The sequence below is a fragment of the Tursiops truncatus genome, chromosome 3 (assembly GCF_011762595.2).
Source record: "Tursiops truncatus isolate mTurTru1 chromosome 3, mTurTru1.mat.Y, whole genome shotgun sequence".
Lineage (NCBI taxonomy): Eukaryota > Metazoa > Chordata > Mammalia > Artiodactyla > Delphinidae > Tursiops > Tursiops truncatus.
In genome coordinates, this window is record NC_047036.1 from 108,956,085 (window position 1) to 109,099,777 (window position 143,693).

Below are 143,693 nucleotides of genomic sequence, written 5' to 3' on the forward strand. Positions count from 1 at the left end.
ATAGATGAAAAGTATCTTTAGGTATTGCAGTCTTAATGCTATGCAACATATGTAAAAGGGCCAAGGGGATTATAGACATTTCTTGAGCATCCACTATGGGCCAGACCTTCTGCAGCCCCAGGCAACTCACAGTCTTAGTGAGAGTGGGGCAAAGGGACAATCAACCATGCAACCATGTGGGAAGCTTCTTAGAGAAAAAGATAGTTGAACTGAGTTTTAAGATATGAATGATAGGAATTAGGGGGATTAAAGGAAAGGGTATTCTATGAAAAGGGGACCTAAAAGCATGATGCTTTTAGGGCACTGCAAAAAGTAGTTGGTATGATTGAAGCCAATACTCTATGGAGGAAGGGCTGGAGAAGAGATGCTGGGCCTTGTGTGCTGAAGCAGGGAGTCTGAACTTTATCCTGGATACTGTGGAATAATAAGCAGGAGAGTGGCACGACCAGATTTTCAATTTAGAAAGATTCCCCTGACTGAAATGTGGATGGTGAAATTTGAGGAAGCTGGGGTGGAAACAGGAAGACTAATTTTAAAAGCAGTGTAATATTCCAGACAAGAGAAGAGAGTGGCCCCAACTACACTAAAAGCTGTGAAAATAGAGAGGAGTAGATGGTAGCAAATATATGGCAGAATCTGCATAATTTAGACATGGCAGAATGTACAATTTTAAGAAAGTGTACCGCTGTGTATGGGTAAAAGATATTATGGAAATACTGTTTAAGGACCATCATGATGGAAAATTTGAATACAATTTTTTGTTCTTTTAAAAATATAAAAATGAAGTAAATACAGGACACATTTGGTAATAGCAAATGTGCAAGGAAAAGGATAGGTTCTCTGGGGGGGCCATAAGTGTTTAGAGTTTGGGGACCCTTATAGAGGACGTAGAGTATGCTGACTAGTGATATAGCTTGATACAGTGTTTACCATAAGCACTATGATCTATGATCACCAAGTATACTAACATCAGGGGATTATGCTAAATAAATATTATAAAATAGTAATTATAAGCAACTTTGAGAAACAAAAAATCTTTATTTTTTACAAATGTTTTCATAAATGCATTTTATATTTGATATGCATGCTACTATAACAAAGCAACTAAAAATATAATTACAGTTAAAATAACTTTATGCATATTTAAAAGGTAATTTTTTAATCTCCTCAATTTTTAAAAATTGAAAGTAGAATAAGCAGTTCTTGCAAAAATATCCATTGCCCTCCATGCAATTTTTGCAATGACTTAACAAGGAAAATAAAAATAATCAGTCAAATGAATGCTTAAAAGCCACTGTCACCTCATGAAAACCTTTTGTTTGGGACCAAGTTTAGAAATGCTCGTGTTCCAGGTAGTATATATCTATTGCCTCTGGGTTATAACCATTCATGTGTTCTAACTGAAGAGTTTCTCATTAGGGCTTTGTCCTCACGTGAATGCTAATTCCATTCTTACTGCAGTTAACTGTAGATTCACAGAAAGGACTGTGTAGCATACTTGAGAGAAAATTCAGACTACCAGGATCATTTTTTCTTTTCATGTATATGCTTCCTTAAAATAGAAATAGGCAAGAAAATACAGCAACTTAGCTCATATAGTTTATCAATTTTATATATGATTTTCCATTCTTTTTTTCCTGAGATATGAAGCAAGTTTGTAAGTGGTCTATTTTCATGCAAAAATACATTTTTCCATTCTTTACATTCATTTCACAGTATTTTGTATTCTAAGTAACTATATCACATTTGTGCTTTATACATTTGGAAAATAAAGAATAATTCATTCCCTTTACTGCAGAAAAATAAAAGATCAGAGGTTCTTTGATGGGTAATACAATCAAATTAAGTGCTGACTTCAAGTTGCTAAAACATTACCTGACTATAAAAATTGCAATGAAAAAATCCTATTTTTTCTCATGCTTGCAGTTTTACCTAAATTTAGAACGAAAGGTTGACTTACTCATGTGAGGGAGACTAGGTATGTTTATTCCTTAGACTCCTGAGTTCGTGAGTTCCTAATATGTGAAGCTAGGCCTGCACATACCTGGTCAGTTTCCTCTCTCACCTGGAGGAGAATCACAATACAAAGATGTCTTTTATGGCAAAAGGAAAAAAAAATTGGTGTATATTCTATTTTATATCTTTATAGACAACAAGATTAGTTTGTAAAATGTAAGAATTACTAACACATTTAAATGAGAAAGAGAGAAAAGGCCAAACATTTAAGAACATGTTTATGTTACGTAATTGATCTCCGTTATACCTCTAGACTTAAATCGGATCTGATGTCCACTATGAATGTAAATGTCTTAAGTACATAGCCTTTTTCTACATTGGTTAAAGAGAAATACAAACTTTTCCCCCCTCAAAATAAAGTTGGGAAATCTGAAGTAAGAAGGATTTTTTTTCCATTAACACATATTGTTTCATTTCTCCTTTATTAAAAAATTCAGTAAAGTTAAACAGTGGAAAAAATAAATGTACAAGCAATATATTTAGGGCCCACTGTTTACTGTTCTCAGCACATCTGCCAGAACCTATTTATATGCCCAAGTGTGACGATTTTCACAGGAATCAGGAAGGCGAATAGAAACATAAGATCTTTAAAGTGAGAAAGAGAAGAAATCTTAAGTTATCCATAATCAATTATCTCTAACTATTATTAGGTATAAATGTAATCAAAATAAATTTTAAATTATTTGCTTATAATTTCATTGTCTAAAATCCTTTGGAAACAAAGACAAATATGAAATTTAGTTGAGCAGAAGGACAATGGGAAAGAGGTTCATTTTCCTCAAGATGTGAAGCTACTTGCCTTTAAAATAATACAAATATCCAATTCAGGTAATGATTTTCTCTTTTAATTAGTCAAATATATATTAAATATAAAAAAATTAATGCTATGTATAATAGATGTGGCCTTGGACATTTTTAATATTTTTTTATTTAGAAATGCCTTTAAAAATTAATGTGCACAGAACTAGGTCATCTACTAAAAGTCAAATTTATAAGTGCAAGTAGTGGGACTGCAGAGAGAATCCAGCAAAGGAATATGTAAAAGATTGGATAAATACATCAAATGAAGCTGTGGTCGTCCACTTTTGTGAAGACTGAAATATAAGTGTATAATCACTGGTGCAGATTCATCTAGTGAGCCTGTGTGATTATGCAGTTTCTAACCGACAGCACTTATTGACAGTTTGGATTTGCTCCAGGGGTAAGGAGCTTCTGGACTGTGAATACTGCCCCCATCTCTGCTTTCAGAGTCCTGTCTCTACAGAAGAAAACACTTTCCTAGGGACAGTTTCTTCTGTAGATGCAGTCTGTAGCTTGGAACCTAACTGCTGTCCATGCTGGGCTTTAATTATACGACATTGTTGGCACCCAGGTGCAAGAAGTATTTAAACACATAACGCCAAGAAAGGAGGTTTTCATGGGTAAGCTTAGAAGGGTTTAGAGATTCTATGCATGAAATTATTTCCCAAGGAGATATTTATCTATGATGGACGTAAACAGTTTTCTAGGGGTATTTTGAAGAGGTTCTTCAAACTTACGTTGTTGAAAAATTATTTCATTTGGAAATAACATCCCCCCCTCCCTACATCCTGCCGTGATAATCTCTTACTGGAAGAAAGTGAAGCTGTTCAGAATTATTGCCATATGGGTTTCCCAGGCCTGGCATGGACACATTGAGAATGGAAAGACTGGAAGAACCCAGCAAGGAACATCAGTACATTAATTGCTGCCCACCCTGAGAAATAATTCTGGGTTTCTTCTCCCAAGTCTTCCCTAAAGGTCCATTCATTGCAGAGCAGAGTCAAACAGACATCTTTTATAATTCATGTGGTAAGACATCCATGAATATACACATACTATCCTTGAAGTAGTTGTACATTACATTTTTTTCTAGGTAGCTCCTTAATATTTGAATGAGCTTAATAAATAAGAAAATGTATTGAAAGATCTTTGTAAAATGTTATGTAAATACATTTGTTTTAAGAATACTTGAATTTGCATTCTTCATAAATAAAAGTAAAAATTGGAGAGAAAATTTTTTCACATCAATGAGGATTGTTATGTTTAAAGAATCTGAAGTTATGTAGAATGTGAGCTATCATGTTTTGTTTCAGAATTATTCTGTATTAGTTTTAATTTTTTAAGTCTGATTTAATTGTGATTTTGACCATCAGTTATTGAATGAGGTAGTCCACATTGCCTAGATATTTGCTGTACCTGGTTACTATTCCACAAATAATTAAGTACAATATATCAGTTATGTTTTTCCTTTATGTTTAATAGAAGTTCTGTGAACACTGAGAATATATTACTTTTAGTGGTACACAGTTCTTGAGAAAAGTCTTGATTTTTACAATGCCATTTCTGATATTTTTAGCAGCTTACTACAATATCATTGTAATAAAAATAAAGTATACTCGGTGATGAGAGAGAAAATATTGTTAAAGACCTCTTGGGACAGGAAGAGGCTCAGTCATAAGGTCACGTGCTTTTCATTTTCAGCTGCATCATTCTGACACATTACTTTCAAAAAATAACTATAATATTGCTACATTGTCCATTATACTGAGAAGAACTTCCCTTGAACTTCACATGGAGATTGAGTAAAGCTCTTCTATTTGTTTTTTGAAGTACTCTCTCAGCTCAGGTCTCTTAGCCTTTAGTGTTGGTGTCAGCAAGCCATTTTGAACTGAGAACATATCAGAGTGGATGTGAATGGCTTTAACCTAAAAACCAAATGCAGAATACATCTTTATCAGGAATATAACACAGCATTCATAGCATACATGATAAAAGTAGACAGGCATATGGGAATAGAAATATTGATATAAAAACACTATGCCTATTTAAAAGTCAGAGTTATCCTAATAACATTTCAGCCTATTTGATATGTCTGAAAGCCACCTTTTTTCCTTCTTACTCCTCCATTTAGCCAGTCAACAGAAATGAGTTAGTTACTCTGTGCCAGGCATGGAGGACACAAAGGGGGATCGTGAGCACCCCTGCCCTCGGGGAGTGCACACTGGAATCCAGTAGAGCAGACACACTGGGTAATTATTAGACAATGCGGTCTACACAGGATGAAGGGCATCTAACTCAGTTATGGCAGGGAAGAGAGAGGAGCAGTCAGGGAAGCCTTCTCAGATCAGGTGAGTGTTAAAGGACGAGTAAGAGTTAACCAGCAAAGGAGGAGAGGTGGGTGGAGAAGGGCATTTCCAGGCAGAGGCAACCCTATGAACAAAGCTACGGGAGTGAGAAATGGCAGAGTATGAAAAAGGAAATCCAAGTGATTTCTGTTGTAGTTACATAAAGTAGGAGGCGAAGTGGGTGAGAGATGAAGCTGAAGTGGTAGATGGGGCAGTTTATAGAGGAAAACAGTAGGAGATTTTTATACAGGGCAATGACATGGCTGAATATACAATTTATAAAGATCTCTCCAAGAGAAATGTGAAGATGGCTTTTAAGAATGTTAAGATTAGAAGCAGGGAAACCAATCAGAAGGACCTGACCAATCCACAGAAGAGAAGAAGATAAGGGCCTGCACCTACAGAAGTGGCAGAGACAGAGACAAGTAAGCAGTTCTAAGAGCGATTTAGAGATAAATGGGCAGGATGTAATAAAGAAGGAGGCAGCCTTGAGGACTTCCAGGTTTCCAGCTTGGAGGGCTGCATGGACAGTGGTGCCATTCACAGGAGAAATATAAAGTCTAGGCGGGGACATGACGAGTCTGTGTTAAAAAAAAAAGTTCTGCCAGAAAATGTGATCACATTATTGGAAGGAGGAATGGAGGGATCAGACTTAGTGTTCGTGTTGCCTATTTCCATGAGGCAGATTCCAGGCCTCCTCATGCAAAGTCTCTTTGCAAGCCTGAATGGGGGACCAGAGAGATAGATGAACTAACCTGGGAGGGCCTGGGCAGTCTCCTCCCACATGAGATTTCAGCTGAAAGGGTGACTGTCAGTTCAACCAGAATTTTATGATCTGGGCTTGAGCTGAATCCTGGAGTGACAACGTCTCTAAGAAATTGTATCCTGACTGACAACTGGGTCTATATTCAATTATTTTGTTGAGACAACAGATCCATATTATTAAATAGCAAATGAACTGCTATATATAGACTTTAAAAAATTAACTCAAAATATATGCGCTAAATACATATATATTTTCACTTGTTGTTTTGCTTAATTGGCATTTATTGAGCAACTACCATGTGTCAGGTATAGTGTAAGGCACCAGGGATACAAAGAAGAACAAGACACAATCTCTGCACACATGGAGCTTACAATCTAATGAGGGATGCTGCAGTATGATAATACTACTATAGGGACGAGCAGCTGTCAGTTGCTTTCCCAGTATCACTCCCTATCTTCCATGCTAATAAAACCCAGGTTTTGTTTGGGGCCAAAATGTTCTATGTAAACTATGACAATCCTATGTCCTGATTTCCCAGGCTCCCTTGCAGCTAAGGTGTAGTCATAAGATCCATCTGTGGCTAGTGAGAAGGGATAGCTTTTGCTTTCCTAATAAAAGGTCCAGACATACCTATTTCTACCCACTCTCTTTTTTTTCCTTCCTTGAATATGGACAATGTCCAAAGCTGTAGCAGCCACAGAAAGTGATAAGCCAACATACTAAGAAGGGAGAGTGGAAAGATAGGCAGAGCCTAGGTCTTTGAGAACCTGTACCTGCCTTGGACTGCCTATGTTCGGACTTCTTATGTGAGAACACCAAAAAAACACACCCTATGTGTTTAAGACCCTGAGGGTTTTCTTTTAGAGCTGAATGCCTTTCTGATATAGCACCTAACCCAGTCTCTGGAGCAGGATTCATTGAAAAGGGATGCTTGAGTTGAACTCTGGAGGATAAGTAGGCTTTGGCCAGATGAAGATAGCAAGGGGAAGGGAGAGGCTGTTATATGGCTCTAGGCAGAGGCAACATGTGCCAAAACACACTTGGGACATCACAAGTATAGGCTGCAGCAGGTGATACAAATAAAGAAGAAGAAAGAGATGGGGCTGGGGAGATAGGCTGGGGCCAAATTACAAAGGATCAATATGCCAAGGTAGGGATTTTGGACATAATTCTTTAAACAATTTTTAATCAGTGAGAGACAGTACTAGCATGCATCTTTGGAAAGATTACCCTGTTAAGAGAGGATTAAAATGAGGTAAAAGTGGAAGCTGGAAGACCAGCCAAAAGGCAAGATTGATGGTGATTTAGGCTATAAAGTTGGCTGTGGAGATGGAAATAGATTTGGGGAGTAGAAAGGACAGGACTTACAATTGGTTTGGGTAATTGATAGAGAAAGAGATTTTAAGACGGGCTCTAGATTTCTGCTTGAGCAGAAAAACTGGAGGAGGAGCAGAAAGATTCTTTGGAGGCAGGAAGATCAAGTATTCATGTCAAGTTTGAAATGCTTCTGAGACATCCAAGTGGTTTTTGGACATTGGATATATTAGTATTAGTATGTAGGACACAGCTTCAGCCTGGGCTTGAGAGACAGGAGTTTCTTGAGGAGTAGAAAGGAACGGGGGTGTGGGTTATAGAAGCCAGGAGAACAAGAGTGAAAGGTTACTGTGGCATGTGTTACTGTCATATGAGAATTGTTAATTAAAATCAATGGATACAATCAGGAAATGACTTATTTCAAAAATCAGTCTATGCACCACCTCACACCCATTAGGCTGGCTATTATCCAGAAAACAGAAATAACAAGTGTTGGTGAGGATATAGAGAAACTGGAATATATACCCAAAAGAATTGAAAGCAGGATCTCAAAGAGATATTTGTAAATCCATGTTCATAGCAGCATTATTCACAATAGCTAAAACAGGGAAGCAACGCAAATGTCCATCAGCAGATGAATGGATAGGCAAAATGTGGCATAGACATACAATGGAATATTATTTATATAAAGTAAGGAAATTCTGACACATGCTACAACATGGATGAACTTTGAGGGCGTTAGGCTAAGTGAAATAAGCCAGTCACAAAAACACAAGTACTTAGAGTAGTCAAAGTCATAGGGACAGAAAGTAAAATGGTGGTTTCTGGAGGCTGGGGGGAGGGCGGGAATTGGGAGTTATTGTTCGAGGGGTACAGAGCTTCATTCTACAAAATGAAGAGTTACAGAGATGGATGGTGGTGATGGTTGTACGACATTATGAATGTATTAATGCCACTGAACTGCACACGTAAAACATGGTTAAGATGGTAAATTTTATGTTATGTGTATTTAACCACCAAAAATTTAAAAATTGGAAAAAAATCAATGTATGCAAATAGTCGCAAAAAATTCAACATGTCAGTGATTGTTTTCCAAATCTCTGATGCTAACGGTCTAGTGTCCTGGCAGGTGGGTATTATAATATGACAAAGAAGTCTTTCCTCAGAAAATTCTCCATTGCATTCACTGATTTTTCAGATCAAAGACTCAATATACAAAGAAGACCCCTAAAACAGCTACACTTTCTACTTCTTAAAAAGTTTTTAAGAAAAATTCTGGCATTTTTTAAACCCATGCTTGTAATTTTAAAATGTGATAATTTTCAAATGAGCACAGCATTAATAAATGAGATTCATCTTTGTCTCTTTAGAAATTTGTTCAAATGAAGGATTCACTTTTGCTATAAAAAGAATAGCATTTTAAGGGATTCGTGTGTGGTGGGAAGGGGAGGACTGGACTTTAGGCTAAAATTAAAGCTAGCATTACAGGTAGCTGCCTCAACTTTACCTTACATACTGAAAGGATTTCTACTTGGATATGCAGTATAAATAACTGGAAATCTGAGGCTCTTGGCTAAAAAGAGGCATTATCGAATGTTTCAAAATTTGTTAAGGTTCTTGTAAAAAGTGTTTTGTTTGAAAATTCTCTCAACTCCAATATAAAATAAAAATTTTCTGCATTTTTTTCATGGCAAAATAAAAAAAATTAAAAAAAAATTCTCTCAGTGTTTTTGATGCTCAAAGAAGCAAGGATTTGGTAAGGAATAGGGCTGCCAGTTTTTGTACCCTCTGGAATATACTTTTTTCCTAATTTGTTTTGATCAAACATAAATCATCCTAGGGGATCCAAAATTCACTGAAAACAGGTCCCAAGGGAGACGTTTTCAGACCATAGTGCACTGAGAGCTAGGGGTTCTGCAGTGGCCTCTGCTGGGCAGGGGTATAGAGGTGGAGATGGGCATGAAGGTGGAGTGTAGACAGACACGGGTGGGATGAGGTGGGGGAGAGGCAAAAGTGCATTGGAGGCGGGGTGGGGGAGGGATGAGTGAGGGGGCTGGGTTGAGGGGTGGGAGGTGGAAGACAGGCTCTGGCTCAAGCCCCAAACCTACCAGAGCAGCACTGCTCTTATGTTTTGTACGTGCTCATAAGGTGCATATAAGATGTCATCTAAGTTCTGCTACTCAAGTTCAGAAATCACCATTTGATAACAAAACTAGCTAGCTTGAAGAAAATATGAACAAAATCCAAATCAAACTTAATCCTAGATACAGTGATTTAACTTAGTAATTCATGTTTACCTCCATGAAATGAAAAACTGGCAGTGCTAATATCCTTAATTTTTTTTTTAAAGTTCCTTTCTGATAGAAACAGTATCACATAAAGACTTCTGGCAAGTGTAAACGATCTATCCACCTTCTTCTGTAAATGAAATTAATAATATAATTTTATAGGAGATGCCAATGCCAAGATACAATTTCTACAAGTGTCCTGGCAGCCTGGGTTTCAGCTCATCTGCATTCCTAACAGCATGTGGAGAACATGTGTAATTGAGACAAGAGTCTATGTTCAGTACAGGGACTTGGGAGAACACCTCTGAAAATACAGCAGTGACAAGCAGAAGCTTCAAACAATACAGCACAGGGAAGATGACTCTCATAGGGAGAGCTACATACACTATTTAGATGGTAAGTAGAATGTAAAAGAAAACACTATGATCTTAGGAAGAAAGAACTGCATCTGCTGGTAGATTTTGAGTATCTGTCAAACCAGCAACCTGTAGCAGGCCTAAAGTGCTGACTGGGGCATCTGCAGTTCAATGTGGCTCTCTACAACATAGTCTCTGCCTGAGGAGAGGAAACACAATTAAATACAGTGTTGAGGGAAGCCGAGTAATATGGCACTCAGCTCACCTTTCAGCCACTTAGTGAGCAGATCAGAGTGGCACTACTGCCAGTCCCTGCTCCAGTCTGACCTACAGCCCTGGGTCTATTTAAATTCTTCCATGAATATACCTATACAAGTTGCGCCAGTGACTAAAAGTCTAATCAGTAAGTGGGAAAAAATGAGTCAAAACAGTTCTTTAACTGACCTTAACTGTGGGCCCCAAACCTATAGTTAGTTTATTTTCAGAAGTAAACCAATGGTAAAACGAATTTTCATTTTTTATAAATAATTACATATTTTCTAATAAAACCAAACTGTTGAATTATGGGGGGTGGGGGAAGGAACGAGGGTCTTTAGTCTCCCTTTATGCCTAACACAACATAAAACTTGTTTTCCAGTTTGCAATAAGCAAAGTTTTTGTTGAGGAAAGAAGGAAGGAGATGCTTAATGTTACCTCCCTTTCTGAAACTACACTCTTGTCACGGAAAAGTGATTCTATAGTTTTTTTTTAATTTAAAGATACTATAACATTTAAATATTATATTGGAATATAATGCCTCAAAAATGTCAATGTATGCCAACTCATTAAAGCATAGAAATTTTCATAATTCTGAAAAAAAAACTATTTAAAATCTTTCAATGGTATTACTCTGTGAAACACTTTAACACACAATATTGCTTGTAGCTAATAAACACAGAGTGAATAATTTAGGACAAGAGAAATTTTAAAATTTTAAATTAGGGAAATGTTCAATTCATTTCTGATTTAAAGGTAAATTGATTAGGTAAGTATTCATTTCAATGACAAGAAATACAGTAAAATATATTTAGCAAGGGCTTTGCAGTCCGAATTTGAAAACTGTCAAGTTTCAAAGTTCACTTTGTATTTTATACGCCTATGCAAACTAATAAGGCATAGAAATGTCAAAAAAAAAAAGGTTAAATCACAGTTAAGTATGCTCAGATACTTCCCAAGAACCTACATATTTTAATTATTGATAACAGTTATTTTAAATGCTTCTTATCTACTCATTAAATCTCCATAAATTGATAATGGTTGGCCTAGTTCTAGGAATTGTCTGTTTCTGGAAATCAAATTACGTTAATTTTTCATCTAATTCAAAGTTTCATTCAGATCAATGCTGCCCAGTAAGTCTGAACTCCTAAAGCTTCTGTTGAATGATTTAAGCCTTGGGCTTGGATATCTACTGGGGGAGGAGGGGGGGTAAAAAATTAGCATTAAGCCTTAATTGATCATTCCTTTTTGAGGAAAAGGGAAAAGGACTAGCTGACAACAGATTATGGATTAACTCAAGTAATTTATGTTGAGCTTTGGAACACAACTAGGAGCACACACCAACAAAGAGGAGAATGAGAACAGAGAAAATGAAGAGGTAACAGCCTTGGCAATAAAACTCAGGCCTTTGGGATGCCACATGACTTCTCTGTATTTAAGGTTACCATGGCGAGGGCCGAATATTAGAGCAGAAACTTTGCTTAAGGCGTATGGAAAGTCAAGAATACGTCTCCTCTCAGTAAAAGCTCTAACTTGAGCAATGGTTAACACTGGAACCTTAACCAAAGGTTTCTTTTAAACATAAGCTTAAGAGTGGTAGTCTTTTCCAAGGAGAGGACTCTGTTACAATTCTCCACCTGCTCTGAGGCAGATCACGCAGCCCACATCCAGCAGGGGGCATGCAAGCCTTGGGAATCACAAGGGTATCCGCAGGATCCCCAGTGCACCCCCAGCGCCCTTACAGCCATCCATTCAGGTAATAGGGAGCCCAGATCAACCAGGTCTCCAACCACTCATTTGTGGCGCCTGCTCTACAGGATCACATCTACAGTCACACAGCTCCCCGTAATGGAAGAGCAATGAAGTCAGTTTTAGCAAATTTAGGAATTTAATTATCATGCCAGAAATGACCTTGCATTCAGAAAGATAAATATGACTTGCCTGAATGCCTCAGATTTTATAATTTTTAAAAATAAGGATTTATTCATCCAGGCCTTATTTGCCCTAAAACACACTGATGGATGAGGGTAAAGCAGTTTCTCTCAAGCTAGATTAATGTAAAGATCCATTTCAAAAGAAAAACAATTCCCTCAAACCCTGAAACTATATTTAGATTTCCTCACTTTGAAACTTAAGAAATTAAAAGTCTTAATCTGTGGAAATGTTTTCTAATTGTCAAACAACTGCTGTAAGAGTTTATATTTAAAACTGGTTTAAAAATGTTTTTAGGTTAACATCAAAATGAACATATACAAAGGGGCTTCCCTGGTGGTGCAGTAGTTGAGAATCTGCCTGCCAATGCAGGAGACACGGGTTCAAGCCCTGGTCCGGAAAGATCCCACGTGCAGTGGAGCAACTAAGCCCGTGAGCCACAACTACTGAGCCCGTGTGCCACAACTACTGAAGCCCAAGTGCCCCAGAGCCCATGCTCTGCAACAAGAGAAGCCACCGCAGTGAGAAGCCCGCGCACCACAACAAAGAGTAGCTCCCGCTCACCGCAACTAGAGAAAGCCCGTGCGCAGCAACGAAGACCCAACACAGCCAAAAATAAATAAATAAAAAAATTTATATTAAAATAAAAGAACAGATAAAATTTAAACTTCTCATAAACCTTGCAGATCCTTAATACTATATTTGGGGACACTGTTGGAGAACCATTTTATGAAAAACAATTATATTAAATACATACTAGGAAATTTTTAAAAATCAGCCTATTAATATTTTTCTGTTTGAAGAATTTTTCTTTTTGAATTTGTGACTAAAGAGGATTATAAATGGCATGTGTAAGTAGGACCAAGTACGCTTATGAACTCAGTTACAAAAAAGAACCCCAACCTTGCAAAGACGGAAAGTCTTAGAGGTCTGCTGTGTCCACTCCCAACACACTCTTTGTTTCCTCCTCTTTGTTCAGGGCATGCTGGGCTGACAGATCAGTGGCCCCAGGAGTGCAATCTTTCTGATGTCCTAGCAAGTAAGCTTGCCTGCTGCAGCCAAGAAGACAGTCCCCATAAAAATAAAAATAAGACAGGAGTCTGGTCTTGAGTACTGCACGCAGCTTGGAGACACACCATGTAGACATGCTGTACCAGTTATGGCTAGGGTAATATTTCAGCTTTATGAACATCTGTGATTATGAGGACAATAGGCACAGTCTCACTCAGCCTACGACCGATTTTAGTTAGGATGCAGGCTGTTGCAAAGTCAGCTTAGAACAGGCCTTCAGGGGTCCGTTAGTACACTGCCTGTCTGCAGGCCACAGCATGGAGGATAGGGAATCTAGGTCAGGGTCACTGTTGGTTACTTTAATTCTCATCCCTGCATAAAGGGCAGTAACAAGTATGGAGAAGGTAACAGTTACCTGTTCAAAAGAATGGAGTCCACTTTCTTTTCCTAACCTCACCATATCTTCCAAAATGGCTTTCCTCAGCTCCTGAATTGAACCATATAGGTAAAATTACAAGGCAAAAACACATTTCAAAATGGAGATAGAAGAATCAATGAGTTGTGAGCAAAGTATAACTGGCAATCATACCAACACTCCCCCCACCTTTCAAACCCCCAACTAGGGCTGACGCTCCCTGGCAGAAAGCCAATTACCATCCCTCATCTGGCAAGTAAGTGCCTGCATGGCCTAAGGAGTGTCCAACAACAGGCTAAGGGACCACTCAATTTTGTTTTTTAAAGCAGACCTCTGGTCAGCCTAGTGAGTCTCAGGGGCCCTGTCACCCCCAGAAGAGCCCAGGGCCTGGTGGGAGCTCTAGGGTTCATGGCTGCTGCTAAGAAACAGATCATGTGACTGAGGGGCCGATGCTGAGTCAGGGCACAGAGATCCTCTGAGTCAGGGCACAGAGATCCTGGCACAGTACATGTGCCAGGAGAAGGCTTCTGGAAGGTGTGAGCGGCAAATGTTCTAAGCAGGGAGAACTGTGCTCCTTTTTCAATTCCATGACTGTCTCTCTAAGCCCAGTAGAGATAAAAGCTACCTCACATTAGGAGAGAGCAGGGCCAGTGAGTCAGAAGGCCTATTCTCACATCTGACACTGCTGTTAACCAGCTATGTGGCTTTGGGCAAGACGCCTCCCTCTCTGGACTCTCCTGCAAGCTGCAAAACAACAGGGCTGGACAAACTTTCTCTGATGTCTCCTGGCTGGAAAATTCAATAGTTTATCAAGTGTTCTAAGAAGAGAGATGAGCTCCTTCTACAACAATGACAAAAGACAAACCTCTGGTTTAGGATTCCTACCATTTATAAAATAAAGTTAGAAATTTCCCTATAGGTTCAAATTTCACTTGGGCTACTGTTTTTGTATGTCCTCTCATTATGCAGTATCACAGAAGGTCCAGCAGTCTTTTGGGGAACAGCCCCAAGGTACAGACCTTATTTGTGCAGAGCTCTGCATACGTCCCTTCAATTCCTCTCTTCTGGGCCCAAGAGGGCATGACTTCCGGGTCGGGCACGACTATGCCCACCAAAAAGGCCTGCGATCCCACCAAAGGAAAACACAGTTATGACAAAAGCTTTTAAAGTGGTTATTTGCGGTCCAGCATTAAAACTAATCTCTTGGTATTCTCAGACTCCACTCTTTTCTAAAAATATGTATATGTTTATGTTATGAAACATATCACACATTCTCGACAGAAATATTCTTGAATATTTCTGATATATTTCCCTAACTTCGTAAAAAGTTTATTAATAAAAAATAAGCTTAAGAAGATTAGGAATCAGTAAGGTTAGTCCTGTATGTACCTTTGATTCTCATGCCAATCTTAAATGAGTACATCTTTAGGATACTAATCAACCAGCTCTACAATCCAAAACACATACATTTCTAAGGATTTCCAGACCATTTTGAAACTGATTCATTAGTATGGTCCTCATTCTTTAAGAACACCATTTTAATTTTTAAATCATTTTCTTAAAAAATAATTTAATAGTCTTTAATTACATAAATCCAATGATAGCACAGAATATATTCACAGTGATCTTTCTGACTTCAGATCTAAATGATACCAGAAAGCAGAATAAATATAAATCCTCTTCAAATAATTTAATCCTGTACTATATTAGCACATTAGCTTAATATATTAAGATATATCATCAGTATCATTATTTGCAATACTGCATCTATTTATCTGTAAAGTTCTTATGTGTATTTCAAAATCAAAAGAGCAGAAACCCTGAATCTCGCTTCAGCATATTACCTCAAAATTCCTCTTGGAAGGAGACAGAGCATAAGTTAAAAGTAGTGGGAATGTTATTACTACTACTTTAAGCAACTTATTTACCTAACTGCAATTTACCAAACTATAAGCAATTAAGATTTCTCCCTTAGAAAGGCATTTTCTCTCATGATCCTATACGCCAGAGAATACCAGTATCTGATTGGAAATTAATGTTCATCACTTTAATCAAATACCAGTTACTTAGGAAACCATTCCCAGAGTACTCATCAGGCCCAAAGTACGTGTGGGAGGGCTGAGGCCTAGGGGACTCACCTTTAAGCTGTCCCCATGGACATACATTTGTGCAACAGGCTCACTCCGGATGTAGATGTTCTCAATCATCTCGGGCGCAATATATTCTCCCTGAGCAAGTTTAAATATGTGCTTCTTCCGATCAATAATTTTAAGAGTTCCAGCCTGTGGAATTGGACAAGCGGCTTCATAAAATGGTGGCATTCCCAAGCCTGAGCCCCTCACTCATTAGTGCCATAGCCCCTCACCTCTCCAACGCCCGGTCTCACCCTGCAAGCCCCACCAGATCTGCTCGTGCACCTGACATCTCTGCTCTCATGGAGCCACTGCACGGCTGGAGAGGGACGCCGTGCACAAGGGTGGATGGCTCCCAAGCTCTGCTGGGCCCTGAGTGCCCACTGTCCTGTACCCTCACCATGCGCCCTACTCCCCCTCCCACCCCTGCCACCCTGGTGCCCAGCAACAGGTGCCCTCCTCCTCAGGAGGCCACCCACCTTCCCATCAGGGCTCCTCTAACCCAGGCCCTCGCTCCAGCTGTCGCTTTTCTCAGCAGCATCTTCAGATTCTCCCCCTTGAACCATGCTTAGGCCACCACTCCCAAAGAGCAGCCTCTCCATCCTTCAGCACATAGCACAGCTCTGGCAGAGGACCCCAGGTGGCATTAGGAGCCCTCTCCCTCCAGGACCTCTGCAGCAGGCAGGCCACCCCTTGGGCAGTGAGTGCTTGCACCCCTGGCCTCCAGGAACCCCACTCACCTCCCTGACTCCCTTCAAAACTTTTTGAATTTCCAAGGTGAATAGGTGGGTCTCTCTCCTTTGGCTCTCTCCTTGAATGTTGCAACTTCCTCACCTTCACTGACGATGCTCCTTGAGGTGACCACCATTTATCTCCTAAGTGGCCACTCCTGCATATGTCTGAGCTTCCAGCCAGAGGTCTTCACTGAGTTCCAGACCCAGAACCTCACTATCCTCCAAACTCTACAAAAACCAGGCCCTTTTCCCTGCACGATGCAACATGCCCTAAAGGAAGCTCATCCTTCTCCTCCTCAAGCCTGTCCCATTCCCCAAGCCCCAGACCTGGAGATGGCCTTGCCATTGGCCTCTCCTGGGACTTCCAGCAGTCAGGCTCATCTGTCCTCACTCATAAATCCTTCTCACAGACACCTCCTCCTCCATCAAAACCACTTCCTTACTGAACGTGTGCACACACTCTGGCCCTGCTCTATCTGTTCAATCATCAGAAGCAGAGTAGTCTCGCCAGAAGAGAAAAACAAGCAGGCCTTGTTTTGCTCAAAATCCAGGCTGGACATCAGGGCCTTTCCCTACACTGGCTTCTTTGGTCCTCGTGGCACCCCATGAGCTGGGTGTCATCACCTCCATTTCATAAATGGTGAAGGTGAGGATTAGAGAGGTCAGTTAACGCCTCCAAGGCCACACAGCTAGGAGGTGGGAGAACCAGGTCTTTCTGGATCAGACACTTAGACCTTTTCCTTGATCTACCTAATACTATTTCAAAATAGTAATAATTTTAAAAACTGACTCCCACAGACTGCCTGCCTACTGCCTCGGGCTCTGAGTTCAGGCACAGCACTAGGTGCTTCACATGAATCAATTCACTTGCTTCTCACAACACCCTGCAAGGTGGGTGGTTTCATCCAAGTTACAGGGCATCAGTGGCAGATCCAGAGTTTTGTGGGACTTCAAGTTTTTTCCAGTTTTGAGACCCCCACCTTTACGAAAAATAATATAAAATGAAGTGCAGAGCCTTGAAAGGGGCCTACGCAAGTGAAGGCTGAAGCCTAGGCTTCGTTAGCTGATGGGACAATCTACCCTCTGCCAGTGTCCAGGGTCCTGCTGCTTCTCCAGCCTCCCTCCTCCACATCTGTGGGAACCTCAGTTAGAATTCCTTGCCTCACACCTCTAGTGTCTCTCTACTTAGCACATGCTATTACTCCTGCCCTGACTGTCCTTCCCACTCTCCCCTCTCCTCTTGGAACAGGACTTAAATCCTGAGACTCAGAGCCAGTAGGCGCTTGTCCTTCTCCCCTAGGTGAGCATGACCCTCATCTCATGCCCATCACACTGGGTTGGGAACTGTCTAAAGATGTGTCTCTCCCCTGAGCATAGTCCCTGGCCCAGGGATACATCCATGTCTGCTGCAAGAGTGAGGGTGTCTCAAAGTGAAATGCGCAGTTCCAAGCAGGGGCAAATCAGCTCACCAGCCCAGAGGGCCCCTGGAGGGCTTAACATCATTCACCTGTCCAATAAATTCAACATCTCAGAACTCCACCCAAAATCTTAGCAATCTCCCAGAGACACAGGAAAGGTTTCCTGGGGTGGGCTGCTGCAGGTGGAGGCTCTCGGTTTCAGTTACATAGTTCTTTTCTGGTCATCGTTTCCATCTAAGCATCTCCTGGGTGCCAGGTATTGTGCTAAGGGCTTTACAGGTATAATCTCATTTGTTCCTTACAACAACGACCATAGAGGTAAGCAATGTTATCACCTCCATTTTACAAATGACAGAATGAGGCACCACTACTGGTTTTGGCTAAAAGTTGGGGGCCACCGCTAAAGAATGCCATGTAGCCTTACTTTCTTATTCTATAACTGAGTCAATACAGAGCCCCAGAGAGGGATGAAGCTTTGCTCAAGGTCACGAGAGCAGCTGCTAGCAGAGACAAAGGAAAGCCAGCATCCTCCTGCCCAGCTCCAAGCTCTTCACACTGCTCAGTGCCACCTGTCAGCTGGCGGCCAGTGTCCATGGGCTCCCAGGCCCTGCCTTCGTCAGATCTCCCAGAGTTACGAGCCCCATGCTCCTTGTACTTCACTCATCGGATTCCAGAACGCTGTCAGATCTCTTCCTGGAAACCTCTTAAGGGTAGGGGGTAGGCCTCAAACTCCAGTTCTACGCTCCCAGAAGATCCCTGTCACCTTCATCAGGAGGATGCAGGAGGAGGCTCTGGGGGCGAGGTAAGGAAGAACCTCCCATTTCCCAGAGGTATTCTGGAATGATTACCTGTCAGGGTGGATATAAAGACTCCTGCCTTGGAGTGAATCAGATTATACACACCCCCACCACCACCATGTGTGGAGGCCCACGGTTCCAAACATACATACTGGCAGCCACTTCCCAATGTCTCCAGTGTGAAGCCAGCCGTCGTCGTCCAGGGCCTCCTTTGTCCTCTCCGGATCTTTCAAGTAACCTTTGAACACATTTGGTCCTCTCACACAGATCTGTAGGGACAAATGCCCGGTTTCTCTCAGCCCACAGCATAAGGAATCCTGATATGAGGCTGTCACGAGGCATGGGTAGAAAAATGGACACTTTCCCTCAGGAAATCCACTGTGGAAACTACAGTGATGGAAAGAGAGGACAGGAACAGCCGCCAGCGTTCTCACCTGTCTCCTGCCTTCTCTCAAGCAGTGTCCTCTCCAACTACCTCTCTGCCGCCCCTTCTTCCTCAGGAACACTGCGGCTTTCGGTATGCGCTGCTTTGTGACACTGGATGGGGTCTCATCAGATACTGAAAGCTGGCTGATTCTACCAGAGGTGCTTGAGCCCCCTGCTTCATGACCAGGCACTCAGCTTTCCTATCTACGTTGACTATCCATTAGGACAACCAGTAATGGGAAGGAAACCTGGTCAAGGAGTATTTCAGAACACAGGGTATTGTTTTCTGTGAAAAATCAGATATCATTAACTGGCTTTCACCTAGTTGACCCAGGAACACTGGCTTTATTAGTCCAAATATTGCTAGAAAGCATGGATTGGATGAAGTTCACTTCCATGTCAACATCACACATATTCTGGTACCGTCAGACACTAATCAAAAAGATAAGTAAACAGATACTGACATAAGCTACTCTTTGGATTGAATAATTACCCAGACATTGGAGTTTTCAGGGTAGAGCTTCCACTCAAGCTGTAGCTGACCTGTCCTACTTTACCCAGAACAGGGCTGGAACGCCCAATGAATTATGGAGACAAAGGGGCCCTGAGCAAGGGTTCTACATGTGCATAAAACTTGTGACTATAATAAATCTATTGAGAATCAGAACTCCATGCCTGTTGGTCCTAGACCTGCCTCTTCTGGTTTTCCTTCAGTAAAAATAGTATCCACCTTTTTATTTAACATTAGTAAATTAGTGTGTTTTGGTTTTGTTTGTTTTAGTTTGGCAAAGGCATTACTTGAATTTTTAAAATAGTATATATTGTTTCTCTAGGAAAAAAAGATGCTGCTGTGTCGATATAAAACGTACAGTTGACTAAGTTCGTTTGACTCAGTGGCTGAAACTGTTCTGTAGGAATCAACTGGATATTTATAGCCGTGCGTATAGAGGTCACTCTAAATTTATACATTGGTTAGGAAGAAAGTGCTGTGACTCCAAGTTCTGTTTTTGCCACTCAGTGACAACACAGAATTACATCAGAAAAGTAGGAAAGTTGTAATGAAGAAAAGTCATTATACTGTCTCATGGAATGTTTAAACTTTGTAATTCCACTCATCTTAGGGACACTTTCTTCTTGGAAACTATATTAACAAGACAGCCTGCACATCAGCACAATTTTATGAAAATACACAAGAAAGGCTCCTTATACATTTTTCAACACATTTCCTCTAGAGCTCTAGGGTCCTTTCATAGATATTAGTGGAGCCAACGGCTGGGTCTATGTGCACAACCAGTGTGACAACTGGGTTCTCGAGCATTCATTCATCTTAACCATTGGAGTGTGCCACTAAATCCATGGTACTGACTGTTGTTTCACTAAATTGACTGTACTTGTTAGGAATGTCAGATAGTTTGTGCATAAGGAAAATTTAAAAATCACTGGCAAGATGGTTCTTAGCAGCTGTACCAATATTTATAGCATTTTTATAATAAAAAATGGCACAATCAAAATGTCTATTAACATAAAATGGTGAAATAGGTGTGTAAAACATGGTATAATATGCATCAAAAAGCATACAGCCATGAAAATTGATTAGCTATTCATATCTACATGGCTGGACCTCAAAAACTAATGTAGAACAAAAAAAATGCAAGTCACACAAGAATGTATGCAGGAATATCCTATTTATAAAGTTAAAAGCAAGGCAACACAAGACAATTTATTGTTTAAAGTTACCTACATACATGATAGATTACAAAGAAAAACAATACAAAGATTGGTTTAATAAAAGCAGGGTAATACTTAACTAGGGGAATGAAAGTCTGGAGGAGCAAGGGAAGATTCAAATGTGTTGTAGTGGTTAATTTTGTAGATGAGGGGGATGCACCTACATATACTCTTTTAGGAAACAATAGTAGTCTTCTTAAAATGTGTGCATATGATTTATTTCATAGTAATGACTCAGTATGTAATGGCTGAGTCATAGTAATGACTCAGTATGTAATGACTCAGAGTAATGACTCACATCAGTATGTAAATATTTATGGAACGTACATAATCTCATGTAGCTGTGCATTCCACATTCTGAGTATGTAGAATGTTCAACATGAAAGATGATTCGAAAAGTACTTTTTTTTTTTACTTTTTAATACAAAATGTTAAAGGTATTTTATTTTGTGTCATTAAACACCAGAGCACAGATTGTTCTTTCTGTATCTTTTAGTGCTTCAAAATCTTTTAACTTTTAAATTAGAGCTCTTGGATAAATTCTTTATTTAGTTTTGAAGGAATCTGTTTCTCTCCAGAGCTATAAAATCCATCAGAAGTGTAAAGTTTGAAAAGAGTATCTGGGTCAGAAACGCGTCACATTTAACAAGCAAGGAAAGAAAGCATTTCTGATCTTTTAAAGCTGCTGGCATGTTTCCACCTTTCACAGGAAAGGTTGCTTTAGGGGACTTGAAAGATTAAACACCCTGATCCATGGTTGATGTGCTTGTTGTCAGTTCTCAAGGGAGAATTTTATACTTTCTTGTGGGTCTATCAAGCTATCTCCACCATGATTCCAAACTTATTTTAGGAAAAAACAAGTATAAAGTGCAAAACAGCAATAACGTCAGAGAGGACTTCAAGCCAAGATTAAAAAATAAATCTTACAGGTGACAGTTCTAAGCTTCCAGCGGCTCAGGAGTTTTCACTCGAAGGCCCCAGGGATGGAGATTTATTACCTTCAGAAGTTCCCCCTCCCTGGTGGCAAAGATCCTGGATGGACTCAGGCAAAATCCACTAAGCAAGCAAACACCCATACACTACAGTCCCGGGGAGACGGCCTGGTGCTGTCTTGGTAAAATCCATCACTAAGCAATGAGTGACATATTAATAGCCATTAAATTAATTCCTTCCTCTGTTGTATATAATGATGCCCTTTGTACAGGCAGTGGGAATAGAATGTTTCTTAAATTTAAAGTGCAACCACCTGGGGATCTTGGTGAAATGCAGATTCTGGTCAGGAAGTCAGGGACAGTGCATCTGCATTTCTAAGAGGCTTCCAGGTAATACAGATGCTGCTGGTTCATGGACCACACATCGAGTAGCCAGGCTCCAGGCAGAAGAGAAGCCAACAGACAGAAGAAGAACACCCACATGAAGCAATAAACTTGACACATAAAATCTGAAGGAAAGGTTACAAGGGTCACTTGGCATTAAGAAAATTCCCTATGGCAAGGTATTAAGGGGTTCGTGTTTTTTACGTTTCATTCCCTGTAACTGATTTCTAATCTCATAGCATTGTGGTCAGAAAAGATGCTTGATATGATTTCAATTTTCTTAAATTTACCAAGGCTTGATTTGTGACCCAAGATGTGATCTATCCTGGAGAATGTTTCATGTGCACTTGAGAAGAAAGTGTAATCTGTTGTTTTTGGATGGAATGTCCTATAAATGTCAATTAAATCTATCTAGTCTATTGTGTCATTTAAAGCTTGTGTTTCCTTATTAGTTTTCTTTCTGGATGATCTGTCCATTGGTGTAAGTGAGGTGTTAAAGTCCCCCACTATTATTGTGTTACTGTCAGTTTCCTCTTTTATAGGTGTTAGCAATTGCCTTATGTATTGAGGTGCTCCTAGTGTTGGGTGCATATATATTTATAATTGTTATATATTCTTCTTGGATTGATCCCTTGGTCATTATGTAGTGTCCTTCTTTGTCTCTTGTAACATTCTTTATTTTAAAGTCTATTTTATCTGATATGAGTATTGCTACTCCAGCTTTCTTTTGATTTCCATTTGCATGGAATATCTTTTTCCATCCCCTCACTTTCAGTCTGTATGTGTCCCTAGGTCTGAAGTGAGTCTCTTGTAGACATCATATATATGGGTCTTGCTTTTGTATCCATTCAACAAGCCTGTGTCTTTTGGTTGGAGCATTTAATCCATTCACGTTTAAGGTAATTATCGATACGTATGCTCCTATGACCATTTTAATTGTTTTGGGTTTGTTTTTGTAGGTCCTTTTCTTCTCTTGTGTTTCCCACTTAGAGAAGTTCCTTCAGCATTTGTTGTAGACCTGGTTTGGTGGTGCTGAATTCTCTTAGCTTTTGCTTGTCTGTAAAGCTTTTGATTTCTCCATCGAATCTGAATGACATACTTGCCAGGTAGAGTAATCTTGGTTGTAGGTTCTTTCCTTTCATCACTTTAAATATGTCATGCCACTCCCTTCTGGCTTGTAGGGTTTCTGCTGAGAAACCAGCTGTTAACCTTATGGGAGTTCCCTTGAATGTTATTTGTCATTTTTCCCTTGTTGCTTTCAATAATTTTTCTTTGTCTTTAATTTTTGTCAGTTTGATTACTGACAAAACATGCCGACAGTCTCGGCATGTTTCTCCTTGGGTTTATCCTGCCTGGGACTCTCTGTGCTTCCTGGACTTAGGTGGCTATTTCCTTTCCCATGCTAGGGATGTTTTCGACTATAATCTCTTCAAATATTTTCTCAGGTCCTTTCTCTCTCTCTTCTCCTTCTGGGACCCCTATAATTCAAATGTTGTTGCGTTTAAGGTCCCACAGCTCTATCTACCCCATCTGGCCTATTTGCAAATGGTCATGTTTCTGCCTGCACAGATACACAGCAACAAGCCGTGCCAGTTAAGAAAAAAATGGATTTTTAAAACAGTCTGCGAATCCCAAATCTTGTTTTGGACCAGCCCAGTCCCAGCCTTGAGGGTTGGTTACTTCATAAACAGGAGAGAAAATGCTCAATTCAGTTGAGTCAAATTAATCAATAATATAAAATGACTTTACACATAGGGTGAAAGGAAAACAATTCCATTTCCATTTTTTTTTCTTTTCCTCGCTACATGTAGAGCATCCACAAACATGAATGGCTAAACGCTCAAGTTTACCTCTCCTTCTCCTTTGCTGGTCCAATAGTTCAGTTCCTTGACATCCACGAGCTTGATATGATTGCAGGGCAGAGGTGCTCCTACGTGTCCTAGAACACCAGAACAATGTGCATTTGTCAGTGTTCAGATCAATTTCAGCACTGAAGATGCTCCACGCCATGTGAAACCCCTCAAGTGGTCAAAGTGGGGAATCGTGGATGGAAAGCAATACACCTCTAGATGGGCGTTTGTCACAAGCAAGCATTGATGATAAAACAAAGTTCTGGAGAAAGGAGAGGCCAACCTCTGCTGGGCCTTTGTTTTACATCTGATTCTTAAACAGCCGGCCAGGCTTACATGGCCCAGAGTCAACCTGTACAGGTCTCTGGGGAGGCTCATACCCACACCAACCAAACAGTCAGGATTTTTTATATTAAAACACTTTCCCCATCATCAGATCATATGTTTTGGTTTGGGGATCATAAAATATAGTCATTATTGCTTTTTCTTCCAGTCACCAGACTGTTGAAATGGAAAACAAGGATGAGGCAACTCGCCACCCCACGCCCTCAAATAAGACGGCAAATTTTCTTGGTCTTATATACCCCCACCACAAAACTACATCTAAGTCATTTTCTAGTAATTGTGGTGGTTACACAATTCACTGGCAAGGCGCAGGATTTTTAAGCAGATGCTGGCCAAGGTCCTGAAATAAAGTGAGCCACATAAACAAAAAGCAGGCTGTGACACTTTCGTTTCTCTTTTAAATGAGAGACCGCCAAATCTTTTATAATATTGTACAAAGATACCGATCCTCTCATACTCAATAACCTTTGCAAGTTTTTATGGTAAGGATGCATAAAAAAGGTAAAACCTCAAAAGCCTCACATAGGAAAATGCAGGACATCATAAGAGGGAAGAAAGTGTCCAAAGGAAGGGTATACATGTAAATGATCAGTAAATATGATCGCAGTAACAAGAACAAAGTTAATGAGCCAGGACCTCAGAAAATGGTCCGTGTAGTAAAGGTGCCAGTGGTAGGGAGATCAAAAACTTCACATACAAGATAGGCTTTATTCAGCTAGAGTTTAAGGAGATAAAACTTCTGTACCTGACTTTGCCAAATGTGATTTCAATTTAGAATCCACCTATCATGTTTCTGCTGACTACCTCAAGGTGCTCTGAAAATAGTATTACGCTACTAAGCATATTTCTTTTCTGTGCACATCATCCCAAATTTTCTAGTTTGTAGTTGAGCAAACTTAAGCGTGAAGCGTGGCTCCAGGCTCACAGAGGAAGTTGGTATCCTGAAGAATTCTTTTGCTGAATGTTTTTCAGATGATTGTATTTGGTCTAAGTTTAGTGACAGCCAATACATGGGCTACCTACTGCTTCCTCCTTGCCCTGAAAGATCGGTCCCTTCAGAATGAGGGTGTGGATAGTAGCTGCTCCTTTCTGAGGTTGCCATTGCCTTTTAGATGTTGCTATCACAGGAGACCATAGTTCCAAAGAGCCTCTGAAATGGCTCTTCAAGAAACAGCGCACTGGCTGCTATAAACTTGCCTCTCCTTCCTAAATCATATCCAATTCACAGCCTGCTTCCTTCATTCTGAAACGAGACTGTGTGATACTTAGAAACTATAAAATCCAATATATTGATATCATAGGATTTTTCTACCTGGAGCTGTATTTTGTGATCTACTACTTTTTTTTAACATAACTTCTATTTATTTATAAAAGAAATAGGAAAATACAAAATATAGTAGGAAATACAAAAATATGTAACAAAAAGAAACAGATCCATAATGCCACAACACAGACAAAACTACCATCATTGTTTTTCTTCTGTTTCTTCTGCTGTTTCCTATGTAAACATACTTTCCATGAGGAAGTTTTACAGCCTGCTGTTCTAACTCATTCTCACATCTCCAGCCAATCCTACCTGATGTCCAGTCCCCGGGTGTAGTGAAGGTACATCCAGCTGTGCACTCAGTTTGGCCATAACCTTCATAAACCTTCAAGCAAAACACAGAAACCATACTGTAGGTGCCCACCTGCCTGCAGATAGCTGGCTGCCCTTTTCAGCCAGCTAACCTCTCACGGAGCATCTGGTTGCTCCATGCTGGGGACGGTGGGAGGGGAGGTGCTCTGGAAGTAGGTACCTTCAGGAGAAACTGAACACGACAACAGGTATAGCTACTCTGCTTGGAAGAAATGCTATTTTTAACCACAGACACTTAGTAGATAAGGTTATATGGTTTGGGATAAAGACTTCTAACCTATTTTCAACCACTGACTCTATTTCTAATTTGAATAATATGTATTAAAGACAAACATTTTAAAATCCAATAAAGATTTTGTCTCTGTAAGATATTCCCCTTCAGAGCCCCATGTGCTCGCATGAATAGACCATGTGGGAGAGCTGCCTTTAGGAGCAGTCAGCTCATGTTGGTGTAGAACAGGAAGTCAGCGTAAGAAGCCCCTGGCTTCTTTTTTCCTTCCTTTTTTTTTTTGGCGGCTTGCAGGATCTTAGTTCCCCAGCCAGGGATTGAGCCCACGGCAGTGAAAACACTGAGTCCTAACCACTGGACCGCCAGGGAATTCCCAAGAAGCCCACGGCTTCTAAAGGATAAAATTTTAAGCATGCACATTTATGAAGTAGATGTGCCTACTTTACTTAAAACCCACCAGTCACAACTATGTTACTATAGTCTGCATAAGTAGGAACCTGACAAACATTAATTGAATGGATAAATAAAGGAATGAATTTTTTTAGCAATGACAAAACCTACTGAATCAAATAAAAACACACAAATGAACTTTTATCCCCCTCCCTCGTGCTCCTTCTCTGGGCTGGGAAAGAGTCTGCAGGCTGGAGAATGCAGAGATGCTGGTACAGGTGTGGGACAGGTTCTCCAGCACACTGATGATCCATATACAGTTTTCTCCCAGAGTGGATACACACACCTGGGCTTTCCACAATGTGACAAGGTTATCTTGGCTTTCAGTGACCCTGGGCTTTTTACATCTTCAGAGAAGGGAGCTTTTATTCCACAAAGATCTTGCCCCCAGAATATTTCTCTGTACAGTAGAGGGTATAATGGGTTTCCTGCCCCATCCTAACACTCACCCCACTGCCCCCAGGGAAGGCCACATAAAGGAAATACCTGGCACCCCAGAGCCGCCCGGAGGAATCCCAGGACCGTTGGTGACGCGGGGGCCGCTCCAGTAACAATCATCCGCACGCACCCACCAAGACTGGCCTGTGGGAAGAGAGAAGAACCTGCCAGAGTCTGTGCTGTGGCAAGTGGAGTGTAGCTCACCTGGGCCTCACCTAACATCAACGTTCAGCAGCTGTACCCTACCTGGACCCTAGGGTTGGGATCAGAGAGGCCGCCTGAGGCTGTACAACACATGAGCTGAGGAAGCCCCCTTCTTCCAAATGAATCAGCCCAATCAGCTTTGCAATCCAACCCACAATATGGCCAATTCTTTTATGTATTTTGAGATAAGGGCCATTAATCTGTGTGGCATTCTATAATTTTGGTTCTCCCTTTCTTAAAATACACAGCTGTTCCCTCACTCTCCCATCATTTGCAAGCAACCAAAACAATTACTGAGGACAATGTCTTCCCACTTCCACCTTAATGGCATGGCCTTTTTTCATTTCTAAATCAATGCCATGAGCTATTTACTATGCACTGCAGAGGTCAAAGAATTTTTTAAACACTTTGTTTCTGTAAGTTGAGCCAAGAGATTTTAAATATTAGTTTTCATAGCTAAAAATAGAGTAGTAAGGAAAAATGAGTACTGGTACAAATTAACCACAAGTTCTTTGAGTAATGCACAGCTTTAAAACTTTAGTGAGGAGACAGGAATGAGTAATTCATAAACAGCTTGGTTTAAGAGAGGCTGAAGAGATGGGAAACACGGAGGGAAAGGAAGATTCTTGGTCATCTGGCTAGAACCTTGTGCTACTGGAAAGCCACCGTGGCCAAGGCTACAGGGAGGGGCAAGAGAATCTTCGAGCCCCAAGAGCTGCTTGCTTGGTGAATCTGACTACCCAAGGGCAAAGCTGCCCTACTGCCTATAGAGGTCAAGGAACTTACTTTCCAGGAGTCCTTCTTGCTGGTTGCCTTTGGCAAATGTAACACATCTCCAATGAACAAAAATGGGTCCTTTAAAATTTCAGTGGTTAAGCATTGATTTCATTAGCAAAAAGTTACTGTTTTATAAGATTACACACTATTGGGATGAACTTCTCTAATTCTTCTGTAAGGTCACCCATTGGACACTTGGGTGCCACTCTATCATCACTTGTTCGTTTTCTTACCTGAATCTTATGAAAGAAGAGTTCATCCCAGATACTATCATTCCTGATGATTCCACTCTGGACCTCAGCCTGTTTACGCTTTGCTGCAAATTCCAGGAGCCAGCGCTTTAATGATGTGTCTGCCTGGCTGAAGATCTGAGGAACAGAAGTTGGAAACAGCTGTAAAGACTGCAGGTCCCACCTCTAGATACACCCCCAGGAAGAAGGCCTAGATTGGCCAGCAGAGGAGCCACACTCTATTTCTGTCCCTGCAGGAGGTCACTGAATGTGTGACATCCAGCTAAAGGTTAACGCTACCAAGGCCCAGGCACGTTGTTGGGAAAGAAGCCCTCCCCCCGAAATCTCCCAACCAGGGTTTTGGAGAATAGGAAGAAAACAGGAGAAGGAGGGGTGAGAGTCAGGGAATACAAGAGAAGAGGCAACTTCCAGGACCTGGGGCTGGTGGTGTAGAAAGCCAGCCTGGGGCTCCAGCCTCTGTCCAAACAAGCAGATATGCAGCTGCTCAGCCTGGCCAGAGACTCCCCGCGGAGCTCACCTTGTCGTACATGCGGTTCAGTAGTCGTGGGACCACAGGGAAGATGGTAGGACACAGAGCCTTCATGTCATCTGAGAGGAGGCGGATGTCTCCCTGGAAGAAGCCGACGCGCCCTCCGTGGCAGTAGACGACAGACTGGAAGAAGTGGACAGGAAGGGAGGAGTCCCTCAGGGCAGTCACTCCTGGCTGTAATCCAGAGCTGTCCAAAGCTCTGCCCCACACGGAGGGTGCCGGTGACACCCCTCACCCAGCTCTGGCTGCTGCCTTGGGACACTGAAGGAAGCCATTAGAGGTGACACCCCCCCACACACACACCCCTCCCCACCAAGTCCCACTCAGACATGGAGAGAAGCAGCAGGAGACAGGGTGGAATCCTGAGTCTTTGGGAGATGCCAGAGCAGCCAGTCTCACTGGTGCCTGCCCCTTCAAGCTTACTCCCAAAGCCTGGACAGGGGCCTCCCTGAGGACTCAGTCTCTGAGCTGTATAACACCCTATCGGTGTGTCCGCTCCAGGTCTCAGAGCGCCTGTGGTCTTCCCCAGGGATACCTCGGCAACTCTGGAAGGGTATGCAGTGCCCACAAGTACTGGAGGTGCTGCTAATGTTGGCGGTGGGAGGCCAAGGCAGAGCCTGGCTGGTTGCTAATGGGACTAAGAGTATGCCAGGGGCTCCTTTCTGTCATGCTCAGAGCTATTCTATACGGGAAACAGAATTTCTAATCTCTGTTTTACAGATGAGGAATGCAAAGGTCACAGAGGTAAAGAAAGGGATTTGCCTAGAGTCCCAAAACTAGTTCACGGTAATTGCTGGCATGCGAATCCAGGTCTGGAAAGCTTGAAAGCACGCCCTAGTGTACCAGACCTCCCCCAAGGCAAAACGGGAGAGGCTTAGGAGATAGTTTATGCACAGGCTGGTCCCTTAAGTGACACACACGGATAATTCTTTGTCCCCACAACCTCAGGAGGACTCCTCCATTCTCTCTGTGTCCCCACAAGGCCTGTCCCAGGTCCAACCATAACACCAGTCCCATCCACAGCCTGAGGGGCCATGATAGTTTGACTCCCCTTTCAACTTCACTGTCTTGTTTCCTTTTTTAGGAGTTTAGTGAGTGATGAAAGTTACAGAATATAGGTGTTTGGGCCATAAATGGAGCCATACTGTACAGAGCTTGAATGGTAAAGCACTTCTGCAGAGCTGCAATGCTCTCTGAGCAGCTGGGGCCTTTCTCAGCCAAGGTGTGTCCACAGCAAGACAAGCAGGCCTGGGTCCTCCCTGGAGCAGTGCTCACAGGAGGGACAGATCAGGGGGTCCAAGGTCCTCTGACCCCTCTGACCCCTGTGGCACCTTCCGAGGACAGGCCAGTTTAGTTCTACTTCAAGCTGCCAGTGACAAGTGTGACACCCTGCTAGGGTTCTGGGTTCTGGGCTCAGACTGTGCCTCCCTGAAGCCAGGGCCTTACCTGCACCATTCGCTCAAACATGTGTGCTAAAGGCAAATAGGAAATGTGCACATCCGCACAAGTGGGAGCCCACTGACTCTGTAAGAAAACAGAAGGAGCCCAGGCAAGGCCCGGTCAGTCAGGCGGGCGTCTTACCTGGATGACTCTCTCAAACATGTGAGCCAGAGGCAGGAAGGAGATGAGCACATCGTCCTGTCTCGGAAAGATCACTTTCTGCAGGTGCCGGGCATGGGAGACAGAAAGGAAAGAAACACTGACAGGAAGACGACAAGAGAGTCATAAAACAATAAAGAGAAAATGACCTGGAGGGGCAAACATGAAGAGGGGAAGGGCAGTGGGGAAGGGGGGACAGAGAGAGAGGTGAGATGACAGCGAGAGAAAAGTGAGAGAGAGAGGAGAGAGAGGAAGATGGGAGGCGCAGAAAGAAAAGAGAGAGAGACAGAGAGACAGGGCAGTGTAGGAAGTGGAGTGTTAGGTAGAAGCGCCAGTGGGTCTAGGTTATCTGCAGAAGCAAAGAGCCAACTGAAGCACACATAAACCAGCAGAGTCGAGCTCCGCAGGGAAGTCTCCTCTGGGAGGGCCTGCACCTCGTTCAGTCTTCGCGCCAGACCGGCACGCCTCTCCCTCCCCACAGCTGCAGGATCTGCCTCAGGCCCCACTTCACCAGCTTTCCTGGGCCACCCGGACAGCGATTCAGAGGGTCTCAGCCTGTTGGCACTTTCTGGTCCTCCTTCGAGAGAAAGGGGCCAAGAGAACCCTAGGTCTATGCCTACTGGGGCCGGGGTACGTGCCCCGGACAGAGGTGTGGTGGGTGGAACCAGGCCTCATAAGCTACAGCCTGGGAACATGGCCTTAAAGCGGATGGCCAAGAGGGACCCCACTCTCCAGGATGGGTCTGACCTCAGGGACAGGGGCTGACCTGGCCAGGGGGCCCCATTCAGGGATGAGCTCTCCTTGGCTGAGTTCCCTGCCCTCCGCCCTTTTACAGAGGTCTTCAGTCTCCTGGGCTGGCTTTTGGACGAGTTTGGACAAGCCCAGGGGACCTTGCTCATGGCTCCTGGTCTGGGCTCAGCTACCAACAGTGTCTCACAGTTTTCCACCAAAATATATAACAAATGGGCATATGCTCCATAATGCCATCTGGCATAAATGTGGATAGCGATTTTCTCCACAGTAGAGAAAAAGCTTAATTTATACAGGAAAAGGTACATTCCTTTCTCCTTTAGGAAAGTGTAGGACATTCAGATACTCACCACTTGTGGAAAAAGGTCCTTCTTTCTTAGCCGGTTAAAAAGTGCTAACATGTTTTTGTCAGGCCAAGTTATCAAGCTTTTGTGATTTTAGATTTACCTTTTTTAAGTACAGTTTTATAAATTAGCAGTTGCCATTGTTTCTCAGACTCTAGTAGTCCTTAAACACAAAATGACTGAATTAAACCCTGACCTACTTGGAAAAACAAGTTATTAAGGATTACTTTTAAATAAAGGTATACGTAAAACCACAGGTATCTTAATATTTGAAGTTAAAAATGAAAAACAGGTTTCCACGTTTTTCTTTCTGGGATCTGAGCACTCTCAGAAATCAACTGAATATTTACCAGGTATGGATCATTTCAGTGTTTGGGGTTAAAAGTATCTGTGAATGTGAGGTTGCTCTAATGAGAACAGAAACTCCTGCCTGTGAAAGGCAGCCCAGATTGTATCAGGGAAAAAAAAAGAAAACCCAAAAAACCTCTGAGGCTTGAGGGTGTCCTTGAGAGACACCTGCATTGGTGAGTCTACTTTATTCACCTCTGTCACTTTCAGAAAGCCTGAGAAATCAGCCACCACGTTCCCATGGGTGAGCATCGCACCTTTTGGGTTCCCTGAAAGGAGAGAGCAAGAAGGAGAATTAGTGGGAAGCTCAAGGGCCACTCCTTGAGAACAGCACCGGAGTCACCAGTCCCAGACACCCAGAGCTGTCCACGCAAACCTCTGGCCTTCGTCCACAGCCGCCTTCAGAGTCCCAGGCAGATGAATGCTGTGTCAGGGACCTTCATTCTGTAGACAATTGAAGCCCATCTTGAGGCTCCCAGGTGCTTGAGACCAGAAGGCAGGTGACACAGCCTGGAGTCACCTCAAGCGCCTCAAGGAGTGCCTCAGGACTGATGGGTTGGCCTGCACCTTCCCTTCTGCCTTCCTCAAGGAGCACAGGCTCTTGGCCTCCAGTCTCCTTATACATACACCCAGTAAACTATGCCACTCTCTGGGCCTAAGCAGTTCTAGTGTCCAGAATCCAGCAGTCAACTGTGCTGGCAGAGGACTTCCTCGCTGCATCCAGCACCTGGAAAGGCCCCAGCTCAGGCCAGGCCGGAGGTCCAGACTGCTGGGGCAGCCCTCCTGCCTGCTCACTGGCAGAGATGGGACATGGATATTCTTGCTTTGTCTTGACACGACCTTTCACTGCTGCTCATGAGGAAGCCCAGGGCTGCTAGGATGGCTCAGAGGACAGAGACCAGGTGGGGACAGAAGGCACAGCAGGCTGTTGGCCACCATTTCATGTCAACGTGGATACAGCACTGCCACTGCTGCTGGACAGATCTGAGCAGGCTCAAATCCTGGCCTTGCCCCTCCTTGGCAGTGTAACACTGGCAAGTCATTTTTCGTCTCTCAGTTTCCTAACCTATAAAATAGGGACAATGACACCCACCTCATAGGGCTCTATAAGGTCTAAGGACACAGCCATGTACAAAAGACATTAAATTAGAAGTTTCCACTGAGGCAGAAGATACAACAGCTGTGAAACTCCAAAAGTGAGGGGCTAGACCATGTGCAGAATTTACCCAAGAAATATCAAATAAACCAAAATGTTAACTTTGCAACCCTCACCCAAAAAGAGGTTAAAAAAAGGGCTGAGTTGAGGTTAAGAGAGTATTATAGTAAATGCCACTGAATTTTTCACTTTAAAATGGTTAATTTTATGCTATATGAATTTCACCTCCATAAGAAAGGGGTGGGGGTGGGGGAGAGAGAATATGAATGAATGAGGAAGAATTTGTGAGAGGGATTTCTTTGGCGAGAGAGCTATGCTGAGTGCTATAGCCCATCAAAAGGGGAGAAATGAGGGGTCCTCTCTCCCATCTCCAATCTGAAACCCAAGTTAACTCAGCCACTAATGAGATTGCTTCAAAAGCCCAATCATGTTCCCTACAGCTTGGGCTGGGGGGTTGGGAGGGGGGGGGTCCCAAAAAGAAAGGTGAAGAAGGCCGTGGCTGCTAAAAAAACAATAAATCCCAGAAACTGGATATGGAGTCTGCAGAAGGAACAATAGGTGGTGGTGGGAATGGTGTGTTAAAAAGGAATCTTGAAGGAAACAATAGCAAAGATCAATAAAACTAAATGCTGGTTCTTTGAGAAGATAAACTAAATTGATAAACCATTAGCCAGACTCACCAAGAAGAAAAGGGAGAAGACTCAAATCATAGAATTAGAAATGAAAAAGGAGAAGTAACAACTGACACTACAAAACTACAAAGGATCAGGAGAGATTACTACAAGCAACTCTATGCCAATAAAATGGACAACCTGGAAGAAATGGGCAAATTCTTAGAAAAGCACAACCTTCCAAGACTGAACCAGGAAAACTAGAAAATATAAACAGACCAATCACAAGCACGGAAATTGAAACTGTGATTAAAAGTCTTCCAACAAACAAAGCCAAGGACCAGATGGCCTCATAAGCAAATTCTATCAAACATTTAGAGAAGAGCTAACACCTATCCTTCTTAAACTCTTCCAAAATATAGCAGAGGGAGGAACACTCCCAAACTCATTCTACGAGGCCACCATCACCCTGATACCAAAACCAGACAAAGATGTCACAAAGGGGGGCTTCCCTGGTGGCACAGTGGTTAAGAATCCGCCTGCTAATGCAGGGGACACGGGTTCAAGTTCTGGTCCGGGAAGATCCCACATGCCGTGGAGAACCTAAGCCCGTGTGCCACAACTACTGAAGCCTGGGCACCTAGATCCCATGCCTCACAGCAAGAGAAGCCACCACAATGAGAAGCCCGTGCACTGCAGCGAAGAGTAGCCCCCACTTGCCGCAACTAGAAAAAGCCTGCACACAGCAACAAAGACCCAAAGCAGCCAAAAATAAAAAATATATAAATTAATTTTTTAAAAAATGTCACAAAGAAAGAAAACTACAGGCCAGTATCACTGATGAACATAGATGCAAAAATCCTCAACAAAATACTAGGAAACAGAATCCAACAGCACATTAAAAGGATCATACACCATGATCAAGTGGGGTTTATCCCAGAAATTCAAAGATTCTTCAATATATGCAAATCAATCAATGTGATACCCCATATTAACAAATTGAAGAATAAAAACCATATGATCCTCTCAATAGATGCAGAAAAATCTTTCGACAAAATTCAACATCCACTTACGATAAAAACCCTCCAGAAAGTAGGCATAGAGGGAACCTACCTCAACATAATAAAGGCCATATATGACAAACCCATGGTCAACATCATCCTCAATGGTGAAAAACTGAAACCATTTCCACTAAGATCAGGAACAAGACAAGGCTGCCCACTATCACCACTATTATTCAACATAGTTTTGGAAGGTTTAGCCACAGTAATCAGAGAAGAAAAAGAAATAAAAGGAACACAAATCAGAAAAGAAGTAAAGCTGTCACTGTTTGCAGATAACATGATACTATACATAGAGAATCCTAAAGATGCTACCAGAAAACTACTAGAGCTAATCAATGAATGTGGTAAAGGAGCAGGATACAAAATTAATGCACAGAGATGTCTTGCATTCGTCTACACTAACAACAAAAAATCTGAAAGTGAAACTAAGGAACACTCCCATTTACCATTGCAACAAAAAGAATAAAATACCCAGGAATAAACCTACCTAAGGAGAAAAAGGACCTGTATGCAGAAAACTATAAGACACTGAGGAAAGAAATTAGATGATACAAATAGATGGAGAGATATACCATGTTCTTGGATTGGAAGAATCAACATTGTGAAAATGACTACACTACCCAAAGCAATCTACAGATTCAATGCAATCCCTATCAAACTACCACTGGCATTTTCACAGAACTAGAACAAAGAATTTCACAGTTTGTATGGAAACACAAAAGATCCCAAATAGCCAACGCAATCTTGAAGAAAGAAAAACAGAGCTGGAGGAGTCAGGCTCCCTGACTTCAGACTACACTACAAAGCTACAGTAATCAAGACAGTATGGTACTGGCACAAAAACGGAAATACAGATCAATGGAACAGGATAGAAAGCCCAGAGATAAACCCACGCACATATGGTCACCTTATCTTTGATAAAAGAGGCAAGAATACACAGTGGAGAAAAGACAGCCTCTTCAATAAGTGGTGCTGGGAAAACTGGACAGCTACATGTAAAAGAATGAAACTAGAACTCTCCCTAACACCATACACAAAAATAAACTCCAAATGGAATAAAGACCTAAATGTAAGGCCAGACACTATCAAACTCTTAAAGGAAAACATAGGCAGAACACTCTATGACATACATCACAGCAAGATCCTTTTTGACCCACCTCCCAGAGAAATGGAAATCAAAACAAAAATACACAAATGGGACCTAATGAAACTTCATAGCTTTTGCACAGCAAAGGACACCATAAACAAGACAAAAAGACAACCCTCAGAATGGGAGAAAATATTTGCAAATGAAGCAACAGACAACGGATTAATCTCCAAAATTCACAAGCAGTGCACGCAGCTCAATATCAAAAAAACAAACAACCCAATCCAAAAATGGGCAGAAGACCTAAATAGACATTTCTCCAAAGAAGATATACAGATTGCCAACAAACATATGAAAGAGTGCTCAACATCATTAATCATTAGAGAAATGCAAATCAAAACTACAGTGAGCTATGACCTTACACCAGTCAGAATGGCCATCATCAAGAAACCTACAAACAATAAATGCTAGAGAGAGTGTGGAGAAAAGGGAACCCTCTTGCACTGTTGGTGGGAACGTAAATTGATACAGCCACTATGGAGAACAGTATGGAGGTTCCTTAAAAAACTAAAAACAGCACTACCATACCACCCAGCAATCCCACTACTGGGCATATACCCTGAGCAAACCATAATTCAAAAAGAGTCATGTACCACAATGTTCACTGAACCACTATTTACAGTAACCAGGACATGGAAGCAACCTAAGTGTCCATCGACAGATGAATGGATAAAGAAGATGTGGCACATATATACAATGGAATATTACCCAGCCATAAAAAGAAACGAAATTGAGTTATTTGGAGTGAGGTGGATGGACCTAGAGTCTGTCAAACAGAGTGAAGTAAGTCCGAAAGAGAAAGACAAATACCGTATGCTAACACATATATATGGAATCTAAAAAAAAAAAAAAAAAAATAGGTCATGAAGAACCTAGTGGCAGCACAGGAAAAAAGACACAGACCTACTAGAGAATGGACTTGAGGACACGAGGAAGGGGAAGGGGAAGCTGGGACAAAGTGAGAGAGTGACATGGTCATATATACACTTCCAAATGTAAAACCGATAGCTAGTGGGAAGCAGCTGTATAGCACAGGGAGATCAGCTTGGTGCTTTGTGACCACCTAGGGGGGTGGGATAGGGAGGGTGGTAGGGAGGGAGACGCAAGAGGGAGGAGATATGGGAACATATGTATATGTATAACTGATTCACTTTGTTATAAAAAAAAAAGAAATCATACAATATTTTGTGCCTTTTTTCTTTCGCTCAACATTAAGGTATATAATTTTCTATTTGTATATATACCATTCTATTGCTGAAGGGTCATTTGAGTTGTTTCCAGACTTTGACTTTTCAAATCGTGTTGCTGGGAACATTATGGTGCATGCCTTTTGGTGACACAGCCAAGCTTCTTAAAAGAATTGTCAGGCTTCCCTGGTGGCGCAGTGGTTGAGAGTCCACCTGCCGATGCAGGGGACGCGGGTTCGTGCCCCGGTCTGGGAAGATCCCACGTGCCGCGGAGCGGCTGGGCCTGTGAGCCATGGCCGCTGAACCTGCACGTCCAGAGCCCGTGCTCCGCAACGGGAGAGGCCACAACAGTGAGAGGACCGCGTACCGCCAAAAAAAAAAAAAAAAAAAGAATTGTCCACACTTGCTGATTTGACATCCTTACCTCCCATCCACTCCTCAGTCCACCATAATCAGTTTCTGCTTCCAACCTCCCCTGTCTCAGGAGCACCAGCAGGTGTTTTTGTGGCAGCATCCTATGGGTACAGCTTAGCCATCGACAATGCTGACAGGTTCTATTCTCCTCTAGCCTCTCTGGCTGCTCCTGCTCAGCCTTTATTTGGAACTCCTACCCCCATCATTCCTCTCCTGTCAGGATTCCCAGGCCCTGCAACCAGACCTCTCTTTTCCTCAGTCGACTCTCCCTCAAAGAAACATTTTCTTTCTTGCCGCTGGTCCTCTGCACATGCTGTTTCCTTTGCTGAGAATGCCCTTCCTCCTCTTCTCCTCCAGCTGCCAATCCTTCAAGACTCTGCTTAGATTTGAAATCCTTTCTGTCCCGCTGTCCTGACCTCTGGGTGGCCTAGCACTCCATGTACCCTGGGATGCAGACCCTCGAGGCAGTGAACTGCCTCATGACATGAGCTGTGTGCTCATGAGGGCAGGGTCGTGTCTTGTCCATCCCTGTGTCCTCAGCCTCCAACACTAGGTCTGATGCATAGTGGATGCTCAATAAATGAGCTGAATGAATGAATCTACATAAATTAGAAAAAGAATGCTAAAAACCCGTAGACTAAGAAGGATATGTTTTAAAAGACCACTGTAGGGACTTCCCTGGTGGTCCAGTGGTAAAGAATCTGCCTTACAATGCAGGGGACGTGGGTTCAATCCCACATGCCGCAGGGCAACTAAGCCCACGTGCCCTGGAGCCTGTGCCCCACAACTAGAGAAGAGAAAACCCACATGCCACAACTAAAGAGGAGACTGCGCACCACAACGAAAGATCCCGCATGCCTCAACTAAGACCCAATGCAGCCAAAAATATATAAAATAAATAAATAAATAATAAATAAATAATAAAATAAAAGACCACTGTATTTTCTTCTCTAGGAAGGGAGGGTAGCACATGAACGTGTAAAGATACATCTGAACTATCATTCATGGGGCCCAAGTCCCCAGACTGGGCTACATTATACCCACAAATTATCTTTTATTTGGAGAGGGCAGCTTGATTTCAGTCCAGCCGATGGTTATTCTGAAACGAACAACCAACCACACACCCACCCATTAGCCATCCCTGAGTACAGACAAACCCCAAGCTCTCACCTCCTCCAGGGCCTCCTTGGCCTAACTAGTGGCTCCAAAGCACTGGCCTATTCTGGGAATTTCCACAGATGTTTCCATCACACATCAAGAGAAAAATCTTCCCAGAATGATCCCACCAGAATCATGATTCAAATGTCAGATTCAGATCATATTTTCCATCTTTCCTCATTGAAAGAATGATGTGGCTCTTGATGAAGCTGACGCCAGGACACTTGTCATGGAAGGGAAGCTGTATCCACAGCTGTGATGTGCTGGACAAGAGGATGGCTACCAGAGGCACAGCACAGGCTTAGGCTAATGCCAAGGAAATCCACACGTGCAGCCAAGCAGGGTAACGTCAGGTAAGAGGCCTGCTCACTCCCCCAGCTCTGCCCTGGCACCAGCCACACCGCTGGAGTGAGAGGTTTGGGCACCAAATCACAACCTGTTTTCTAGCCTCCATACATTCTGCTTCCACCACATAGAGCCTGGGCAGGATGGCTCAGCTTCCGATTGAGACTCCATGGTCTGAAAAAGCACTGGACATGAGGCCTGCCCTCTGCAGCTAGGCAACAACACATTTCTGCATCATCAAGTTCTTTTCCAGATCCAGGGGCAGCAGCTGTGACTAACTGGCTCAGAAGATGTGGCATCTATATACCATGGAATATTACTCAGCCATAAAAAGAAACGAAATTGAGTTATTTGGAGTGAGGTGGATGGACCTAGAGTCTGTCATACAGAGTGAAGTAAGTCAGAAAGAGATAGACAAATACCGTATGCTAACACATATATATGGAATCTAAAAAAAAAAAAAAGGTCATGAAGAACCTAGGGGTAAGACGGGAATAAAGACACAGACCTACTAGAGAATGGACTTGAGGATATGGGGATGGGGAAGGGTAAGCTGTGCCAAAGTGAGAGAGTGGCATGGACATATATACACTACCAAACGTAAGGTAGATAGCTAGTGGGAAGCAGCCGCATAGCACAGGGAGATCAGCTTGGTGCTTTGTGACCACCTAGAGGGGTGGGATAGGGAGGGTGGGAGGGAGGGAGTCACAGGAGGGAAGAGATGTGGGAACAGATGTATAACTAATTCACTTTGTTATAAAGCAGAAACTAACACACCATTGTAAAGCAATTATACTCCAATAAAGATGTTTAAAAAAAAAAAAAGCCAGGGGGCACTCTTGAACAGCAAGGGTCCAAAGCTAAAGGCCACAGTAGTGACCTGCCCCCAAACCCAGGGTGGAGGGACATGTCACCAAAATTTCACATTGTGAAACTCTTGACAAAAAGCAACAAAAACCTGAAGGGCATTTTTGAATTCTGGGCTGGCTCTGGATGTCAGCTCCTGGAAAGCAAAGGCTATGTTATTTATCTCCTGACAGGGTTTAGCAGTCAGGTGGAAATTCTCAGACCCACTTGAGTTAATGGCAAAAACCCACTCTGATTGAATAACATCATGTTTATCGTGATCTACCCACAAGGATTATCCTGCCTGCGGGGCTGGTCAAGGATCTGCCAACTGCCTTGGAGGCGCCATCTGTGGAAGGCGTGGGGGAACTCCAGGTCACTGCCCATCAAGAGCTATCATCAAGGTAGGCCAGCCCTAGGTCTGGAAAACAGGCTGGAACCTTCTTGCCCCTTCAGGCCGAGGGCAAGTGACTTCCCGAGTCATCAGATGAGATGAAGAGGCAGCAGTGGGGAGAGCACTGGGCTGTGAAATGGGAGAACAGGGCACAAGCCTCTGCCTCCAATTGCTGTTGGTGCCCCCTTGGATAGTCTCCACCCCACCTGCCTCACAGGTCGTGCTGAGGCCCCAGTGACACAGTGATAGGGTGAACGGGCCACTGCAGGCTGCAAAGTACTGTGCCTGTAGCCATGGTCCTCAGGTGCGTTCTGCCTCCCCTAGGAAGCCTTCCTTGGCTGTTCGCACTGACACTGATGCACGTGTTCCTCTGTCAGCACTGGGCATGGACTGCATCATTTTCTCTCCCTGACAGCCTTGCCCACGGCATAGATCATCTGTGCAGATGATCTTGCCCCAGATCATCTGCACTGCCCTTTCACACACTTTCCCACCTCCAGCTTGGCACCTTTAACCACCCAGGTAAGAAACTGGGGACAGGGACTTCCCTGGTGGTCCAGCAGTTAAGACTCCGTGCTCCAATGCATGGGGGCCCGGGTTCTATCCCTGGTCAGGGAACTAGATCCCCCATGCTGCAACTGAAGATCCCGTGTGCCGCAACTAAGATCCAGCACAGACAAATAAATAAATATTAAAAAAAGAAAGAAAGAAAGAAACTGGGGACAGTGGTGGCAGGGGTTTAAGGGACCGGCTCATGGCCCCCCAGCAAGTGGTGGAGGTGGGACTTAAAACCAGGCTCTCAGACACCAAATCCCACACTCCTTCCCCAGTCCCTGACACAAAGTCCAGGCAGGGGCAGGAAAGCTGAGGAGTGAGAGCCCCTCCTCAGAGTAATGACATGACCCAGCTGCCCAGCCCACCTCTGGCCCCAGCTCCAGGAAGTCTGTAGCACCCACCCCACCCCAGACACCCCCAGTCCACACCGTCCATTCACTTCCAGCTGCCCCACGTTGCCTCGCATTGGCCACTGGGAGCAGCAGGAAGGACCCAGTGTCTGGAGCCAGGCACAGGACAAGGCTCAGCCCATCCCACAGAGGGTGCCGGAGACATCTCAGTCACTCTGCCAAAGCTGCCAGGGAAGGGTGCAGGTGGCCCTGGCTGGTGGGCTAGGAGCCTCTGCTTACCTGTCGTGCCGCTTGTGAAACACACAATGGAGAGGTCACTGGGTTTCGGGGGCTGCAGAGGCGAGAAGAGGAGTGTGTTAAAGAGACCCAGTGTGCCCAGCCTGGGCTCCTCCACCAGCCAGCCCCTCGGAGCACACCCCCGTGTGTGCACTGTGTGAGGGTGCAGGCATGTGTCGGCACATGTGCACGGCCCTGCATGCTGTCATTGGAAAGGTGAGCAGGCAAGTCCCCAGGAAAGAGGAAGAAAAACCAAGGAAACCTAACCGGACATGGACGTCGATCGGTCCCACCAACCTCACACCTGCTCCTGCTGCCTCGCCTACTTGAGGCTGAGCTGAATTCTAATGGGATTGGGTTGCAGTGGCCATACCTAGGCCTCTATCAAAGATCTCACCGTTCTAGGGAATGTGACCCACTTCCTCCTTCCTTCCCACTTTCTCCCAAGTGTCTGGGTTTAGGCTTGGGAACGGAAAATGCAACCCAAGAACTGAGCTGCCCACTCTGTCACTAAGATTGCTCTGCATCAGGCCCTTGCCCTGGCACTGTGCACATAGTCCTGGGGTCACCAGGAGGAGCCCACCATGACCACTTGCATGTAGAGGATGGCTTCCCGGAGGAGGTGACATGAGTTGAGACTGAAGGACAAGCAAGATCTCTCCAGATGAAGTGACGGTGGGCATTCTGGGAGAGGAACCAGCCTGGGCACTGTCAGAGGCACAAGAGACAGCATGCTGCAGGGCCAGAGAGCAGGTCTCTAAGGCTGGGGCACAGTGTGTAGAGGTGGGGACACACCAGGGGCTACTCATGGTGAAGGGCCCTGGGAAGCAGGGATTGACCTGCTGAGGCCTGTGTGTGAGAAAGCTCACAGGCTGGTGAGAGCGGGAAGAGCTGAGCTGCAGAGGGAGCTGGAGGCAAGAGGCCTGGTTAGAAAGCTCACAGCCCCTACAAGACCCTCCCAGGGGCTGTGACCCTCCCTGGTGACTCGAGCCCAGGGAGGATCACTCGGGGCCGACACACAGAAAAGTTCAGAGAGCAAAGATGAACAAAGACAGCAGATGTTACAAGGGGTCCACTTCCGAGTCTGTTGCTGCTCCTGTCCATCCCATCCTCGGGAGAGACTGCTACATCGAAAGGGAAAACATAAGACCTCCCAAAGAAAAAGTTACTGCAGACCCAAGGGTGTCCAGGATTGGTGGCCCTTTTATCTCCCTCCCAATGTCTGACTCCCGTTCCAGGTCGTCCTGGGTGCCCCAAGGGGACATTTCCTGAGTTGCTTATTAACACAGAGCTGCTACTCTGGCTCCTCTACTGAGCCTTGTGCACAGCGAGGGAGTCTGTGAGGACGTGCCCTGGACACCATAGTGCTCAGTCAAAACCTGCTGGCAGATGAGCTTACCACAGGAACGTGGTGATTCCGCTGGCCACAGTCCTGGAAGAGGAAAACACTGTTTTTAAATGCTCGAGAGTTCTAATCAATCAAAATAAACTCAGCACAGTATGCCCTGTTCCCGCGGCAAGCCCAGAGTCCCAGACTCCCTGTCCAGATGTGGCCCGTGCAGAGACACCACCTCAGCGGTCTCTCCTCAGATACACATCCAGGCCTTGGCCACCCATGCATCCCAGACAGCGGCCTGGGGCCCAGGAAGAGGCTAAGCACTGTGCACATGCACAAGGGGGAGACAGCCTGAGGGGCCCACGGTACGTCTAGACGCATGCTCAAGACACACTGGCTAGGTGACCCGGGCTTGCAACTAAGTGGTCAGGGCTGGAGGGGCAGATGGGAGCTGCCAGCTTAGGTGTGGCCCCTAAAGCCATGGAGGGGCACAGGCCCTCCATGGCTTTGTGGGTACATTTAAGAGCAGACAGGGAGACAGGAGGAAAAATGGAGGGCCCACAGGCCTAGATCCAGGAGGGCACAGTGGGGGTCAGCTGCTACTGAGCAAAAGGCCTCAGGCCCCGGAGGATGTCCTGGGTCACTCCAGCAGGCCATAAGCTGCCACCAGCCTAATGTCTCTGCGGAGGCCATGCAAAGGAAAATTGGTTCTGCTGGCTGCTGGGGGTCTGGGACACAACTGCAAGAACCTCTCCAAGACTTCTGGACCTCAGGTTTACTACAGTCCTCAGGCTCAGACAGGCTGGCTGTTAGCTGGAAATGAGGAGGCTCCGGAGGCTGTGGGGATAGCTCTGGGGCAGGCTGGCACCACCATCTACCTGTTGGTGCCTGTGTCACTAACTGTGCCAAATAACTGAGCCCATCTCAAAGAGGATGCCTGTGGGTACCAACCCCACTACCCACCACCAGCCCTTGTGAAGCCTGCCCTGTTTGAACCCTGACACACCCTAATGGCCCAAGACACCCATCCTAGGGCATAAGATGGGCAGATAACCGGCAGCTCTGGCTCAGTGGCCAACCAGCTGTGGCCAGGAAACAGCCCAGAAGCAGACCCTCACCTCCACAGCCTGCATGGACTTAACGACCACCCCGCAGTCTTGCCCTCTGTCTTTCAAAGCTTCCTCAAATGGTTCCATGAGGATGATCAGCTTGAGCCCTGGTGTCTCCTTCCTCTCCACGTGCTCCAGCAGAACCACGGCTTTCTGAGGTTTATCCACGATCACAGTGCTGATGTCGGCTGCAGGGACCACCAAGGAGAGTCAGGCTGTGCGGGCACAGGCTGTGACCGTGGGCAGCACATGCCAGGCAGTGGAACCATGGGCTGTGTGTGCCACATGATAAGCTTGTGTGTAAATAAATACATACGACAGGCCATGTGGGACATGTATTGTGTCCAGAGGAAAGTGCACAGAGCCTGGATGGAGCCAAGGGCAGAAGACCAGGGAGTCTCCCGGGGTAGATTCCAAGCATTCTTTTTCTTCAGGCTCAGCCCCCATTGTCCCTGGTCTGTTTGAGATATTTACCACCCCACAGCATCTTCCTCAAGCTGAAGTGAACTCAGAGGGTTGGCAGCCCTACGTGGAGGCTGGTACAGAGTCTCCTTCTTGGCAGCCCTACCCTGTGGAAGGAGCCTTTGGGTGAAGTCCAACTGGGGACAGCTGGACTCAGGAAGCCAACTCAAGGGCCAAAGTGGAAGCCCCCAGCGTTCTCTGAGAGCAGAAGCAAAGTACTTACTAGTGTCAAACAATCAGCAGAAGCTGAAAAGGGCTGGGAGGAGGAGGTGGGGCTGGCTGCCGGGGCAGGAGTGGGCGGCTGGGCTCACCTGTGTCGATGATGTAGCGGATTGCCCCTGGCCCCAGGGTGTCATAGAGCGGGACCACCACCATAGAGTATGTGTAGCAGGCAAGCTCCGCGATGATCCACTGTGGAGACACACAGGTTGGGGGGAAGGGGGGGAGCACAGAGCAGACAGCAGGGCTGCACTGCCCTCAGGCCTTAGGCACGGGGCTCCCTGATCGGGGTCCTGTGCCGAGAGCGCTCCGCACAAGGCAAGGGATCCATAAAGCTGACCCGTTGGGCCTGCTCCCCCACGTTCTTCTAGACTTGCTTGCCCCAGGGAATTACGGGACTCAAAATAACCCCAGGCCCACCTCCGGGGTTTGCATGGCCTTCTTCCCCAGATCCTTCTTCCCCCATGGCTCAGGGAGCCACTGTTTGGACAGCTAGGTAGGGTGTGGATAGAACTTGGCTGGAATGTCCAGCCCTGATGAGGGACAGAGCCAAGGGAGTGGGGGATGGCATGGACCAACAGTCTCCAGTTTTCCTCTTGTCCCAGGCCCTACAGACAGCGGGAGCAGGGCTGTTCTACGGTACCCAAGCTTGTGTTCCACTGATGCCTCTAAAACCAGTTAAGGCAGGTGCTCACCTCTGGTCGATTTTGTGCAAAAATGCCGATAAACTGATCTGTACACGGTTTACAATTGTGCTGGAGAAGTCCAGACCCTAGAAATTCAGCCCTGTCGGCCACCTGCACACAAACATGGGGCAGTGATGGGAAAGCAAGGACTCTTCAGCAGGGAAGGGAGATCCCCAGGTGGGATTTCTAAGGTCTGATGGAGCTCCCCAACTCCCTACTCAGCGATGCTGGAAGTCCTGAGAGGCTGCTGCCTGGAGTTTGGCAGACAGTCCAGGCAAGGAAAAAAGTGACTCTCTGAGAGCCTCCAGGGTGCCCACAAGCCCCCCCACCCAAGTGCCAGGTCTGTGTGGGTGGACAGGGTGGGGCCTGTCTTCTATTACTCACCTCCTGGTAGGACAGCCACTGATAAGGCTTCTTGGGATTCCTGAAGCCAAGACAGGGTCCATTCCCTACATAGAGATAAGCAGGCCTTGTGCCAGGGAGGAGGGCAGGGTGTGGGAGCCACTGAACCTGCCCATCAGACACCTGGATCAATATCCCATCCTGGGAGGCGGTCCATGGGCCAAATGAACTGCTCCCCAGCTGTCTGTCTAACCTGCTGAAGTCCAAGAAGGCCTAAAGTGCACAAGCATGGCATCTCCCCAGGGAGATCAGGAAGGCCCAGGAATGGGAACTGACACAGCGCTAGTTCCCACAATGACCTGTGTGATGCAGCCCCAAGAAGACATGGAGACCTGGGGGCCACTGGCCAGAGGTGGCAGTTTGCCTCTCTGTGACAACTCCCTTCACCCCACGCCATGGGTCACCCAGACATCTCGGAGGCTCAGGTTCAGAACCATGCCAGCCAGTAGCCTGCGAGTTCAAGGCTCACGAGGGGCTGCAAATAGGAGATATAGAGTATGAGCAAAGAGACCGCTTAAGGTCAGCAGTTCTCAGGGCTGTAATAAAGCTGAGGTCAGCCCTTGGGCCTCATAATGCAGCTACTTGTCTGACTGGGTGGCAGGAGGGCCAAGAATGGCTTCTCTCATCTGAACCTGGGCGCGACTCACCTGCCATACCCCTGGAACCATGCTTGCTCACCCACACCCTTGCACCTGCTCAACCCCTGCCACAGCCCTTCCACACCCCCATGGCCCCTCTCACCTGAGATGCTAAGTCCACGGCGGAACACCTCGTACATGGTCCTGGCATCGTCATAGTAGTGGGTGAGCAGTTGAGGGCCATCCCCTATCACGGATCGCCGGGCCCCACCACTGTCCTATGAGCCAAGCACAGGCCAGAGAAGCTGGCTGATGCAGGCAGGCAGGGGTATCAGGAGAGGGCACCAGCATGCACCAGGCTGTACATGGCTTGGATACACACCTGGGCCACGTAGTTGGAGCTGGGACACACTCTGTGTGCACTCACACACATGGCCTACACGCACCTGGGCTGTACACACACAAACTCCACACACATTCATGTACACGTGGCTTGTACACACTGGACCTGTATGCATCCACACTCAAACAGGGGTGGCTCATGCCCAGGGGCCCAGTACACTGGTCTCCCACACACATACACACATACAGCACCCACACACCAGGCAGCATACACTAAATGCCCAGAATCTTCAGTTACTGTTCATACGCACCCGTGGTTCACTCATACAGCAGAGTGGGGAGTGTTGGCTAGTCAGGCTGCCCCTGTATCAGGACCAATCTGCAAAGGTGTTGCTGCTATGCACGTAGGTTAAGAATCATTTGGGAGCTGTCTTTAGCTAAGAAGGCTCCCATCCATCATTCACATAACAGTGTGATGAGTTTGAGGACTGGCTGGGAAAAGAGGCCTAGAAGGCGGTGGAGGGAATGGCGTAGCAGATGCCCGGGCCCTCAGTGGTATGGATCCAGAGTGGGACTGTAGCAAACACCATCTGTGCTGGGGGGCGGGGGAAAGGAGCTGGGCTTCTCCTGCCTCTTTCCCTTCCACATGCCAGCCCTCCTCAGGCTCCCCAAACCCAGAACTCTGTAGTATCACGGCTCCACCTCTTCTCTGAGCACTATTTGGGCTGCACTGGGCTGGCCCATGGTCCGCTACCCCTCTTGGAACATCAGGTCTGAGGAAAAATGTGACAGCCACAGAGCCAACAGCCAAACTCAAAACCACAGGCAGCACTCAGCTGTTGTGCAGTGGAAAGTTCTGTTTGGCCAGTGCTTCCTGAGCACCAGGCCCATGCAGGACCTCTGTGGGAATCTGGGGACAGATACAGTCAGACCTGGTTAGCATTCAGGGGGACAGAAATGAGACAGCAAGAGACTGTGTGCCAGCGACAGAAGGGGCTCAGTGGGCAGGTATGTCAGAGAGTGGCCGCTGAGCTGGGTTTTGAAGGATACAAAGAGGGGGCTTCCCTGATGGCGCACTGGTTACGAATCCGCCCGCCAATGCAGGGGACACGGGTCCGAGCCCTGGTCTGGGAAGATTCCACATGCCGCGGAGCAACTAAGCCCGTGCGCCACAACTACAGAGCCTGTGCTCTAGAGCCCGCAAGCCAAAACTACTGAGCCCATGCGCCACAACTACTGAAGCCCGTGCTCCGTAACAAGAGGAGCCACCGCAATGAGAAGCCCTCGCACTGCAACGAAGAGTAGCCCCCGCTCGCCACAACTAGAGAAAGCCCGCGCGCAGCAACAAAGACCCAACACAGCCAAAATAAATTAATTAATTAAATAAGGAAAGAAATAGAAAAAAATTTTTTTTAAAAATAAAAGGGTTTACTGGGAAGAATGAAGAACAAGGAATGGCGGTTTCACCAGAGGCAACAGGGAGTGCAAACACATGGGGCAGGAGGCACCTGGGAGACTGTAGGCAATTCGTGCCACTCCAAGTGGTAAATGGAGGAGGCCAGAGAGGCTGCAGATCAAGGTGAGGAGTCTGAGCTTTAGGTTTAGGGCAACAGGGAGCAGGGAAGGATTTTAAGCCAGGGTGAGTGACATGATATGAATTGTTTCCTACCGTGTAGCACACAGAGTAAATGCTACCAGGCCCTCTATGATCTGGGTCCCTCTTACCTCTCTCATCTCATTTCCTACCACTCTCTCCTTTCCTCCTTCACTATAGTCACTCCAGATTCCTACACTCCTGGGGGACGAAGCAAGGGAGGGCTCCATCCTCCCCAGGAAGGGAGACCTTAGCTGTGTCCATGCCCTGTCCTCCCAGCCAGACCCGTGAGGCGACTCACTCTGTGGCGCTCAACCTGACCCCATCCAGACCACTGTCACCTCCAGCCCAGAAGCCCCAGTTGCCTCCTCATGCCTGCCCCTGCCAAAGCCACAGCAAAAACAGGCCCTGTCTCTCCTACTACTGACAGCCTCAAATAAATCCAGGCTGTCCATCTCCAAGGGTCCCTGCCCAGTTAATGGGGCTTTGTCCTTGCTGGCCTCTCCAGATGAGTTGTAACTGTAAGCTTACCAAAAATAATTCATCTTAGTGCTTTCTCTGCATCACCTCACCAAATCCTTACCGTAACTTTAGGAAGCAGATACTCTTTTTATTGCCCACTTGACACATGAGGAAACTGAGGCTCAGAGAGTTAAGAAACAGCCGAGGACCATCAGGCTAGTAAGAGGCACGGCCAGCCTGCAAACCCACGGCTGCTGGTAACCACAGGCTACTGACGCATCCACAGCCCCTCTCCACCTCCCAGCCACACCACATGAATCGCCATTTCCCAAAGGCACCAGGTGTGTTATCACACACTCTCACCTCTGCACACATCATTCCCTCTGCTGGAAAAATGCCCTAAAGATCCCAGCCCTATCTTGACCTGAGTCCTCTCCCACCAGGCCAAACTCTGTCATGCTTTTGATCGGTACCTGCACGACATACCATCGAGAGCAAAAGCAAGGTGCTGCACAGTGTATGCGGTATGTTATCCTTTTAAAAGGTGGGCAGACATCTATACATCTGCTCGTGGACAACTGCTAACACAATTCTCAGGGGGAGAGAACTTAGAGGCAAGGGGAAGAAGGTGGAAGCTTTTCAGTCTATGTCATTTGGTTGCTTTTGAACTGTGTGACTATATTATCTATTCAAAATAAATGGAATTAAAGTTCTTTAAAAAGGCAAAATAAACTCCATAAACTTACTGGTCCTTCTAGACAGAGCCTGGAACACCCTTGTCCAGGCTGGGCCACCATCCCTTCTTCCCTCAGTGGCTCTACCTGTGAGTCCATGTGCTCTGGGAGGGCAGGGCCCTGGGTGGGCTCAGCTCTGGGTCCCAGTTCCAGACCAGGGTTGGGCACAGGGAGAATCTGGGAGGGAATTTACCTGGCAGCCCCTTGAGCACATGCTTAGACCGCCTACTGAGGCAGCGTAAGCCAAGGCCCCCTACCCAAGAAGCAGGCAAACCAGAGGCCCAGGGCAAAGCCAAGGTCAGTCTCTGCCCAGGCTTTAGTTACTGGGAGAGGCAGAAGGAGAATCTAGTAGGAGAGCCTGCCCAGGGCCACTTCTGGGCTTACTGGCTGGCTGCCGGGAGAAACGGAGATTCTCTGGGCCATTTGAGGTCAAATAAGCCATAGTTTGGCTTCTTCCTTCAAGATGCCTGTCCCCCGCCTACTACTTCCCACAGCCCAATTGCTCACACCCTGCTCACCTCCACCTCCTCTGACTGCATCAGGAGATTGCACGGTGGTTGCAAGGCCTTTGGCCGGTGAGTGAACCAGTAGGCGAGGATGGCAGCCAGTGCACCCATACTCACGAGGGTGGTGGCTGAGAGGCTGCGGAAAAACTGGCCCAAGTCGCCTAGCTCGGGCAGCCGCAGCATCCTCAGGATCTCCTGAGTCTGCATCTTCTCCAGAAGCGAGAGGATGAACTCTGCAGGAAACAAGAGGCAGGTGAAGGAGGAGCCCTGACAGGAGGCAAGGGAGCAGTCCTGGGCCTCTCCTCCCACCTGTCTTGTGTCACAGGCGACACACTGATCTTGGCCAGGCCTCGAGCGAGTTGGGGTACACAGGCTCCTGGTGCAACACAGTGTATCCTGAAAGCTGGGTGCCTGGAAGGGCCTTTCCCGGTGACAGGCCAGAGAGCCCTTAGCAGTCATACCTGACAGTCAGACATCCGGCCCAGTTTTCCTGAGAAACATACACTCAGACCCTGGGCCCTGCCTGACACGTACTTCCACATCTTTCAGGAATAGAGAGCGTGCTCTGACAGCTCTGGAGTTAACACCTCCTGAGCCCTAGGGCCCGGGTGTACTGCCTCTCCTGTGTGGTCACAGAATTTTGCTTATCCTTGCTCCTGCGATATGGACTGGACAGAGGGGCAGCAGGTGTGCCTAGCACAGTGCCCAGAACGACAGGGGGTGAAGGGATGCAAACTCCTTCCACTCCACCTCAAAGCTGCCAGCACCAGGCTCTCACCCTAAGGGACCCAGAGAAAGCAAGGTGGCAGAGCCCACAGAACAGCCCTGACAGACACTTCCTGCCCCCGAGATCTGAGGACAATGACCTACCTGACAAGGGTCCAGTGGATGACACACAGCAGAGTCCCCTTAGGCCCACATCCTGGCCCACCATGGGGTCTCCTTGAAGAAAAGTTGGAGCCAAAGGCCTGCCAGCGCCAGAGGTAATGCTGGGGCCATCTTTCTGAGGAATAGCAGAGATCCCAAGAGCAGCCAGGGTGAGGTCCGGGCATTGTTCTCTGACCCCAGACTGCACTGCAGCTCTGCACCACCACAGACCAAGACCCAAGAAGAAGAGCTAGCCCCACCATTAACTAGGCCTGTGTTGTCCTCCCTGGGATCCCATCTGCTAATGTCCAGAGGAAAAAGGAGGTGCCAGAGGGGAGCAAGAGGTAAGCTGGTGGGAAGGGAAAGGAATGAAGGCTCGGAGAGAAAGGGCTCAGCAAAGTGCTGTGTGCACTCCTAGGGGTAACGAGAATCCCTCGTGACATTGCATATGGTGGTCTGGGTGCCACGCTCACCCACTGCAGTCCAAGTGGACACAGTGGGCCTACAGGGGCATATGGAGGATGCCCTGAGGTGGGCAGTGGGAGCTTTTCTGTGAGAAGCACTGGTGACTGAATTTGGTTCAAAGAGGGAAGTCCCCAAGTGCTACCATGTCCTCCTGTTAGCTGCTAAGTGAAGTAGTGTTGGCAGAACAGACACATGACCGGCAGGGCTCAGGGGTCTGTCTGCACTTTGCCTAGGACTGAGGAAGGTAGCCAGGGAGGGCCAGCTGGATACTTTATCCCCACTGGGGCCTTCTTGGTGCTACTGTCCACCTGAAGGGCCTAAAGCTAGAAGTGCTGTATGACACCTATAGGTCTGCCAGCTCAATGAGGATTGTGTGGGCTTCAGGCTGACAGTCACTGGCCTTCCATCCCCAACCTTTGGGAGCATGGCTGTTGTTTTCCTTCTTGGGAAAGAATGAGAAACCCAACAACAGCTACTCTGCAGCCACGGGATATGAGCCAAACAGCAATTTTGAGAAGAGAGAAGAGAGGTCTGCTGAACTCCCAATAAGTGGCATTTGTGCTGAACTGTAACATCACCACACCAAAAATAAGGTCAAGGCTGTGCAAAACCATTGTAGAGAAAGCAGGCAAAGCTCCAGAGTTCAAGTCCCTTCTCCTGCAATTATGAGCTATGCTAGGTCGAGCACACCCCACTTCTTTAGACCTCTTCTTCCCCATCTTTAAAATGGGGACATTATCACTCAGGCATGTAAAGCTCCTCATACTGGATCTAGCATAGGTGGAGGCATGCTGGGACTAAAGAGATGGCTAGAGGTATGCCTGTCAGACCAAGGAGGCTGCTCAGTCCAGGTAGGAATAACCACTGGACAGAGGTGGCCGAATCCAGGTAGTACAGACCCACAGGAGTTTATGCTCTACAGATGGCACGACAGGCTGTCTGAGTCCGGGGAACATTCGTCAACCACCTGCAGGCTCTGGGTGAGAGAAGTGAGCCACCAGCCAGCCAGAGCATTCTCACTGAGTCCCTGAGGCGGAGATCCAGTTTTACCAGCAGCCTCCTTGAACGGGATCAGTTTTGAGGCCATCCCACAGGAACAAACCACTCCTGGCATACTGGTCAAATTAAGGTTCTGCATCAGCAGAGGGCAGGCTATGGACCGCAGTGAATTCACCAAGGAAAACTGCTCTGGGGAAGACGCTTGGCAGGAGGCCAGCTGGCTTTCCTAGGAGATTTACTTCCTTAAGCTGCAAATGGCAGACTAAGTCACAGCCAGGCCCATCAGATAAACGACTCACTACATAGTGGAAAATCTAGATATGCCCACCAGCTCCTGGGGTGAGCTCTGAGAGCTGAGTGAGGTTTCCTCTAATGGACTGAACTGACTCCATGGGCTAGGAAGCCAAGGCCCAAGAAGTCCTGGCTCAGCTCTAAGGCTCAAGTACGTGGTCCCAAAAGTTTTAGAGAAAACCCCGGAAGGATGCCTTACTCCTCCAGTCCCCAGCCCTTGGCAGTTGCTCACAGGCCCTAAGCTACAGGCGAAAGTGGGCACTGGCTGCAATGCTGGGGTTGTCACAGAGCACAGACAAGAATGGCCAAGGCATCTACCCACCCACCCATCCACCTACCCATTCACCTAGCAGACTCTCCTATGGCCTCTGCTCTGAGCTAGCTCAGTGCTGGGCACTGGGACAAGCCAGATGTGGGCCTGCCCACAATCTTACGGGGCAAATACATGAGGCAGTGGGCAGTGCCGTGAGTGCCGTTTGGGCTGTGCATGGGGAACCAGAGAAGATGCCCAACTCGGGTACGGAGAGTCAGGGCAGGCTTCTGGCAGGAAGTGGTACTGATGCTGAGACTGAAGGATAAAGAGGAAAGGGTGTCCCAAGCAGAGGGAAGCAAATATGCAAAGGTTGGAGTTGAGGGAGACCATGGAGCACTTAGCAAACTATATATTCTCTCAGGAAATAAAGTCTTGAGCCCATGAAATCTTGTACGAGGGTCAGTGCCACAAGTCTGAGGCTGGTTTCCCAGATGTGCAGAGCTTTCGGCCATCACCAAAGTATCACAGTTTCCAGGAGAGGGAAGAAGAGAACTTGCCTAAACTTCCTAAACTGCTAGTGTGTGGGAGCCCATGCCTACACACTGCACTGCTCGATCCTCATGACAGCTCCACGTACTCATTATAAGGTGAGGACATAGAGACTCCACTGAAGAAGTTACCTGCCATTCACAGGGACACAGTGAGCAAGCAGGGGAGCCAGGACTTGAGCCCCAGACGACTATGGCCTCTCAAACCACTGCCTTGTGTTGCATTGCAACACTAACCCTTGCCTACACTGTACCATCCATACCCAAACCCATGCTCTCCTCTGCAGTAGTGCTGAACCCACAGAAAACCATCTTCAGGCCTGCTCAGAAGAGCCCAGGCAGGTTGCAGGGGGTAGGGGCCACCAGAGCCCGTAAGCAGGGCTCAGCCAGTCAGGCCAGTCACTTGCTCTTCACCACGCACACACCACAGGTGGGCTCCCTCCTGGCCTCACCTTATGAACTTGCCATCCTCCTATGGCTGGGTTCTCTTCCAGGAAGCCCACTTGCCTAGGACACTGGAGGGTGGTGGGAAAAGGGCTTGGCTACCCACTCCTCCTCAGGCTTCTATTTAGGTGTCCACCCCTAAGGAGGCGTCTGAAGTGACTGCAGCTCCTCTAGTCCTAAGGCTGAGCCTGTGCCCCTTCCTGGCTGGGCAGCAACCAGAGGGTGTCATTCGTACAGGCTTGCCAACCTCAGACAGTCACGGGTGCTTGCACATACCGTGAGATGCCCTTCAGACCGCCGGGAGCCACTGGAGTGGAGAGCTGCAAATTCAGGTCCTCTGAGGACATGGACCTCAGAGCCAGCCTGTGCCACCAGGCCTTTGGCTTGGGGCAGAGCAGAGCCTGGGCCTGGGAGTCTGGTCTTATCTCATTATTTCACAGGGCCTTGGCCTCTTCTGACCTCCTCTCCTTCTCTGTCCCTGGGGTCCCAGCCATGGCTGCCTCCTTCCATGCCCCCAGGAGGCTCTCTTGGTTGCAGCAGCATGGGGCACAGGGGGCATGGGGGAGGGGGACAGCACCCATGGGAATCAGTGGTGCTGGTGTTGCCAAGAAAGCGGCTATGAGTGTCTGTAAATATTCACCTGGCAGGGGTACCCAGCCCTCAGCATCAACTAGCCTCTTCTCCTCTAGCACATCCTATGCCTTCACCTTGGGCACAGACCAGTTCAGAATACAAAGTGGTGGCACAGGCTGGTTCAGGGCACATGGAAGGTGGGTAGTGAGAGGCATAGCTGTCAAACCCCAGAAAGGGAGAGAATGGGAGGAAGGGGGGCCCTGGTCAGAAGTATTTTGACTTCAAGGGGGCAGAAGCAGAGCCACAGGGCACATTTCCAGTGGAGATGGCCCTGAGACCCATGGCCCCACTCCAAGAGCCCTCTGCTGGTCCAGCTTCCTGACTCTAGACCTTCACGATCTAGCAAGATGGTTCTATCAGGACTACTTCCTAAACACCTCCCAAACCTGACCACTCCTCTCCAGCCTCCTGGCCTGGCCTGGTTCAGCCACCACCAAGTGCTGTCCAGACTCCCACATCAATCTCCTCACAGGTCTCCTTGCTCTAATCAGTGTTTACACTGATACCAAAGTTATGTTCCTGATACACAGACATAACCATATCATGCCGCTGCTCAAAAACATTACCTGACTCCCTCCTACCTTAGGACAAAAATTCAAACTCATAATGCTGGCACTGAGACCCTCCATGATCCTCAGATTCTTCCCTCCCCTTAGAATCACACCAGCTTCGCTCTGTATCAGCCTGGAGGCAGGTGGGGGTCCTTGCAATGGGGTTCCAGGTCTGTGCAAACTTCTGAGGGCTTCAGAAACGGGGAAGCACAAGGCAAGCCAGCAGATCATTAAAGAACCTCCTTAACTCCCAATGAAGAGCTCTGAAATGAAATCATAACCTCCCAGGGGCCAGGGTCCCCAGCAAACAAGTCAGGGAAAGGGCCCAAAGGGAAGTTCTTGTGCTGGACTGACCCGGGTCCAAATCCTGACTCATACTCTTGACAGCTGTATGACCTTGGACAAGTCACTTTACCCCTCTAGCCTCATATCAAAAATCTCATGGACAGAGAATAAGGTACCAGGCATGCAGTAAGGGAGACATTCAGTAGATAGAAGTTAGCTAAGCAGTTACTCTGTCTCTGCCACCCAAAAGGGCTCAAAGACAACTTGCAAAATTACATGCATTCACATCCTACCTTTCCAGCAGGCTCTTGGCACTGGGGAGGCAGCTGAGCTGGTCCCACTAGTACCAGCCTCCCTTTATGAAGGATGCGTGGGGTTTAGGGAGAGAGCTTACCACATCTTGATCAAAGCTCAAAAGTGGCGAAGGCCCTGCCCCAGGTCTGCCCTCCTGGGGTCAGCCGATGGCAACGAATGCCTGCTCTGAGAAGCCGGCTGGTGGTAGAGGCTCTAGCAGTGGTGGCAGAGTCTCCCTGGCAGCTGTGGCAGCAGGTCTGGCAGGGACCCGGGCACAGAACAGCTCTATGGGGAGCCGCTGGCCCCTCCAGGCCCCCCGCTGCCCCTCCCCTGCAACTGCACACGGGGCAGTGCTGGCTCAGATCAGCTCAGAGGCAAGCAACCCAGCCTTAACCCCAACTCTGCCAGGTTGCAAGAGCCTCAGTTCACACCCCTCTGCTTCTCCCCACCCCTACCCTGTCTTCAGTCCTGGAGAGGAATTCGTCAGAAGGGTTGCCTAAGGACAAAGTCTTCTTACACAACTATCTGTGGCACTGATTAAGGGCCAGGCCCTCAGCTGTGGGCTGGGGACCTGCAGGCCGCACAGCGGTAGGGGTGTTGGGAATGGTGGAAGTGGGCGTGGAGAGGCCAGATCCCTGGTGCCGAGGGCGGCCTGCACCCGCCCTGCACCGTTGCCCAGGAATCTCCTCCAGCACCTTCCAGGGGCTGTCTCCACCCCCAACCCCACAAGGTCACAACCAGTCTACTCGGGGAGAGGAAGGAGATTAGGCACAGTCCCAGATAAAACATCTGCTCAGAGATGCCCTGGGCAGTGGGGACACTCCAGACCAAGCACCAAGGTCAGCAGGTAGAAGATAATGGCTTAGCTCCCCACAGACCCCAGGGCAGCACACCAGCCCCTCCTTAAAGCCTGCCCTGAGAGACGCTTTCCTGGCTTGCCAGGGGGATGGCCATCCTGGAGCCAGAATCCACACCCAGGCCTGTTGGAACCAAAGCTGAGCCCCAAACTCCCTCAACGCCTCTGGCAGACAGACTGGGACAGTGAGGTCCCAGGGCACCCAGGGCCTCACTCCTGCAAGATTTCTCCACTGGGTGAGGAGTTGGGGTGGTGATTGCGTATGGCCTTTTTTGACTCCTACTTCCAAGGCCAGGGTGTGGCTGGGCTCACAGCAGGCACATGGTAGCCGCTGTGGAGAGTAAAAGGCAGGTCCAGCCCACAGGACCCAGCTCACCACTCCCAGGCCCTACTCACAACCGGTGCTTCCGAGTCTTCCAGGACAGGGCCGCTGTCTGCCCAACACCATCCGCCTCCTCTGCAGCAAGACCGCCCCAGGTCGCCGCACAGCACTCTGAGCTCCCTCTCAAGAGCTGTGTTCATAACCTGCCTGGAAACTCTAGAGCCCGCAGGCCTTGCAACACTTTTCCCTGGGGCTGATAGGGCTTCCACTGCTCACCCCACCATCTGGGGCAGGTGGGCCGCGCAGAGAGCTTCCTGCCTCAGCAGCACTAACCTGGAACTTGGCAAAAGCTTGCCTGGGCCCCCAGGCCCCAGCCTCCGGCAACACACCTGGAGGAAGCTTTACAATGCACAAATGCCTGAGGACCAACCCTCAGCCCCCAAAGCCCCTTTTCCTTCCTTCTTGGCAGGACCTTTACTTTTCTCTGTACCTTTTCAGAGATGTTGTTAACTAAGACGAAAGCCTCCTTTAATGCTTCTCAGGGCAGCTTCTGGGGCAGAAAATCCAGTAGACACAGCCGAGGTCCTGGCTGACGGAAAACCACACAGGGTGCCAGAGGCAGAGAGTCACGGCCCAGCAGTGCTGCCCCGGGAAGTGTGTGGCCCAGGTACTAGGTTAAGAAAAGCACAAATCTCACCATCACACCTGTGTGACCCTGATCTGTAGAGACACAAACACAGCAGCCCACACTCAGCTGGCCCCCACCCCATCCACAAAGGGATTCACGCTTGTCTGTGCTGTGAGAGGGGCTTTCTCTCCACCTTCCTCCTGGGTTTTAATTAGAGTCACAGAACCACATATGACTGGGGCAGACATGGGGTCAAGGGCATCCCCGAGCTGGGAATTGCCAGGTGAGACCCACTGCACGTTCCCCCAAGAGAGACGGGCCCAGGATTCAGGGTTGCTGGGTTACAGGGTGGCTCGCCTGCCGAACCTCCCTGAGGAGCCTGATTATAGCTCTGAAGGTTTACTTAAGCCTCTTGAATGTAGAAAGGCCTAACTAAAGTTGTCTGTGCCTGACCACTGCACAGGGCCCCTGTCTCAAGAGCCCGACCCCACTGTGAACATGCCTCCCCTCCAGCAATTCACTGGGCGTGGGAAGCAGCCCCCAGCACCCTCCGCCCCCATCCTCAGGCCAGCACCTCTTAAGAATCTCACTCACCCTAAGCCCTGGTCAGGGAACGTGGGCCCACAGTCCTGACAACACCACCAGGAAGCCAGGCTCAAACAATACTTTCAGACACTTAAAAATACAAATAGCCTTGAGAGCAGAGGAGCAAAGAGAAACAGTGTCTTTCACGAGCTCTGAGATAAAAGTTGTCCTTACCACGAATCAGGCCTGACAAAATTCTCAGAACGAGGAGGGACAGCAGAGGTTATGACAGTGGCAACGCTCCCTTTAGAAATATTTCCAGGGGACGAAGACTAGGAAAGACGGTGTGGATGAGCCATGGCCTCATCGTCCTTCCTTCCACACCAAGCCCTGGGATGGCAGGCAGAACCCTAGGGACAGTGGCAAGGGCCAATGAGCGCTACACAAGCAGAGGACACCCCCTGGCCAGGCCCCACTGTGCAGGAAGCCAAATCCTGTGGCTGCAACATGATCCTTTCCCCTCCCAGCCCGTCTAGGTTAGGGCAACCAGTGTCCTGGCCTCAGGAGCAGTGATCCATTTCCATCACTGGCCCAAACTGAGGACACAAGGCAAACCCTACAGACTCAAGCTCAGAAAGAGAACATGGGCTGCTCCAGGCAGGGCCATGCTGTCAGAGCTCAACTGCAGGTGGCCAGGGGAAACAGGATGTAACCACCTCCAGCGAGGGGGAAGCACCTTGCAGGAGGGAGGAGGGTTCTGTTGAGATGTGGTTTGGGTCGTTGAGGTGGGGAGAGCAACAGAGGGATTTGCTTTTGCCCACTTGTTCCCTCAGGAGCAACTGGGGACAACCTGCTGGGGCAGGGGGAGGGGAGATTCACAAGACAGAACCTAAGACATATCCTCAGTCAGGGACAGGGAACAAGGAGATCAGGAACAGGGCGGGAAGGAGAGTTCTGAGAAGGGGACAGAGTCCTAGAAAGAGCCTACTGGATGCTGGGGCTCCTGGGAAGGAGGCAGCGAGGCTGGGAAGATAGCATTTAGCTGCAGAGGGAAAAAGATGGTGATTTGTACTATATATAGCCTCATGCTTTTGAAGTCCCAGCCACAAGCTAACAGGACCCATCCGCTCACCTGACCTAGCACTTTGGGGTTTTAGGATGCCAAAGTGTCCCAGGCAAGCTGTCCTTCCAGATCCCAGCCAAAGGGGCCCCTGCTGCAGCCAGGGGGTCACACCTATACCCACCATTCCAGGGGTCACTGTTATTTTGCAGGAATGACAATGAGCAAAGAAAAGGGAGTTTTGCTTTTGGTTAAAGGCAAATTTTCTGGGACTCTGATAAACACCTTAATTTTCTGGCTTCCTCATACTTTGACAAAGTTCCTCTTCCGAATGGCGCAAGGAGAAACAAATCTGAACCTCACTCCGCTCAGCAGAAGCCTGTGCTGTTCAGTGGGACCCTGCCACCTCCTCAATCATCCCTCTGGAGGCCAGGACCACACAGCAGCTGCTGCCGTTCACCACCCTCCAGCCACCAAGACCTGCTGTTGGCCGGTGAGAGCCGGTGGCATCCACAGAGTTAAAACCAGGCTCAAGCAGCCCAGCCCTCAGCTGGTCCAGAGGACTGAGAACCAGGCCTCCTTTTCAAGGCCAAGATGAATGGGGAATATGCAAATCACCGCCTCCCAAGGAGCAGCGGCAGGGGAGGGCCCACTGCTGGCAGGCCCACACCTCTCCACCAGGGTCTGTCACATGAAAGTGTTTGTATTCCTGCCGCTGCCTCTGGCACCCGGCCAGGCTGGGGCTGTTCTCACCGGAAAACAAAAATCTCTTTCAGACCAAAGCAAAACGAGGCCCTGGCTGGCCCAGGAAGGTTGCTGGACGTTGTTCACACCGACCCACTGAGAGCACCCATCACTTGGATTCTCACTGAATCCACCACCTTTCCAGAGGGAGCTGGAGGGAGGCCTCTGCGGCCGCTGTGGAAAGAAAGCACTGCGTCAGGTCAGGGTGGGCGGGACCAAGAAATGGGATGGCCCATTCTGAGGCTCCGTTGTTTTGTCCTTTTCAGAAATAGTAATGACTGGGCCTCAGGTAGCAACCTTTTTTAATGAGGGAACTTCCGGCAATTCTCATGGTGTTGGTGGTAAATGTGGACAAAGAAAGGGGAAGAAAAATGTGACAGCAAACAAAAGCCCTTGCAGGGCACTGACAGGGCTTTGAAGAATGGAGGTCACATGTACTCTCTGTCTGCTGCCCAGAGTGTTGCTGCCACAGGTGGCCCTCGAGCTGTGGGTGGGGTTTGTGACCCAGAGCCCAATGTGCACAATCACGCTCCAGAGCTTGGACTCCATCCACCACAGAGGCTCCACGACAAGGTCAGACTTCAATCTTGTTCAGATTTTCAGAGGCCAGAAATGCTGCTCTTCTGACACCCTAGGGTCACCAGGAGCTGTCCATTAACCATGGCACAAATATACAAATGTCTGTATCTATATCTATCTACTTATTTTTTAAACAAATGTATCAATTACAAAACAAAACCCAACCAAACTGCCAGCATATTTTATTGCAAGATAGATGGAAGAACATGATCTCAGAATAAAGGAGAGTCATTTGACTTGAACAACTCAACAGTGTTGCCTTCATTTTCCACATTTTTTTGGAATGTATTGTTGCAAATTTCCCCATTACACATAGCACTGTGGATGATACTGAGTGAAGAAACCAGGCACAAAATAGTGCACACTCTAGGCACTATACTCCCACAGAGACAGGACAAACACAGGTGAGGCTAATCTATGTGTACAGCACAAAGCTTATAACCTATGAAGCATGGCTGCTACTCAGACTCCCATTAACAGGAGACAATGACACAGCAAGATCTCAATCACACGTATGATCATTTAGCCTGAGAGGAAATCTAGGACAAAACCACCCGGGAGCTGATTCTGAACCAATAGGAGGGTTTGGAGATGCTCCACAGATCTCCTGCAATCCAAAGGAAACAGGCCCTGTCAGCCTCTCAGCCCAGAGAAAATGCCCATCTTTGATGACCGTGCACTGCTGCCTCCCTCCTCAGGTCCTCCTACTGTCAGCTGGGGCCACACAGTATGCCCATGAAGCCCAGAGGCCAGGCATGTCTCTGGGAGGGTTCATGGGGCTGCCCCAGGGAGGAAAAGCAGGAGGTAGAGGAGAAAGAGAAAAGAAACGTCAGTCCAGATGGAAAAGGGGTCTTCACAGGTCACAGCTTTCCCTGCTGCCTGATCTGTGGCAAGGAGATCAGGGACACATGTACCCAAATCTCCCAACAGCCCACTGGCCAGGGGAAGGCCACCCTCCCTTTCTCTCCACCACCCCAGGCAGAGCCAGGCTGAGGCGGAGGCAGCCTGCAGGCTGGGTGGGGGCTGAGTATGGGTGAGTCGAAGGCGTCCCCCAGAGAAGCACATCCAATCCATCTGCGTGAAGGTACATTCTCCACCATTAAGCAGGGTCCTGAGGTCCAGGTGGCTTCATGCAGCTAGGGGACACAGAAGAAGGGCCAGAAACACTGCTCCTTCCAAAGTCAAGAGGGGGACTTACCTGGTGGCGCAGTGGTTAAGAATCCATCTGCCAGTGCAGGGGTCACGGGTTCGATCCCTGGTCCGGGAAGATCCCACATGCCGCGAAACAACTAAGCCCACGCGCCACAACTAGTGAGCCTGCGCTCTAGAGCCCGTGAGCCACAACTACTGAAGCCCGCATGCCTAGAGCCCCTGCTCTGCAACAAGAGAAGCCACCACAATGAGAAGCCTGCGCACTGCAACGAAGAGTAGCCCGCCACTCTCCACAACTAGGAAAGCCTGCGCAGCAAGGAAGACCCTACGCAGCCAAAGATAAATAAATTAAATAAAGCAAACAAAGTCAAGGGGTCACTGCAGGCCTAGATGGGTCCTCCCTGAGGCCCCCTTCTCCATGCTGATACCTGCTTTCCTCTTATTGGTCTCTAGGGCCTCACCATCAGCCTCTGGCCAACCTCCCTGTCCCATCTCACTGGCGGGCCCACATCCCATCTTGTTGCCCTCTTTGTCCCAGCTCTGGCTACCTTCCCATCCCCGTTTCTGTCCTTGCTGTGTGGCCTCCAGTTGGCCTTGCTGTCTACTCTCTGGCTGACCTTACTGTCCCTCCCAGTAGCCCTCCTGTCTATGTGGCAGGACCTACAGTCAGTGCCCAGAATGGTTTATAGCCAAGGCTGGGGCAAGGGTGAGTGGTCAGGAGGAACCCCACTGGGGACTCTTCAGCCACCAGAACAATCTAGAGAAACAAACAAACAGGGAAAACACGCTAGTGGTAAAAACAGGGCTCTGCAGCAGGACAAGTCCTGCTCAGTCCCTGATTATCTACCTCCCGTGCTGGTAGGTCAAGCGGTGGTACCCTGGGAGTAGGGCAGTGTTGCCGGTGTTGATTAGTGGGCTCTGGCTCAGAGCTGCCCACTCAACCTGGGCCTGCCTGTCCTCTCTCTCCATTCCTCCAATAGCCATCAATCACTAGGTCTGCTCCTGGCCCTAACAGGTGCCAACCCAGATTTGCTTACTCCAGGGTCTGGGAACAGATGCTGACTGTTACCTCACTGGCACCATCCAGGCCTGGCTTCCTATTCTAAAGCTCCAGGAAGACAGTTACCTCAGAATGCAGGCCTGAATGAGCAGAAGACAAATCAGAAGCTCACCACCCCCAACTCTCCATGGACACCCCCAGGCACCCCCACTCCCCGGAGTAGCTGTCGGGAGAGCAAAGTTCTCCAGGAAGAGCTCGTAAGCAGGCACAGATGGGACTCCTTGGGATTTGAAATCTTTCAGGCTCTGAGATTACAGATTGGGCTTCTGAACAGATAGCTCAGCTTGGCTCAGAATCTGTCCAAGCCCATTTCCCATCCTCCTACTTCTGCCTGTCACAGATCCCAAGCCCCACACAAATCAGGAGCCGCACAAAGTAACTGGGTCTGAGAATGACCACACCAACTATGGGCTCCTGGAGCAGCTGAGCAATTATGTGGGACCACCCCTGGGCCTCACCTGAAGGCCAACCCCAAGGGCCCAAAGTAGCACCTCACTAACAGTGCTACCCTCCTGGGGCCCAATGGGTGGTGAGTGGGGACTCTGGCCAGGCCAACGCAGGAGTGGGGCCATCACACCAGATCATCCAGTGAGCTGAGGACCTTGACTAGGGCCTCCTTTCAGCTCTGCTTGGCCGGAGTTCCCAGCCTACCGGGAGACTGGAAACTTGGAGCTCTAAGGAAACAACAGAATCTCATCCTCAGAGAAGACTATCTTCTGTGAAACCAGTCACACCACAGCTGTGAGTGTGGTCATTCACTCACTCGTTAATTCAGCAAACACTTCTGGAGCACCACCTTCTGTTCCGGGTTCTCCACTGAAGGCTGATCTGGTTCTGCCTGCAAGGAGTTCACACCTGCTTTCCCCTACAGCTTCTACCATATTGGTGATATCCCCCAGCTTGGCATAGAGCCTGGCACCCAGTAGGAGAACACTCAAGGTCTGTTGTCAGCCAATGGACTTGTAGTGAGAAAACACCTCATTATTAAGATAAATTGTTCTCAGGGAATTCTTCATATCATTCATTTATGCAATCAACACTGATGCACACTGTGTACCGGCCCTGGCTTGGGCGCGGGGAGGAGACACCCTGGCTCTGCCCTCAAGGAGATCGTAGGGCTAGTAGAGGAGGCAAAAGACTGTAGTTCAGTGGCACGTGTGCCACCAGGAGATGCATGCGGCTTGAGTAGTGTAGGGACAGTGTCACCTTGGCCATCCACATGCCCAGTTTGGGCCATATGTCCTTGATGCATCTACCACAGAGAATGAAGCCTGTGCTGCCTGGCCTGGCCTTCTAGTGCCCGCAGAGGCCAGCCCTGGAGACCCCGCTGGCTGAGCAGAGTCCCTAACTCTCATTGATTCATCTTCCCAATCTTTTCTCACACGGATCCCTCTGCCTGGAACGCCTTTTCTTTCCCTACCCCCTTTCTGCACGTCAGAATCCTGCACCTCCTTTGAGGAAGGCTTAGCTCAAGGTGTTATAACTTTAGCTCACATTCAGTGAGCCCTTTCCTATGTGCCAGCCCCTGCTCTTTGCTCTTTACACCTGTCTTCTCTTTAAACCCTCCCCGTCCAAGGACTGCTCCTTTGTCTGTGCCACTGACTTAGCCTGCTGGAGGGGCTCAGGCCCTGCCTGATCCTGCCTGATCCTCCGGGTCCCTTCTTGGCCTGGAGTCTGAGCATGTGGTCTGACTCACAGCTCTCAGGAGTTGCTTCACCACTGAACCTCCTTGTGTCTTTGTGCCACATCTATTAAATGGGGATAACAGCACCACAGTGTTGTGGGTAAGATTAAAGGAAAGCTTGGGGAACTGTAGAACATGGTGCTGGACACGTGATGGGTGCTCAGGGCAACAGCAGTCAAGTCAGCATGTTTGCAACAACACTTCCCCCATGAAAACACTGCTCCCCCCCAAAAGTACTTCATTCAACGAATATCTGAGTGCCTACTACGTGCCAGGCACTGGCTAGTTACACACTGCAGCTTCTGTTACACCAATGCCTGTAACTTCGGCCTCTTTTTGCAAACTCCTCATGCTCACTTATCCTGCATGCTGAGTGTGGGGGACAGTCCTGGGTCCCATCTGGGACTGTAGCTGAGCCAGGTTCGGCCTTCTGAAGGTCAACCCAAGAGCCCCTGTAATCACAAGGGACAGAAAACCTGCCAGAGAGCAGAATGGCTGGGTTCTGCCACCCCCTGGTGTCAGTGTGCTCTCACTGGGAGCACCCCTGTATCCTACCACAGGCCGGGGAGGGAGAGAAGGCACTGAGGTACGAATTCTCCCACACAGTGGTGCACCATGTGCAAATCCAGGCCTTATCTTGTGAGGCATGCCCTCAGATGTGCTGCCTGGTGCCCCACCATCTGTCAGGGCCCTGGCTGCCTTCTTGGGCCCCCTGGGATGGCCCCAGACCTCACACCAGTCCTCCACCCTAATGGGAGCAGGGGTGTGGGGAGAATCTGATGGGGCTGGGCTGAGCTAGGCTGTGCAAGTCTGCACTTGCCCTGGATACCTACAGCCAGGTTGCTGCCACACCAATCTCTGCCACCAGGGCCAGCCCCCATTCCCCTAAGGGTCACAGCTAGGGCCTCCTACCTTCCCCTTCCTGGAACCCAGCCTCAACTGGGCCATCCTTGGGCCACAGTTATTCTCATCCATAACATCACAACAGCCTCCCACTACTCTCCCAGCCTCCACCCTCCTCCTTCTGGCTCAGCCTGGCCACTGCAGCTAAATTGAGGGCTCCTCTGCCCCCCTGAATAAAACTCTTTTCTCTAGAATCCCCTCCCATCCAGACTCCATCCCGACTCCATCCCCTCCTACAAGCTAGACTCCTCAGGCACAAGACCCTAAAGACCCGCCTCCACCACAGTTCTTCCTGCACACTTTTGCTGGCCTGATTTTCTCTACCTGGGGTTTGGCCTACCTGACTCTGACAAAACACCCCTCCCTATATGCTGCAAAAGCCCACTCAGACCGATGGTTGGGTATATGGGGCACAGACTGGACACTGTAGAAGGACACAGGGCTGCATCAGCCTAGAAATTCATCCACCAGGAGGGGAGCCTCTTTCTACTTTGTACAAGGGTGCCATATAGGCAGGCAGAAGTGCCAATCCATTGCTCCCATAGTCCTCTGAGTGCTCACAGCACTGAGACCATGTTTTCCTGGGCCAGGCACAGCATCTGACGCACCACACTGGATCTATTTTGTTTCCTTGTTTATTACTCAATACACAGGTGGGATCTGGGCTGGCCTCAGCGGGGAACAGGACAAATACAGCCCTAGCTCTCCTAAGGCTCAGAGTACATGGCTGCTTCCCCCATATAATTAGTTCCTTCTCCAGGTGGCTCCCCTCTACCCTTCCCTTGTCTCCCTAGGGCTGGATTGGGTGGCAAACAGCACATAACTCTACAAACAGTAATATCACTTCAGGGGTCCTCTCCTATTTCTAACTGAGCCAGAGAGATCTGGCAGCTGCCATGGGACCCTGGCGATTACAAGGCAGAATGTGTTCTCAGTGTTAGCCTAGGTGTCCTCTCTGCTCTCAAAAAAAGGCTGGGGTCCAGGCAAAGTCCCAAGCAAGGTGGACGTGATCTGCGAATGCCACAATGTGTCTGAAGTGGGCACCACACACCAGCCTCAGTGTCTCACTCTTACACCAAGTATGGCATCTTTGAGGAATTTCCTGTACCCACTGAGAAACTTGGTCTGTAGGGAAGAAGATGTCACCTGTACCAAGAGTCACCCTGCTTGACTATTCTGAGGCCCCTGAACAGTCTTTCATTGAGGCAGTTTCCTCATTCTAGGAGGCGCCTGACCGCTTTGGGAAACACTCCACGCCGAAGCAGGACAGAAAACCAGTTTGAGTTAGCATCTGCTGAATCCCACTTTCAGACAAGCATCCCGCACTGTAAGGACTTTTTTTCTCAGAGGCTGATGACTCCTGCCACATGTGGCTCTGTAGCCCCCAGGCACTTCCCTGTAGCCACAGAAGACCAAGGCTCCAGAGAGTTACCCTTGGACCCATGGCTGGGTGGGGGCCTCCTATGGTAGGGCAAAGGGGTCCTGGCACAGGGAAAAGGCTCTGAGACCATCATCCAAGCAATAAATGGTGGCTGTTACTATCATCATCATCATCATTACCATTATTTTGATGACTCCTGCCCTTTATTCTCAACCCTAGCTCTAGCTCCAACCCTGCCTGTTGGATGAGCACATCAGGCCCAGAGTGCCCCTGCACAGCTTGGCCTCAGACACGGCAGACAGAAGGAGCTTAGGGAGCTGAGGGGATTAGGGAGGCCACACTCTCCCCAGCTCAGGGGAGGTGTCCCTGTGGCCTGACTCAGGGCAATGGTGGCAGGGGCTGCCCACCACTACCTGGCCTACCAACCCTCTAGGTTCAAGCCTGATACCAGGAAGCACTTAGCAATGATGAATCAATTAAAACTCAGATCAAATCCTAATCTGTCAGATATTATCCGTGTGACATTGGGCAAGTCAATTAACCTCTGAACCTCAGTAAAAAAAGAGCACCACCAACCTCCTAGGATTTGCTGTGAATATTAAATAACACAGGCAAGGTTTCAGTTAAGGATTTCAAAAGGGTCGCCTTCCTCCCCTTCTTCGGCTCAGAAAGAACCTTACTACCTCCTCTGATGATGCTGTTTGAGCATGAAATAATAATAAAACTAACATTCATAAAGCACTTGCTCTGGGTCAGGTCCAGCTTAAAACCAGTTTAAGGTTTGAGCACTTCACATACATTATGAGACTGAATTTGCACATGGGGGTATGGGTGGGGGTGGGTGGAGACCCTTTAGTGGTATCATAACCTAGAGGAACCCAACACTCACAGAGGGGAGTGGCTGGTGTAGGCAGCAGAACTGGTGGATGACTGCGCCCTGGGTGAGAGCCCAGGTCCTGTGTGGGGAGGGGGCAAGAGCATTGGGCAGGGATTCAGAAGGGGTTCTCAAGGTTTCTTGAGAGGATGCAGGGGTGAGAGGCTGACTCCTGTGAGGGGGAGAGGTGGGCGCTGGCAGGGTGGGGACACAAGCCATGGGCATAGCTGAGGAGCCAGGTGAACCCTGCTTTACAAAAATCGTGTACTCCGGCTGAAGGGTGGGCAGGAGGGGTTGTGAGGAAGCCTTCTCACCAGGATCAGGAAGCCCCAGGTCAGTCCCGGTCACGTCCTTGACCTGCTGTGGGACCTCAGGGTCCAACATCCTCAGGGTCTGCATCCTGGAGATGGACAAGGATGAACTGTCTGTCCCTGGACTTGGCCTTGGGGGACGAGTGGGCTCAGGGCCTAGTCTGCTCGGCGGATGGTTCTCACTATAAGGGGCGGGGGGAGTCGAGAACCGGAGGTAAGTTGTTGTGAGGTCTCGGAGAGCAAGGCCCCTCATTTTCACTGACACAAGCACTTCCCAAACGCGGCCTGGAGCCCGCCAGAATTTGGAAGGGGGTAGACCTGGGGGGCCCAGGGTAGTCCTGAAAGGATGGCTCGGCAGCCGGGGCTGGGGGATCACCCCCAGCCTGGGACCAAGACCCCACCGCGTGCCAGGGATGAGGGTCACAGAAGAGGGCGGGGAGAGGGGGAAGACTTACCCGAGAACAGCCAGAGGGAGCCCCCCGACACGAGGAAGAAGGTCAGCATGTCGCTCAGCGGGACCCAGATGGGCCCGGCACGACCTCCCCGGCCCACAGCCCCGCAGCCCCAGCAGAAGCCGCGCAGCCGCTGCCGCCGGGTATTTTTAGCCCCCGCCCCCCCCCCCTCGCCCGGCTCCGCAGCGCCCCGCCTCCGCGCGCGGCTGCGGTGTCTTGGCGGGAGGGGGAGGGCGCCACGGGCCCGCTCTGCACCGGAGCCCCCTCCCAGCCCCCTTCCAGCCCTGCCGCGGTCCAGGTCCGGGCGCTCCGCACGCTCACAGCCGCGTGGGAACCGCCGAGGCCCCGGGCGGGGGAGGGGCCAGGCTGCAGAGCCGACCGGCCCTCTCCGCCCCGCCTAACGTCACGACCCGGAGTTCTGGGGAAACCGGCAGGAGAGGGCAGCACGGGCGACGAGCGTAGGAGCGCGACGCCGCGCGCACCCCACCAACGCGCGACCCTTACCCCTACCCAGCGCGATGCTGGCTTTTATGGCTGGGCGGGCTCGGGTGGCAGAGAGGTCGCGGTCACCTGTTCTAGGAGGCACACTTGCCGGTGGGCCGGTTCCCGCTGACGCTAACGCTCCCTAGGACCCCAGTTTTCAGACACCAGGAGCCTCTGGATGTCAGGTCTGCAAGCCAAAGAGGAGAGAGGGCGGTGAGAGTCTATTTAGGAACTGGAAAAGGGGCAGCTACGCCGGATAGTGCCCATATTCTCTGGGGACCTCAGATCTCTCTTTCTGGGAAGATTGGATCTGAGGCCACCCAAGGTCACAGGAGGCTCCATGTGGTAACAGGCTGCCACACAGGGTCACATGAAGTCACAGGAAGCCACATGGAATCACAGGTGTTCCACCAGAACACAGGCAATCCTGGTCTTCACCCACAATCTTATGTGGCACATGAGGTCTCAAGAGGCCCCTAGTAGCTAAAATGAATGGCCACATAGGCACCCACGGTCACAGATTGCCACACTGCTAGCTGAGCGGTTGTGTTACCAAACGGAACTCATCCCGCCTGAGGCACAGCAAAGCGAATCTACTGACACCAGGTTTTGGTGAAGGAAAGTACAGTGTTTATCACAGTGCTCCAAGCAAGGGAGTGGAAGATAAACCTCAGATACACTTCAACTCGGTCTTTGAGTTAGGATTTTTTTAAAGAACAAACAGGCTGGAATTAATTGTCTTGTGACATTTCTTCATTGTAGTTTTGAAAGTCAGGATGTCCCTGGTTTATGACGCTCTGGCCAGGTGGTCCATGGCTTGCAGTCTGTTAGCTCATCTTGCCCTGGAGAAACAACCCGAGTTTGTATATTAATGATGATATCTCTAATAGCTTTTAGTACATTAACAATGTTATCAACACAGCAATTTTAGTCATCTGATTCTGTTGATTACTGTTTAGTTAGCAGAGGATTGAGGTCAGAGGGGATAAGAAAGGGGATAAAGTTTTGGGTAGAGAGATTAATCATAAACTCAGTAAAGAAACTCAATTTTAGGGGGACTTGGCTTCAATCCTGAAACTGAGCAGGGCCCTGTGGGGCTCCCAGGCACAGAGGTTTCTTTTTGTCCCCCATTTCTTATAGGCAAGACTCCAGCCTCCGTGACCTTCCTGGAGTTCCAAAGGGCAGATTCGAACAGTTGCTAATCAAGGGAGGAGCAGCCAAGAAACCACCTGAGTCAAGATTAGGAGACCTGACCATCTGAGACAGCACACACCCTAATCTTGTCAGCAACCCCACCCTTGGGAAGTATTGTCAAAACTCCTCATCAAATCGTCCTGGGTTGGGACACATAGTTTTTTGAGGCAGGAGCCCGCTGCGTCCCCCTTTGCCTGGCAAAGTAACAAAGCTATCCTTTTCTACTTCACCCAAAACTCTGTCTCTCAGATTTGATTTGGCACTGGTGTACAGAGAAGTTGAGATTTCGGCATCAATCCCCACTCCTGTTTTAACTTTCCCCCAAATCTTTGAGGGAACAGAGAGATGACTATTCTATTTCCTGCTGAAATGGGGCATAGTCCTGCCTCAATTTGGGGAATGGAAACATTGCATACCAAGTTGGACATGTTTCCGAGTTCCAGGTCTTAGACCCAAGACTTATGTGATTAAATTTTAGTCCCCTGGTCCACCATGTTGGTGCAACAGCTTATAGCACATTTTATTTATTTATTTTTCAAAACATCTTTATTGGAGTATAATTGCTTTACAATGGTTAGTTTCTGCTTTATAACAACGTGAATCAGCTATACATATATCCCCATATCTCCTCCCTCTTGTGTCTCCCTCCCATCCTCCCTATCCCACCCCTCTAGGTGGTCACGAAACACTGAGCTGATCTCCCTGTACAGCGCATTTTATAATCAGATAACCAATTAGAAGTAAGAGGAGTGACAACCCAAACTTTAATAAACCTTGGAAAATAGATCTCGTTCCCTGAGGAATTCAGGAGAATAAGCCTGAAAACCAGCCTGGACCTGGTACTAATGGGGAGACTTGTAGCCAGGTAGCCAATTTCCTAATTCTGTGTAAGTAGGTTTTAACTTCTGATATGGTATTAACATATACATAACAGGAGCTATTAGCTACTACACATATGTTTCCTTTTTCTGCTAAAATCTATTCTAAAGCAATTTTATTGTCGAGTACTAGTCTGGCTAAAGAATCTAATGCCTTCTGCTGGGAGGCTAAAGCTGTCTCATTTGTTACTAATATTCCTAAAGTAAGATCAAGATTTCATAGTCACCTTGAGACCATAAGGTTGCAGTTGAGGGCTGCTAGCAGATGTTGAGAACAGCTGGTGGTGTTCTTGAGTCTGATACAGTTCAGAAAATTCAAGTCCTCAGTAATATAGGAAGAAATCTGAAACCATGGCCACCCAGTTCTATTTGGGATGTCTGAACCACAGTTACTCTATTTTGATTTCTAAATACAATTTTTTCCTTAATGCTTAAAGCAGATGTAATACAATGTATGTTCAACGAGCCACAGAATAGGCTGTTCCAGTTTAATTTAAATGATGTATAAGCCAGAATGACTTTCCCAGACCTCAATATGTGAAAATTTCTTTGATCATTTACACTTTTGTTTGCAAATCTTTCAATAGATCAAAATATTTGTCCTGTGATGCCAAGATGATTGCTGCCTCCCTGAATCCATCATGTCCCTCAGTACTAGACCTCCTTTTTGTTTATATATATCTATAGCTATATCTATATAGATATCTATATCTACTATGTCTATCTATCTCTATATATACATAGACAGAGAGATATGCCTAGTTATCTACATTGGGTGAAAACTAATCAGACATAGTGAACAAGTTCAGAGGTCTGATTATGGGGAAACATTTTATAGGATATACATTTTATCCATTACACCAAATTGTCACACAAATATTGTACACGTGCTTTTAGCAGAAGACCTAAAGCAAGCAGTGATACCTGTCATGAGCAGTTATACTCTGATAACTTCACTAGAGAATTTTCCTTCTATCCTGAACATTGGGGCAACAGTATGGTTAGAAGTAAAATAGTAACTTTCAATTTTGATAGGAGACAAACATTTGGTAAACAGTTCAATTGAATTAGTAAGATGGGTCTTACAGACCTGGTCTAGATTCTTGGGTCAACAGTCTACCACAGCTGTCATCTTCTTCTCCTTCTCATCTTGATGTGGGTGTCATTTGCGGTCAGTAGTCCTTTCTGTAGGCCAGTCCAGTGAAGATACCCTTCTTGAGTGGGAAATCTGAATTCAAGAGTCAATTCCTTTCAGTTTTGCTGTGCAAGAGCTACTTAAGAGTACCTAATAAGGGTCTTTTCATCTAGGTTAGAGACAGTCCTTTAACTGATGCCTTTTCCAGGATGAATAATTTCCTGGTTGCAGGTCATGGGGCATCTGATCTTCATCCAAAGATAAACTGCTGTGATAAGCTTCAGAAACAAATTTAGAGTGTCCTTTTAATAATTCAATTAAACTTTACAATAATGTAGTATAACAACAAGGAGTTATCTGGGAAGTGAGTCTTAGGCAGTAAATACAATTCTCAACTAACAAAACTAGAATTTAATATCCACTGGAACATAATCTTTTTCTCTCTAAAATTACCCTAATTTCTACCAAATATAGCCAAATTAAGACTAATTTGTCGGGCTTCCCTGGTGGTGCACTGGTTAACAATCTGCCTGCCAGGGCAGAGGATACAGGTTCCTGCCCTGGTCCAGGAAGATCCCACATACTGAGGAGCAACTAAGCCCATGCGCCACAACTACTGAGCCTGCGCTCTAGAGCCCACAAGCCACAACTACTGAGCCTGCGTGCTGCAACTACTGAAGCCTGCACCCCTAGAGCCCGCGCTCCTACAACCAGAGAAGCCACCGCAATGAGAAGCCTGCACACCACAACGAAGAGTAGCCCCCACTCTCCTGCTGCAACTAGAGAAAGCCTGCGTGCAGCAACGAAGACCCAACACAGCCCAAAAAAATAATAAAGAAATAAATTAAACAAATAGAAAAAAAATTTTTAAAGGCTAATTTGTTTGCAAAATAAGTCTGGTTTTAGTAAACTTGGCCTGATTATTTACAAAAGTGTAATTGATCATATAGGCTCTTTTAAATCAGCTGTGCTGGAACTTTTCATAAGGAATCTCAGATGGAACTTTTTAAAAGGACTCTCAAGGCCAGGAAAGCCACTCCAGCCAAGGGCTTATCACAGATTCTGCTTGCGATATCTATAGATTTGGGTGAATTCTTCTCTTCTCGAGGACCCCCAAATACCTTGAGATTCCTGCACCTGTCAGGAGGTGATCTTCCTTATTCACCTGATAAGGCTGCTGGAAACCTAAGAGTTTACAATTTCTGGAGGGATCAGGTAGAGAGAAAAGATAAGTATTTCAGTTCTCCTTATGAAGGTATAATTTATCAAGCTGCTGGAAGTCATAATTAGCTTAAGGGGAAAGCTTTACTTATATCTGGAGAACACAGATTAAAGTCAGTAATATTTCAGATAAAAACCATTTTATAAAACCATATTCTCCAGTTCACTCAGTCCTATGTAATGAATCCTTCATCAGGATTCATTTTTCTTACCCAGTTCAGTGGCATAATCTGCAAGGTATCAGAAACCTGTACTTTCCATGAATCTTCTTGAAAATGAGGCATTTTTTGCAAAAGCATTATAGTACAATAATAAACTCTATAAATGACAAAAAACTTCAAAAGGCATCATTAAAGATCTTATTACAATGCAACTGACAAAGAAACTTGGTTACTGCTATGACAGACAACATTGTAAGGTAATAACTAGAATTATGACTGATAGCGTTTTATTAGGGCATACCAGATTTTTTAGGAATTCCATATAATTTCTAACATATCTATATTAACAATATTTACCCATACAGTATAACCTGAGAATGTTTATCACTCTTTGACAATGCTTCCCATGTAATTTAAAATACCAAATAATCCTAGTTAGTTTAATATCTCTCTCTGAGGTTCTTCAGGGGCCCTTTAGAAAACTCAAAGTTAGCTAGAGGTCAAATGAACTTTAATTAGAATTTGACCTTTGGGAAATTTGTCAAAAATATCAAAAAGTTTCAAAACACTTAGTCAAATAGGGTCATAGGTCACTGTGAAACAGTACTTATTCACTTAACCAGACTGACAATAAAATATATCAAAAGCAGGGCTTCCCTGGTGGCTCAGTGGTTGAAAGTCCGCCTGTCGATGCAGGGGACACGGGCTCGTGCCCTGGTTCGGGAAGATCCCACATGCCATGGAGCGGCTGGGCCCATGAGCCATGGATGCTGAGCCTGCGTGTCTGGAGCCTGTGCTCCACCACGGGAGAGGCCACAACAGTGAGAGGCCCGCGTACCGCAAAAAAAAAAAAAAAAAAAATCAAAAGCAAATACAAAGAGTTACAACAAATTTCTTAAAAGCTTGTAAAGAAACTTATGATGTTACCAAAAGCAGCCCAAAATTTAAAAAAAAGAACAAAAACCCTTTGTTCTCTTGACAGAGAGAAACCAAATTCAGGTTTTTCACCATCTTACCTTTAATATTAACATTGATTTACTCAAATTCATTCTGATTTTAGTTACTCCTGACCACACACAGAATTCCTTTCTTTTTTTTCTCTAGGAATTTTCTTTGTATTTCCACTCAACTTTTATGTATTTTTTTTTCTTATTAGTCATCCATTTTACACACATGAGTGTATACATGTCAATCCCAATCTCCCAGTTCATCACACCACCAACCCCCCACCACTTTCCCCCCTTGGTGTCCATAGGTTTGTTCTCTACATCTGTGTCTCTAATTCTGCCCTGAAAACTGGTTCGTCTGTACCATTTTTCTAGGTTCCACATATATGCGTTAATATATGATATTTGTTTTTCTCTTTCTGACTTACTTCACTCTGTATGATAGTCTCTAGATGCATCCACATCTCTACAAATGACCCAATTTCGTTCCTTTTAATGGCTGAGTAATATTCCATTGTATATAGGTACTACAACTTCTTCATCCATTTGTCTGCCACTGGGCATTTACGTTGCTTCCATGACCTGGCTATTGTAAATAGTGCTGCAATGAACATTGGGGTGCATGTGTCTTTTTGAATTATGGTTTTCTCTGGGTATATGCCCAGTAGTGGGATTGCTGGGTCATATGGTAGTGCTATTTTTAGTGCTTTAAGGAACCTCCATACTGTTCTCCATAGTGGCTGTATCAATTTACAGTCCCCAAAACAGTGCAAGAGGGTTCCCTTTTTCTCCACACCCTCTCCAGAATTTGTTGTTTGTAGATTTTCTGATGATGCCCATTCTAACTGGTGTGAGGTGATACCTCATTGTAGTTTTGATTTGCATTTCTCTAATAATTAGTGATGTTGAGCAGCTCTTCATGTGCTTCTTGGCCATCTGTATGTCTTCTTTGGAGAAATGTCTATTTAGGTCTTCTATCCATTTTTGGATTGCGTTGTTTTATTTTTTTAATATTGAGGTGCATGATCTGTTTATATATTTTGGAGATTAACCTTTGTCTGATGATTCATTTGCAAATATTTTCTCCCATTCTGAGGGCTGTCTTTTCGTCTTGTTTATGGTTTCCTTTGCTGTGCAAAAGCTTTGAAGATGGGCTCCCCTCGTGGTGCAGTGGTTGAGAGTCCGCCTACTGATGCAGGGGACATGGGTTCGTGCCCTGGTCTGGGAAGATACCACATGCCGCGGAGCGGCTGGGCCCATGAGCCATGGCCACTGAGCCTGCGCGTCTGGAGACTGTGCTCCACAACGGGAGAGGCCACAACAGTGAGAGGCCCATGTACCGCAAAAAAAAAAAAAAAGATTTGAAGTTTCATTAGGTCCTATTTCTCTATTTTTGTTTTTATTTCCATTACCTTAGGAGGTGGATCAAAAAATATCTTGCTGTGATTTATGTCAAAGAGTGTTCTTCCTATGTTTTCCTCTAAGAGTTTTATAGTGCCCGGTCTTACATGTAGGTCTCTAATCCATTTTGAGTTTATTTTTCTGTATGGTGTTAGGGAGTGTTCTAATTTCATTCTTTTACATGTAGCTGTCCAGTTTTCCCACCACCACTTATTGAAGAGACTGTCTCTTCTCCATTGTATATCTTTGCCTCCTTTGTCATAGACTAGTTGACCATAGGTGTGTGGGTTTATCTCTGGGCTTTCTCTCCTGTTCCATTGATCTATATTTCTGTTTTTGTGCCAGTACCATATTGTCTTGATTACTGTAGCTTTGTAGTATAGTCTGAAGTCAGGGAGCCTGATTCCTCCAGCTCCGTTTTTTTCCCCCAAGACTGCTTTGGCTATTCGGGGTCTTCTGTGTCTCCATACAAATTTTAAGATTTCTTGTTCTAGTTCTGTAAAAATTGCCATTGGTAATTAGATAGGGATTGCATTGAACCTGTAGATTGCTTTGGGTAGTATAGTCATTTTCACAATATTGAGTCTTCCAATCCAAGAACGTGGTATATCTCTCCATCTGATAGTATCATCTTTAATTTCTTTCATCAGTGTCTTATAGTTTTCTGCATACAGGTCTTTTGTCTCCCTAGGTAGCTTTATTCCTAGGTATTTTATTCTTTTTGGTGCAGTGGTAAATGGAAGTGTTTCCTTAATTTCTCTTTCAGATTTTTCATCATTAGTGTATAGGAATGCAAGAGATTTCTCTGCATTAATTTTGTATCCTGCAACTTTACCAAATTCATTGATTAGCTCTAGTAGTTTTCTGGTGGCATCTTTAGTATTCTCTATGTATAGTATCATGTCATCTGCAAACAGTGAGAGTTTTACTTCTTCTTTTCTGATTTGTATTCCTTTTATTTCTTTTTCTTCTCTGATTGCCATGGCTAGAACTTCCAAAATTATGTTGAATAATTGTGGTGAGAGTGGACATCCTTGTCTTGTTCCTGATCCTAGAGGAAGTGCCTTCAGTTTTGCACCATTGAGAATGTTTGCTGTGGGTATGTTATATATGGCCTTTATTATGTTGAGGTAGGTTCCCTCTATGCCCACTTTCTGTAGGGTTTTTATCATAAATGGGTGTTGAATTTTGTCAAAAGCTTTTTCTGCGTCTATTGAGATGATCATATGTTTTTTGTTTTTTTTTGTTTCTTGGTACATGGGCCTCTCACTGTTGTGGCCTCTCCTGTTGCAGAGCACAGGCTTCGGACACGCAGGCTCAACGGCCATGGCTCACGAGCCTAGCCGCTCCGTGGCATGTGAGATCTTCCCGGACCGGGGAACGAACCCGTGTCCCCTGCATCGGCACGCAGACTCTCAACCACTGCGCCACCAGGGAAGCCCAATCATATGGTTTTTATTCTTCAATTTGTTAATATGGTGTATCACATTGATTGATTTGCATATATTGAAGAATCCTTGCTTCACTGGGATAAATCCCACTTGATCATGGTGTGTGATCATCGTGTGTTGTTGGATTCTGTTTGCTAGTATTTTGTTGAAGATTGTTGCATCTATATTCAATTAGTGATATTGGTCTGTAATTTTCTTTTTTTGTAGTATCTTTGTCTGGTTTTGGTATCAGGGTGATGGTGGCCTCATAGAATGAATTTGGGAGTGTTCCTTCCTCTGCAACTTTTTGGAAGAGTTTGAGAAGGATGGGTGTTAGCTCTTCTCTAAATGTTTGATAGAATTCACCTGTGAAGCTATCTGGTCCTAGGCTTTTGTTTGTTGGAAGATTTTTAATCACACTTTCAATTTCAGTACTTGTGATTGGTCTGTTCATATTTTCTATTTCTTCCTGGTTCAGACTTGGAAGGTTACACCTTTCTAAGAATTTGCCCATTTTTTCCAGGTTGTCCATTTTATTGGCATAGAATTGCTTGTAGTACTCTTAGGATGCTTTGTATTTCTGTGGTGTCCGTTGTAACTTCTTTTTCATTTCTAATTTTATTGATTTGAGTCCTCTCCCTCTTTTTCTTGATGAGTCTGGCTAATATTTAACAATTTTGTTTATCTTCTCAAACAACCAGCTTTTACTTTTATTGATCTTTGCTATTGTATTCTTTGTTTCTATTTCATTTATTTCTGCTCTGATCTTTATGACTTCTTTCCTTCTGCTAACTTTGGGTTTTGTTTGTTCTTTCTCTAGTTCCTTTAGGTGTAAGGTTAGATTGTTTATTTGAGATTTTTCTTGTTCCTTGATATAGGCTTGTATAGCTATAAACTTCCCTCTTAGAACTGCTTATGCTGCATCCCATAGGTTTTGGATCGTCGTGTTTTCATGGTCATCTGTCTCTAGGTATTTTTTGATTTCCTCTTTGATTTCTTCAGTGATCTCTTGGTTATTTAGTAACGTATTGTTTACACTCCATGTGTTTGTGTTTTTAACGTTTTTTTCCCTGTAATTAATTTCTAATCTCATAGAGTTGTGGTCAGAAAAGATGCTTGATATGATTTCAATTTTCTTAAATTTACTGAGGCTTGATTTGTGACCCAAGATGTCATCTATCCTGGAGAATGATCCGTGCGCACTTGAGAAGAAAGTGTAATTGCTGTTTTTGGATGGAATGTCTTATAAATATCAATTAAATTTATCTGGTCTATTGTGTCATTTAAAGCTTGTGGTTTCCTATTAATTTTCTGTTTGGATGATCTGTCCATTGCTGTAAGTGAGGCGTTAAAGTCCCCCACTATTATTGTGTTACTGTCGACTTCCTCTTTTAGAGCTGTTAGCAGTTGACTTATGTATTAAGGTGCTCCTGTGTTGGGTGCATAAGCATTTATAATTGTTATATCTTCTTCTTGGATTGATCCCTTGATCATTACATAGTGTCCTTCCTTGTCTCTTGTAACATTCTTTATTTTAAAGTCTATTTTATCTGATATGAGTATTGCTACTCCAGCTTTCTTTTGATTTCCATGCATGGAATATCTTTTTCTATCACCCCACTTTCAGTCTGTATGTGTCCCTAGGTCTGAAGTGGGTCTCTTGTAGACAGCATATATATATGGGTCTTGTTTTTGTATCCATTCAGCAAGCCTGTGTCTTTTGCTTGGAGCATTTAATCCATTCAAGTTTAAGGTAATTATCGATATGTATGTTCCTATTACCATTTTCTTAATTGTTTTGGGTTTGTTTTTGTAGGTTCTTTTCTTCTCTTGTGTTTCCTGCCTAGAGAAGTTCCTGTAGCATTTGTTGTAGAGCTGGTTTGGTGGTGCTGAATTCTCATAGCTTTTGCTTGTCTGTAAAGCTTTTGAATTCTCCATCGAATCTGAATGAGATCCTTGTCAGGTAGAGTAATCTTGGTTGTAGGTTCTTCCCTTTCATCACTTTAAGTATATTATGCCACTCCCTTCTGTCTTGTAGAGTTTCTGCTGAGAAATCAGCTGTTAACCTCATGGGAGGTCTCTTGTATGTTATTTGCGTTTTTCCCTTGCTGCTTTCAATAATTTTCTTTGTCTTTAATTTTTGCCAATTTGATTACTATGTATCTTGGCATGTTTCTCCTTGGGTTTATCCTGTATGGGACTCTCTGCACTTCCTGGACTTGGGTGGCTATTTCTTTTCCCATGTTAGGGAAGTTTTCAAGTATAATCTCTTCAAATATTTTCTTGGGTCCTTTCTCTCTCTTCTCCTTCTGGGACCCCTATAATGCGAATGTTGTTGTGTCTAATGTTGTCCCAGAGGTCACTTAGGCTGTCTTCATTTCTCATTCTTTTTTCTCTATTCTGTTCTGCAGCAGTGAATTCCACCATTCTATCTTCCAGGTCACTTATCCGTTCTTCTGCCACAGTTGTTCTGCTATTGATTCCTTCTAGTGTATTTTTCATTCTGTTATTGTATTGTTCATCTCTGTTTTGTTTTGTTTTTTGGTTTTTTTTTTGCGGTACGCGGGCCTCTCACTGTTGTGGCCTCTCCTGTGGTGGAGCACAGGCTCCAGACACACAGGCTCAGCAGCCATGGCTCACGGGCCCAGCTGCTCCGTGGCATGTGGGATATTCCTGGACCGGGGCATGAACCCATGTCCCCTGCATCGGCAGGCAGACTCTCAATCACTGCTCCACCAGGGAAGCCCATCTCTGTTTGTTTGTTCTTTAATTCTTATAGATCTTTGTTAAACATTTCTTGCATCTTCTCGATCTTTGCCTCCACTCTTTTTCTGAGGTCCTGGATCATCTTCACTATCATTCTTCTGAATTCTTTTTCTGGAAGATTGCCTATCTCCATTTCCTTTAGTTATTTACCTGGGGTTTTATCTTGTTCCTTCATCTGGTACATAGCCCTCAGCCTTTTCATCTTGTTTATCTTTCTGTGTATGGTTTTTGTTCCACAGGCTGCAGGATTATAGTTCTTCTTGCTTCTGCTGTCTGCCCTCTGGTGGATGAGGCTATCTAAGAGGCTTGTGTAAGTTTCCTGATGGGAGGGACTCGAATTCCTTTCTAAAGATTTTTTTGCCTCTTGCAAATCTTCTACAACTTTCTATATCTATATTAATTTGTTCCTTATTTTCTCTCCTATTTAGAAATAACCAGATTTCAGACAAAATTATTTTCCCTTAACAAGATGCCTTTCCATTCCTCATACCTTCTTTTTCCTTGCATACAAAGATGTTTTCCTTATTAATTTTCAGTTTTAATTACATATATAATTAGAATTCTCAACTCTTAAAAACCTTAATTTCTAGTGAAAAGTAAGAAGTAAGCAATTATGATCTGTCTTACATTAGCATTCTGTAGATTGGCAAACTTATAAATATTATTTGTAATTTCTAAAAACATGTGCTTACATTCCAAAAATGTCTTGGTGTGACACTAAACATATTTATTAATAGTTCTAAATATCTTTAGTGTCTCTGTAAAAGGAAGCCTATGTTCAGCAATTAATGTTCCAGTATTTTATTTTATTTGGGAATGACCTAGATATTTTGAAAACTTTCATCACTTAATTTAGCAAAAATTTAAAGTTTCAAGCAACCAAAAGCTGGAGAGACTGTTTTTAAGCAGACATTCCTAAAACATAATTATCCTTGAAGAGTTTACCTAAAATCTTTTATCTCATTTATATTTAATTGACTTATAAAAATTTCATCATACCAAGTTATTATTGTTTTTGCTGACAAATTTTGTAACAGATATAATAAGATCTTATTTGATGTCTAGTAAACCTAGGTACGATAAAATTATTATACTTAATGTTGATGGCTCTAAAGACATGTCTGTATTTTCTTTTAATATTTATTTATGTATTTACTTGGCTATGCCAGGTCTTAATTGCAGTACATGGGATCTTTGTTGCTGCGTGCGGGATCTTCCTGGAAGCATATGGGATCTTTAGTTGCAGCATGAGAACTCTTAGTTGTGGCATGTGGGATATAGTTCCCTACCCAGGGATCGAACTCGGGTCCCCTGCATTGGGAGCATGGACTCTTTGCCACTGGACCACCAAGGAAGTCCCAACATGTCTGTATTAATTAAACCAGTTCACTTAAACTAACTTTAATACCAAATATTAATTTAATATGAAATATTTCCCAGTTCATGTAAACCTGAAATTCACTGGGGTTAGTTACTTTTATATTTCTGGGAATTATGTATGCACTCAACTTCCTTTAAGCCGATTAAATAGAGCTATTTAGAAATTAATTTTGGTAAGACTGAGATCTTCAAGATGGCAGAGGAGTAAGACTTGGAGATCACCTTCCTCCCCACAAATACATCAGAAATACATCTACATGTGGCACAACTCCTGTAGAACACCTACTGAACGCTGGCAGAAGACCTCAGACTTTCCAAAAGGCAAGAAACTTCCCAGGTACCTGGGTAGGGCAAAACAAAAAAGAAAAAACAGAAACAAAAGAATAGGGACAGGACCTGCACCTCTGGGAGGGAGCTGTGAAGGAGGAAAAGTTTCCACACACTAGGAAGCCCCTTCACGGGCAGAGACAAGGGCTGGGCGGGAGGGGGAAGCTTCAGAGCCACAGAGGAGATTGCAGCAACAGGGGTGCAGAGGGCAAAGTGGAGAGATTCTCGCATGGAGGATCGGTGCCAACCAGCACTCACCAGCCCAAGAGGCTTGTCTGCTCACCCACCGGGGCGGGTGGGGGCTGGGAGCTGAGGCTCTGGCTTCAGAGGTCAGATCCCAGAGAGAGGACTGGGGTTGGTGGCATGAACACAGCCTGAAAGGGGCTAGTGCACCACAGCTGGCTGGGAGGGAGTCTGGGAAAAAGTCTGGAGCTGCCTAAGAGGCAAGAGACTGTTGTTTCAGGCTGCACGAGGAGGGGAGGCTCAGAGCATCACCTAAACGAGCTCCAGAGATGGGCATGAGCCGCAGCTATCAGCTTGAACACAAGAGATGGGCAGGAGACAATAAGCCTGCTGCTGCAGCCACCAGGAAGCCTGTGTGCAAGCACAGGTCACTATCCACACCTCCCCTCCCAGGAGCCTGTGCAGCCCACCACTGCCAGGGTCCCGTGATCCAGGGACAACGTCCCCAGGAGAACACACGGCATGCCTCAGGCTAATGCAACATCATGCGGGCCTCTGCCAACGCAGTCTCGCTCCACGTTCTGTACCCCTCCCTACCCTTGACCCGAATGAGGCAGAGCCTCTGAATCAGCTGCTACTTTAACCCCATCCTGTCCAGGTAGTAACAGATGCCCTCAGGCGACCTACATGCAGAGACGGGGCCAAATCCAAAGCTGAACCCCAGGAGCTGTGTGAACAAAGAAGAAAAAGGGAAATTTCTCCCATCAGCCTCAGGAGCAGCGGATTAAATCTCCACAGTCAACCTGATGTACCCTGCATCTGTGGAATACCTGAATAGACAACGAATCATTCCAAAATTCAGGTGGTGGAGTTTGGGAGCAACCATAGACTTGGGGTTTGCTTTCTGCATCTAATTAGTTTCTGGTCTCATGTTTATCTTAGTTTAGTATTTAGAACTTATTATCATTGGTAGATTTGTTTATTGATTTCGTTGCTCTCTTCCATTTTTTTTTTATATATAGATATACATATTTTTTTCCTTTTTCTCTTTTTGTGTGTATATGTATGCTTCTTTGTGTGATTTTGTCTCTATAGCTTTGCTTTTACTATTTGTCCTAGGGTTCTGTCTGTCCATATATATATATATATATATATATATTTTTTTTTTTTTTTAACTATACTTTTTAGCACTTGTTATCATTGGTGGATTTGTGTTTTGGTTTGGTTGCTCTCTTCTCACTTTCTTTTTTTATTACTTAAAAATTTTTTTTAATATTTTCTTTCTTTCTTTCTTTCTTTCTTTTTTTCTCCCTTTTCTTCTGAGCCGTGTGGCTGGCAGGGTCTTCATGCTCTGGCCAGGTGTCAGGCCTGTGCCTCTGTGGTGGGAGAGCTGAGTTGAGGACATTGGTCTACCAGAGACCTCCCAGCTCCACATAATATCAAATGGTGAAATCTCTCCCAGACATCTCTATCTCAATGCTAAGACCCAGCTCCACTCAACAACCAGCAAGCTACAGTGCCGGGCACCCTATGCCAAATAGCTAGCAAGACAGGAACACAACCCTAACCATTAATAGAAAGGCTGCCTAAAATCATAATAAGGTCACAGACACCCCAAAACACACCACTGGACATGGTCATACCACCAGAAAGACAAGATCCAGCCTCATCCACCAGAAAACAGACACCAGTCTCCTCCACCAGGAAGCCTACACAACCCATTGAGCCAAACTTAGCCACTAGGGGCAGACACCAAAAACAACGGGAACTACGAACCTACAGCCTGCAAAAAGGAAACCCCAAACACAATAAGTTAAGCAAAATGAGAAGACACAGAAACACACAGCAGATGAAGGAGGAAGGTAAAAACTCACCAGACCAAACAAATAATAGGCAGTCTACCTGAAAAAGAATTCAGAGTAATGATAGTAAAGGTGATCCAAAATCTTGGAAATAGAATGGAGAAAATGCAAGAAACATTTAACAAGGACCTAGAAGAACTAAAGAGAAAACAAACAATGATGAACAACACAATAAATGAAATTAAAAACTCTCTAGAAGGAATCAATAGCAGAATAACTGAGGGAGAAGAACGGATAAGTGACCTGGAAGATAAAATAGTGGAAATAGCTACCACAGGGCAGAATAAAAAAAAAGAATGAAAAGAATTGAGGACAGTCTCAGAGACCTCTGGGACAACATTAAATGCACCAACATTCGAATTCTAGGGGTCCCAGAAGAAGAGAAAAAGGAAGGGACTGAGAAAATATTTGAAGAGATTATATTTGAAAACTTCCCTAATATGGGAAAGGATATAGTCAATCAAGTCCAGGAAGCGCAGAAAGTCCCATACAGGATAAATCCAAGGAGAAACACACCAAGACACATATTAATCAAACTATCAAATATTAAGTACAAAGAAGAATATTAAAAGCAGCAAGGGAAAAACAACAAATAACATACAAGGGAATCCCCATAAGCTTAACAGCTGCTCTTTCAGCAGAAACTCTGCAGGCCAGAAGGCAGTGGCAGGACGTATTTAAAGTGATGAAAGGGAAAAACCTACAACCAAGATTACTATACCCAGCAAGGATCTCATTCAGATTTGACAGAGAAATTAAGACCTTTACAGACAAGCAAAAGCTAAGAGCATTCAGCATCACCAAACCAGCTTCACAACAAATGCTAAAGGAACTTCTCTAGGCAGGAAACACAAGAGAAGAAAAGAAACTGCAAAAACAAACCCAAAACAATTAAGAAAATGGTAATAGGAACATACATATTGATAACTACCTAAAATGTAAATGAATTAAATGCTCCAACCAAAAGACATAGACTGGCTAAATGGATACAAAAACAAGACCCGTATATATGCTGTCTACAAGAGACCCACTTCAGACCTAGGGACACATACAGACTGAAAGTGAGGGAATGGAAAAAGATATTCCATGCAAATGGAAATCAAAAGAAAGCTGGAGTAGCAATTCTCATATCAGACAAAACAGACTTTAAAATCAAGATTATTACAAGAGACAAAGAAGGACACTACATAATGATCAATCCAAGAAGAAGATATAACAATTGTAAATTTTTATGCTCCCAACATAGGAGCACCTCAACACATAAGGCAAATGCTAACAGCCATAAAAGGGGAAATCGACAGTAACACATTCATAGTAGGGGACTTTAACACCCCACTTTCACCAATGGATAGATCATCCAAAAGGAAAATAAATAAGGAAACACAAGCTTTAAATGATACATTAAACAAGATGGACTTAATTGATATTTATAGGACATTCCATCCAAAAACAACAGAATACCCTTTCTTCTCAAGTACTCATGAAACATTCTCCAGGACAGATCATATCTTGGGTCACAAATCAAGCCTTGGTAAATTTAAGAAAATTGAAATCGTTACAAGTATCTTTTCCAATCACAACATTATGACACTAGATATCAATTACAGGAAAAAATCTGTAAAAAATACAAATACATAAAGGCTGAACAGTACACTACTAAAAAACCGAGAGATCACTGAAGAAATCAAAGAGGAAATCAAAAAATACCTAGAGACAAATGACAATGAAAACACGATGACCCAAAACCTATGGGATGCAGCAAAAGCAGTTCTAAGACAGAAGTTTAGAGCAATACAATCCTACCTCAAGAAGCAAGAAACAACATCTCAAATAAACAATCTAACCTTACACCTAAGGCAAATAGAGAAAGAAAAAAAAACCCCAAAGTTAGCAGAAGGAAAGAAATCATAAAGATCAGATCAGAAATAAATGAAAAAGAAATGAAGGAAACAATAGCAAAGATCAATAAAACTAAAAGCTGGTTCTTTGATAAGATAAACAAAATGGATAAACCATTAGCCAGACTCATCAAGAAAAAAAGGGAGAAGACTCAAATCAATAGAATTAGAAATGAAAAAGGAGAAGTAACAACTGACATTGCAGAAATACAAAGTGTCATGAGAGATTACTACAAGCAACTATATGCCAATAAAATGGACAACCTGGAAGAATTGGACAAATTCTTAGAAAAGCACAACCTTCCGAGACTGAACCAGGAAGAAATAGAAAATATAAACAGACCAATCACAAGCACTGAAATTGAGACTGTGATTTAAAATCTTCCAACAAACAAAAGCCCAGGACCAGATGGCTTCACAGGCCAATTCTATCAAACCTTTAGAGAAGAGCTAACACCTATCCTTCTCAAAGTCTTCCACAATATAGCAGAGGGAGGAACACTCCCAAAATCATTCTACAAGGTCACCATCACCCTGATACCAAAACCAGACAAACATGTCACAAAGAAAGAAAACTACAAGCCAATATCACTGATGAATATAGATGCAAAACTCCTCGACAAAATTCTAGGAAACAGAATCCAACAGCACATTAAAAGGATAATACACCATGATCAAATGGGGTTTATCCCAGGAATGCAAGGATTCTTCAATAAACACAAATCAATCAATGTGATATATCATATTAACAAATTGAAGGAGAAAAACCATATGATCATCTCAATAGATGCAGAAAAAGCTTTTGACAAAATTCAACACCCATTTATGATAAAATCCCTACAGAAAGTAGGCATAGAGGGAACTTACCTCAACATAATAAAGGCCATATATGACAAACCCACAGCCAACATCGTTTTCAATGGTGAAAAACTGAAACCAATTCCTCTATGATCAGGAAGAAGACAAGGTTGTCCACTCTTACCACTATTATTCAACATAGTTTTGGAAGTTTTAGCCACAGCAATCAGAGAATAAAAAGAAATAAAAGTAATCCAAATCAGAAAAGAAGAAGTAAAGCTGTCACTGTTTGCAGATAATACGATACTATACGTAGAGAATCCTAAAGATGCTACCAGAAAACTACTAGAGCTAATCAATGAATTTGGTAAATTAGCAGGATACAAAATTAATGTACAGAAATCTCTTGCATTCCTATACACTAACGACAAAAAACCTGAAAGAGAAATTAAGAAAACACTCCCATTTACCATTGCAACAAAAAGAATAAAATATCTAGGAATAAAGCTACCTAGGGAGACAAAAGACCTGTATGCAGAAAACTGTAAGACACTGATGAAAGAAATTAAAGATGATGGAAACAGATGGAGAGATATACCATGTTCTTGGATTGGAAGAATCAACACTGTGAAAATGACTATACTACCCAAAGCAATCTACAGGTTCAATGCAATCCCTATCAAACTACCAATGGCATTTTTCACAGAACTAGAACAAAGAATTTCACAATTTGTATGGAAACACAAAAGACCGCAAATAGCCAAAGTAATGTTGAGAAAGAAAAACAGAGCTGGAGGAATCAGGCTCCCTGACTTCAGACTACACTACAAAGCTACAGTAATCAAGACAATATGGTACTGGCACATAAACAGAAATATAGATCAATGGAACAGGATGGAAAGCCCAGAGATAAACCCACACACATATGGTCACTTTATCTTTGGTAAAGGAGGCAAGAATATACAATGGAGGAAAGACAGCCTCTTCAATAAGTGGTGGTGGGAAAACTGGACAGCTACATGTAAAAGAATGGAATTAGAACACTCCCTAACACCATACACAAAAATAAACTCCAAATGGATTAAAGACCTAAATGTAAGGCCAGGCACTATCAAACTCTTAGAGGAAAACACAGGCAGAACACTCTATGACATACATCACAGCAAGATCCTTTTTGACCCACCTCCTGGAGAAATGGAAATAAAAACAAAAAAATGGGACCTAATGAAACTTAAAAGCTTTTGCACAGCAAAGGAAAACATAAACAAGACCAAAAGACAACCCTCAGAATGGGAGAAAATATTTGCAAATGAAGCAACTGACAAAGGATTAATCTCTAAAATTTACAAGCAGCTCGTGCAGCTCAATATCAAAAAAACAAACAACCCAATCCAAAAATGGGCAGAAGACCTAAATAGACATTTCTCCAAAGAAGGCATACAGACTGCCAAAAAACACATGAAAGGCTGATCAACATCACCAATCATTAGAGAAATGCAAATCAAAACTACAATGAGGTATCACCTCACACCAGTCAGAATGGCCATCATCAAAAAATCTACAAACAATAAATGCTGGGGGGGTGTGGAGAAAAGGGTACTGTCTTGCACTGTTGGTGGGAATGTAAACTGATACAGCCACTATGGAGAACAGTATGGAGGTTCCTTTTAAAGCTAAAAATAGAACCACCATATGACCCAGCAATCCCACTACTGGGCATATACTCTGAGAGAACCATAATTCAGAAAGGGTTATGTACCACAATGTTCATTGCAGCTCTATTTACAATAGCCAGGAGATGGAAACAACCTAAGTGTCCATCATCGGATGAATGCATAAAGAAGACGTGGCACATATATACAATGGAATATTACTCAGCCATAAAAAGAAATGAAATTTGAGTTATTTGTAGTGAGGTGGATGGATCTAGAGACTGTCATACAGAGTGAAGTAAGCCAGAAAGAGAAAAGCAAATACCGTATGCTAACATATATATATGGAATCCAAAAAAAAAAAAAAAGGTTCTGAAGAACCTAGGGGCAGGACAGGAATAAAGACGCAGACATAGGACTTGAGGACACGGGGAAGGGGAAGGGGAAGCTGGGAAAAAGTGAGAGAGTGGCATGGACATATATACATCACCAAATGTAAAATAGATAGCTAGTGGGAAGCAGCTGCATAGCAGCTGCATAGCATAGGGAGATCAGCTCCGTGCTTTGTGCCCACCTAGAAGGCTGGGATAGGGAGGGTGGGAGGGAGACACAAGAAGGAGGAGATATGGGGATATATGTATACATATAGCTGATTCACTTTGTTATAAAGCAGAAACTAACACACCATTGTAAAGCAATTATACTTCAATAAAGATGTTAAAAAAATTTTTTTGGTAAGACCATCCAAATATAAAGACATATATTTACAATGCACACATAAACATATAGAGAGACACAACCAGAGATTTCATCGCTTCATTTTAAAACTTAGTAATGAATCAGGTATTACAATATAAAACTCACTAGTTATAAATACTAGTTGGAATAAGTTTTAAAAGGCCTCTTTTCCCTTTTTTTCTTCAGTCTCAAGAATTGGAGATGGTCTAGATAAGATAAAGGTGAGTTCCTGAGAGCCTGTTAGAACATTTACATCTCAAAGGCACAGGGAGAGAAAAGCAATTTTCCCCTAGAAGGACTTGTTCCCTTAGGGTAAAAGTTCTGAAAAGATGTTTTATCAAGCCAACAAAACCAGTTTTGGATTGTTAAATGAGCCTTGTCTTGGTCATTTTTCTCCAGAGCCTAAAGAATATTGTGACCATGTGGCGTTACCAATATACATGACTTTAGTCACAGAACCATAAATAAGGTGGTCCAATTTCATAGGATGTGTCATAAAGGGCTCTTTTTAGGAACTGAACTTTTGTTGCCCGTGTCTGCCAACTAAAATAGTGCACCTGCTTCAACACAAATATACACTCGCACATAAGTCAAACCGAGATAAGTCAAACCAGTTCCGAAAGGCTCAAAGCCAAGTTCCCAAAGGCTCACTGCAATACAATAGCATAGAAGCCTACACATAAGGAACTTCATCACATTTTCCTTCCCTTTTACAAAACAGTTCTAGTTGATAAATGGCATTATAATTTACAGAGCCATTAGGGGCCATTGTTCTCCTGATTTTAAGGAGTACTGAAGTTAAGCAGTGTTACAATAAAATACAATTTTTTTCTTTTCATAGATGCATAACTAAAATTTCCCAATTCTGTAAAATACACCCTAGGGGGCTACAAGATGGAAAAGAGCTCTGAATACCTATTATTAGCTGTTCACGGCCAGCGTTGTCAAATATCAAGCAAACAAACCAACCAATGCAAAGCGGTCTCTCGGGGTCACAGTTCCCTAATTCAAAAGGGAAAATCCCAACCAATGCCCTGCCAAAGATGAAGGCAAATGCATCAGAGAAGAATACCCTGCTGTTGTCACACATGAGCTCTGCTACTTGCCAGAGACCTCTCAACAAGCCAGTGACTTGTGTCTTTCACCACATAATTGAGAGCTCCATCGGCCAACAATGCCCAGTCAGCAGAAAGCCCTCAGGGCTCTCCATGAGACAGAAGCGTTCAGGCAGCTGCTAGACAGGATCTGAGAGCCACCACTGGCCAGGGGGCCAATGTGCCGTGGGTGAGATGTCTACATGGGATGGTGGTTCTTTTGTGGTTGTAAAAATCGTAACTTAACTAAACTCCGGGCTACTCACTTAATGCTCAGCAAAACCAATCTACTGACACCAGGTTGTGGTAAAGGAAAGTACAGCATTTATTGCACAGTGCTAAGCACGAGAGTGGAAGATAAGCCTCAAATCCACTCCAACCTGGTCTTTGAGTTAGGGTTTTTTTTAAAAGGAGAAGAACAAAGAGGCTGGAATTAATCATCTTGTGACATTTCTTAATCCTAGTTTCGTGAGTCAGGATGCCTCTGATTCATGATTCTCTTGCCAGGTGGTCCATGACTCAGGGTCTGTTAGCTCATCTTGCCCTGGAGAAACAATCTGTGTTTGTACATAAGTGATGGTATCTATAATAGCAATTTTAGCACATTAATGACATTATTGACATCATAGTCATCTGACTGGTTGATTACTGTTCAGTTAGCAGAGGACTGAGATCAGAGGGGACAAGAAAGGGGATAAAGTTTTGGATAGAGAGATCATCATAAACTCAGTAAGGGAACTCAGTTTTAGGCAGACTTGGTTTCAGCTGGACACCTTCTGTTTCAGTGTCTGGGATTGAAAGGAGGAAGCCCAGTTGCACATTCTTCTGGGAGAATGAGTGTAGTTATTTTGGTGGGTTCTAGTGGACACGTACACCTGGATTTCAAGGTCATCTCCTCCAGTACTCTTTCTTCTTCTCAAATATGCATGTACCACCAGGTCTCCAGCACCGAGGACAGTGCTCAGGCAGCCCAACCCTGTCTATAAGCAGCCCTCCCAGGCCAGGCATTAGCTGACTCAGGAAGAAAAGGGTAGGAAATCAGAGAGCAGAGGTCAGGCAGTGGAGGGTGGAAGGGCCAGAGGTCTCTTCAGATCCAGCAGAGGCCACCTTCCCTGTGTGCATGTGCGCTCACAGCTCAGCAGCTAGGGTGTGAGTTTGTGTAGGGCCCTGTGCCTGTAGCACCAATATATGACCTATGTGTGCCCAGCCTGTCTATGTACACCTTGTGGATGCAAGTGTGCAGGTATATACCTCTGAGACACTTCCTGTGTTTATAATAGGCACTTCCACCTTCTTCCCCATCGTAGAACCTGGACTCCTAGGAGAGCTGCTCCTGCTGAACTCAGACACAGCCTGGCAGGGACTCTGGAATCTCTCATGCTCCAAGCTTGCCAGGGATCCTCCAAGAGAGTGTCATATGGCTGTCAGAATCCCATCCCTTTACTCCCACTAGCAGCAGATTAACTAAAGACCTTCTGGTACTCAGAAGGAAACTCAGGGGAAACCAGAAGGCTGGGCAGAAAGAAGGTATGTCCCCATATCAGATTATCTTAGAGAAGTGGACAGATAACTTCTCCTAGGTCAGAGGGCCAGCAAAGCATTTCTTCGCAGAGCAAGTGGCCCAGGAGCCATGCCTCAAGCCCCAGGCCCAGCCTTCCTCTGCAGCACTCAGGTGCAGAAGTGCTCCAGGTCCTTGTGTGACTCCTGGCAGCCTCCTCTCCAGAGTGATGTCATGGGACACATTTAGTCTGGCCTCCTGCAGGATGTTGCATCTAGTTACTATTCCTACAGCTATCTCTGCTACTTGTAAACATTTTAGTTCAAAAACCTGTACTGAAGCTCTGACACATTACAGCTTAACGTTATTATTTTCCTTTTTTTTCACTGAGCGTGGCTTGGTACCTCCCTGAGGAATGGGGAAGGAAGACCAGGAAGACCTCTCGTCTCTAGGCCTGTTCCTATCACTAGGTAAGGGGTTTTGTTCTTTCCTATCCTGGGCTTCAGAGATCTCCTCCCTGCTCTGTGGTTAACCATCTATGCACCATTTGTGAGCCTGGGCAGTTGTGACTCTGCATGGGCGTGGCAGCCATGGAACCCAACAGGAGGGAATCCAGGACCCAGAGATACCTAGGCCAGGCTGGAGGACCCTTGGATTTCTCTTTTTTAGCAAGGTCACCCACAGTAGTGGTCGGCACTGTTCATGCCATCTCCTCCCAGATCAGCATCTCTGAGAGGGCAGGCAAGCATGATCCTGATCATGTTCTCAGCCCTGGCACAGGGCCTGACCCAAAGAATGCAGAGAACCTTATCCCACTCAACAGAGCAGGAGACTGAAGTCTAGAGGTGAGAGTATCTGCCTCAGGTCACACAGCACTTCTGGCCTCCAGACTCTTATTTGTTCATTCATTCAGCTCATGTTTACTAATAATGTGCCTGGCCCCCTCCTGGGCACTGCAGAGGCAGGAGAGACAAATAGGAAGCAGCAGTAACAGCAGTCCAGGGTGGTGAACGTGATAACACACATTCAACCCAGGGGAGACCTCCTGGAGGAGGAAAATATTTGAGTTGGGCTCTTAAATCTTGCCAGGCATCAAAGTGGGGCATAGGACAGCACTCCCAGTCCTGGCTCTGATGTTGTCATGCTGTGCAGCCCTGAGCAAGTTTGTCCCTCTCTGTGTTCACTGGTACAAGTGGGGGCGGATCTAGAGGCTTCTGGGCATCAGGACTAACTAGTGATAAATCTGCTGCCTCTTTATCGTCACAAGTGGCAACTTTCTGTTCTGCAAGGCCTCATGTCCACTCTATGTCCAGCCTGCTAGTGACCCGAAGAGCCAGTCAAGGATGGACTCAGCCACTTTGGGCCCAGGTTTTCCTGCAGCTAGGACATCTGGGCCATGCTTCTCTGATAGTGATGGACCCTCTGTTATCTGAGCTCTCCAACATTTTTGAACACTCTCCTATATTTTGATATTTTGATATTTTGATTGTATACACATTGTAAGTACCTCCTTCCCAAGGTAGAATCCAGAAAACTTTCTTTTCCAGTCTCCCTTTCAGGAACAGGTAGATAAGTGACTTAGACTGTACCAGTGAGATGAACCCTCATGAGCCTTTGATTCAAAAGCCAACAATGAGTGGGAGAGAGTCCTACACGTGGGCTCCATCTTGCTGAAACAAGGCAGAAGCAAGAATCCGCCTGCCAATGCAGGGGACACGGCTTTGAGCCCTGGTCCGGAAGATCCCACATGCCACGGAGCAACTAAGCCCATGAACCACAACTACTGACACTGCACTCTAGAGCCTGCGAGCCACAACTACTGAGCCTGCGTGCCACAACTACTGAAGCCTGTGCGCCTAGAGCCCGTGCTCCACAACAAGAGAAGCCACCGCAATGAGAAGCTCGCACACCGAAATGAAGAGTAGCCCCCACTCGCCACAACTAGAGAAAGCCCGCGTGCAGCAATGAAAACCCAATGCAGCCAAAAATAAATAAATTTAAAAAATAATAAATAAATAAAATACATTATTTAAAAAAATGATGATGCAGTAAGACTGAACAATGACACAGAGAGATGTTTGTGGCATGTGGCCAGTTGAAAAATGCAGGTTATAAAACAATATATTCAGTATTATTCCAATTATGTTTAAAAGCATTTATACATTCATGGGGAAAAATGGAAGAAAGGTTAATAGTGATTATCACCGAGTGGTTGGATTATAAGGGGTTATTTTTTCTTTTCTTTGAATTTACCAAATTTGCTACAATGAATAGACATTTTTGCAACAAGAAAAAAATCTATTATAAAAAGAAGTATTTCCAGAGCTCTCTCTTGGTTCAGAAAGGGTTGGGATGTTTGAGAGGGAGAAGCATGTCATGGGAAGATCATGACAGAAATCAGAATGATGTCCCCTCCTACATGGCATGAACTACAAGGTGTGAGTAGAGGGTCAGTGCTACTGGACTTCTCACATCCTGACCTGTGGTCTCTTGGCATCTGCCCCAGTCCTCCCCTTCTCTGGTGGCCATTAGAAGTCCACATGGTCAGGACTGGAGGTGGCCATGTGGACCTTAAGAGTGACCCATGGCAGCCCAGGAAGATGTTATAGAGGGTAGGAAGTGGACAGAGGCAGACCTTTTTAGAGGTGGTGGAAGGAGGAGCTCTCGAGGAGGGGCCAGTGCTGGGAAGTCAAAGGAGAAGTGAATTTTCAGAACAGGATGGTACATCTCCTGGAGGGAGTCAGGCTGCTTCCCAGTCTCAGAGCTTCTTACAGGGAACCAAAAAATCAATGCCCAAGACACTGCCCACATGGGTTCACACCCACAGATAACAAAAAACAGTGCTTTGAGAGGGTACCCTCAGGGCCAGGAGAGAAACAAGAGCACAACACAAAGCACTTCAAAGATTAGGACTGACATATATACACTACCATGTGTAAAAGAGATAGCTAGTGGGAACCTGCTGTACAGCACAGGGAGCTCAGCTCAGTGCTCTGTGATGACCTAGCTGGGTGGGATGGGGATGGGGGTGGGTGGGAGGGAGGTCCAAGTGGGAGAGGATATAGGTATGCATATAGCTGATTCACTTTGTTGTACAGTGGAAACAAATACAACATTGTAAAGCAATTATATGCCAATTAAAAAAAATAGGTGGGGAAAAAACTACTGGTTAGAAATCTCCTAGAAGGCACCAGAAAGGTGCAGAAGGGGGCTGCCAAAAAAAAAAAAAACCCAAGGACCTGTGGCTGACTCCCCAGAAGAGCCACCTAAGTGGGAGCTCAACACATCTGAGCCAGCTGTCCCGTCCTCCCTAATCCCACAGAGGCCCAGGGAGGAGCAGGGACTTGCTCGAGGTCACACAGAAAATTAAGACAAAGACCAAAACACGGACATTCTGACTCCCAGTCTAACGTGCTTATCCATTACCCCCTAAGGAGAATTTTATTTAATTTGAAGACATAAATAATCACTATATTATATAAAGTATTTGAAACCATATAAAAACATTATTTGTCATCTAATTCAATTTATGAAGTAAATATAGACAGAATTCCAAAAGTTGATGTGATATCAAACTTTTAAACAATTAAAAATAGATAGGTCTCTAGTGAGTATCACAAAACAGAAGCAGACTCACAGATATAGAGAACAAACTAGTGGTTACTAGTGGGGAGAGGGAATGGGGAGGAAATACAGGGGTAAGGGATTAAGAGGTACAAACTATTAGCTATAAAATAAGCTATAAGAATATATTGTACAACATGGGGAATATAGCCAATATTTTATAATAACTATAAATGGAATATAAACTTTAAAAATTGTGAATTACTATATTGTACACATTTTACTTTATAATATTGTACATCAACTATACTTCAATTAAAAAATAATAATAAATTAAAAAAAAAAAAAAGATAGGTCAGGGACTTCCCTGGTGGTCCAGTGGGTAAGACTCTGCTCCCAATGCAGGGGGCCTGGGTTTGATCCCTGGTCGGGGAACTAGATCACACTTGCATGCCGCAACTAAAGATCCCGCATGCTGCAACAAAGATCCCACGTGCTGCAACTAAGACCTGGCACAGCCAAAATAAATAAAAATAAATAAATAAATACGTTTTTAAAATAGGCCAATATCAGATATAAATATGGGCACCAAAAACATCCTAAATAAAATGTTAACTGATGATTAAATATGTAACTTGAATTTCCACTAACGTAAAATACAATCTATCTCCAGTGTACCAGGCTGATATGGAACAAGCAGTCAGGGCAGTACCTAAAGAGTTGTTGAGCATTATCCAGGTGTAATTACACAATGAGCTCATGTTCTACCCTTAGCAACTCTAAGATATAAGGATGCTAGGATTATCTCTGCAGCAGCTTCTTTAGGAAATGTTGCTCTCACTATGACCTTCAATCCATCCAAAGCTTTACAATGGGGGCTGTCATGTTCACACAGGTGACTCTGTACCCTGGTCACCAGTGATTGGTCAAAATGACCAATAACTGGAACAATCGCTGGACCCATTTTAGTTCTTCCCTGGGAACTTGGAACTGGAATTTTAATTCTTTTCTGCAGAGAGTACACATCTGCAGAGAACATGAAAAATGAAGCAAATACACCCAGAGAAGCAGAGATGAGAAACAGAGAAATTCATTGTTGAGTTCTCTATGGGCCAGTGAGGGGTGAGGGAAATCAGTGCGAGAAACAAGACCAGAAGAGGGCTCAGGCTCAACTATGTTGCATCTCGAAACAAATCCCCAGGGAAAGATTTTTTTAGCCAGTCCATGCTAGATTCTGAACTTCTGGTGACCTGCATTTCCAACTGTGGCTGCATCTCTGATTCCAGGGTGCCCTGGAGGCTCAGGTGCATTCCTGCATTTGGAGCATATGAGGTACTTCCCAGTGACCTCTAATCAATCTTAGATGGCTTGGGCAGGTTACTACTGCTTGCAATCATTTGTACTAAAATACCTAATTTTGCAGATGAGGATATTGAGGTTTAGAGAGCTGAAGTAACTTGCCTAAGATCCCACAGCTAGCCTGAGATTTGTCCAAAGCCATCCACCTCCCAAGCCCGTGTTCTTTCCTTTATATGTATTAACAGGAAAATTGGCAAAAGTCATATTAAAGAGGAATCCACAACAATTCAACATCTTTTCTCAATAAAATCTCTTAAAATTAGGAATAGAGGATTTCCTGTGTAAAAAAGAAAAGCAAGAGTTAATTTCTTGGGAAGAGGAGACTTGAATTCAGGAGCCAATCTACTTTCTAGTGGGAAAAGATGACAAGTATAACCCTAGGAACCCGAGTCTGCTGTCATCCCTAAAGCTATTAAAGCCTCATTGTGGTTTGTGTGGTGGCATACCCCAGAGAGAAGGAAAGAGAATATCCTGTGCATTCATAGAAACACTGGGGGGAACCACAAGCTCTCAGTGATGACACACAGCAGGGAATCCAACCAAAATACCAGTTCATCCTGCATACATGTGCTGTACAACTCCAACCTCACTCAAAATAATTTCCAAAAAATCTTTTTAATCTGTAGAATGAAAGCTCCCAAACAAGAAAAAGGTAATGGAACGTAAATCACCCAGGATGGACATGCTGGGCCCAAGCGTATACTGAAGAGAGGACAGTTTCACAAGGTGAATTCCCAGAGAACGTGGGGTAAAGAGTAAGGGAGGTGATGCTCACCTGTGGGAGCATCAGACTGAAACCCACAAGGCCACCCTCTCCACCCAAGAGAGGCCTGCCACCTGCCACCTCCTCCACTCAGTACTCATGCTGGTATGTGCTCAGTCATCTGGCTTTCAGGAGACACTCAATACAAGTCGGGTGTTGTAGGATTTCAGAATGAAAAAGAAATCATGAAGCAGTTGTAAACACCAACAGGACCTGTTCAGGCAGAGAATTAGAAACAATTTGCCCTAGGGGCAGCATTTTTTGTGCCAAAGTCAGCATGGGTCTTATGGGAGTGGGGAGGATGGACCTCTAAACTATGCCCTTGGAAAGGCTCAGGAAGGATGTCCTCAGGTGGTGAGAGCAGGCATTGGCGCTTGAAGGAAGAAGGAGATTAGCAGACTGGTCCTCCTTCCAGGCACCTCTGCTCCCTCTGGCCCCCTTCCATGGACCCTGCCCAACAACATATACACATTCAGCTCCTCTTCTTCCTTGGGCTCTCCCATTCCCATCACCATGTTTCTCAAGGGCAGGTCCTCCTGCCAGAGCAGGAATTCAGGGCCTCCAGCTAGCTCCAAATGCCCATGACCAGATTCTACTGAACCTCCAGCTGTATTACCCACAACTCCCTACCACGTGCTCTCTGCTTCACCTGGTTTTTGCTCCTCCCAGGAGACCTGATTCCGTGGTTCCTTGGCTGGGCAAACCGTGTCTGTCCTGTTTCACCCTAGACATCTATGCATCCAGATCAGACTCATCTTTCCAAGGCAAGCACAAATGATCCCGTTGGGGGAAGATCGTCCCTATTCCTCTGAGGACAGGAGTCCATGTTGATCTGTCCTCTGGTTTGAGGTACTCAAACTTAGTTCTTCCTCCACCTGTAGATGGAAGAGAGAAGGAGGAAAGCCAAAAAGTGAGCACCTAGAGGGTAGAAACTCCAACAGAAGCAACTAAAAACTTTTGTACTACCCAGGAGTGTTTGTAAGGTGATTGAATATTTATTAAATATGAAAACAAATGTAACAGAAAATATACAGGGAAATATTTCCTTTACAAAAGCAACAAAGAAAAAAATAGAAAATGGGAGTAAACAAGACATGTTCAGGACCTAGATGAAGAGCAAGAAGGCTCCAATGAATGAAGAGATGAATGATATTCCTGGATTAAAATACTAAATATTACAAAGATATCAATTCTCCCCAAAGTTTTATTTACATTTAATGCAATCTCATTTAATTAATCTCTTTTGTTAACTTTAAAACTTAACAAAATGGGTAAGAATGTTCATGTACAATACTGGCTGAGACATTTTTTAAAGTAGAATAATACTAAAAATTAGGGACAGGTGGTGGTGGGATGAATTGGGAGATCGGTATTGACATATATACACTAATATGTATAAAATAGATAACTAGTAAAAAAAATAAAGAAAAAAAAATTAGGGACTTCCCTGGTGGCGCAGTGGATAAAACTCCGCGCTCCCAAAGCAGGGAGCCTGGGTTTGATCCCTGTTAAGGGAACTAGATCCCACAGGCATGCCGCAACTAAGAGTTCACACGCCACGGCTAAGGAGCCTGCCTGCTGCAACTAAGGAGTGTGTGTGCTGCAACTAAGACCTGGTGCAACCAAAAAAAAAAAAAATACTGCCACAATAATAAATGTCACAATAAATAATATAATGAATCACACAAAAATTAAATCTGTGGCACAGAAATAGATCAATTTACTAGAAAGCTCAAACACTAAACAAAAATACTACATGAAATTTTTAAATTTTGCAACTCAAAAACATTTATTATATGAGGAGCTCTTACAAATCAATTAGAAAAAACACACCCTGAAAAGAATAAGGGGCAAGAAGATGACTAAGCAATACAGAAAAGAAAAAAAATACAAATAGCTTGTAAACATAAAAATTAGCCAATCTCACAAGTAATCAAAGAAAAATTCAGTAAAAATAAGGTACATGTTTACTATTATTTATCAAAGTTTAAAACATGGTAATAGATTCCACTGAAAAGGGTTGAGGACGTGTGTTTGGATCAGCCTTTTGGGGTGGCAGGGCAATTAGACAAATGTATAGAAGTTTTAAGTAAGCACATTCAATCCACGAATTGCACTTCTAGGAATCTATCTTCTGAAAGTAATATGTAGCAATAGCTATATATGAATAGTCAAAGATGTTCAGCCTGATATTACCTATAGCATAAAATATTTGAGGCAACTTCAATATCTACCAATAGTGGGTTATATTTTAAAAATTATTATATACACATAGGATAAAATACCATGCTGCCATTAAAAATAAGGGCGTAAGAGAATACACAATAATGCCAGAAAATGGTCACATGGCATTAAGTGAAAACAAGCTGTAAAATCCACTCTTCTGACAAATATTTATTGAGCGACTCCCAGGTGCTACTGAACAGCAATGAACAAGATAACGTTCCTACTCTCATGAAAGCTTCCGTTCCATTATAAAATTTATAAACCAGACTCTAAGCATGGTTCCAACTAAAAAAAAAAGGAAGATGTGGTTTATAACCACATTTCCCTTTATATAAGGGAGTCAAAAAAGACACAAAATGATGTGTCAAGAGAGAAAGCTTGGGATTGAGGGTGGTTTTTGTACTCTTTTGGGTACTTTTCTGAGTTTTCCAAATTGTCTGTCATGAATATATATTACATTTGTAGCCAGAATGAAAATCAAAAAATGTCATCTCTTTTCAAAGAATGTGAGTGGGACCTATGCAGGCAGTGGCTGTAGAGAAGACAGGCTGGGTAGGCGTGGGCTGGCTGCTCTGGGGATGGACTGAGGGGATGCAGGGGAAGGACTGCACTAGCGGAAGTGGGTGTGGGCTCCAGATAACGCAGGGTGAACAGTGGGAGGAAAGAAAAGTCCAGGCAAAGGAACATCTTATAAGTGTTTATCTAATATCCTCCCCCACAAAATCACATTGATCCTGATTACGGTGTCTTTCCCATGAGTCAGTGTCCTCACATGCCCAGGCATGGCTGAGGCCCAAGCCTCCCCTGAGGACAGAGAGGTTGCTCACTGATTTGACTCAATCCTTCCTAACCTGGCTTTTTCCTTTTTGAATCTCTCCTGCCTTTTTGGAAACTGGGTTTCAGAGTTGATCACTCATTTGATCACTTGTTCACTTTCATTTACTAAATGTTGTCACTTTTGGGCTCCTTCTAGTGTCCAGGCAATGGTGGCCAAGATTCTTGCCCACACCCTCAGCTGTTATAGATGTCCCCCCTGTCATTCCCGTGACAATCAATCCAGCCACGTCCAAGTCAAGTCTCTCTTCCCAAGAGACCTGAGGTCCCAGAGTCAGCCATGGGTAGATCTTGCCCCTGGGAATTAGAGTGATGGTCTTTGCATGCTGACCATCCCTCAGGTGGTTTCTTTCACTGGTGTGAATGAAGCTCTGCGGTGGAGTTTGGTATTTCCTCTTTGCAGCATGAGCTAAGAAACAAAGCTCAGAAGGAGGTTAATACTTCAAAACATTAACATGGCACATGCGATAGCTTAGACTAGCTTATAGGGCTTCTGCCAGGCCAGGTACCACCATCATCTTAGGGCAGCCTCCAGGATGACTTGGACTTTTAGGACCCTGTTCCTGCCCTCCCCTTCCAGTCAATAACTTCTGCGACCCCAGTTCTCCCCTTTCATCGCCCTTACCCTTATACATCCCACACAAACAGGGTCTCATGACTTTCCAGCACTCATGCTGTTCTTCCCACCATGCTGGCCATTGGACCTCAACTGTCCCTCATCCTTCACTTTCATTTCTGTCCAACCCCAGCTGCACTGCTGCCCACCCCTCCCAACTCCCTATCAGTCATTTTTGTCAGAACCCAGGACTTTCCTCCTGTGCTGATGCCACAGTAAATAGGGTTAGTCCTTTACTTCACTCTGCTCACCCCTGTGCAAGCCTGGTGTGTTGAGAGGAGGTGGATGTGGGTAGTCACAATATTGTAGGCTGCATGCTGTAACACCAAGTGGTCTGAGGGGCAAAGAGGGCCTCCTAGCCCAGGGCTGCTCTGAGTCCAAGTTCATCCCAGAACAGAGAAGAAAATGACTGTCCTGTGGCCAGGCTGCTCCCCTTGGACCACAACTCCATGGGCCACATGGGCACTGAATCCAGCCACGATGACCTAAGTTTTACTTGATTTCATGACGCTCCCAGATGTCATACCTTTTTTCTTCCCCATTGACAGCCAAGCTCCTTGAAAGAGTCATCTATATTCACTATTCCACTTCCTCACCTCATAGTCTGTCCCTGAGGTGTCACTTGTCAAGGTCGTTGATGAGCACCATGTTGGATCCACATCTTTGTTCTCATCTTGCTTTTTTGCTCAGCAGCTTTCAACTCAGCTGAAGGAAAACATTCTCCTGAATATTTTCCTCTCTTAAGTCCACGATTACACATTCCCCAGGCTTTCCTTCTATCTCACTGGCTGCTCCTTTGTTCTCCCTTTGCTGGCTTCTCTTTAGAAGAGTCCTTCCTCGAAATGTTGGCATGCCCCAGGGATGAATTCTCAGATTTGCATTTAAACTCCTCAGGTATCCTCTTCTAGGCTCATGCTGTAAGTACTATCTATACACCAATGACAAGTGTTTATTTCCCACTCTGACCTCTCTCCTGAGCTTCGGACTCCTACATCCAGCTTTCCCCTTGGTAGTTCCTGTTGTACATCTAAGTGGCATCTCTAATGAACCATGGCTCTGTGGACCTTAGGGCTGCTTTCCCAGCATCCATTCTGTTCCTCCCCCTTTTGTAAGCTGATATTCCTGTCCACACCTCCAGGGATGGTCTCTGATTGGTGAAGACAATTAATATAACCCCATTCCCATTTGCCACAGTGATTGGTGATCTAAATTGATCCAATCAAATTGAACAAAAGTTTAGAAATTGTGTTTAATGGTTAAGCAGTAGAAGCTTCTTCTTCTGATGGGTGTTGAGACTGAAACAATACAGTCATTTTATCCCAATGAGGGAAGCCAGATTGAGGATCCATGGATCAAAACATGCTTGAATTCTGGACTTTTCAGTTATTAGAGTCAATACGTTCCACTTGATATTTAGGCCAGTTTGACTTGTACTTTCTGTTACTCTCCAATTGGAGCCTCATGACCAAATGAGAGTAAACACAGAACTCTCATGTTCCTACCACCCTATCAACCTACTTTTCTGTGGTCTTCCCCATTTCAGTTCATGGCACCCCAATCCATTCAATGGTTCAGCCCAAATCTTCCAACTCATCCCTGACTCCGTTTATACTCTCACACCCTGTGTCTTGTCTGTCAGCAACTCTTTCAGTTCTGCTTTCAAAATATATGGAGAATCCATTCTCTCCTACTCTTGTCTCACTGCTGTCCACTCTCTCACAGCAGCCAGATGAATCTTTAAAAAACCTAAAATTAGATTACATCATTAGCCTGCTTTAAAATCCTCCAACTTGGAATAGAATTCAGAGTCCTTACCAGGCCTAACAACTGTATGGGATCTAGCCCTGCCTACCTTATTGACTCATCCCCTTCCACTGCCCCCTCCCCAACTACACTGGTTTCCTCTTCCTCAAAGTCTCCCTGTACTCCCATGGAAGGCCTTGGCACTGCTCTTCTATATCCCCACTTCTTCCTATGGTTGCTTCTCTCTTGTCACTCAGGTGTGGACTCAGATGTCCCCTCCTCAGGAGGCCTTGCTTGAGGACACCACCTCATGATGCTCACCCAGTCAAACTCTATCACCGTGCCTTGTTTTATTTTATTAATGACACTTATCACTGTCTGAAATTGTCTTTTTTTGTGCATGTGTTCACTTCTTTATTGTCTGTCTCTCTCCCTCTCCTGGTTGCTCCTTGATGGCTGGCCCAGTCTTGTTCATCATTGTATCCTAAGACCTAACATTCATTGCATTTGGACAGATTGTGAATCTCAGCAATGTTTGTGGCTGTCGAAGCAGCAGCAGATTGTTGAGGCCTTGCTAATGTAGGACGCTGTGTCCCACTGCAGTGGAAGCCCCGAGTCCTCCACCAGGCTTCTGGGCAGAGCGGGGGTGTGGAGACAGATGACAGGGCCCAGGGGAGAATCCATGAGGCTTTCAGAGACCTGGGCTCCAGATGGTGGTTCACATTAGTTCCTAGCTGTTCTATGGAAAAAGCGTCAGAGAAAAGGGGCCCAAGAAACCTCTGCGGCCGCAGTCACAGGAAACCCCAGCCCAGAGAGGCCTTGGGGCGGGGTGTGTGTGGGGAGGTCTCCAGTCACCCTGAGGCCTTTGGTCACAGATTCCATTACTGCTGGGGCCCAGAGTCCCTGATGTCAGCGGCCACCTTGGCCACTGCCGTTCCAAGGGCAGGCAGTGCTATCTAGGAGGGAGTGGGTACTGCTGCCATCACAAGACCTTGGGTCACATCCAGGACTCAGCCGGACTGAGGCCACTCAGGCCCAGGCCAAGGAGGGGCTGCTGCACACGTTTCCTGGCACATACTTCCTTTCTCCTTTTAGAGAAGCAAATGTCGCTGGGGCCTTGGCCACAGCTTCCTGCCTCCTTCTGAGATCAGAAGCCACAGCTGCAGTCTCAGTAGCTGCCCTGCCAGACTAGCTTCAGAGACCCAGGGCCAGGCACACTGCCCCCACCCCCACCTTTCCCAAAGTGGATGACCTAAGAGCAGGGCGTGCCTAGTGACAACCCGCTTGATACCTCCGGGAGTGGCAGCTCTGGCTCTGAGGGACCAGAGAGCTCTGGGCAGATCTGCACTCAGCACAGGCGGGGCAGAGCTCCCCACCACTCCAGCTCCATGCTCTGGAAAAAATCACCGATCCACTAAGCAGTGGGCGCAGATGCACGTACTGAGGGGCTGCCTGTGGTCTGCCACCCTGGGCTGAGAGCTTCACTCAAGCACCCACTGGCTCCAAGATGGACACCTCTCCCTCATCTGACCCCGCCCTCCAGCCAGAGCATGTCTGTGGTGCTCCACTGGGCCACTCTCTCTGTCACTGCTGCCCATGTTGCTTCCTCCTTTCCCGGCCGTCTTCCCTCCTGTTGGCTGACTTCCCATCTTATCCTTCAAGAATCAGTTCACAGGGCCTTCTTCCTGCAAGCCCTCCATCAACCCCACCAGCTGGGTGGAGACACTTCTCTCTGCTCCCACGACCTCAGCACCACATTGTGTTTCTGAAGGAGGCTGCCACCAAGTTCCCCAAGGGCCGCCTTGGCCACCGTATTTTAATTCATTATCCCTCCCTCCTCTTCTCATCCTTTCCCAGATCCCTTACTCTGCTCTACATTTTCCAAAGCATTTGTCACCTTCTAATGTACCATATACTTTTTATTAGGACCTTATTGTTGTATTGTCTTTCTCCCTGCCAAGCTTCACAAGGGCAGGGATCTTTCACTTATGCACACTAAGCCCTCAGAAGAATGTCTGGCATTTAGCTGGTGATCAAAATATATTAGTGGAATGAATGATAGAAGGAAGGAACCACAGTTGTCTGTTTACTTGTTGGTGAGCTCCTCTAGGGCAGGACCTAAAGATAAGGAATCTCTATATCCTCAGCACTCAGCCAAGGATTGTGTGCAGAGCAGGAATCAGTAAATTAAAGCCTTCAGCCTGGCATTCAAGGCTCCTATCATCTACAACCAAGATTCTTGCCAGCCTCATTCTGCAAAGTAAAGCAGGAAGGAAGTGGTTATGGCTAAAAGGGTAGCCACATGGGTTGGCTTTGCCATCCTCACCGTGGGTCACTCCTGTCTCCCCTCTCTGACAATGTCTGGATCACTGCATGAATGGGACAGATGCCCAAATCTCCTGCCAATCATCAGTGGAGAGTTGAACCTGGGTGTGAATGATTCTAATATCTGAGCAAGTGTGTGAACTTCATCAGCATGAGTTGTGTGACCATAAGATATATGCTCTGGGGATACTCAGAAATAACTGAGGGATATTGTAGGGGCCTGGATGTGAGTGGGAAAGGGCATTTCCTGCAATTGTCCCAATTCCTGGAATTACAGTGGGGAGGGTAATTACATATTATAAATCAAGAAAGGGGCTTCCCTGGTGGCGCAGTGGTTGAGAGTCCGCCTGCCGACGCAGGGGACGCGGGTTTGTGCCCCCGTCCAGGAAGATCCCACATGCTGCGGGGCGGCTGGGCCCGTGAGCCATGGCCGCTGAGCCTGCGCGTCCGGAGCCTGTGCTCCGCAACGGGAGAGGCCACAACAGAGAGAGGCCCGCGTACCGCAAAAAAAAAAAAAAAAAAAAAGGAGGAAGGAACCAATTCTTCATTAAATTGGTGATGGACAAAATGGTTATTTGGGGGGGGAAAAAGCCTGTTAAAATCCCTACCTCACACTACCCAACAAAATTAATTCCAGCTGCTTAAAACGAAATGTTAAAAAAAAATAATAGAAGAAAAAATATATATCCTCTCATTTGGTGGGAGAGGATTTTCTAAGAACAAAAAGCAATGAAAGAATTCATCCAAGAGAAATCAAAGTATATATCCACATAAGGACTTGTACTTGAATGATAGCAGTTTTATGCATAGTAGCTCCCAAACTGGAAACAACCCACATTTTCATGGCTAGATAAATGTTTAAACAAATTGTTGACCAGCCACACAATGAAGCACCACTCAGCAATAAAAAGGAAGGTACTATACATTTGCAGCAACATGGATGGACCTAGAGATTATCATATTAAGTAAGTCAGACAAAGACAAATATCATATGATATCATTTATATGTAGAATCTTAAAAAATGATACAAATGAACTTATTTACAAAACAGAAATAGACTCACAGACATAGAAAACAAATATATGGTTACCAAAGGAGATAGTGGGGAGTAGGGCAGAGATAAATTAGGAGTTTGCAATTAACATATACACCCTACTATATATAAAATAGGTAAACAGCAAAGACCTCCTGTTTAGCACAGGGAACTATACTCAATATCTTGTAATAACCTATAATGGAAAAGAATCTGAAAAAGAGCCATATAAAACTGAATCACTTTGCTGTATGCTTTAAACTAAAACAACGTTGTAAATTAGCTATACTTCAATAAAAAATCATTAAAAAAAGGAAGTTACTATTGATACATGCAACTGCACAGGTGACTCTCAAAATAATTATGCTGACTAAAAGAAGCCAGACAAAAATGACAACATACTGTATGATTCCATTTACATAAAATTCTAGAAAATGTAAAGCATATAGTAGTGAATGGGTAGAAGGAAGAGATTACAAAGGAGTATGAGGAAACTTTTTGGAGTGATGCATATGTTCATGATCTTAATTGTGGTTATGCTTTTACACTTGCCTTCATATGTTAAAACTTATCAAATTGTACAATTTTAAAATGTGCAGTTTATTGTATGTCAGTTGTATCTAAATAAAACTGCTTTCAAAAAAGTCAGTGAAAAAAATCACAGATAAAATGGTAAATGGATTTTTAAACTTCTGAGTTATACCTTACATGTAATAATATGTACAGGTATTATGTGTACAATTCAGTGAATTTCTATATATGTATACACTTCTGTAAGCAACACTCAGATCAGGATCTGGGACGTTTCCAGTACTCCAGAAGGCTCCCTCATGTCACCCACTACACAATATCCCCCCAAACGTAACCCAAAAAAGGCCAGTTGATTTGCTAGCATACAAATTTAAAACTTCTATGTGTGAAAAATCACCTTGAATTACATTAACAAGTACTTAACATTCTGGAGGAAATATTTTCCACAAATATTACATAAAGTGTTGCTAATATGGAAAGCTCTTACAAGGAAAATACTTGAGATGTCAGTGGAAAAATGGGCAGAAGACATGAATGAACAAGTCATGAAGGAAGAAAGGAAGGAGAGAGAGAAAGAGAACAGAGAGAAAGGAAAGAAGACATTTAACCAGTCAGTCAACAAGAATTTATGATAGGACTGCTGTCATCTAGGCACTGAGCTAGGTGCTGAGATTATAAGAGGAAAGAAGACATAGTCTTCATAGTGTAGTGAGAAAGATGGACAAATGGCCATTAAAAGAGGTCGTCCAGTGGTTAGGACTCCACGATTTCATGGCCAAGGGCGCAGGTTTGATCCCTGGTCAGGGAAATAAGATCCCACAAGCTGCGCGTAGTGGCAAAAAAAAAAAGAAAAGGAGAATAAAGTCTTCAATCCACTGAGGAAGCACTGGGGCTTTCTGACCCTAGAGTAGGTGTCTGACCCAGCTGTGGAGTTTTCCTGGAGGAAGAAGTGTCTGAGCTCAAGCCTGAGAGGGCAAGAGGAGGGAGGTGTGGGAAGGTAGGGGAGGACACCAGCATTCGTTCTTGAGTGCAAGAACAAGTGAGTACAGGCCTGGATGGGAGGGAAAGGAGCATGAGCTGCAGGGGCAAGGGGAGTGATGGGAGAGTAGGCTGGAGGGACGAGAAGCCATGACCTTGAGCACCAGGCAACAGAGAAACTCTGAAGCATTTTGAGGAGCACGAGAGTGAAATCACTAGACCTGAATGCCCATGTGCTTCAGAGGGAGCAAGGCCTCCAGCAGTGCTCTCTTTAGGGTAGCCTCATTGGGCAGTGGGCTCACAGCACACACTGGAGCAGAAAAAAAGGAGAGATGAGGCTGGGGAGAGAACAGAACTGCTACCCAGACCTCATTCCCCCTCCTTGTCACTTGTGGTCCCTAGGCTTTTGCTTTCCTTATTAACTTCCCATATTTCCCAAGAAATCAAGGAAGGAAGACCTGATGACAATTAAGTAAAAGGAGAACACTGGCAAATATTAAGCTAGTTTTGTTCTCCCAGTAAATTATGTTGCCCCACAAGGCTTCCCCAATTCCTGCAGATGGAATATGAAGCACATAGGACTTCCAAGGATGGATGTTACCTCAGAGAAACAGAGAAAAGGCTTTACTTTCAAAAGCTCAGACTCTTAAGGATTCAGGACACAGGGTACAACTGCAAGATGATTTAGTGTCAGGTCTCTTGCCCAACTTGATAAAAGTTTCCTGGGCTGGTGGAGGGGAGTGTTCGGGGTAGGGGGAGCCAAAGTCCCATCCCTTCCTTAAGTTTGGCCAGAGGGATTTAAGGGATCTCAGTGTAGAAGGGTACTCCCTTGTTTGGTTTAGCTAGAGGTTTTCCAAACTAGTAGAGATGAAAAAAATGATAAAAAAAAAACTAAACCCAAAAAAATTAATCCAAAAGAACAAAAATAAATAAATAGAACAGGCAGGAAAAATGAAAGTCACTATGTAAGATGATAAAATTTATCCAAAATATGACAGTAATATTACATTTGAATTAAAAACAATGAAACATTCCAAGTAAAAGATAAAGGCTGTCTGACTAGATTAAAAAGCAAAAGGAGTGGGACTTCCCTGCGGGTCCAGTGGTTGAGACTCCAAGCTCCCACTGCAGGGGGCACGGGTTTTCTCCCTGGTCAGGGAACTTGGATCCCACATGCCACATGGCGCGGCCAAAAACCAAAAACCAAAAGGAGAGACATATCTAATGTGTAAGAGAAGTTGAAAGCAAAAGACTGAAGAAAGATATACCATGCAAGCAGTAACAAAAGAATGTGAAGTAAGACAAAATTGACTTTAAGACAAACATCCTTTTAGAAATAAAAGGATTTTAAAATTCATTGTCACTGGGCTTCCCTGGTGGCGCAGTGGTTGAGAGTCCGCCTGCCGATGCAGGGGACATGGGTTCGTACCCCGGTCCGGGAAGATCCCACATGCCGCGGAGCGGCTAGGCCCGTGAGCCATGGCTGCTGAGCCTGCATGTCCGGAGCCTGTGCTCCACAATGGGAGAGGCCACAACAGTGAGAGGCCCGTGTACCACAAAAAAAACAAAACAAAAAAAAATTCATTGTCACTTTATAACAATGAACTGCTCAACTCAAGAGTATACAATTTAAATATTATATGCATAACTTCAAAATATGTAAAGGAAACGGAACTATAAGGATGATTAGACAAATTCACAATTATGGTAGAAGATTTTCTCTGTGATTGACAGAATAACAACCAAAAATTCCAAAAATTCAGTAAGGATACAAAGACTTGAACAACACAGTAAGAAAATGTCCCAACCAATTTTGATGAATGCATTTTGTATAAAATGCTTTATTCATTAACTAAAGAATACAGAATCTTTTCAAATACACATGGAACATTTATAAAAATTGACTGTATACTAAGCCATAAAGTAAGTCTTAACAGATTTCCAAGGGTGACATCATCTAGAGCTACACTATCCAATATGGTAACCACTAGGCACATGCCGAGGACTTGAAATGTGGCTAGTCCTAATTATGATATGCTGTATGTGTAAAATATACACTGCATTTTGAAGCTTAGTATGAAAAAAAATCTAAAATATGGCATTTATTTTTATATTGATTACATGTTGATACTATTTTGGATATATGAGGCTAGATAAAACACATTATTAAAATTAATTTCCACCTGCCTCTTTTTAAAATGTGGCTATTAGAAAATTTTTAATTACGTATGTAGCTTGCATTATATTTCTATTGAGCAGCACTGATATACAGCATATTCTCTGACCACAAAACAAGTAAGAAGGAATTACTAGGAAAAAAAAAGGAAGAAAACTAGAAATCCCCAAATACTTGGATATTAAGAAATACACTTCATAAATAGCCCACATGTCAAAGAAGAATTCAAAATGGAAATTAGAAAATATTTGAACTGGATAACAAAATACAACTTACCAAAATCCGTGAGATGTTGCTAAAGCAGTAAATATGGCAAATTTTAGAGGAGGGGTTGGCAAAATCCAGCCAATGGACCAAATCCAGGCCACAGCCTTATTCTGTAAATAAAATTTTATTGGAACTCAGTTACTTCCATTTGTTTATTTATTGCCTGTTGCTGACTTCATGCTATTATGGCAGAACTGAGTAGTTCTGACAGAGACCTGTCAAGCTAAAATATATTTACTGGGACTTCCCTGGTGGCACAGTGGTTAAGAATCCGCCTACCAATGCAGGGGACACGGGTTTGAGCCCTGGTCTGGTAAGATCCCACATGCCGTAGAGCAACTAAGCCCATGCACCACAACTACTGAAGCCTGCGCGCCTAGAGCCCATGCTCCACAATGAGAAGCCACCGCAATGAGAAGCCCATGCACCACAGCGAAGAGTAGCCCCTGCTCGCCACAACTAGAGAAACCCTGAGCCCAGCAACGAAGACCCAATGCAGCCCCCCCCCAAAAAAAATATATATATACTATTTGGTCTTTTACAGAAAAATTATTTGGTTTAGAGCCTTAAGTACATACATTAGAAAGGAGTAAAGAGTGAAAGGTAACAAGTTAAGCATCCATGTCAAGAAATGTGACGAAGAACAGCAAAATAAACCCAAAGAAAATGTATGAAAGGAAATAATAAAGAGCAAACAGTAATGAAATAGAAAATGAGCATATGCTAGAAAGGATCAACAAAGCTCAAAGCTGGCTTTTTGAAAAACCTAAAACAATTAACAAACCTGTAGTGAAATAATAAAAAAAGTAGAGAGAAGAATTCATAACCAATATGAAAAGCCATATGCTAACAAAATTTAGAAAAAAATCAGCAAATTAGGATAAAATTATAACCTCAAAATTGACTCAAGGAGAAATAGAAAACATGAATAATTCTACAACCTATAAAATAATGGATTCAGTAAGGAAACTCTGACCCCAAACGGGTTCAACAGTGAATTCTTCCCAAAATATTCAAGGAAGACATAGTTCCAATCTTATACAACCTCCTCCAGAGACTGTAAAATGAGGAAACACTGCTATGATACCAAAACTGGACAGACAATATGAGAAGGCATTCTCACTAGAATAATGATATGCTTTATCATCCAAACCAGGGCACTTTTGAGAGTGAAAGAAACTGCTATTAATAATGATATCAGGACGACAAGTATTAACTGGGGTTGTCCCAAGCAAAACAGGACATATGTTCCCCTCAATCTCACTCATAAACATAGATGCAAAAATCCTAAAAAATATTAGGACACACAAACTAGCAACACATAAAAATGGTAATAATATATGATAACCATGTTGGGCTTTTTCAGAATACAGATTATTTTAACTCTAAAAATAATGTGATTCACCACATTAACAGATTAAAGAAGAAAACACAGGATCATCACAATATATGTGGAAAAGATTTTGGTACAATTAACATCCATTCATGATAAAAAAAAAAAACCTCTCAGCAAACCTAGGAATAGAGGGAACTTCCTTAATCTGATAAGGGATATGTGCACTAAACTTAGAAGAAACACACTTAATGGTAAAACGATTGAATCTTTCCCTTTGAGATCTGTAACAAGACAATGATGCATGATACCACTACTTCTATTTAACTCTGCACAGGATGTCCTAGTCTGAATATTAAAGCAAGGAAAATAAATAAGAGATATAAAAATAAGAAAAGTAGAAGCAAAATGCCGTTATTCACAGATGGTTTACCTGTATATGTATAAAGTTCAAAAATATCTATAGGTAAAGCTTTAATAGTGATAAGAGAGTTTATAAATTTGCTGGATACAAAATCAATCTATATAAATTATATTTCTCTATACCAGATAAAACTTACTAATGTGAATTTTTAAAAATATATCATTACTAATATTACATCAAAATACCAACTTCCTAAGAATAAATCTAACAAAAGATGTAAAAGTTCTCTACTGAGAAAATTTTAAACTTTATTGAGACATTAAAGAAATAAAAAAAGGATATATTATGTCCATGGATTATGTCTTAATATTTTAAAGGATACCATTTTATTTAAATTGATATATAGAATCAATGCAATCCCAAACTCCCAGCATTTTGGGGGGTGGGGTGGGGTGAGGGGAGAAACTGACAGGCTGATTTAAAATTGACGTGGATAAAGAATAGCCAACGGCTTCCCTGGTGGCGCAGTGGTTGAGAGTCCGCCTGCCGACGCAGGGGACACTGGTTCGTGCCCGGGTCTGGGAGGATCCCACGTGCCGCGGAGCGGCTGGGCCTGTGAGCCGTGGCCGCTGAGCCTGCGCGTCCGAAGCCTGTGCTCCGCAACTGGAGAGGCCACAACAGCGAGAGGCCGCATACCGCAAAAAAAAAAAAAAAAATAGCCAAGACACTCTTGTTTTTTTTTTTTTTTAATTTATTTAAGTTATTTATTTTTGGCTGTGTTGGGTCTTCGTTGCCACGCATGGGCTTTCTCTAGCTGCAGCGAGCGGGGGCCACTCTTTGTTGCGGTGTGCAGGCTTCTCATTGCAGTGGCTTCTCTTGTTTCAGAGCACAGGCTCTAGGCGCGCGGGCTTCAGTAGTTCCTGCATGCAGGCTCTAGAGCGCAGGCTCGATAGTTGTGGCACACGGGCTTAGTTGCTCCACGGCACGTGGGATCTTCCTGGGTCAGAGTTCAAACTTGCGTCCCCTGCATCAGCAGGCAGATCCTTAACCACTGTGCCACCAGGGAAGCCCCTAGCCAAGACCCTCTTGAAGAAAAAGGACAGGTGGGAAAATTTGTTCTACCAGATATATTATACATTATAATAAAGATGAATTATAAAATTTAAGACAGTGTGATATTGGTTAAAAAAGAAACAGACCAATGGAAGAGAAAAGAGAGCCCAGAAAGAGACCCACACCCACATATAAATGAACGCTTGAAATACGATAGTGATAGTAATGCAATTCAACAGGGAAAGGACAGCCTTCTCAAAATGGTGCTGGGAAAAATGAGTATTAATATGGAAACAAACCAGAGCCCTACCTTATACTATCCCGGGTCAATTAAACACATCAATGTGAAAAGCAAAACTATAAAGTTTTTATGTAGTATATGAGAAAACCTCATGGTCTTGAGGTAGGGAAGTAAGAAATTACTAAAGAACTTCGTTTCCTCAAAAGATACCATGGAGTGACAAGAAACAGAGTGGAAGAAGATACATGCAGCATATATACAATTCACAGAGCGTTAGTATATAGAATATTTAAAGAAATCCTACAAATAAGAAAGTTGCAGACAATCCCAGAGCAAAAGGTTGGACAGATGCTTCACATTAGAGGAAATCCAAATGGTTGATAAACCTATGAAAAAGTTCTCAACCTCATTAGTAACCAGCAAAAGGCAGATTTAAAGCACAATGAGATATTATTTATGTCTACCAGATGGTAAAACATTTTCAAGTCTGGAAGACCAAAGAGAACTAGAAAAGCTTTTAGAATGAAGAGAGTTTGGCAAGATGGTAGTACAATTCATTGCCTTCTCCACCAGCCTCTCTTCCTCCACCCTGAGCAAATTCCATGGTAGATCTAAATCTACTTAGCAGACATTCCCAAACATCAAAAGTATACAGCCTGGGGCTGTGCCAGATCCTGCCATAAGCAATAGGTTTCCAGCCACTAGAGCCATCTTCACGTGGTGCTTCCACCTGCTTGCTACCCTGATTGCCTGGTGTTCAAGCCCAGAATGTTTATTCTCACAGCACTCCTAGACTAGTCCCCTATCCCCCACCCAGGGCTCCTAGGGCACAGGAGGAAGCCGATGTGGCTCACCACGGAAACCTCTGGGCCTAGTACACATGCTCTCATCAACAGAGAGAACCGTAGGTAAAACCGAGGCATACAGGAGGGCAGATATTGCTCTCTGGGTAGGTGAGGAAGCTAGGAGGGCCACACAGAGGTGACCATGAATTGAGTCTCAAGATGAAGAGGCATTCACCAGAGGGTGAGGAGCCAAGGACCCCCAGCTGAAGAAGGTCCAGGGATCAGGGTGGAGAGAACCCTAGGATTGGGGCTCTGCGGGCTCTGTCGCTACACTGAGAGATCTGAGCAATAGGAAACCTCAAGAAGAGTCCCAGGTCAACTGAGAAAACATCTAGACTAGATTTTTTTTTTAGGAGTAAAATATACATAACATAAAATTTACCATTTAAATCATTTTTAAGTGTACAGTTCAGTAGCATTAAGTGCATTCATATTGTTGTGCAACCATCACCACCATCCATCTCCTCTTTCATCTTCCCAAACTGAAACTCTGTACCTATTAAAGGATAACTCCTCATTTCCCCCTCCCCTCAGCCCCTGGCAACCACCATTCTACATTCTGTCTCTATGAATCTGACTACTTGAAGTACCTCACATAAGCAGAGTGCAATATTTGTCCTTTTGTGTCTGGCTTATTTCACTTAGCACAGTGTCTTCAAGCTTCATCCATGTTGAAGCATGTATCAGAATTCCCTCCCTTTACTAAGGCTGAATAATATTCCATTGTATGTATTTGCCATATTTTGTTAGATGTATTGATGGACACTTGGTTTGTTTCCACTTTTGGCTATTGTGAATACAGCTGCTACTGCAGACTGAAGGTTTTGTCCCTCCAAAATTCATATGTTGAAATCTAATCCCCAAAGTGATGGTATTTGGAGGTGGGGCCTTTGAAGGTGATTAGGTCATGAGGACAGAGACTACATGAATGGGATTCATGCCCTTATAAAAGAAACCACAGAGAGCTCCCTTGCCTCTTCTTCCATGTGAGGTTATAGCAAAAAGACAGCCATCTATAAACCAAGAAACAGCCCCTCATCAGACACCAAATCTGCCAGCATCTTGATCTTGGACTTTCCAGCCTCCAGAACTGTGAGAAATAAATTTCTGTTTTTTATTAGCTACCCTGTCTATGGTATTTTGTTAAAGCAGCCCATACAGATTAACATAGCTGCTATGAACATTGGTATATAACTAAAGACTAGATGTTTCAAAGTGGGGAACTAATGCAATTTCAGTTAAGAAAACAACCATTAGGGAATTCCCTGGTGGTCCAGTGGTTAGGACTTCGTGCTTCCACTGCCAGGGGCCCTGGCTTGATCCTTAGTCGGGGAACTAAGATCCTGTATGCTGCGTGGCATGGCCAAAAAAAAAAAAAAAAAAACAAACAACCATTAGAGAGGCCAGTACAATTACTGGGTGGGCCAAATGGTTTGTTCGATTTTTTCCATAAGATGGCTCTAGTAGCACCTAGTTGTCTTTAACTTCATTCGAAACAATTTTGTTAGATTGTATGTGACAGCTGTCATATCAGCATGCATTTAAAAGAAGACTTATCAAAATTGGTGAGTTTTTGTGTAGCCATTTTAATATTGAAGATGGAAGAGAAAAGCAACATTTTCAGCATATTATGCTTTATTATTTCAAGAAAGGTAAAAACGCAACTGAAACACACAAAAAGATTTGCTCAGTGTATGGAGAAGGTGCTGTGACTGATCGAACGTGTCAAAAGTGGTTTGCAAAGTTTCATGCTGGAGATTTCTTGCTGGACATTGCTCCACAGTCGGGTAGACCAGTTGAAGTTGATAGTGATCACATCGAAACAATAATTGAGAACAATCAATGTCATATCACTTTGGAGATAGCCCACATACTCAAAATATCCAAATCAAGCACTGAAAATCATTTGCACCAGCTTGGTTATGTGAATCGCTTCGATGTTTGGGTTCTACGTAAGTTAAGCGGAAAAAAACCTTCTTGACCATATTTCTGCATGTGATTCTCTACTGAAACGTAATGAAAATGTTCCATTTTTAAAACAAATTTTGACGGGTGATGAAAAGTGGATACTGTACAATAATGTGGAACAGAAGAAATCATGGGCAAGTGAAATGAACCACCACCAACTACACCAAAGGGCCAGTCTTCATCCAAAGAAGGTGATGTATATATGGTGGGATTGGAAGGGAGACCTCTCTTATGAGCTCCTTCCGGAAAACCAAACAATTAATTCCAAGTACTGCTCCCACTTAGAGCAACTGAAAGCGGCACTCGATGAAAAGCGTCCAAAATTAGTCGACAGAAAATGCATAATCTTCCATCAGGATAACACAAGACCGCATGTTTCTTTGATGACCAGGCAAAAACTGTTACAGCTTGGCTGGGAAGTTCTGATTCATCCACCGTATTCACCAGACATTGTACCTTCGATTTCCAGTTATTTCGGTCTTTACAAAATTCTTGTAATGGAAAAAATCTCCATTCCATGGAAGACTGTAAAAGGCACCTGGAACACTTCCTTGCTCAAAAAGATAAAAAGTTTTGGGAAGATGTAATTATGAAATTGCCTGAAAAATGGCAGAATGTAGTGGAACAAAAGGGTGAATACATTGTCCAATAAAGTTCTTGGTGAAAATGAAAAATGTGTCTTATTTTTACTTAAAAAACCAAAGACACTTTTTGGCCCACCCAATAAAAAAAAAGCACATTTTCATATTGTGTGGTGTGGGCTATACTCTTCTTATCCTGTACACCCCTGGGTATGGCTCCCAGGAGGTGAAGGATGGCAAGAGGGGTGAGGGAGAATCGAAGGCCTATTTAAATAGAGGTGAGGGGAATTTAGGGGGTCAGGATCCCAAACTGACAAGGACCACTTGTTTCCTGGTCTGGAAGGAGCCCTGTGGATCTTCAGTGGGGATTTCCTTAGGAGGAAAACTAGGCTATGTTTCTCGTGGGGCCTGGTCCAAGTAGGTTGACCACTGGAGGACAAAGCCGGGGTGATATGAGCAGAGAGGTGTCCAGAAAGGCCGCTCTGACAGCTGTGGGAAATAGGGTCGGAGGTCAGCTTGGGAGCTGCGGTGGGAACTCAGGCAGCCAGGCCTGGGTCAGGATGTGGGTGCCCATGGGAATGATGAGAAGTGGACGGAGCAGGGAGGTACTAGGAAGCAGATGCAGGCAGTGGGGAGAGAGTGATGAGCAGGAGGGTGAGGCCGATGGTGGCGACCAAGCCACGGAGAAGGAGCAGGTCCTGGGTGAGCCTGCTCAGGGCACAGGACAGGGAAATACTAGGGATACACTCAGAGATAGAATCCCAAGAGGAATCAAGCCCGCAGCATTAATGAAATTAACTGCAGAGTGTGGGAAACATGATCCAGACTCAAGTCAGATGGAGAAACCTCTAGAAATGCAACACTGGGCACAAAGTGACTCTTTACAAAGCAATTATTTTTCCCAGAGGAGAAGGAACCACTTTGAAATCTGAGATAAAAATGAAAGTGGTGTCTCACCTCCTGTGAACTCTGCTCACAGGCTCCTTAGAGGCCTCCATTATTAAGATAAATAACTCCACAATAGGGTAGATAAAAAATAAATAAACTGCTACATAAACTTATGACACAATTGTTGGTAACCCTGAGACCAAACTTGAGCAGCCTGGTTCAGAAGCCAGATGTTCAGCAGCTGAGATCTGTGACGGAGCAGAGCAGTAACTGGAATATCAAGGAGAACTGAGACCCGGGACCTGAGCCCAGCTCTGTTCCCTGGGAAGGCAAAGGCCTGGACTCGGGGACGCTACACAAGGTTGTGAGAGTTAGTGGGCAGCTTGGTAAGGACTCCAGGGCATCATCCAGGAAGATACTCAACTTCCTCAAGAACTCCTTAAAATCTCTTTGCTAGGGTGTGCTCTACTCCCTTTGAGGAAATCACAAATTTGGGTCAGGTGTGGGGAATGTGGAAGGTGTATGGCAGGTGCCATGCTCAGTCGGGGCAGTGGGTGCCCCAGCCTGGCTGGCAGCTTACCTGGGATGTGGTCTTGGGGATGGTCAGGGTTTGCAGGAGTTCCTGTGGACCACAGACAAGAGAAGCCAGTCAGCCTTTGGGGGAAGCCAGGAAGGCAGTGGGGGGGGCCTCTGTGACTAAGCAGGTATTGAGTGGCAGCTCTATCCCCAGCCCTGGAGGGATTGGTCACAGAGGAGGGGGTAGGAACTGGGAAATGGGGGCAGAAAATCTGCTCCTGTTTGGGAAAGGGCAAGACAAGGTCACTCACTCTGACCTGGAGTGGACTCTTCTGGGGACGTGGAGACCCCGGTGCCAGAGGGACCCTCCCCAGCCTCACATACCTCACGCTACTTCAGATTTTTACTGATGGTTAAAGACACATTAAAGATACTGACAAACTTCTCTAAGGCATTCCAGAAGGGAGCCAAGTTAGACTTCAGATGGGCTTTTCTCTGCTGGGACCAAGAGTGTGTGAGACAGGGCTGGGGAGCGGCTGTCCTCCTCGTGGCCTTGTCTGTCATCTCTGACACCTCCTTTCTGGAGAGGTCTTCAGCAGAGCCCTCCACCCTCTCCCGCAGCCCGCCAGCTCACCAGCTCTGTCCTGACCCCAACCCCAGGAAGAACCCAGCTGCCCTAAGGGCACACACCTGAGGTGGTCCCAGCATGTTCTGGCAAAGGCCAGTCAAGGCAGGGCCCATCCCACCTCCTGGCTCCAGGTGGCCTGGGGAAGGGGCTTGGGTGAATGGAGAATACTTCTTGAACCAGCTGCCAGAGAAGAACCCAAAGGGAAGGAGGCCAGCTTGGCTAAAACAAAATTTTAGAACTCCCACACTTGGGAAAACGCAACTACGGCACAGCCCCACATGAGACAAAGAAGAGGGTGATGGACGTATCTGCCATTAAGATGCCAGGTAAATATTAAGACTCAGGAGAGACCCATTAATATGCCAGGTAAAGAGTTAAGACTCAGAGGAGACCATCCAGGTGCGCCGGACCCCAGTGCACCCAAGCCTAGAGCAGTGACCAGCAACACGATGGCAGTCACCAGCAAGGAGACAGTGGGCCCTCAGCTTCAGTGCTCACCTTCAGCATGTGCCACTGATCCAAGTGTTTAGATTCCTGCAGGGGAGAAGGGAGAACCCATGAATGCCACTGGCCTGAGGTTGAGCCAGGCTGTCCCTGCCTCATGCCCAGCATGGCCCCAGCTACTCACAGAGGTGATCGTCAGGTTATTCTGGATTTCAGAGAGGATGTACCAGTAGCAGCAGGCCTGGGGCTGGTTTCAGGGGGTCCCTAAGGGCCGGGGGTTTGGGAGGCTGAAGGGAAGGAAGATGAGGAAGCAGGAGGCAGAGGGATCCCCACATCTCTGAGCTGCTGGGATTGACTGTGGTCCTCCCTGATCCTATGGAAATCTGAAATGGCCTGGCTTCTCTTAAAGGCCCAGTGGAGTCAGGGGGAGGTTGGGAGATGGGGTGATGGTGGGGTGTGTGAAGAAGCCCCAGATGGGCTGATACCCTTTTCTGATACAGAACCTCCACGACAAACAAATCAACCTATGCAACATTTTCTGGTACTCAAGATCAGTAAAACTTGAAAAACTGTTCTCAAAGCATTTCTTTCTTTCTTTTCTTTTCTTCTTCTTCTTCTTTTTTTTTTTTTTGCTGCAAGTCTTGCAGGATCTTAGTTCCCTGACCAGCGATTGAATCTGTGCCCTTGGTAGTAAAAGCACGGAAGCCTAACCACGGGACCACCAGGGAATTCCCTCCAAGGGTTTCACCTCACCTTACCAAGGAGGATACGAGACACTGCCCACCAGACAGAGTGGGCGCAGGTGAGAGGGCAGCCTAGCTCTGAGTTCGCCCAGGCCTATCTGTGCCTCTTCCCAGCTGGGATCTGGTCCTGTTGCCCTCTGACAGCTCTGACTCTCTGTCACCATCCTCACAGGCCTCCCACTCTGCCTGAGAGGCAGACAAGATTCTGCCTGGGAACATCTTCTACGTGGCTAACCATTTGTGTGAAGCCTCACACATGTAGAAGAGTACACTTGGCCCTTGACCAACACAGGGATTAGGGGCACTGACATCCCCACAGTTGAAAATCCACATGTAACTTCTGACTCCTCAAAAACTTTACTACTAATAGGCTACTGCCGACCAGAAGCCTTACTGATAACGTAACAGTTAGTTAACACTTATTTTGTATACGTACTATACACTGTATTCTTACAGTGAAGTAACGTAGAGAAAAAAATGTTAAGAAAATCATAAGGAAAATACATTTACAGTACTGTACCGTATTTATTGATTCCACAAGTTTATGTTGTGTTTCTAAGATGAATTGTCTGCCTGTCATTACCTATACCTACAACAATGCTATCTTATATGATACCAAACACTGTAGATGTTATGTGTATTACTAACAGTAGACATCAAAAATGAAAAGATAATATGAAAAAGAAATTCATACTTTTTTAAAGGTATAAAGATTCATGCATTGATAATGAAGAAGCAGCAATATGACTGCTTTATTGTAGCCCAGTGTAATCAACAGGATTGCTTCATGGTAGCCTAGCCTATACACTAATGAATAAATCGTTATACAACTGTCATGGAATACTGTATTACAGTCATATTCATAATACAGTATTGGAAACATTGTTACATTTTTTAAAATCCACCAATCTGTGACAATATGCTGATACGAAATTTCTCCAATTACAAGAGAGAGAGGCATACTGTAGCATAATGTGATTCTTTGAAAGCAAAGTTATAAAACAGTAAGAAAACTAACACATTATTAATTTTATATTAAATGTCACTCACTTTATGCCTACATAAGGATAGACTAGTATTCACATATATTTTATGCATTCATGACACACTGTTTTCTTAATTTCTTCAATATTTCTACGCTCCACAGCTCATCTGTCAATTTTTTCAAATTGTTGCAAATCTCCAAAATTCTTTCTAATATATTTATTAAAAAAAATCCATGTATAAGTGGAACCACACAGTTCAAAACCATGTTGTTCAAGGGTCAACTATATTATTTAAGAGCCTGGAACACTGTGTTACTAGCATTTAAGTCCCCACATTGTCACCTCACAGTTTTGGGGCAGCTTCCTTGAGAATGGGGACTGTGGGGCTGAGAGCCCTATATGCCTGTCCCTCCCCTGGCTCCTGGTTTTGTCTGAGATAAATATAATGAACACAGTAGGAATGAACGCATGTTCCAAGTCTTTGTGTTCCAGGTGAGCAACAAGAGAGTGACAGGCACCAAATGCCTATACATTAATAACAAGAATGACATGGCCACCCCCAGTTCCCCGGATACTGGAGCAATGGCTAGTAGGGTTGAGGTCAACAGACAGAACATCTGCATCCCCAAACCCAGATTTACTTGGGAGCACTTTCTCTGCAACTTGCCTGGCTCCAGACCATCCTTGAGATGTTAGATGTCCCTTCCTCCAGTCCTCCCCCACAGTCCAGATGGGAGAGGCTGCCCCGCTTCTGGGCTTCCCTTTCCTACCCCACCCCTGACCCCACCAGGCTTATCATCCTAAACTGTGCTTCTCCATCTGTCTTCTCTATTAGACTGAGCTTGGGGAGGAGGTCCACTCGGCACAGGTGTGCCCCAAGGAGGCTGCATCCCTGCAGCATGGGCTAGAATTCTGAGGGTGCACAGGTTGAGGTTGTACAGGCCCCAGGGAAGGAGTACAGAGCTGGGTGGGACAGGAAGCTGGTCCTCTCCATCTGAGCCCACCCAGGAGGCTCCTTCCTGCACTCTCTGCTGAGGTGGACACGTGAAACTGATGACACTGCTTGGCCAGCCAGGAGCCCTGAGCTGCCTTCTGTATTGACAAAACCAGGCGGTGTGGTCAGGGCCATCAGTGAAAGTGCAAGTGAGGTCACGGGGAAACTAAATCTGACACATGATGCCATGGAGAGGGTGACAGAGGAGATAGTCATGATGATGGAGCCCTGGGTCCCTGCCAGTGATGGGCACTCAGTAACTCCACCAGGCCCATGGGGGTGACAGGAAGGAACAGGAGTGAACCTCTGGATGAATGGGCCCCAGGGGCCAGGACCACGGACACTGTGCCCCACTCTGAATGTATCTGGGCAACAGGCGGGACCAAGCCAGGCCTGCAGGGGTCTGTAGGACGGGGCCCAAGGACCCACTCTGAAACTCACAGGGTCTCTTCCTGCAGACCCCAGGCAGCAGTTCTGGGCTGGCTCTCCTGCCCCAGCTCTAGCAGGGCCTCCTTTGTGCCCGCCCAGGGCTGGGCACCCTTAGTTCATTTCCCTTTGTGATCACAATCAGTCAGCCTGTGGAGGAAGCTTTCCCTGGGCTGGGTTGACGCAGGTGCCTGGGGTGAGATCACTTTCTTACAGGGGGCCAGGCCTCACCCAGGGGGTCAGGCAGGACTGTGGCCTGCAGGGGAGGAAAGGAGGGTTCCTGTGATTTCACCTGAAGCAGCTTCTTTAGAGTCAAGACAAACCTCAAAGGAGACTCCTAGAGGAGGCCCAGGCTCTGCCTGCTTCCCCTGAGAAGCTGCAGAAGCTCTGTGGAAGGTTCCCACCTGTCCTCCACAGGGGCAGCTGGGCAGCCCTTCTGAATCACATTTGCTTGGAGGAATGTGACTCTGTTCCTCGCACAAATGCGCCATCCTTGCTTCCTTCCCAGCCCTTCATGGCCTCCTCCCATGGCCCCTTCACCTTGCCTCAGGGGCCTGCCTTTCTACACTCTAGCCCAGCAAAGCCTTGGATTGTCCCAACCTCCTCACCCTCTGACCCCTGGATGCCAGCCCCTCAAGGTCATCCCTAGCAGTCAGTTCACATTCCCCAACCATGCCACCCTCCGTTCTTCAATGGCTGACTTGGCCTCCTATTTCCCGGGGAAGACAGAAGCCATTGTCCCCTCCTGCCACCAAACCCACTGCACGTTCCCAGACTGGGCCCACCCAGGCAGCCCTCCCCTGAGCTCTCTGCTCAGGTGGGCCTGTGATACCTGATGTCGGGAGCCCTCCCTGTGACCGTCCCCCTCAGGCACTCACTACACTGGCCCAACATCCAGGTCTCTCACCTAGTCCCAGCTCATCTCCAGCAGAGAGATACTCGAGTTTCCCTGCCTGGAAAGATCCTTCTCTGACCCCTTGACTCCTCTAGCTGCCTTCCTCTCCTTCTCTTCAGAATAGATCTTCGAAGAGCTGCCTGCCCTCTCTGTCTCACCCTCCTTCACTCCTCAGCCCACTACCACCGGCTTCTGCCCCCACCATACATTAAAACTGCTCTCCCAGAGGCTCCAGTGGCCTCCTTGTCAACAATCCCAGTGGCCACATCTTATCTTTACCCTATTGCCCCCTCCCGCCACCTGGCATCACCTCCTAATTTGTCACTTTCCAGTGCTGTCATGGTGGGTGCTCAGCCTCTGGGGTCAGACAGACTTGCTTGCTTTCAGCCCTGGGCGATGTTGCTTCCTAGCTGCATGAACTCAACCTCTCTGAGCCTCAGTTTCCTCTTCTGTAAAATGGGGATCATAATCATCCCTGCCTCAGGCTCATTGTGAGGATTAAATGAATTAACCCATAAAAAGAACTCTGTGCCCGGCAGTGGAAGTTAGCTGTTAGAGTCTTTACCTGCATCTGGTTTTCTCCATCCCCACCAGAATCAACCAGCTCCAGCCTTCCCACTATCTGTGGTCCAGAGAACTTCCCCGCCTCCGCGCTGGCCAACCTGCTGTCCTGATTCTTCCCAGCCATTCTCCCCACAGTAGCTAGACTGGGCTTCCTGGGACCCAAACCTTCCAGGGACCACACCTGTCGCTGGCTGAAAACCCCACAATGCTTCCAGGGCTCCTAGCATGAAGCCTAAACCTCCTCCTCCTTTCATAGACTTTATAACTATTTTTTAAACAAGAGGCAAACTACAAAGGTCAAGATTTACAATAACACTACTCAGAATTTTTCTTTGCTACAATACAACGTGAAGTCAGGACTGTTTAAGAAGGCTTGCAGGAATGTTCGGCCTCCATAGCTTTAAAATTCCCTCAAAAAGCTCATTTACATAAAAAAAGAGGTTTTTCTCTATAAGAAATCACATTTTTGTGTGTGTGTGCACAGGTCTCAAAACTCTTATACAGAATGTAATACCAAACCACAGTTGAGTATTTAAGCAGCCCTGGGTCTCTGGGACATGAACCCCCGCCCCTGCCTGAGCTGAATACTTTAAATCTGAACTTTTTTTTTTTAATTCTTATTTTTCTTCCACACTTTAAAGTTGAAATATAGTTAATGTACAATATTATATGTTATAGGTGTACAGTACAGTGATTCACAAAATTTAAAACTTATACTCATTTATAGTTATTATAAAATATTGGCTATATTCCCCTTGTTGTACAGCATATCCTTGTAGCTTATTTTATACCTCATAGTTTGTACCTCTTACTCCCCTACTTCTATATTGCCCCTCCCCGCTTTTCTCTCCTCACGGGTAACCACTAGTTTGTTCTCTATATTTGTTAGTCTGCTTCCTTTTTGTTATATTCACTAGCTTGTTGTATTTCTTAGATTCCACATATGAGTAATACAATACAGTATATCTTTCTCTGTTAGACTTATTTCACGTAGCATAATGCCCTCCGTGTCCATCCATGCTGCTGCAAATGGCAAAATGTCATTATTTTTCGTGGCTGAGTAACATTCCACTGGGTATATATATGTACCACATTTTCTTTATCCATTCATCTGTTGATGGACACTTAGGTTGCTTCCATATCTTGGCAATTAAATCAGAGCTTCTTAAATGTCATGTGAATCACCTGAGGACCTGGTCAAAAGGCAATTTTTGAATCAGAAAGTCTGGGGTGAAGTCTGAGGGTCTGCACTTCACACAAGCCCCCAGCTGATGGTGAAGCTGCAGGTCCGAGGTCCAAGCTGAGTAGGAAGGCTTTATGTCTATCTCTGCCCACAAGATGGTGCATCTCTTAAGGAGAGGAACGGTATCTGCTTTATTCACAGTGCGTGCACAAAGCAAGTGCTTCGTAAGTTTGTTGAATGAATTGTTCTTAGTGGGTACCCAGTCCTAAGGCTCCCTACTTGTTTCTGTTGCCTCATTTCACTCATGCCTTTGAGACACTCCCCTTGCTTTTTGAGGATGCTCTGGGCCCAGATCCAAGGGCTGAGCTAGGAGCCACGTATATCGGCCACAGGCATTATTCTCATTATTTCCTTGCATCACAGCCTCTTCACTTGCCTCTGCTGCAACCACATCTTGGTCCTTGTCTTCACCAGATCTCCATCTGCTCAGAAGCCTGAAACACCCAAATTCCCCCGCCTCAGCATAACCTCCTATCCTTCATCTCCCCACACGGATCATATCACACTGCACCCCAGCCCCTGGCATTTCCATTCTGTCTCTCTTCTCCCCCACCGCCACAGCCCCAATCATCTCAAAGAACTCTTCCCCATGTCCCTGTTACACTTATCCCTTTACCAACACCCCCTGCCCTGGGCCTGTGTCAGGGCCTGACATGCCCCATGGGGCAGCAGTTTACCTCTTCCTTCAGGGTCTGCCCTCTAAGCCTCCCACCTTCCTAGTTTGCCTGCTTCCCATCTGGCTGCTGCTTCTCTGATTCTTTGTGGACTCTCCCGTGGTCTATCCCTGCCCTCTGCCCTGTTCAGCAAACCCTTCCTTCTGGCCTGCATCTGCCAAATCACACTTCAGCACAGACTGGGATCCAGACCCCTGAGACACAACTCTCTCCTTTGGTCACTGGACCGCATCACCAGAGGCCCAGCATGAAACCTCTCTTCCTTTCCCTCGCCCTTCAGACCTTGTCAATCCCACCACCTAAACCTACCCAGGCCAGCCCCCTCCTCCTACTTCCCACTGACATCTTCCTCAAGGGCCCCCATCAACGGGCCCCTGAGCCCAGCTCCTCTGTGCTACCAGAGGGACTGCCCAGGGCCTGCAGCCAGGCCTCCACCAGGGGCTAACATCCCACAGCACAGGGCAGAGTTGGGCTGTGCTGTTATCACACCAATAAGAGAACGGGCGTCTGGTGCCTGAGCTCCATCTGCCACCCACCAGGAACAGAGAGTGTAGAGGAGAAGCTGCCCAAAGCCCGGGAGGCAAACCACTGGGGGCTTTAACACCAGTAATTCAGTGCTAGGAGTGGGTATCAAGAGATGTGCTCTCAGTGGACGAGCCCACAGGTGGATGGTTAGCCATGTGACCGGCTGCCAGACAAACTCTTGCCTGTTCCACTGGGCCTTCACCTGGCCACCCATGCAGAACCAGGCAGTGCCAGGTGGGGCGGGCAGCAGAGGGTCAGGGCTGTCCAGGGGATGGCAGGACCAGGTCTCACTGGGCAGGAGGCTCAAGGGAGCTCAGAGTCAGGGGGCCGCTCCCCTGTCAGACAGGTCCTTTTACCTGTCCCCACTCTGCCCAGTGACCTGCCTGTCTCTTAGCCTCCTTTGCAAGATGAGGAGATACCTTGTAATTTTTTTTTTCCAAGTTTCACTGATTTTGAGTACTAAAAAGTGATGAATAAGTCTGTGGTTTGCTATGGAGGTTCCATGTCAGATAAAGATTCTTCTGAAGCCTGCCCGCCACACCCCCGCTTGCCCGCGGCACGGGCCTGCTGCATAAAAGACGGCGGCTGTCTCAGACACTTCATAATGCCACGAAGGACCCGGACAAGACAGAATCCATCCTGCCAGCCCAAACATGCGCAGCCTCCCCATCCTGCATTGGCTCCTGTTCCTGCTCACACTTCACACCCCTCAGGCACAAGGGGCACCGGTCAAGACACCAGGAACCCAACAATGCTATGTACTCAACCTGATCCGGGAAATTATAAATGAGCTAGACAAGCTACCTGTGGCTTCAGAAGTGAGTAGCTGGGATAAGGTTGGCAAGGGGCAGGGAAGGGCTGGCAGGTGCCTCAGGCCAACAGGACTCATGGGCTCTCTCCCTCTGCCCCTACAGGACTTCTTGAACTCAAACGAAAAGAGGAGGCTGATGGTAAGAGTTCAGCCCCACACATGGGTGCACTTGGGTGGGTCCCCATTCACCTCCTGCCTGGGTGACCTCAGGCATGTCACTTCACCTTGACTAGCTTCGGTGTTTTCATCTGTGAATAGGGTTAACAGCACCTGTCTCAGTGGGGTTGTTGTGAGGATTAAATGCACTGTGTGTCAAGTTCCCAGACCAGCCTCTGGTGCTTAGCAGCTGCTCAACACATTTCCCCCGTCATGGCTATAATAATGAAAATGATTTCTTTTTAAATTACAAAATGAAAAGGCAGTTCTAGATGAACAATATCACAGGTTTTAAGCTCAGTTTTCAGTGGAGCATCCTCTGGGCTGGCAGACTAAAATTTCCCTCAGGACCATGTTTGCTTCCCTCCTTTTCCTTGAATAATTGTCGTATTTTCAACTCTGATCAGCCCTAGTTATCATCATTTATAGCTATTTTTCCTAAAGTGGTTATCTCACTTTTGCTTGCATGGCATTATTTGGGTAAAACAAGAGATGGAATCTCTCCTGAGTTTACTGGCCATTTGTATTCCCCCTCTCTTAGGCACTCACAGTTCACACACTGCACCCGTTTCCATGCTGGGGCCTCTGTGACTGTCTTCCTGATTTCTAGGAGCCCTTAATTCAGTCAAGGCCTCTTGCTGCAACTATTTCCCTTGGCCAACCCTTTGCCTTTTTAGAGCCTGTTTTGGGAAATTCTTTCTCCCCAAGTGCAGAAAGATCCACCCAGGCCCTTCATGCAGCTCACAGGAGGCTCGGGATGTGGGTGACATAAGGCTTGCCTGGGGTGTGCACTCACCTCTAGGCCTGTGCCCTTCAGAGCAGTTCAGGGACCCACCTGGGGCAAGAAGGGGACAAGGAGGGGATTGTCCAGGGATGTCCCTGAAAGCACGCTTGGAAAACTGTGGGGATGACTTCAGCCCAGCCATGGGAAGGACACTCTCCAACCTTTCCCCACTTACATGAATGCTTTGTCCCCTTAGAAAACAAGGCTCTGGATGTCAAACCTGGAAGAATTCCTGACATTTGCCACAAATTCCCTTGGAGAGGATTCGAAAATCAAGAAAAATCTTAAGGTATGTGAAGCTGTCAAGGGTTTTGTCATTCCTGCCTTGGCCCTGCCCTGCCTCTGGGGAGGAGGGTAGCAGGTCCTGCTTCTTTTCCAGCCAAGTCTCTGACTGTCTGCTTCGGTCTCTTCCCACAGGAAATCCAGCCAATCCTGCCCACAACCACGTCCACGGTAAGTTGCCCCCTAGATGTCCCTGCAGGTGATGCCCTCAGCTATGACCTGACCCCAGCCTGTCATCCACCTTCCAACCTGGCTCCATCTAATGCCACCTTCTTGGTTTCTTCACAGGAAGAGCCAATCCTTATTGAGAAGGATAACTTGGGTGATTTCCGGGTGAAACTGAAGGAATATCTGTCTGCCATTAGAGACTCTCTGAATTGTAAGAACACATAGAGCCCTAACGTCTGAAGTCGGAAGCTCAGCTCCCTCTCTGGAGCCTCGGAACGTCAGTAACAGCAGATGTCCTAAGTTTCTTGGATGTCTCTCGCATAGTCCGGGACTGGAAGAATTTCATTTTCTCCTGTGGAGTCAGACTAATTGTTAATTACCTAATTCCTGAAATGTGCAGCCCCCATTTGTCCTTCTGTGATTATTCTCATTTTTATTTTATTGAGACTATTTATTTATGTATTTATTTATTACCTTGTGCAATGTGAAGGGTATTTATTTTAGCAGAGGAGCCATGTCTTGCTCTTTCTGAAAAAGATTCAAGATGGGGACTTCGGGGCATGTTCATTTGTACCTCAGGTTTTAAACTGGTTTCTATACATCTGTGAAAATAAACCACACTTTCTGAACAAATGCTTTGTTGCTAGTGTCTCATTTTTACTCAGGTCTTAGTAACTCTCTTGCCTGATGATTTAACACACCTCCCTACCACCAGATGGGCCTGGAACCCACACCCTGGCAATCTGTGGTCCACTGGGGAGCCAGATTGAGTTTTAGAAAATGCAAATATGACCATGTTGGTTTATACTTCATTTTCCAGTCCTCAGGGTCTTCTGGACCTTGTCCAGATCATTAGGGTAGCATAAAAGTCCTGGTTCCATCCAGTGCTTCTATGTCCTTTCTCCCACAGCTACCTACCTCCTTGATGCTCCAGGTAACAGAAGCGCTGTGGCTTCCTAGAGGAACCACACACCTTGCTTCCTACCTCTAAACCTTTACCCACACTGTAACCTCAGCCTCACATGCCCTGATCCTGACTCAACATGCCCAGGTTCATTTAAAGAAGCTGTTAACTACTTGAAGTAACAAGTAACACTCTGATTACTTAAAGAGCCCTTTTCCAGCACGTTTTCTAATGCATAGTCATTAAAGGGATGAATGAAGGTAGAGAAAAAGAAGGTGCAATGTAGTTTTTGAATTAGATCAGACTGAAATCTTTCTTATTAAAGTAGACAAGAAATAACATAGTAAAGACAAGTCAGACAAAAACAGTCTCCTGTATCTTATAAAGGATGCGAAAATGTGTGCAGTAATTCTTTTTTTTTTTTTAAATTTACTATAAAGTGTCTGTGCTTAGGGGGAGTTGGAATCCTATTGAGAAAGAAAAAATGAATACATGGAGGAAAAAAAGACCAGCTCAAATGTTGCATACCTCTGGGTTATCCACACTACTCCAGGACAGAGCTCTTCTCTGAAACAGGTGCGTAGGCAGGGACCCACTGGGAGGACAGCCAGTGTGGCCCCGAGGTGGCACAGACTGACCTGAATGATGGAGACTGGGGCATCACTGAATGTGGCTTCAGTCTGCCACCTGACCGTTGGGGTCCCACTGACCCTTTAGCTCTGAGTGCCTCCCTCTCTGGTTCCCCTGCACTCTGCCCAGGTGCACTTCCTCCAGTCTGGGGGTTCAGGGGAGAAGAGGCAGAGCAAACTTTCCTGTCACCATGCTAAGGAGTAATGTCATCCTCTCTGACTCCTCACAAGTCCCATAAGAGCTTTGGGTGCTGAACACCTATGTGTCAGGCCCTCTACTGGACACTGGGAATATGGCAGTGACTAGACAGATGGAAGGTATCCAGGGAGCTTGCTTTAGATTGAATGGCCTGGGAAGGTCTTTCTGAGGAGGGGACATATAGGTTGAAACCTGAATGACAAGAAAGGGCCAGCCATGCAGCAATCAGGGAGGAAGGAACTCTGGAAAGAGGGAACAACAGCCAGTGCCTGGAGACTGAAATGTGCTGAGCACTCATGGAACAGAAGGAAAAGCCCACAATTCTCCCTCAGTTTCTCTCCCTTCCCTCCTCAGGCTTTATAAAAATTCAAAACCTACATTGGTGTGTATATTTTTTTTCCTGAAAATAAAAACCTCATGAAATTGTCATAGTGTACACATTTTTTTCTTATTGTCTACATACCAGAGTTTTTTAAATGTTGTATTTTAATTGTTCACATTTTATTTTAAAAAATTACTTAGAATTACCTTGTGCTTAAAAATGAATATACTGTAGAAAAGAGACATTCTCATTTATTATTGATGAAAGTGTAAAATTTTCAAGCTCTTTGAAAGGTAAGCTGCTATTATCTACTTAAATGTGATAGGCATACCTTGTGATTATTTGTTATATACATACGTGTGTATATATGAGCACAAATAATTATTACTCTATTGATATATGTTTTATAATAATAATCTATATGTCCTTTAATAGATAATTTGTTAAATAACATAGTTATGAAGTGGATGCTATCTGGTTTCTGACTATAGGCACATTTATGTATTTGTCTAGCTATCTACCTCCCTCACTTTATATCTGTATATTTTGTTATAAAATTAACTACTTCATGGTTAAGAATGGGAAAAAAGAAAGATATAAAACAGTGTGAAACTATCTACCATTTGTGTTAATAAAAAAATTTTTAAAAAAACCCAAAAACCCAAAACCACAACCTGTGTTAGTGGCGAATGACTGCAGGAGGTGGGGGTCAGTGGTCAGGTCAGACAACACAGACTTGGTGCAGAAAGATCAGAGGACATGGAGTATAGGCAGGACCTCGGTGGAGGTGACATGCTTGAGAAGGGGGTGGGCCTTTTCAGGTTTCCTGGGGGCTTTTCATTGCCCTTCTTGTACAGCAGTCCAGCCTGCTTCAGGCTGAAGTGGGACGAACATGAGCCCAGCACACTCAGGCTCATCCTTGACCCCAAACCTCAGACCCTGCCTGGGTCTAACACAACCAGGCCCAAGCACAGCCCTGGTCCTGGGGCCCAGAACCAACAGGTGGTCAGTTCCCAGTCAAGTTAGGGTATTTTCACATCATGTCCATCTGCCTTCAGGGAGAGGGCTGATGACTCCATGACCCAACAGGAGGCCCTGGGGTGCCTGAGTCTCTCCTGAAGGTCTTTTTTCAGAGCCTGCCCAGACTGTCCTTAGTGCCAGGTCTATAGGTCCAGTTGCCACAAGGGGGCACCAAAGCCCCATCATCAGTCCCACAATGTCCAAGTGAAGGCCAAAGTTCCCACCTTCCCAAATCCAAGGTGCTTCTTCAGCAGGAAAGTAGATAACCTCAACCAGGAATTTTATTTTTTAATTTAAAAAATATTATGGAAAATAATCTGAAGAAGAAAAAAATATATGTATATAAAACTAAAACTGAATAACTGCTGTCACGTGAAACACTGGAAATCAACTATACTTCAATTTTTTTAAATTATCGTTTTTTTACTGCGAGGGCAATATGAGAGAGCATAGATGAGCTTTACTGATAAACTTTGAAATACAGAAAAATAAAGCAAAGAGAAATTGCCAGGAAGGCAAACGCCTGAGGAGAGAACTCAGAGAGGCATTGCCCACCTCCCTCCATGGTGCAAATCCTCTTGCTCCAGGAAGGGGTTCTGCTCCTCCCACCCTGGCCTTGAATCTGCATTTGACTCAGTTCAGCGAACACCCTGAGGACCCTCCACAGCTTACCCAGGCTGGGGCAGGGGATTGGGGAGACACTGAGTCAGGCCTCCGGGGGCCTCTTGGCCATGTCCAGTTGGCCCAGGATGGTGTGGTAGGGGTTACTACATACAGAGCCATGGATGGATGGGTGTGGATCTCGTCAGAGGTGCTTCTCTCAGGAGGTAATGCACAGGGAGCTTGATAAAGGAGTAGGAGTTCATCAGGCAGCCAGAGGTGCAGAGAAGGACGTCAGGCAGATGGCACCAGGGAGTAAGGGTGTGGAGGTCTAAGAGCATAGGGTGAGTTGGGGGTCACAGGAGAGTTTAGGCAGTTTATAGGGCCACAGTGTGGGTGCCGGGTGGCGAGGTAGAGACAAGTCCCCCAGAGCTCCCTTGGTCAGGGAGCCCCAGGCACCTCTGGGTCTCAGCCTGGTCCCTCGCCATTCCTCCCTCTCTTTGCCTAGCCTAGCCCAGCCTGGCCTGGACACTGTGGAGACAGCAAGACTAGATAACCATGCCTGAGGAGTCGGGGGTGTATGGAGGGAGAGGGATAGGATGGGGCCACATCACTGTTTTTAATGCCAACAGGAAAGAGCCAGGGCAGAGGGAAAGAAGCTGGAGGAAAGAGGGGCCAAGCCAAGCAGAGCCGGATCCCTGGGGCCATGGTGGGAAGGAGGGAGGGAGAGGCAGAGGTTGTGTGGGCCAGAGTGGAGGGTTGAGTGAGTTCTCACCATGGGCTGGGGTCTCAATTTTCTCCTTGAAAACCTCAGGTCAGGCTCATGGAGGGGGAAGATGGATCAGGCAAAGGGACTCAGAATCCCCTCAATGACCAGATGAAGTCTATGACTGCCTTCATTTTACATATGAAAAAAAAATGAGGCACAGAGAATATGACTCCAGAGCCTCTGAATCCTCAAGTCACAGTGTTTTGGCCAATGCCCACTGAAGCAGAGGAGCCCTTTAAGTCTGGTTTAGGGTCCACCTGGGGTCTCCTCCTTGACTGGACCCAGGCCTCCAGAAGTACCTCCTGGCTCCAAGACCTCCTGGTTTCAGCTCCAGGGGCGCACAGCACAGCCATGGTGCCTCAGCTCCATCCTCCATTCATTGAACCACCACATGTTTATCGCCAAAATCCTCTACATGCACATTTGTCCCTTCTCCTACCCAGCACCCCCCACATATGCACACACACTGGGCTTAGATCCAGGCTCGTTCCCATCCCCAGGCCTCATGGAGTTTCTGGGAGAGAGACCACTGGCTCACAGCCACCCCCTACCTTGACTTCCTCTCTCCTACCCAGCTTCTCAGAGATCCCAGACTCAACTTCCACCTCCAGCCTTGGCTCATGCTGTGGCCCTCCAGGAGCCCTCCCTACTCCCCAGGGTCCACAGAATCCTAGCCTGAGGCCTTCTCGCCTCCTCCTCAGACAGGCGCCCTTGACCACGCTGCCCCTGGGACTTCCTTCAGCAGACAATGGGCGAGTGTCTCCACTCACCCTGCCCTGGAGGGCACCACATGGGCCATGCCAGAGATGAAGTGGTGCAGCCAGGGACAGCAGACTGTGACAGTGAAGATGTGTACCTCTGAGGAGAGCTGTGCCAGGAAAGAAGTGTGGCTGTGCCCGTACCTGTGCCCAGGTGGGAAGCACCTGGTACTGGGGCACTGGTGACAGAGTGCTGGCAGTGAGGGTCCACATCCGGGGGTGATGCTGGTAGGGTGCTCCTTCTCCTTCTGCTGTTATCTGTCCTGACCCCTATGGGGAAAAGGACCAGGGCTCCCTTGAGCATGGTAATAAAACAATGGATCCCTCAGAGGGGCTCTGAGCCTTGAATGGGGGTGGGGGAAACACTTTGGCCAAGCCCACCCCACATCAGTGAGCATCCAATAAATGTGACTCTGTTCTCCCCAGGCTGAGGGCCAGACTCAATGGCTGTTTTTTCCTACAAGGCAAGGCCCTGGGCCCTTGGCAGGGCCACCTCCTCCTACCCAGGACAGAGGGCAGGACTAGGGAGGAAAGTGCTCTGTAGCCGTGTGGTCAATTGGCTCTTTCCAGGAAAATCCATTTGACTGAGTCATTTCCAGTCTGCTGACCTTGAATACCCAGGCTGCCTGGCAGGGTTTGCCTCCTGGGGCTGGGTGTGGGGCAGTGTTGGGGTACTGGGGAAAGGTCTGCACAGTAAACCTAAATCCACCCTTACCAGAAGCCTCTACCAGCTAAGCCTGTGGCCAGGGAGGCAGAGAGCTGGTGTGGCCTCTCTGAGATGGAAGGTGACTTTCCTCCTGGAAATGAGTTGTCACAGCTCAGACAATTAGTCAACAAACTTTTCCTATCTGCACCAAGCCCTGTGCTGGGGAGGAGGAGGACGGGACCCTCCCACTGGCTCTCCATCTGGCCCTGGAGACTTTCAGTCTTGTAGGGGAGCAGTGGACCCTCCCATTGTATGGTCCAGGCTGGGATGGGGGGAATTCAGAGCTGAGGAATCTCAAGGAACCACTTGTCCCAGCTTGGTGGTCCCAGGGGCCAGAGACTTTTCCTGGGAGATGCTGCCTCCCAGTGTTTGCTGAAGGGGCAAGTAGAGTCAGGTGGGCAAGTCAGGCTGTCAGAGGGAGGAGGAGGATAGGACAGGGGGAGAGTGTTTGGGGCACAGACAGGCAGAGAGTTTTAGGAACAGGTATGGTGAAGAGGAGGCAGGTTACAAAGTGTGCTGTGGAGTGTAAGCGAGAAGAGTTAGAACTACTCTCCATATGTCAAAGGTGAGGACCCAGGGGATGAAAAAGCAGGTCTGCAGGGTCTAAGGGCCCACAGGAGGGTTCGACGGTTCAGAGGCTACGTGTGTAGGACACAGACCGGGAGCAGTCCCCATTCACGTGATGGCTAAGGCCACAGAGTGTTATTCGGGAAGAAGAGCTGAAGGCCAGGACAGCAGTGTTCAGGGGCCAGAGGCATGATAGCTGGGCGAGAGACTGGCCAGTGGCCAGTGGTCCTTGGAGAGTAGGAAAGGAGGAGCAGGAGCCACAAGGAGAGGTCCACACCAGCAGGGTGGCCTATGGGCATTGAAGTTGGCACGTGAAGGATAGGAGTCCATGGGTTTGGCAGTGAGGTTTGTGGGGAGCCATACATCTTTCTTCTGGAAAGATGACATCAGGGCTGAGGTCGTGACATGGGCAGGCATTCCTAGATTGCATGGCATGGAAAGTGACAGCGATAACATCGAGTGGGTGAGCTAAGGCGAGGGTGGGGGGTGAGGACCTACATGGGCAGTGTGACTCCTTTTTGGCACATTTCCCACAGGGTCAGGAGAAAACCCTCTGGAAGGGGTTTCCTATGGGTGTCCCTCCCACTGACTCTGGGGAAAATTAGGGGCTTGTGGCGTCCCCGGAATCTTTTTCACAGGGGAAGTTATGAAGGGGAAGGAAATGGGCCTGAGTTTCTCACGTCCCATGGGACCTCTGCACAGGCATCTCAGCTGATCTCACCCTCCCTGGGCCTGCCACCCCTTGTCTTCCCTGGGGACCTGAGGACCAGGAGACCAGTGGCCCACCCAGTCCACACTATCATTGATGACAGAGATGGGATTTGAACCCGTATCTGTTCCTGCTCCCCTGATGTCTTCTAACTCAGGGATCAGAAAGCCAGGAAATGCTGGTCACCTGGGTAGACCAGCAGAGGGATGTCCCCCTCAGGGCAGCTGTAAAGGGAGACTCCTCCAGGTGTGGGCAGGGAAGCTAGAGTGTCCTGTTACTGTCCCCAGGAAGTCCTGGGAGCCAAAGGCACAATTTCCCCAGCAGAGCCTACCATCCAGGCATCTCTATGTCTCAGGCTTGGACTCTCTACCGCTGATCCCTGGGTAGCCCAAGAAAGTTCCTTCTCCCTGATCCTCAACTCCCTCATCTGTACAATGGGTTTAATTATTTCTGCCTCACAGAGGAAATTGTTGCTTGTCCCAGGAAACTTTGTGGGGGAATCCTCCCAGGGAGGAGGTAGTGCTTCAACCTTTCTTCTCCTCTCCCCACCACTTTGGGAGGTTTCTAAAGCCCAAACTGGGCAGAGACTCAGCCTTACTGGAATTTTCAGGGATAGCTACCCTTTGCCCAGCTGCAGACCTAGATAGCATCTTTCTGGACAGATGTGGTGAGGTGGTGAGCCCAACCACCACCCAGATTCAGGGCTCATGAGGTCCTGCATCACCCTCAGGAGAACCCAGTGAATGGCTCGTCCTTCCTGAGAGAGGTTTCTGGTCACCTCAGGCCATACCATACACACAAAGCTACATCTTTGACCTTTGTGGTTGCAGCTCCAGTTGGAGCCTTCCTGCATCTCATCTAAGTCTCCAGAGATGCACCTCAAAAAGGCCAGGATGTCCAGAAGAGCAATTCTTGTCCTGCTCTCTGGGTATCCCCAGACCGCTGGCACTGGCGAATCCTGATTGGTCTGGGAGGACCTGAGGGTGGTTAACCCCCAACCATGTGTGGGTGGACTCTACATCCATATAGCCCAGCTTCCAGGGAGCTGGAGGTGTGGCTGACCTGACAGGCCCCTGCACTCAGAGCTCACTTCTGGTGCTCATGTTGGGTAGGTGGTAGGGAGGACAAGGCCCAGACTCATGGGCACAGTGTTAAGGGTACCAACCAAGATGTGCACAGAGAATGAGCCAGGAGGGGGCGGTCATGAAATGAGAGTGAAGCAAGTTAAGAGAAGGCCTTGAGGGGACTCACTGGGTGTGTGGGTTGGGGGTGGGAGGTGAGTGAGGAACCTCTGACATCGGGGTTCTGGTTCAGGCAGCTGGGTGGACAGCAAGGCCACTTGCTGTGATGGGGGAGACCCAAGGTCTCAGAGAGGTTTGGGGAGCCAGTCCAGACTGGACTGGATGTGGCAAGTTTGAGAGGCCAGAAGACTCAGTTGTGGCCACATGGGCCCAAAGGTAGGAGAGAAGTCATGGCACAAGACATCTGGAAGTCATTGGTGAAGAGGAAGTTCCCAGCACCAGAGCACTGCACAGAGCGGGCCAGGCCTTGGGTAGTGCCCAGGGGTGCCAACTTTAAGGCGGAGCCAAGGATAATGAGATGTCTTCACTTCACTCCTTGGTTCTTGTTGCTTCCTTGCTGTTTCCCAGGATCCAACAACTGTACACTCAGGAAATGACACTCCAAGGGTGGGTGTGCACCAGGCCTGCCCTCCCCCAACCTATGCCTCCCACCCGCCCAGAGGACTTCCTCCAGGGTTGGAAATGCATTCCCCACCTGTGAATCTCTATCCCTTAAGCTCATCCCCAGCTAGGAGTGTCACCAGATAGCTAGAAGGGGCTGCTGCCTTCATCTGCCTCCTTGGGATTAAAAGAAAAAAACCACTGGAGGCTTCATTAAAAATTAAAAGGGAGAGAAATCATTACCAGAAGCCTTTACTACTTCCAAAGTCCTGAGGATGCCCCTCACTGCCCTCTATGTTTGTCCAGGCAAAGGTGCTGGGTGGGAGCCTGGGGACCCTGGCCCAGCTCCCTCACCAGTCCCTCTGGAGCTGATGGGCCAGTTAAGGTTGCAGATGCAAGCTTTCTATTCTGGGCAAGATGGTTGGTTCTGGAACGACCTTCCTTCAGGACTTTTCTGAAGTGTCAGGGCTCCCTCAGACTCTCCCTGCAGCCCTGTTTGGGCAGGTGTGTCTCCTGTTTCCAGTTCTGTTCTTCAGGTCCCAGAGGGCCGTGGCCTTGAGCCCCGAGCTCCCTGTCATGTACCTCTGCCTCTGGAGAGAGCCCCCCACCTCCTTCCAGCACCTCCCCCAAAGGCCCCCCAGCCCCTCACAAGGGTGACAGTCCCCCTCCCAGGACTCAGACTGAGGGCCCAGCAGGAGTAGTGATAAAGGGGTCAGTGAACTGTGGGGAAGGGGAGGGAGGTGGCCCACAAAGTTTCTGGGATGACCGGAGGGGTCCTTGGGGCTCTCTCCTCTCAGCCCTGGGGCCATCAACTCATAACTCCCTCTCCCTAAACACACACTCATCCTGCTCCCTCAGGCCACGTCTTAGCGAGAGTGTGCCAAGTCCCCTGTGCAGTGCCAGGGGTACAGCAGCTGCCTTTGTGCTGGACGCAGGGCTGGAGCCTGCCTTCAAGCTTTGCCACTTCTCACTGCATGACTGTGGATTGTTACTTCCACCTCTGGGTCCCAGTTAGTTTATCTCCGCAAGGAGGTGAAGGCCCACTTTGCAGGTAACAACTCCCTAACAAGGGAGTTCTGGGCTGCATAAGGGGATACTTTCTGTTTTGGCTGACTGGGTGCCTCCCTCTTCCCACCTCTGTCTCCCTTTTGTAAAGAAAGGATGAGAGGGGAGTGACGGCCAGTGTCTGGGCCAGTCTCCATATAGCCTGTGGCCCCCATCCTCCACCACACAGCCTCCAGGGCACTGTCTGACACAGACCTCCACTCTGTGTGGCATCTTCACCCAGTGTCCTTGACCCTCTGTTCCCCGCTGAGTGCTTCCTGGTAGGGGCTGAGCAGAGGTTCCATGGAAAAGGTAGAGGAAGGGCCAGGGCCTTGACATGCCACACTCTCACCCCCAGCCTGGCCACCTAGGAATGTCCCATCAGGCTCAGAAGGGTAGGGCTGGCCTCACGGTGTGCCCCAGATCCTGGCAGGGACTCCAGTGGGGTCTGGAGGACTGAGGCCTGGTTTCCCTGTACAAGGGCAACAACCCTCCTGCTAGGCAGTGAAACTTGCCAGGGCTGCAGGCTCGGGCCACAGTACTCAAACCATGAGTTCTACCTGCTTCCCAGGGCTGTCCACTTGAGCTCAGCAGCATGTCCTCACTTATGTCTGACCCCATCAATCTAGGTTAAATCACCCTCTGGGGCCCAGAAGCTCCCAGTGTGGGGAGCTTCTCCTATATCAGAAGGGCACCTGCAGAGGCATGGGGGCTCACACAGATGTACCTCATGTAAAACATCCTCCCCTCCTGACACATCTCTAAGTACAGACATCAACCACCCTGGCACACAGACACTCAGAAACGTAAGTGTGTGGACCCATATCCCTTCGACCACAAAACTCATGACATGGGGAAGTAAACACCAACTCGTGCTGTGCTCTCCAAAGTCCATTGTGAAAATCAAACACTTGTCAGCCCCTCAAGAGCCTGTGACTTTTCCAGAAGCAGTTTCTGTTCCAGAGGGAGGCCTCTGGAGCTGGAGGTGGGCTGGGGCAGGGGCCACATAGGAAGCTAAGCCCAGAAGACCTTGGTTGAAAAGCCATTGTCCCCTGTACCTCCTGTGGATGCAGCCATGACCCTGTTGGTGCCTAATGCCTGCCAGAGGCTGTAGCTAGCAGCACAGTGCCCACCTCAGAGGGGCCAGTCTGCTCTGCAGAGGGAAGCGAGGTTCACATAATTCAAGGGAAGAGTCACTCAGCAAGGTGGAGTTGGAAGCAGGATTTGAACTCATAACCCTGACCCACCCCCCACTGAGAGCCCCAACTCACTTCTGCAGCTTGGGAGCTGAATATGGCTGTGTAAACCAGGATTGTTGCTGTTAGATGAGATCTTACCATGGAGGAATGTTCTGGATCTTGCTGGCTGGACTTGTACATGGTTGTCATTCCCTCAGCTCACAGGGGCTGTGGGGCAGAGGTTCCTGGCTGGGAACAGCTTGCTGACTGCTCTGGGTCCTTGGTGCGAGATGAGGTGAGCTGTCGCAGGACTATGTCATTTGGCTGGAATCTGCCTAGGTGGACAGTGGGGCAGGACTGTGAGAGTCCTCCTCACACTCATATCTCACTGTGGCCACAGCTACGGGCTCTAGGAAGAGAAGGGGAGGCTGGAGTTGGAATGGGCCCCAGTGTGGCACAGCCGGCCCAAAGGTCTCTTGGGATAACAGTCAGGATGGGAAGCCGGGGAGGAGGGCGGGGGTAGGAGCTCGATTCAATGTCTCCCAGGCCCTGCCCCCCAGCCACTTCAGGCCAGGAAGTCCATGCTGTGCCCAGAGGCCCCTCAGAGGGAGGGGGAAGACTTGGCAGGTCAGACTGCCCAGGAGGGCTGGAGAATGCTCAAGAAGGCGGGCAGGTGGGCTGCCAATTCTTGGAAAGACTCATTAACGAAAACCCCCAAGGCTGACCACCTTGGGGAAAGGCTCACCTTTCCATGTGTAGCCGATAAGGGCCAGGAGATTCCACAGTTCAGGTAGTTCCCCCGCCTCCCTGGTGTTTTGTGGTCACCATTAATCATTTCCTCTAACTGTGTATATAAGAGCTCTTTTGCCAGTGAGCCCAGTGCTCAGAGAGAAAGGCTAAAGTCCTAAGGAGGATGTGGCTGCAGAACCTGCTTCTCCTGAGCACTGTGGTCTGCAGCACCTCCGCACCCACCCACCCACCCAGCCCTGCCACCCGGCCCTGGCAGCATGTGGATGCCATCAAGGAAGCCCTGAGCATTCTGAACCACAGTAAAGACACTGCTGCTGTGATGGTGAGTGAGGGAGGGAGCACAGGCCGTGCCTGGGTCACCTCGCTGGCCTGGCCCTGGCATGCCTGTCAGCTTGATAACACAACATTTTCCTTTTCTACAGGATGAAACAACAGAAGTCATCTCTGAAATGTTTGACTCCCAGGTAAGATACCTCTCTGACACAACTTCTCAAAGGCCTCGGCCCTGGGGAGTGACTCCATTTTAGATGGACTGTCACAGGGTTGTCCACTTTCTCTCCAGTCAGCTGGTTGCCAGAAGGAGGGCTGCTCAGGAGGCCACTGGCTTTGCCCCTGTGGCAGTCGTGTGAGCTTCTTTACTAGCTGACCAGCCATGGACAGACCTAGCATTCAAGGGGCTAGGGGTCACCAGGGGACAGGTGGGTAAGTGGGAGTTATGTCATGAGACAGGGGATGTGGACATGGGGCACTCACTGTGGCCTGAGACCAAGCCCTGTGGACACGGTGCTGGCTACTGACGGGCACAGAAGGATTTCAGGAACAAACTTTGCTCACACAGCAGGTCTGGGCGAGGGTCCCCTCCTCCTTCCCCCTGAATGCTGGGAGGACAGTGACCTCTTTTTTCTGGAGACTGGGACCCTCTTGAGATGCCAGGCCAAGGGAATGTGGCTGTATTGGCTGGGAATGGCCTGAGCTGAGTGGTGAGGACGAGTCAGACTCATGCCTGCAGTGGACAGGGGGACAGGGCAGTGTGTATAACCGGGTCCAGCCTGAGATTAGTCAAGAATAGTCCTGTGCCCCTCCCAGGCCCTGCTCTTGGTAGATAGGGATGAGAACAGGAAGGAGTGATGGGGAGGATGTCCTGTGCCTACCAGAGCACACTTGGCCACTGCTCACCAAAGAATGGACATTTCCCCCAGGAGCCGACATGCCTGCAGACTCGCCTGGAGCTGTACAAGCAGGGCCTGCGGGGCAGCCTCACTAGTCTCGAGGGCCCCTTGACCATGATGGCCAGCCACTACAAGCAGCACTGCCCCCCCACTCAGGTAAGTGCCCACATCAGGTCCCCAAGCGGGAAGGTCTCATTCTAGGAGGGTGGAGGAATGGTTGGGGAGAGACCTTTGGCTGTGGGTGTTCACGACCCCAAAGGGTTTCTGAGTCCACAGATTTTTAATGACTAGCCCCTCCTGAGAGGGAGCAACTCTAGGAGTTAAAACCCTGGACTCCCTAGTGGGAGCTGCTACTATCTTTATTATTACCATTAATGAGGTCAGAGGTGAGGCAAATACAAGGAAACTCAAGACCTGCCTAAGGCCCAGAGGAAGTTCTGGGGCCCAAGTGCCGCCTCCTAAAAGCACTTTCCCCTGGCCCCTCCTGGGATGCCTGGATTGCACGGGAGCAAGGAGGAAAGCTTACCTGAAATGGAAAAAGGCCCCAAACATTCCTTTCCGGTGGGAAAAGAGTGAGGCCTGTGGCCTTGACTCCTGCCCCTTCTGGGCTCCTAGAGACGGCCTGGGCCCAACTGCTGTGCCCTGGCCTGGGACCAAAGAGGCAGTGGCCCAGCTGCCCAGCAGACCAGCCTCCGGCTTGCACTTTATCAGGCCCCTGGCCCCGGCTGCCATTGACAGAGCTGTGCACCTTTTGGGTGACACATGGGTGGCAGCATGTCACCTGACCCAGGTCAGCAGGTGGGCCCCAGACAGGCCTTCTGGCCTCTGAGTTCTAAGACGTAGCACAGAAACATGCTGATGCTTCCCCCACATTATCCACTCGTGCCTGGACTCAACTTATATATTTTTTCTTTTCTTTCTTAAGGAAACTTCTTGTGAAACCCAGATTATCACCTTTAAAAGTTTCAAAGAGAACCTGAAGGATTTTCTTTTTACCATCCCCTTTGACTGCTGGGAGGCAGTCCAGAAGTGAAGCAGGCCAGACGGGCCAGAAGCCAGCCTGGGAGCTTACCTCACAGATCGCTGCCCTCCCATCCACAAAGAGCCAAACAAAACTCAGGATCTTCACCCTGGAGGGACCACAGGGTGGGCCAGGGCTGTAGGGAGCACAGACTTGCTCTGGGTCATGTTGACCCTGATACGGGTGTGGTAGGGGAAACAGGAGATGTTTTACACTGGCAGGGATCAGTAATATTTATTTATATATTTATGTATTTTAATATTTATTTATTTATTTATTTTATTTCATACCCCATATTTATTCAAGATGTTTTACCATAATAATAAATTATTAAAAACCTGTTTTTATTTGTGCAGTTTTTCAGTTTGTTTTCTACCATGAGCGAATGCTCAAGGTGCTCTCCTTTACCCAGGTCAGGGAGGGGAGGAAGCTGGGAGTTGGGGCAGGGAACAGGGGCCTGCAGCAGATCAGGCACAATTGGACAGGCAGTGCTGTCAGAGCACAGGGGAGGTGACAGCCCTCCTGGGTGTAACATTCTGCACATCTGGACATGCTTCCGTGGATGCTCAAAGGCTCCCACCCCAGAGAGAGGTTTCCAGGTTCACTTGGAAGTCCAAGTAACCCAGACAGTGGGAATCTTGCTCCAGAAAAGGGGGATCACCCTTCCTGGGCAGGCGGGGGGTTCCTGGGCTTGGCTGGTCACTGGCTGAATGGGCAAAACACCTGTGCCCTCCAGAGGCCTGGACCCTGTGGCCATGCCCTGTCCCTCACACTCGGGGCTTCAGCCACTCCCAAGGTGAACCAGCAGATAGACTAGCTGTTCAGGGAAAAAGAAACCAAACCACAGGGGTCAGAGCTCAGTATATTTACCAAACTTTCCCCAAGATGAGTGATCTTAATCTTTGAGAGTCAGAATGTAAGTTCACAATTTGTTGGTACATGGCTCTAGTGTGGCATGTTTTGGAGCTAGTTTTTGTTTTTACATGAAGTTTTGCATGTAATTAGGCATTTTCCCCCCAAATCCACGGCCTTCAGGCTGAGAAAATAGTAGCTCTCCTTCCTCTCCTTGCTTTGCCAATGGGGCTGGAGGACTTGTTCCTGAACCTCTTCTCCTGTGTCCCTCCTGGGGTCTGTGAGGAAGAGGGTGTGTCCCCAAGCGTCAAGTGGGCAGCAGGGCCAGCCTTTACCTTGATGGGTGGGCCTGGGGAAGCTCGTTTGGTGCAGTTCTAGCTCCTTCCTGGCTCTTTCTCCGTCCTACTTGCTCCCTCTGCTCTGGCTATCTCACCTGCAGACAGCGCCAGTCCTGGCCAAAGACCTGCCCCACACACAGGCAGAAAGGTCATGACTTCAGATGTGATCATGAATAAAACTTCTTAGACAAACCCTGAATTTCAGGAAAGACAAGATTCCTCTAAGTATGCTGTAGTCATAGAAAATGCATGAAAAACACATCTTGCCCAGAGATAAGGTAGGTCCTCTCCGTCTTCCATATAAACCAGTGATAACTGATAAGAGATTTAGCATTCCCTGAGACTTGTATATAGGTACCTCTCCCCACAGAAATGCTATCAAGCCCAGGGCTTGGATCAGCTTGGAGCCACCCTCAACTCATACCGTGAACCTGTATGTGCTCCTGGGGCTTGGAAAGCCATTCCACCCCAATGAAGATAGCCAGCGTGTCTCCCCAGGACAATCACACAGCACTCTGTGCTGAGATTCAGAAAGAACTCGTGGCTGACAACATAACACACAACATAAGTCTGGGTCTTCATCAAACATCACTTTGCTCTCAGTGGCCCTTTGGGTTTCTAATCAACTTTTCCCACTTCTAGGGTTCCTTCAAAAGGCCCCAGAACACCAGTGAGGTAAGGAGAAGTCACCCCGTGGTCATTTCTGACCACATTTGAAAGGGATCACCCAGGGCAGAGACAAGAACAAAAGTTGTTGGGTCAAGAAATCTGGGAGTTTGAAGATCAAGTCTCCGGCTCAGTCAGCAGATGAACCAGCAGCCAGATTTTGCCAGGCTCTCTGATCACCGTCCCAGAGCAGCCCTGTGCCTGGAGGGAGACCACATACCCGCTGCAAAGCTCACAGGGCCCATGGGTCTCCTGTGGGAGAATCAGGGTAGCGCCTGAATTTGAGTCCAGAGCTCCATCTGGCCAGGGTAACCAGGAATGGATGAGGTTGAGGGTCAGCCG

The 143,693-nt window shown here is 46.3% G+C and overlaps 3 protein-coding genes across 25 annotated transcripts; 2 read left to right on the plus strand and 1 right to left on the minus strand.

The window, feature by feature from the left end:
• Positions 1-1,041: 1,041 nt before the first annotated feature.
• On the minus strand, positions 1,042-97,485 carry ACSL6 (acyl-CoA synthetase long chain family member 6). 23 transcript variants are annotated; one of them, XM_073802494.1, is made up of 25 exons: positions 97,276-97,485; positions 72,706-72,786; positions 71,540-71,862; positions 68,465-69,219; positions 67,446-67,531; positions 49,746-49,966; positions 46,259-46,373; positions 45,500-45,564; positions 45,125-45,226; positions 44,522-44,621; positions 43,758-43,936; positions 42,703-42,735; positions 41,307-41,358; positions 31,996-32,069; positions 30,341-30,418; positions 28,748-28,882; positions 28,213-28,347; positions 27,047-27,142; positions 25,822-25,894; positions 23,901-23,989; positions 18,733-18,849; positions 15,638-15,781; positions 14,519-14,620; positions 13,500-13,571; positions 1,042-4,742 (listed from the first exon to the last, which is right to left on the minus strand). In XM_073802494.1, exons 5-25 carry the CDS (start codon positions 67,528-67,530, stop codon positions 4,605-4,607), a joined length of 2,205 nt encoding a protein of 734 aa, XP_073658595.1. In that variant the 5' UTR covers position 67,531; positions 68,465-69,219; positions 71,540-71,862; positions 72,706-72,786; positions 97,276-97,485; the 3' UTR covers positions 1,042-4,604. The 23 variants fall into 23 exon arrangements, 19 of the variants coding, with proteins under 19 accessions (XP_073658595.1, XP_033709032.1, XP_073658591.1 ...); XM_033853141.2 differs by having other exon boundaries at positions 67,898-69,219; XM_073802490.1 differs by having other exon boundaries at positions 67,446-67,624; positions 67,898-69,219.
• A 28,428-nt stretch (positions 97,486-125,913) lies between these two features.
• Positions 125,914-128,168, plus strand: LOC101316288 (interleukin-3). Its single transcript, XM_073801833.1, has 5 exons — positions 125,914-126,251; positions 126,337-126,356; positions 127,215-127,307; positions 127,436-127,471; positions 127,589-128,168. Exons 1-5 carry the CDS (start codon positions 125,921-125,923, stop codon positions 127,691-127,693), a joined length of 585 nt encoding a protein of 194 aa, XP_073657934.1. The 5' UTR covers positions 125,914-125,920; the 3' UTR covers positions 127,694-128,168.
• An 11,067-nt stretch (positions 128,169-139,235) lies between these two features.
• CSF2 (colony stimulating factor 2) lies at positions 139,236-141,832 on the plus strand. The gene is made up of 4 exons (XM_033853142.2): positions 139,236-139,627; positions 139,728-139,769; positions 140,505-140,630; positions 141,400-141,832. The coding sequence occupies exons 1-4, from the start codon at positions 139,469-139,471 to the stop codon at positions 141,505-141,507; spliced, it is 435 nt and encodes a 144-aa protein (XP_033709033.1). The 5' UTR covers positions 139,236-139,468; the 3' UTR covers positions 141,508-141,832.
• The last annotated feature ends 1,861 nt before the right edge of the window (positions 141,833-143,693 follow it).

Excerpts from the sequence above, each read along its gene's own strand:
- ACSL6 (XM_073802487.1), bottom strand. The coding sequence starts at position 67,695 with ATGAGGGGCCTTGCTCTCCGAGACCTCACAACAACTTACCTCCGGTTC. Across the intron at positions 28,883-30,205 it reads TGTTTGAGCGAATGGTGCAG|TCTGTCGTCTACTGCCACGG; the intron begins GTAAGGCCCTGG and ends CACTTCTTCCAG. Across the intron at positions 14,621-15,637 it reads TCCATGGGGACAGCTTAAAG|GCCTTTTTGGTGGGCATAGT; the intron begins GTGAGTCCCCTA and ends GTGGGATCGCAG.
- LOC101316288 (XM_073801833.1), top strand. The coding sequence starts at position 125,921 with ATGCGCAGCCTCCCCATCCTGCATTGGCTCCTGTTCCTGCTCACACTT. Across the intron at positions 126,357-127,214 it reads GGTTAACAGCACCTGTCTCA|AAAACAAGGCTCTGGATGTC; the intron begins GTGGGGTTGTTG and ends TTGTCCCCTTAG. Across the intron at positions 127,308-127,435 it reads AAATCAAGAAAAATCTTAAG|GAAATCCAGCCAATCCTGCC; the intron begins GTATGTGAAGCT and ends CTCTTCCCACAG.
- CSF2 (XM_033853142.2), top strand. The coding sequence starts at position 139,469 with ATGTGGCTGCAGAACCTGCTTCTCCTGAGCACTGTGGTCTGCAGCACC. Across the intron at positions 139,628-139,727 it reads AAGACACTGCTGCTGTGATG|GATGAAACAACAGAAGTCAT; the intron begins GTGAGTGAGGGA and ends CCTTTTCTACAG. Across the intron at positions 139,770-140,504 it reads CTGAAATGTTTGACTCCCAG|GAGCCGACATGCCTGCAGAC; the intron begins GTAAGATACCTC and ends CATTTCCCCCAG.